The sequence below is a fragment of the Schistocerca serialis genome, chromosome 1 (assembly GCF_023864345.2).
Source record: "Schistocerca serialis cubense isolate TAMUIC-IGC-003099 chromosome 1, iqSchSeri2.2, whole genome shotgun sequence".
Lineage (NCBI taxonomy): Eukaryota > Metazoa > Arthropoda > Insecta > Orthoptera > Acrididae > Schistocerca > Schistocerca serialis.
In genome coordinates, this window is record NC_064638.1 from 396,775,744 (window position 1) to 396,919,922 (window position 144,179).

At 41.0% G+C, this 144,179-nt stretch overlaps 2 protein-coding genes across 4 annotated transcripts in view; both read right to left on the minus strand.

Annotated features, from left to right (window-relative positions):
• Positions 1-7,855: 7,855 nt before the first annotated feature.
• LOC126471571 (ribosomal RNA processing protein 36 homolog) lies at positions 7,856-81,930 on the minus strand. 3 transcript variants are annotated; one of them, XM_050099806.1, is made up of 8 exons: positions 81,758-81,930; positions 57,918-57,996; positions 47,855-48,000; positions 47,459-47,567; positions 43,942-44,070; positions 29,359-29,476; positions 28,867-29,038; positions 7,856-9,874 (listed from the first exon to the last, which is right to left on the minus strand). In XM_050099806.1, the coding sequence occupies exons 1-7, from the start codon at positions 81,853-81,855 to the stop codon at positions 28,893-28,895; spliced, it is 825 nt and encodes a 274-aa protein (XP_049955763.1). In that variant the 5' UTR covers positions 81,856-81,930; the 3' UTR covers positions 7,856-9,874; positions 28,867-28,892. The 3 variants fall into 3 exon arrangements, with proteins under 3 accessions (XP_049955763.1, XP_049955756.1, XP_049955771.1); XM_050099799.1 differs by having other exon boundaries at positions 7,856-10,031; positions 81,758-81,929; XM_050099814.1 differs by lacking the exon at positions 57,918-57,996 and having other exon boundaries at positions 7,856-10,031; positions 81,758-81,915.
• Positions 81,931-130,734: 48,804 nt separating this feature from the next.
• The window catches only part of LOC126471595 (splicing factor 3B subunit 2), a 98,256-nt gene continuing 84,811 nt past the window's right edge, over positions 130,735-144,179 (minus strand). Inside the window, exons 10-12 of the mRNA XM_050099834.1 lie at positions 136,976-137,223; positions 131,590-131,899; positions 130,735-131,387 (exon numbers count right to left, since the gene is read on the minus strand). Coding sequence (XP_049955791.1) covers positions 131,316-131,387; positions 131,590-131,899; positions 136,976-137,223 — 630 coding nt within the window. The 3' untranslated portion in view covers positions 130,735-131,315. The remainder of the gene's footprint in view (positions 131,388-131,589; positions 131,900-136,975; positions 137,224-144,179) is intronic.

Consider the following 144,179-nt stretch of genomic DNA (forward strand, 5'->3'; position numbering starts at 1 on the left):
TATTGTGTATGGTGTGACAAAATTCCATTACTATCTGTTTGGTCATAAGTTTATTTAGTGACAGATCACAAGCCTTTGCAGTCCTAGTTTCATCCATCAAAGCCGGTTCTTACAAGCACTGCCCAAAAATTGTAACATTTGGCTTTGTTGCTTTAGCAGAATGAGTATAAAATAGTGTACAGATCTATGACAAAACATGGCACTGCAGATACACTATCTCGCCTTCCAATTCGCCCAGACTCTGATTTTGATGCATCTGCTGCATTTTGTTGCCAAATCGATGCACATGTCTCTGAATTGCTGGAATATTTTCTCTTGCACTACAGAAAAATTGCACAGCCTACGGTATCAGATCTAGATCTCAAGATTTTGTTGCATTACTTTCACACATCTTGGTCTTGTTCATTGAACAGTATCCAGAACTCAGTTGTGCGCCAATATTTTGCACGTCGGCATAACATTTCAGATCAGGAGGATGGCATTCTAGTCCAAAATGACAGTGGACAATCATGTGCTTATTCCCAAAGGGTTGCAAAAGGATGTGTTCTGACTGCTCCATCAAGGATATTGGGGGATTGTTTGCACTAAACAGTTAGTGCGATGGCACTGTACTTGGCAGGGTACGGACATCCATATTGAACAGATGATGTCACAGTGTCACGCATGCGCGGAAAACCAGTCTGCTCCACCATATTCTCAGCCTGGCCTAAGACTCATTCCCCATGGCAACAATTGCACACAGACAGGACCATTTTGGAACACTCGTTGGCCGATAGTGGTAGAATCTTCTAGCAAGTTCTCATTTGTGGTACCTATGGCTTCTACATTATGTAGCACCATTCAAGCATTGTCCTCCACATTTTGCATAGAAGGTTTGCCAGAAGTACTTGTGTCAGACAACAAACCACAGTTCACTTTACATGACTTTCAACAGTTTTGTGCATGAAAAGGCACCATCTAGCAAGTGCTCCGTTTCACCCCCAGTCCAACAGAGAAGCAGAATGATTTGGATATGCACTTGTAAACAACAGATGGCCAGTCTTTGCACCATCCACACACAGGAACAGGTGCTGCAACTCTTTCTCACATACTATTGCTCCCATCCATGAGATGGACTATCACCAGCGGAACTTCTGCATGGCTGCTGCCATCGGACGCTGCTAAACTTGCTACATCCACCACAGCATCCAGTGCCAGTTATGGTCTGCAAGTATCGCTTTGTTCCATGCGATCTTGTTCTTTTCAGGGTTTACGGCAACTGTGGGTGCTGGGAAAGAGGCGTGATCCAGGAACGCATTGGCTCTTTTATGTACTTGATTGCATGCCCCAATGATTTGCAGTTCCACCACCAGAACCAAACTTACATGTCATTTGCCCCATGATTCTGCTGCTTTTCTTTCCCCAGATTCACAGCCTTACGAGAGCGTGCACCCTTTTTTTGCAACAACCTGCTGGTGCTACCAGGGCAGCCCAGGAGAAGCGAATCAACAATGTGCCCTCACCCCTGCCGTCCCCAATCGCTGTCCTGGTGGACCCGTCATTGACCAAGGACACGCCCTCAGGTTTGGAAGTATGCCCAGGCAGCAGTTTTCCAGAGGATGTTCATGTTGCCTCGCGTGCTACATGGTGGGGTTCGATCAGTAGTATTTCATCCTCCAGTCACGGTTCCCGGCTCATCTCTACATCCAGCATCCTGCCCCAGCCCCCCTCCTTTGTCTTTCTCATCCTCCCAGACGACAATGGTGCAGCACATTGAGGGGGAGAAATGTACTGGCATAACTGTCACCAGCACACCAGTCAGCAAAGATGAAGCGCGAAGAGTTTCTTTGTCTTTAAATATGTCTGCTTGTGTTTGCATATGTGTGGATGGATATGTGTGTGTGTGTGTGTGTGTGTGGGCGCGCGCGCGCGCGCGAGTGTATACCCGTCCTTTTTCCCCCTAAGGTAAGTCTTTCCGCTCCCGGGATTGGAGTGACTCCTTACCCTCTCCCATAAAACCCACTTCCTTTCGTCTTTCCCTCTCCTTCCCTCTTTCCTGATGAGGCAACAGTTTGTTGCGAAAGCTTGAATTTTGTGTGTATGTATGTGTCTGTTTGTGTTTCTATCAACCTGCCAGCGCTTTCGTATGGTAAGTCACATCATATATAGTCCTGGTGATTTGTGGGTCTGACACAGACACAATGGGTTGTTGACGCAACTATATAGATCTGATTATGATCCAGAGAGATTGAAATATGCAAATATTCAACTGGGACTGAAAAATAAATGGTATAATAGAACTGTTTTAGAAAACATAGTGTCTATTATAAGCATTGTGATATCCCTCTTAGCTCTGAGGCTAATAATCAAGCCAAAACAAGTGACAAACCTCCTTTCTTTCTTTCTTCTTTTGCGAGTATGTCACGAAGTATCAAATTTCGACAAAGCAGAATACACATTTTATTTGAACTCAAAAATGTTCATCTAATTTTTGGTGTTGTCTTCCACATATATATGGGGTGATTATATGCTGATTGCTGGCCTAAATAATCAATGGTGTGGACAGGTTCTCTATATAACAATGTTGTGAAAAGGAAAGTTGCCACTCACCATATGGAGGAGATGCTGAGTCGCAGATAGGTACAACAAGAAGACTGTCACAAATACAGCTTTCAGCCCGAAATGCCTTCGTCAAAATTAGACGACGAACAAACACATACACACTCACACAAACACATGACTTCAGTCTCACACACACACACACACACACACACATACACACACACACACACACACACACACACTGCAGTCTCAGGCAATTGTGGCCTCAGTTGCCCAAGACTGCAATCACGTGTGTGAGAGCTGCGTTTGTGTGAGTGTGTATATGTGTGTGTGTTGTCTAATTTTGACAAAGGTCTTGATGGCTGTAAGCTGTATTTGTGACAGTCTTCTTGTTGCGCCTATCTGTGACTCAGCATCTCCTCTCTATGGTGAGTGGCAACTTTCCTTTTCACAACATTGTTACAATCCATCCTAGATTTGCCATTGTTTGGTACTCTAAATGATGTAGACAACATCAGGCTTGCAATTAACTTCTTCTGCCATTTAATACAGTTATTTCTTTGCACAAAGTGAAATATAAGTTCACATAACATTGAAAATACATGGTACAAATATGGAACAACGGAAACTACAAGAAGGAATATCAACAATGTAGGAAAAGGCAGATTACTACTTCCTGTAAGGACAACACACTAAGTTGCAGACAGGCACAAGCTATTAACATAAGCTATTGACCTCAGTCTTCATCAGAAAAAGATAAATACACACCATTCATTCACACAAGAAAGCACAACCTCAAACAAACATGACCCACCACTCTGGCAGCTTGGGCCAGGAATGCAAAGTGAAAATAGGTTTTTGTTTATATGATAACTTCAAATTTGACAGTGCTAGCTAAGTATAAAACTGACTTACAACTATTCATGGTTTTATACTGCGTGGCCTGGTTAGAAAATGAAATCATGTTATCTATGTTGCAAAAGTCTGCAAAACCTGGTACCGATCTAATTAGCGGAATGTTGTATCGCATGATTCCTTTTATGCAACTTGGTCTGCCAAATTACATCATCTTTGAAAACAGAAGTGAAATGTGGAGTTAATAATTGCTTGAATGTTATGTGTAACTAAGATTGAAATCATACTATTTATTGACATGTAAAAGGCACTAAACACAATGTTCTCTGCTATAGAACCAATGCACACACTGCTAAACACTGTGCTTTCCAAAACACCAAAACCATCTTTATCCTGAGACAAAAATGAAATACAAGGGACTAAATGATTTTCGTATGAGTTGTTGCAAATTGTTTTTAGTGAAACATATACAGTAAAATATATAGCAGCCCTATACAAGGCACAACCACTTTCCCTGATTTAAGTGAGTTTAGGAATCTCCCCCCCCAGCCCCCACCAAAAAACACAGAAAATATGCAATTTGGAAAACCTGAACACTAGCTAGAATAAAATACCTGTATGAAGGTTTAGCTGACTTCAAATTTCAATTAGGCCCCTCCTCTCCATCATTGCATCTCATCGCATTATAAACAACTTGTGACGAAGCAAGCTGGGATATTTTTACTTCCCCTCTTGTTTTGCCATCTGCCTCCTTAAAATTCATTTTTTTTTCAATTTTTAACTAACTACCATTAACATACATGAGTATAATCTGCAATTTCATAAAAGAGAGAGGTTGGCCCTCAGTTTTAAAGAATACAACCCCAGGTCTAATTTTGTGCCTAGTTTTATGTATGTAATTGATTTTTTAAATTTATTTTGAGTATTACTAATTAGTATCTTTTGTTATAGGGTGAAATCAATAATTGTTTGGTAACTTAAATACTATTGCTGACTTATAAATAAATATAAATTCTAAAAACAAAGATGATGTGACTTACCAAATGAAAGTGCTGGCAGGTCGACAGACACACAAACAAACACAAACATACACACAAAATTCAAGCATCACAACAAACTGTTGCCTCATCAGGAAAGAGGGAAAGACGAAAGGATGTGGGTTTTAAGGGAGAGGGTAAGGAGTCATTCCAATCCCGGGAGCGGAAAAACTTACCTTAGGGGGGAAAAAAGGACGGGTATACACTCGCACACACACATATCCATCCACACATATACAGACTTTGTGGATGGATATGTGTGTGTGCGCGAATGTATACCCGTCCTTTTTTCCTTTTTTCCCCCCTAAGGTAAGTCTTTCCGCTCCCGGGATTGGAATGACTCCTTACCCTCTCCCTTAAAACCCACATCCTTTCATCTTTCCCTCTCTTTCCCTCTTTCCTGATGAGGCAACAGTTTGTTGCGAAGCTTGAATTTTGTGTGTATGTTTGTGTTTGTTTGTGTGTCTGTCGACCTGCCAGCACTTTCATTTGGTAAGTCACATCATCTTTGTTTTTAGATATATTTTTCCTACGTGGAATGTTTCCCTTTATTATAAATATAAATTCTGTAATAATTGTGAACATTTGGGAGATGAAATGCTAGTATTTTTAACGTATCTATCTGGTTCTAGTCAGAAACATGTTAGCAAAACCAACCCTTAATTAATTCCATAGTAATTAACAGTTTTGCCAATAGTATTGTTTGCATAAATATACATGTTAATTTTATGATTTAAACAAATAATTCAGCGTAAGCTTTGTAGTAGAAGAAACTGTTAAAAGGAACAAATTTTTTAACATATTCAGTTAATTTAATGAGTTAAGTCTTAATTGTAATTTCTGTAAATCAAACTTCGAACAATGTGCAGTTTCAGCACCTATTATTATGATGATATATAAGGGCCCCATTTTTGGTCACAGGACAGGACAGAGTTTCAGACGAGGAACCTGTGTTGGTTAGAACGACAACAATGCATTAACTTAACAGTGTAATAAGTGTTACACAATTAGGCTGCGTGTTAAAACAGTGACAGTGTCTGCTCCATACGTACCTTTCTATTCTTCGAGATCTGTGAACTTTGTGGTTAGGTTTTTACAGCTCGTAGATGTTCAACAGTAAACTATTGTAGCAGCATGTGGAAGTTCGCCTGCAAACTAGTAATGAGGCTTATCGAAAGTTGAACGATAGTGCACTGGTCATATATTAAATGTGTATATGGGGGTTGTAAAAAGGGAAAGTAAGAGACTGTGAAACATAACTGTGCATCTGTCGGCTACCTCATTTAAAGTAGTCTGTGTTTGACTTCCACAGCCCATTTTTCAGGCAGTATGTTGACACCGAGGGCAATTAACAAACGATGAAACAAAGTAGGCGAACCGCTACAACTGACTTCAATTGTAAAGTTGCTTACAGATGGTTCAATTACAGTTAATGTAAAATTGAATTTCCTGTTTTATCTGTGTTTACTTGTAGTGATCTTATTATACCTATCACAGTGCAATTAAATTATGAAAAGGATAGTTGCTAATCACCACATAGCGGAGATACTGAGTCACAGATAGACACAACAAGAAAACTAAGACAATCAGAATTTTGGCCAAAAAGGCCTTAGTCGGGCTTGGAACACACACACACACACACACACACACACACACACACACACACACGACTGCAGTCTCTGGCTGGATTTTCCATTGTTGAGCAATGCACTTAAATATTTTTACAAATTGTATTCAATATTTTAATCCGAACTTTTTCAAACAATGTCATACTCTTAAGTTTACCATAAGTATTTTTCAAAAACTAATGGTTCAATTCATAGTGAAATTCTACAGACCTGTGATCATACAAATATAAAGTATGCATGATCTGCTAATTGTATTTTAACCCTTCTTATAAGAAAGCTCAGTAAATGAGGGTTTTCTTTCCTTTCTTTATGCATCTTTCACTGCAAAAATTAAGTTTGCGTAAGCCAATGCTTGAAGTCCAACAATAAGATGTAGCAGGAGCCAAACGAAACATAAATTTTAGAACAGCGAGCTCTTTATAAGCGCACCTGCCAACTCTTCTGGTCTTGAGTATTGACAATGCCAGGTGCTCTGTAATGGAATTTTAAGAAGTGTTCTTCTTGGATGTGGTATACTCAATGTCTGTTCTTGAGAAAAACAAAAAATATTGGTCCTCACATTGTCCATCACTAACTTTGTCTTTATCTGCAAATAAATGCCTTAAGTTGCCATAATCCCATTGCTGTATTCAAACATGTTTCAGGTAAGGGTACTTGTGAAAGTCAGAGGGTGCCATGTCGGATGAATAGGGCAGATGTTCCCACAATTTGTACTTGATGTCACACATCCACTGTCAAAGTATATCATCCCAGAAAACACAGTGCACAACCTTTTGGTACATTAAAATACCTCCATCTCTTTGAATGGAGACATTTTCCTGCACATGGTAGTCCTTTTTTAAAATTTTAAATGAAGACTTTATTTCATTATTAATGAGTAGCTAATCTCACCCCCTCGGCCATTATCAAGCTATGTCACACCAAAGATTACATTATGCTTGCAGCATATCATCATCCACAAAGAAATGTTGAAAGAACAACATGTATTGGTTTGCTGATACGAATTCAGCAACACATACAAATTCAAATCAGCGTAAATAGCTACCATGGTTGTGCAGAATCAAAAGAACAGTTGTCAGTACCATTTCATCTTTGTGTCAGACCAAGCAAGAACTTTTCACCTTGCTCTCTTACACGCAGAACATAAAACAAGCACTAGAACATAAAAAAAAACCACTGACACTAAATCCTAAAGTGTGCAGAGCTGAACATGCAAACAGATATAATTGCTGGAGAGTACATGTGAATCGACTTGTTGAACATATAAAATGAAATAAATGTTATGAACATAATTAATAAATTAATGCACTCCAAATTTTCCAAAGAAAATAATGTGAAGGATACTTATTTGTCCTTATAAATAGAGGTGGTGTGTCTGCCAAGAACGTTATGTCTAAACTGGAGGCAACAGGGGGCAATGACATCAATACATGCCTTCTATTATCCCTATACAAAGTACCTGTCTGGACACCATAAGAATCTGTAGCCACATCTAATCGTGATTTCATACTGTGCCAGCTATTGTTTCTAACATCCATGCTTTATTTTCCCAATCTCCTACCCAGTATCATCATCATCTTCTTCTTTACGACAACAAGAATATTTTTTTTGTGTGTGTGTGTGTGTGTGTGTGTGTGTGTGTGTGTGTGTGTGTGTGTGTGTGTGTGTGTGCGCGCGCACGCGCACCCATGAGCGCAGCATACAAGTATATCTACAAGCATTAGATAATGGAATCATAACTTAGCAGATTTCACTGGTAGAGCCATGGTGGGACGTTAAACATAATCACATCACTTTCTTAATAACTTAATCCTGTATTTTTAGGTATATAATGCATAACAATTGCATACAATATAACAACTCAAATAAAATTTGCGAAGCACTCTACTGATAGTAAGGATACATGACTGTTTCAGGTATCACGCTTTATAATCATTTGTCAACATCCATAACAAGTATCTGTGAGGAACATTATTAATAAACCTTTTTACACATACTTAAAAATGGATTTATCAATACAAATTATGAATAGGCAAGTACATATGTTACATAACATGTCGGTACACATCTTTTATGTTATATTTGTGCATTATACATGTGATTAATACTATTTTTCAAGCATACATTGCATTTATGCACTCCTGGAAAATGAAAAAGCAACACATTAACGCAAGTGAATAAGACCTGTTATACTTGCACGAAACACTATGAGAGGGCAGTGCACGTGATGACCAAATGCGCCACATTGCAGACACACCAGGAACTGCATTACCAGCCGTGGAATATTGTAAGCTTCTCAGCGGTTGTTCACCCACAGAGCCAATGGCAGCCAGTTTGCCACGGTATATGGGCCTCCTTGTGTGTCTTCAACATTGTCAGCATGCCGTGACAGCATGTATATGAACTGTTTATGCAACTGATCGAGTTTGAGTGAGGGAATATAGTGGGCCTGCGGGAGGGCGGATGGACATAGCGCAAAATTGGGCAGCATGTGGGGTGAGAGATCTCCACAGTGCATTGATGTTGTAACCAGTGGTCAGCAGAAGGAGCATATACCCGTCGACCTTGGTCCGGACAGCGGCGACACACAGATGCATACCACGACCGTCGCATCTTAAGAAGTGCCGTACAGGACAGCACCATCACTTCACAACAAATTAGGGACACTGTTGCTCCGGGGGTATCATCGAGAACCATTCGCAACTGGCTCCGTGAAGCAGGGCTATGATCCCACGTGCCGTTAGGGCACCTTCCACTCATGCCCCAACATCGCTCAGCCTACCTCCAGTGGTATCACGATAGGCATTAAGGGAATGACAAATGGAGACAGGTCATCTTCAGTGATGAGAGTCGCTTCTGCCTTGGTGCCAATGAAAGTCTAACGTGTGTGGTGTCATGCAGGGGAGCGCCAAAATCTGGAGTGTGTACAACAGAGGCACACAGGACCAACTCCTGGAATCATGGTGTGGGGAGCCATAGCCTACACTGGCCGTTCTCCACTGGTGATAGTAGAAGGGATATTGAACAGTGAACGGTACATTGAAACCATCATTCAACCGGTCTTGCTACAGTTCGTGCACCAACAAGGTGACATGCTTTTCCCACAAGACAATACACGTCCATGTCTCCCGTGCAACCCAACGTGCTCTTCAAGGTATACCCCAACTGCCCTGGCCAACATGATCCCCAGATCTGTCCCCAATTGAGCATGTTTGGGACTGGATGAAACGTCATCTTGCGCGGTCTGCACGACCGGCACAGAATCTGGCCCAGCTGAGGCACCATGTGGACACTGCATGGCAGGCCATTGCTCAAGACTACATTCATCACCTCTATGATCACCTTCATGGGAGAATTGTGGCCCGCATTAGTGCAAAAGGATGGTATACACAGTATTAGCACCGACATTGCGTGCACTCTGTTGACTTTTCTTATGTGAGTATGGCTCTGTCTTTGTGATTGTGTGTTGTATATGTTCCCAAGTGTGTGTCAATAAAATTTCCATTTGCTGGCTCAACGGATTCATGGGTGTTCTTTTTTCATTTTCCAGGAGTGTATTTACAGAATTCCTCCCTTGTGTTTACTACCCACTAAATTTGCCTCGTTAAAATCATGCAAATATTCACACGATTATGATTTTATATGTATCAACCTTTATTAGCATGACTTCATAGACTACTTTGAAAATTCATGTAGTGAATTCTTTTCAATTAATTAATAATATTTAGTTATACAAACTGTACCAATCAGGACACGAGTACGGCAGTTTTGATGTATTATGTCCCTTACATATTTCTGCTGATGACCCAATCTCTGAAATTACAAAAATATGATACTACTTTGATTCACATATGTTGACTCAGCTGCTACAATATTTCTTAAACAACAGAGTGCTTCATAAAAATTTCCAAACTTATACTTAAAATGGAGGACAATGCCGCACTTTGTTTGCAATACAAATATCCAGGATCTGAAACAAAGAACAGTATAATCTGAATAAAGTGGAGAAAAAAGGCTTTTTAATAATGATGTGTGATACTTTTTCCTATATAAAATAATTATATAGCACTAAGGAGAGCAAAATTTTTTTAAGTAATAAGGCAGTACATAATTACAACCACAAAACTACTACTTATTTTCACACTATTTGTATTACAGACTCCCCAGCTTCAAACAATGGAATACCCAGGTAGGAATATCAACACAGGGCACGATAGATGAGGCCTGGCAAGAAGTCGGCATTCCAAAACATCCCAAAGGTGTTCTACAGGATTCCAGTCAGGACTCTGTGCAGGACAGTCCATTACAGGGATGTTATTGTCGTGTAACCATTCCGCCACAGGCTGTGGATTATAAACAGATGCTCAATCATGTTGAAAGATGTAATTGTCATCCCAAAATTGCTCTTCAACAGTGAGAAGCAAAATGGTGCTTAAAACAACAAGGGGCGCAAGCCCCTTCCATGAAAAACAGGACCACACCATAATATTACGACCTCCGAATTTTATTGTTGGAACTACACACGCTTTCTGATGACATTCACCAGGCATTCGCCATACCCACACCCTGCCATCAGATTGCCACATTGTGCACCGTAATTCGTCACTCCACACAACATTTTTCCACTGTTCAATTGTCCAATGTTTACATTCCTTACACTAAGAGAGGTGTCGTTTGGCATTTACCGGTGTGATGTCTGGCTTATAAGCAGCCGCTCAACCATGAAATCCAAATTTTCTCACCTCCTGCCCAACTGTCATAGTACTTGCAGTGGATCCTGATGCAGTTTGAAATTCCTGTGTGATGGTCTGGATAGATGTCTGTCTATTACACATTAAGACCCTCTTCAAATGTCGGTGGTCTCTGTCAATCAACAGACAAGGTCGGCCTGTACACTTTGGTGCTGTATGTGTTGCTCCACATTTCCACTTCACTATCACATCAGAAACAATGGACCTTAGGATGTTTAGGAGTGTGGAAATCTCGCATACAGATGTATGACACAAGTGACACCCAATCACTTGACCACGTTTGAAGTCCCGAGTTCCATGGAGTGCCCATTCTGCTCTCTCACAATGTCTAATGACTACTGAGGTCACTGAAATGGAGTACCTGGCAGTAGGTGACACCACAATGCACCTAATATGGAAAACGTATGTTTTTCGGGGTGTCTGGATACTTTTGATCACATAGTGTATTGAGTGGGATGCGAGCAGCGACCAGGAGGGGTCTGGGGGAGAGGAATGGGAACAGGAAGGGCAAGGGATAGTAGTGTGTGTGGGAGGGGGGGGAGGGGGGGGGGGAGTGGAGGAGACAAACATTGTCTGGCAGAGTGTGCAGTGACTAGAATGCCAGCAGGCACAGCATCAGGAGGCAGGAGGTTGTGGGTCAGGGAGGTGGGGAGAAAAGGAGTGAAAAGGGAGAGGAGCAGGGCAAAGATTGGGTGTTGCATTGACAGAGGGTCACAAACAAAGAGCATGGGAGACGAGAAGGGGGAGGAAATGATAGGACAGAGTGGATGTAAACCATTGACTGGAGGGTGTGGGGGCAGTATATTACTCTAGGTTGAGACTGGGATGATTGCAGGTGTGGAGAATGCATTGTAAGTATAACTCCTGTCTGTGCAGTTCAGAAATGCTGGTGATAGAGGATAGAATCCAGGTGGCTTGGGTAGTGAAGCAGCCACTGAAATCAATCACATTATGTTCAGCTGCATGTCGTACCACAGGGTGGTCTGCTTTGCTCTTGGCCATAGTTTGGCAGAGGCCGTACATCCTGGACAGCTGGTTGGTAGTCATGCCAACATAAAAAGCTGTGCAATGATTGCAGCAAAGCTGGTAAAGGACATGGCTGCTTTCACAGGTGGCCTGGCCACTGATGGGGTGGGATCAACCTGTGACAAGATTGGAATAGGAAGTGCTGGGTGGATGGATTGGGCACGTCTTGCATCTGGGTCTTCCCAAAGAATATGGTCCTTGTGGCAGAGGGTGGTCTATTTTATTTGTTTTAGAGGGCAAAAACAACCACGGTCATATGCTTCCATGTCGTAACTATAGAACATGAAGACAAAGAGAGGAGTTAAAAATGACTATACGTTAGTCCCAATCGATGGAAGAGAAGACAGCTAAAAACAGGAACATGGAGAAAGGTCTATAAAATATGCCATAGGAACACGGATGTCCTGACCTAAAAATTAAATGGCCTTCGCCACATTGCTATGATGGATAAAAAGTAAAACGCAGTTGACAACCCAGGGTCGTCTGCTGAAACAGTCAATAACTCAGACAGTGAACACAAAACAAGAACGTAAGATGTTTAAAAAAGGGCACTGTGCCAGGAAATGGTGAACCATCAAAGGCTGAGTGCAATAAGCACAAAGTGGTGGGGGACCACCACTTAACAAATGGCAACGTTTGAAAAGACAGTGTCCAATACGCATCCTAGCTAAAATGATCTCCTCATTGTCTGACGACCGAGAGAAGGTCGTCCAAGCTGCTGGGAGAGGCTTAATAACCTGGAGCTTCTCCCCATGAAGGGAGGACCAATCGTGATACCAAAGTGACACCACCTGCTGCCAAACAGCAATAAATAAATCATCTGAGGGATTGTAAGAACTAGCGGGCTGAGGTACGAGGAATGCAGCCTTGGCAGCAGTGTCAGCAATCACGTTTCCTGTCAGACAGATGTTACCAGGAACCCACATAAACATCACAGTGGCTACGTCAAGAGTGAGCAAGTGACAGCTTACCTGGACCTGTTGCACTAAGGGACGGATGGTGTACAGCGTACAGATGACGCAATTTAAAAGCCTGTGTCAATGGATATACTGTGTGCCCTGATAGAGGGCGAAGAGCTCTGCTGTAATTACTGAGCAGTGTTCCAGAAGCCAATACAGAGACACGTCGGCACCCGTGACGAAGGCATACCAAACACCACGGTCAGTCTGAGAGCCATCAATGTACAAAAAGCTAGTACCGCGAAGTTCCGTGCGAAGGTCGTGAAACTGAAGGTGATAGACCAAGGCTGCAGTAGTGTCCTTAGGAAATGAATGAAGGCCAAGGTGAAAACGGGCCGCCACACGAAGCCAAGGTGGTGAAGGGTTTACACCCACCGGGAAAGTGGCAGGTAGCGTGAAGTTAAGCTGCCAGAGCAAGAGCCGAAAGCAAACTCCGGGAGGTAACAGAGGGACATGCCTCATACTGGCGACCAAAGGAGTCTTCGAAGGAGGCGGCACAGGACAGGTGGCCATGCATGGCAGACTAATAGCATGCATTTCTGCTGATGAGAAAGTCACAGCAGTAGGACAGCAGTAGTTTGGCAGCTTCTGCATACAAATTCTCAACTGGGCTAGTATAAAAGGTGTCAGTGGCAAATGGATGCGCCACGATGGTGGATAGTACTGAGACAGCGCAAGAGGGACAGATGTGCAGATGTATGAACAAAACACACACAGTCTACTTTCAGACGGACTACGGACTGGTACAAACAGTGGTTCGACCTGTTCCCCAGGAAGTACTACTGAGGACATGTAGGACATTGAGGGACCACATATAGTGGGCTGCCGAGTAAGACATGTGGCAGAACCAAGAAAGTTTCCTAGCGAGCATGAGCCCCAGGAATTTCATAGTCACAATGAACGAAAAAGCAACAGGTCTAACGTATAAAGATGGAGGAAAATGTCAATTGTGTCACCAGAAATTCATACAAACAGTTTTGTCAGTGGAAAAACGAAAGCCATTGTCGATCGAGACACTGCTGAAGACGCCACTCAGTGAGACAAGTCTGTGGAGAACTGCAGTAGATAGCAAAATCACCAACAAAAAGGGAGCCGGAGATGCCTGTCAGCAGACAGGCCATTACAGGGTCAATGGCGATGGCAAAGAGGACAACGCTCACAATGAAACAGAGGCACACAGTTTTCCTGGATAACGGTGTCCAACAAGGCTGAACCTACAGATACCTTGAAAACTTGCCTTTTTATAAATTCTTGAAGGAAATGGGGAAGGAGGTCACAGAAGCCCCACGTGTAGAGAGTATGGAGGATACCAGTCCTCCAGGAGGTGTCGTAGGCTCTCTCTAAATAGAAAAAAAAAAAAACACAGCCACAGTCTGGGATTTCTGCAGAAAACCAATCATGACATGGGTGGACAAAGTGAAGAGATGGTCTACTGCAGAACAGCGTGCTCGAAATCCACACGATGAAGCAGTTAGTAAATTGCGAGACTCGAGCCACCGTACCAGTCGGGCACGAATTATATTTTCAATCACCTCGCAAACACAGCTGGTGAGAGATATGGGGCAGTAGATAGAAGGAAGATGTTTGTCCTCACTGGGCTACATTATGAGTGTGACAGTGGGTTCATGCCAGCCTCTAGCAAAACATGCTCTCTGCCCAGATGCAGTTGTAAGTATGAAGCAGAAAGTGTTTGCCCACAAGAGGAAGGTGCTGCAAAATCTGAATGTGAACATTGTCTGGCCCTGGAATGGAGGATCAGGATGAAGTGAGAGCATGATCTAGCTCCCCCATAGTAAAGGGGCACTGCAGCACTCACGATTCTGAGAAGAGAAGAATATCGCCCGAGCCTCCTGCGCTCCTTTCCAATGGAGGAAGGCAGGGGGATAGTGAGAGGAGCTCGAAATCTCCGCAAAATGATGGCCCAAGATGTTTGAGATAATACCTATGATATCGTCTGCTACTATCAGGCTGGATACTGGGGAATACATCTTGGTCCCAGAGAGCCATCGGAGGTTGGCTTACTCTACAGAAGAGGGAGTGGAACTGTTAAAATAACTATTGCATGAAATCCAGCTAGCTTTTTTACTATCCTGAAGAATTCAATGACACTGTGCACACAACTGTTTATAATGAATGAAGTTTGTCATCATAGGGTAGCAGTTAAAAGTGCAGAGAGCACGTCTCCGTGTGCGAATTGCATCGGGACATGCCTCAGTACGCCAAGGGTCCAGGGCATGGTGTGGTAAAGAGGAAGTGCAAGGAATGGAACGTTCTGCAGCAGTAAGGATAACGTTTATAAGATATTCTACCTGGTCATCATAAGAGAGGAAATGATGTTCGTTGAAGGTTGCCTCCTATCGGCCTTAGTAAGCTGCCATTTGAGTGAGCATATAGGTGGGGTTTAAGTCAGTAAACAGATAGCACACGGGAAATGGTTGCTTGAGTATGTGTCTGAGAGAATGGACCAATTAAGACGATGGGCATGTTGGGCAGTGCAGAAGGATAGGAATGAACAGTTGGACTGTGATAACTTCACAGTCTGCTTTGATCTTGGACAGAAACACCATTCTATAAAAGGTGAGAAAAAGAGTGTGTGTGGGCACTAAGGATCACCCAACAGGTGGCCATGACACCCTGATCAAAGATGTACATATGGTTTTCTGCCTCGGTCAGATCATCGAGCAGCCTAGTGTAAATAACACCACAGCAAGACTCCAGAGTTAAAAGGGTCTCGACATGAACAGGAGAAGTGGCAAACAGTTGTTGTGCTTGAGAATCAGAAGTAGTCTCCAAAAGCAAAGTGACATTGAGTAAATAACACCTTTCTAAATAAGAAATGGATATACTGTAGAAAAGGACTGTCCATCTTCAGTATGTGAAACCACGAGGAACCACAGTGCAAGTGGGAGGATCTTTGAATCGGAAGCTTCATTCCATTTACGTTTGGTAGACGTGGACTGTGAAGATGATGACTGGCTCAGTATGATAAAATCCCCCATGACTGTCAACGTCTCCCAACTGGCACCCCCCCACCCGCCATGTGGAACTTACCCGCCTCTCGAACACCTGACAGAGGAACCAATTGGCAATTTGAGAAGGTAGCAGCTCAGGCAATCACCCCTCTCTGGGCCTGGCCTGTAATAGGGGCTATGTACGAACCCTACCTGTTGACCCAGGGCTTGGAATTACGCGTTACCCAGTCACCTGTTATGCATCAGATGCTTGGGGTGGTCTTCAGGAGCACACGGGGAGGAAGAAGAAAAAGAGGAGCCTCAAACACCAAAACAGAGGAATGATAGGAGACAGCAAATGAAGAAAGGAAAAAAGGAACAAAAAACAGTGGAGAGAGTGTTCTGCTTCCAGCTACTGGAAATGCCAAACACTTTCCAAAATACATCCCAGACATGTTCCCCATGGGAGAGGAAAAACAATAGCAATAGGATAGACATACAGCATGGAAGGGAAATGATGCTGCAAAGGCTGGGGCCCTGTGGTAGCTAAGCATGAACCTGGCAAAGAACAGTGAGCCCCCTGGGGGAGGGGGCAAGGGGTTGGGATTGGGAGTGGCATAGGGATGGACTAGGATGTTATGGAAGTTGGGTGGGTGATAGAACACCAGTTTAGAAAGGGTGGGAAATATCTTGGGTAGGATGTTCCTCATTTCAGGGCACAATGATAGGTAATTAAAGCCCTGGTGAAGGATGTGGTTCAGTTGTTCCAGTCTGGGGTGGTACTGTGCCGTGGATTTGTTTGTGTTCATTCCTTTGAAAGGAGAAATAGTTGTGGGATAGAGTCCGAAGGACACTGGGAAAGGTAGTGTTCAACAGCAGTAAGACCATGGGAATGAAGGATGTTGGTGTATGGGAAGGTAGCACTTCTTTGTCGCCAATCCCTCAAACCAAAACCACCCTAATTCCAACATTTAACCATGTCTCTTCCAGTCCAAACCACCATCTAAACATGATCCCCCTCCCACCTAAGCACCTGCTGGTCATTTTCCCGGAATTTCTTACATTCAACTTAGCCTCCTCATCCTTCACCAGGTACCTTCCTCACAACACCAACCTTTCAGTAAAAGAAATAACAGCCCTACACAACCTCAAAACAAACCATGACCTAATCATCTTACTTGCAGTTAAAAGTTCCATCACGGTTATTATGAATCGCAATAACTACCTGGGAGAAGGCCTCCGTCAATTATCTGACTTCTCCACCTACAAATTATGTCAGAGTGATCCCATCCCAAAAGTCGAACACAATCTCCAATCCCTGCTTAAAGCCTTAGGCCCTTCCCATAACCTCCCCCCCCCCCCCCCCTTTCCCCACTCCATTTCCTTGTTCATTCACTCCTATGACACCCTGCACTCTCTCTTTTTACATGCTCCCCCAAATCCACAAACTCAAGAATCCTGGACCACCCCCTCCCATTGTGGCTGGTTATTGTAGCCCCACTGAAAGAATTTTGGCCCTCATTGACCAACACCTCCAACCTCATAAAATTCCAAACCCCTAGTCAGGTTCAGGTTCACTGATGATATCTTCATGATCTGGACTCAAAGCCAAGACACTATCTTCATTCTTTCACAACTCCAACACCTTCTCACCTGGTCCATCTCAACCCAGTGTGCCACCTTCCTAGACATTGACCTCCTCCACTCTGATGGCTCTAACCACCAACAGTACCTGCATTTTGACAGATGCCATCCCTTTCACACCAAAAAACCCCTCCCCAACAGCCTGCTCACCAGAAAGTGGGGTATCTGCGGTGACAAGAACTCCCTTGCTCAATATGGTGATGATCTCAACAAGGTCTCCACAGACAGGCACCATCCCCCAGACCTAGTCCACAAACAAATCTCTCGTACCATTTCCCCTCACACCTTCAACCCTCCCACCACCCCCAAGAACTGACAACAAAGGAGTGCCCCTTTAGCACCTAGTACTACCCCAGACTGGAACAACTGAACGATATTCTTCACCAGGGCTTTAATTACCTATAATAATGCCCTAAAATGAGGGGCATCCTACCTGAGATCCTTCTCACTCCTTCTAAAGTGGTGTTCCATCACCCATCCGACTTCCACAACATCGTGGTCCATCCCTAAGCTATGCCCAATCTCAACCCTTTGCCACAAGGATCATACCTCTGTGGAATGCCCAGGGACAAGGCATACCCAATCCACCCACCCAGCACTTCCTATTCCCGTCCTGTCACAGGTTTATCCTACCCCATCATGGGTTGGGCCACCTGTGTTATTTACCAGCTCTGCTGCAATCACTGCACAGCTTTTTATATTCATATGACTACCAATCAGCTGTCCACTAGGATGAACGGCCACTGCCAAACTGTGGCCAAGAGCCACGTAGACTACCCTATGGCACAACATGCAGCTGAACATAATATGCTTGATTTCAATGGCTGCTTCACTACCTGAGCCATCTGGATCCTTCCCTCCACCACCAGCTTTTCTGAGTTGCGCAGATAGGAGTTATCTTTACAACACCGTATCTGCTCCCATAATTAACCCAGCCTCAATCTACGGTAACGTGTCATCCCCACACCCTTCACCCAACAGTTTCTACCCCCTGTTCTATTATCACCTCCTCATTCTTGTCTACCACACTCTTTGTTTGCCACCATCTGTCAAAGCACCTGCCCATCTTTCCTTGCTCCTCTTCTTTTTCACTCCTTTTTTTCCCCCACCTCTCTACCCCACAAACTCCTAACTCTGTTCCCGCTGTCATTCTAGTCCCTGCACACACTGCCAGACAGTGTTCATCTCTCCCTGCACTTTGGCTCTTCCCCTTCCCTGCTCCCTCTAGGTTGCTGCTTGTGTCCCACATGATATTTGCATTCCAGCATGAGCTCCCAGAGCTGGCTGTCATGTGTGCATGAGTGTGCTTGCTTGAGTGTATGAAGGGTGTGTGTTTCTCTTTTGGTGAGGAAGGCTGTGGCTGAAAGCTTTATGTAAATGTCTTAATTGTGTTTGTCTACAACTTAATGTGTCTTCTTTACGGCAAGTAGCAACCTATCTTTTCCTACATTGTTGTGATTCCCTATATCTGTATCCATCCTCTGAACTTCCTAAATATATCAGGCTCTTATTCCTGCTTGTAAATATATGCCAACACATTATAACCACTGCCCACTGTAATGTTGGATGCCACCTGGTTGTATTGTGAGTACGTGACAGGGTAACAGAAATATTTAAGCAGTGCAGACTTGGACGGGGGATCAACCTAGCAAAGACAGGTTGCAAATGGGGAAGTCCATTGAGATAAGCAAGTTTGACAAAGGGCAGATTATTATTACACAGAGCCTGTGAACGAATATATAAAAAATGACAAAGCTGGTCAAATGTTCACCTGTTCTGCCACGAGCATCTACGGAAAGAGGTAGAAGGACAGTGAAACTACCATTAGGTGCTAAATGATCGGACATACACGGCTCTTAATAGAATGTGAGGTTCAGAGGCTTGTCTGCTCTGTAAAGTACGATAGATGATGATCTGTGGCATCTCTGTCAAAAGAGCAAAAGCTAGTGCATATGCAAGTGTTTTGGAGCACATCATTTACCGTACGCTATTGAATATGGAGCTCCTCAGCAGAGCACCCCTACATGTTCACATGTTGGCCCAACAGCACAGACAATTATGACTGCACTGCGCATGGGACCATTGGAATTCGACTGTCGATCAATGGAAACATGACAGCTCTTTTGGTGAATCACATTTTTGCTACATTTGGTCGCCGGTCATCTCCACAAACACTGTCATCCAAGTGTACGATGGTTCGAAACGTGTAGAGCATCATGGATGCAGGCAATGGCAGACATTCTCCTGCACTTGCATGGAACCTGTGGTAGTAATCAAAGACATGCAGACAGCTGCGAACCACCTGCATCCCTTCATGTTTGATGTCTTCCCTAACGGCAATGTCATCTTTCAGTAGTATAACTGTCTGTATGTCTGAGCCAGAACCATGCTACAGTGGTTTGAGGAGCATTATAGTGAACTTGTTTTGATGTCTCGGTGACTAAATTCACCTGATGTAAATCCTATGAAACCAAGCTGGGTCACTATAGGGCGCCATCACCACATACGCAAATCAGAGGCCTGTTATTTGCACAAATTACATGACTTGTACATAAATGTCTAATGCCACATACCTCTGGAAACCTACGAGCAAACTGTTGGATCCCTCATATGCAGAGTCAGTGATTTATTTTGTTCCATAGACAGACAAACAAGCTATTAAGCAGGTGGTCATAATGTTTTGGTTCAGCAGTGTATAATGATGAGAGAACAGGACACACTTCTTTTTATGCAGAGATACTGTGTTTGAAATTAAATGACAAGCAATTGTCATTGTCCCAGTACTTCTGAAATTGCCTAAGTCGAGCTTGTGCCTACACTCACGACAGTGAGAATCTTGATGGTAGTATTGTTACAAGCTATCAAGTGCAAACTGTAGTAGGCTACCATTGGCACTTGCTGAAAATGATACTTCTCTAGAACTGCGGCAACAATGAAGCGTTGCCCTAAAACACAAACAAAACTGCATTATGTGATTTGTTACAGTATAAATGCAAAGCAGGCTTGCAGAACCCAATTTCCCAATTTAACAGCCACAGATCTTCCCTGTATGGATACTTGTGGAATATGTAAATAAAATTCCAATTGATACATAAATGGTCAGTTGACAAATTAGTGTGTGCGATGGAAGTATGACAAAAAAATGACATTTTATTTGGGGAGACAGAGAGAGAGAGAGAGAGAGAGAGAGAGAGAGAGAGAGAGAATCATCGGAATTCATGGATTTTTGTGGTTTTCTCAATGCGATTGTTGTAAGACAAACTTTTGGTTGTCCAGCCAGGCTGACGATTCCATTCTTCTACATGATATTTTAATGTCTTATCAGGTAATTTCCGTTTTGTGTGCTGCAAGCAGACATGTTTGCTACTGAGAGTTGATCTACACTGATATCTTCTTGGCAAGATCCATGGGATTGGCTATGTACTGCAGCAGATGCTCATTTTCTGATACCCTCCTGGCATTCTCTGGAACATTTATCGCTTCAGCATTTTCAACTCCAATGGGCTGTGTAGTTGGAAAGACAATAATAATAATAATTTTAATGCCCGATGCCAAGCCTTCGGCCCAGATGGACATTTGAAAACAGACCTACTAGCATGCAGTATCAGAGATTCCTTACAAACAAGATAAAAATGAATTATAGAAAACAGACCTCCAGTGGTGAGGCTGAGAACTAATTCATTGTCCAGCATAATTAAGGGAAACTGTAATCTACACGGAAATGATAGAAATAGATGAAAGCTGAAAACCTGACAAATTAGAAGTGACAAACAAGACAACAGATATGCCACAGCACAGAAAACGGTCCTAATATCAGATAAAAAAAAGGAAATAAATGGGGTTACAAGCACAGATAACACGAAGGGCCCAATTGTGAAAAAGAAACCAAATCAAAGAAAATAAGATAGCAAAGATGCCTTACTGACACATAGATCATTAGAAATGACAATATTGGATGGATAAGATTACAGTTTGTGGTTGCTGCCTGTATAAGGAAAACCTAGGCAATTGTATGGTTATAAAACACTTAAGTGAGGATGGATGGTGTGAGATTTAAATTAAGAACTGCCTCAAATAGAAATAAGATTACTTTTTCTCTGCTTATGTACAATAAGTTCACTTTTGATGTCCCAGCACAGGAAGGAATCATCAAAATAACCAGAATGGTGAGCCAAACACTAGAAACCCTGCTATGAGTCAGCTGGAATATCACTAATCTCACGGATGGCTCTCTCTTCAATGAAAGTGGTTGTTAATTGATGGAACCTAGAAGGTAGTTAAAGAATAGTGTTGCAGAGGATGTTACATTACAGACTCTGTAAGTACTAGGGTTGACCGAAAAATAATGCCTCCATCTTCGTAACTCTTCAACACTTGGCAGCATAGGTATGCGGCAGGTACTGTCTTGTTCCGTAGCCTCTTCTCTACAGCTCCAGTTGGCGGGAGGCCCTAGCATCGAACGGTTGTGTTGTTACAGTGTAAAGTATGGAACCCTGTGCAGACAGTCGGTCAATGTGATTTAAGCAACGTGCAGTTATTGAATTCTTGACAGCAGAAGGTGTCACCCCAAATGAGATTCATCAGAGAATGAAAGCAGTTTATGGTAGGTGTGTTGGTGTGAGTACTGTGTGTCGTTGGGTGAGTTAGTTTAAAGATGTTGAGGCAGGAACATCTGCCCTGCGTGACAAATAGAGTTGGACATCCTGGGACAGCAACCATCGAGTTTCATGAGCAAAATGTGTATAGACTGATTCAGGATGTTCGTCGTATCACTCAGAGAGAAATTGCAAGCCCAATCAGCATTTCACTGGAACGTGTGGGTCACATTATTGCTTTGCTTGGCTGTTGGAAGATCTGTGCACGATGGGTATCCCGGATGCTGACTCCTGAAATGAAAGCGCACGGACTTGAAATTTGCCAGGAACTCCTCTTGCGTTACAAGAATGAAGGTGACTCCTTTCTCCACTCAACTGTGACAGGAGACGAAACGTGGGTAACACCATTACGACCCACAGACGAAATGTCAGTCTATGGAATATCAACACAAAGACTCACTCCACAAAAGGAAATTCAAGATGCAGCCTTCAGCTGGAAAAATCATGGCCACAGTGTTCTGGGACGCAGATGGTGTTATCCATGTCGATTTCCTTGATCGTGGAACTACAATAAATTCAGAGCATTAAATCACAACACTGTAAATTCTGAAATGACGGCTAATAGGGTCCGAAAGGAAAAGGGAAATGTTTTCCTGCAGCATGACAATGCCAAACCACACAATTCATGTACCACCACAGCAGAATTTCAGAGACTGAATCTCACCACCGTATGGCATCCTCCATACAGTCCAGATTTAGCACCGTCTGACTTCCGTCTGTTCCCGATAATGAAAGACGATCTGTGGGGACATCATTATGCTTCTGATGAAGATGCTGAAAGAACTGAGAGATCATGGTTGCGGAAACAGTGTGTCTACTTCATCCGTGACGACTTCAGAAAACTTGTTCATCTTTGGCAGAAATGTATCCAATTGGCTGGTGGTTAAGTGGAAAAGCGAATATTGGTAATTAAAGATCACATTCTAAGGACTATTTGTGCCTTTGATTTATTAAAATATTTCCATCCAAACCCAATTAACGAAGGTGGAAACATTACTTTTCATTCAACCCTCATAATAAACAGCAGTTCACAAGGAGTTGCTTCTGAGCTTTACCATTTGGAAAATGTTCATGAATTCCTTGCCAAATATCTTCATTTGTTTCCAGTAATTATTCTTGTTGATAAGTTGCATACTTTCCAACTTGGGCCTAGTTACGCCCCTTCTAGAGTTTCATATCAGCGCACACTCCGCTGCAGAGTGAAAATCTCATTCTGGAAACATCCCCCAGGCTGTGGCTAAGCCATGTCTCTGCTATATACTTTCTTTCAGGAGTGCTAGTTCTGCAAGGTTTGCAGGAGAGCTTCTGTAAAGTTTGGAAGGTAGGAGACGAGGTACTGGCAGAAGTAAAGCTGTGAGTACCGGGCGCGAGTCGTGCTTCGGTAGCTCAGATGGTAGAGCACTTGCCCGCCAAAGGCAAAGGTCCCGAGTTCGAGTCTCGGACGGGCACACAGTTTTAATCTGCCAGGAAGTTTCATATCAGCGCACACTCCGCTGCAGAGTGAAAATCTCATTCTGGAAGAAATTTCATGTTTGTTTTGGTAGCAGGAAACTCTGTTTCGAAAGCTGTCGACAACTCTTAAATAATTGCAGTCACTGGTGTGAAAAAATACAGAGGGAAGTATAAGTACTGATATATCAACATAGATAAGAAAGTTCCGTGTGTTTACGAATTGGCAAAATACTGTCCTCTTTGTGTGCTATCATCTGCCAAACTTTGGTTTTGATGTCTCGAGCGGTTTAGGAGATATGAGAGATGTTGTGAGTATTTCATTCTCGCGGACGTGAGATCGGAAGTGAGCACGCTACAAAGGATCCATTTTCTCAAAATCGGAGGCAGACAGAGACCACCTCCCAAGTCTAAACAAAAATTCAACATGTTAGTTAAATTTCATATGCAGCAACATATGATGTAATATGCACCAAATGCAAAATCATAGCAACCCCTATTTTCCATTGCAAACTTTTTGAATTTTGCATAGCGTCTTACTAAAATGTGTACACCACAATAAGTATGACCATTAGTGAGATGATGGGCATTTCCCCACGAAGCTGACATTTAACGTTACAAGCAAGATAAAAATGAAATATTTTTACTGGGTCGTTTCTGTAAAATCATTTGAGGAAGATTACTGTGTCCACGTGCTTCATTTCCGTCAGCAGCACAGAGCGTGGTCAACCGGGGTGTGCAAATATGTGCGACCCGCGCGACATGTGCGGAATGTGCGTGTCGTGCTGATGTTTCATGTCACGTCTCACGTGCTATATGCGTCTCAATTTGCGCTTAGCCTTAGAAGTGTTTATTTTGTAGCAAAATTGAAGTAGATACTTCCTGTGAATTAGTATGGGTAGAGGTCATTCTTGGCAACCAGAATAAAATAATTGGATCCTTTTACCAACCTCCCAACTCAGATGATACAACTGCCTAAAGGTTCATACAAAACTTGACTCTAATTTCAAACATGTACCAAACTCGTACGATTATAGTTGATGGCGACTTCAAATTACCATCAATCTGTTGGCTAAAATACATGCTTAAATCCAGAGGTATGCATAAAACATCATCCAAAATTGTGCTAAATGGATTCTCTGAAAATGATTTCAGGCAGTTAGTTCACAAGATGACTCAAATAGTAAACAGTAGTGAAAACAAACGTGCTGCAATACATCCATAGACACCACAGTCTATACACAGTAGGTTAAAGTCACCTTTAACTATATCGCATGATCTGGGTATGTGTGTGTTACAGATTGTAGACTTTCTTTAGAACTGTCACAAAGGAATTGTGTGGCCCATAAAACACCCAACAATTACCTTGGTTCCACCTAGACTGTTATACGTGACCAAACAACTTCACTCTCACACTCAATTTGAGCCTCAATAGAGACAATATTTGTGTCAACTGCAATGGACACTCCCTCAGTGGCACGCAAGACCATCGAGTTGCTCGATAACTCAGAACTAGAAAAGAACACTATCAGAAGACTGTACCCGAGGGCACCAGCACCACTACGGCCTACCAAAAATTCACAAGGAGGAGGTTCCATTACGGCCGCTTTTAAATAAGATAAACACGTCGACATACAGCATTGCCAAACATCTGGCACAGCTGTTGAAACCACTTGTAGGGAACTGTCTCCACTATGTGAAAAACTCGGCTGAATTCGTCAAGGTACTGCAAGAGATGCGCTTGACTGAAGAAGATCTGTTAGTCAGCTTCGATGTGACGTCATTATTCACACGGGTATCACTGGAAGATTCTCTAGCACTGCTCGAGGGACACTTGGATGAGGACACAGTCAAACTCTTTCGACATGTACTAACCATCACCTACTTCAAATGTGGTGGGAAATTCTACGAGCAAATAGATGGAGTTGCTATGGGTTCCCCCTTAGCACCAAGCGTGCCTAACTTATACATGGAATACTTCGAGAAGGTAGCATTGGACACGGCTCCACTGAAATCGAAAGCATTTTACAGATATCTGGACGACACCTTTGTGGTATGGCCACATGGTAAAGATAAACTACTCGAGTTCCTGCAGCACCTCAACATTATACATGAAAACATCAAGTTTACCATGGAGATAGAGAAAAATGGAAGCCTACCATTCCTGGACATCACTGTTACTAGAAATGCAGGAGGCATGCTGGGACATTCAGTACATAGGAGGGAAACACATACGGACCTATATCTCAACGCTAGGAGCTGTCACCATCCAGCGCAACGCAGCTCTGTACTTACCACCTTAGCACACAGGGCGAGGTCCATTTGCTACAAGAAGAGCTTACTGCGCAAATTACAGGATCTAAAGGAAACCTTCAGAAGAAACGGCTATATCGAGAAACTAATAGGAAGAGCTTTGAGGGACAGTAAGAAGAGAGGAGGAGAGAGACCAGAAGAGGACGACACAACAGGTTGTGCGTTCCTGCCATATGGAGGACCACCAACAGCGAAGATCGCAAGAATCCTTAAGAAGCACCAAGTTAAGGCGGTCTTTCAGGCAACAAAGAAAATCAAGGATATTCTTGGATCGACCAAAGACCCACTACGACTAATGTCACCGGGTATTTATAGAATTGGATGTGAATGTGGAATGCATAGGGCAGATGCAACACTGCATTACACAGCACCGTACAGAACATATTAAAAAACGTGCATCTTGGGCATGTTGACAAGTCCGCGGTGATGGAACACAGCATCAACGAAAAGCATACCTTCAAATTAGAAGAAACAAAGAAGTTACGCGATGCCATCAGATTTTGGGATTTGGTGATAAAAGAAGCAGTAGAGATTCGTCTGCACGTAAATTTAGTTAATCGAGACAGTGGTTACCATCTCAGTGTACAGCTTGGGATTCTGCAATTAGGAAAATTCGGCAAGAACCATCCGGTCCTAAGGGGACCACAGCCAGCACTGATATGAACAGACAGTGGGAATCGATGCCTGCACGCACGTCCCCCCCACCACCAGTGGCGCCAAGCACCCGGTGTGATTCTGCTGGCATGTGATTGGTCGGTGGCTGGAATCTGATAGCGGTCCAGTGGCTACAAAGGTGCGCGACAAACAGCATCCAGACATTTTGCCTTAAGATGATGGACACACAATCCATTGAAACGTTGCAACTAGAAGACAACGCCACTCGACTGATAACCCGTGAAGATTTCATAGCAGAACTAAGCTGGTCCCATGCAAATATAGTGAGATGGGCAGAGAGTAGAGGAGCTCGAGAGAGCCACTTGCTAACCGGTCTATGGCTAACACCATGTTAGATAGCTCCACAAAAATAGTCTAAGATGATGAACTAGTGAGTTCATTTCAGTTAGAACATGTTGTGACTGAAGCGACTGGAGTTACAAACATTTTAATGAAAGTTTGGTGTTTCTACATTACGTAGTTGGAGATTTATGAGAGAGTGAACTTTCTGGTCCTAATAACAATTCTATGTGGCATATTTCGCGCTCTGTACGGAATACTTTGTTGAGCACTTCTTACTAAGAAGACCACTGAAATGACCAAATGTTTAACTCGCGAAGAGTGGAGGATCTGTGACTGTTAGATTATGAAAATTTGTCAGGTCAGACTTGCAAAAATTCTGGCTGCTTGCGAGTGAAAATGTGTTGTACTGACAGTGAATTTTGAAGGATAAAGTTTACCACATTAAATACGGACTTGATAGCCATTTCATGTGTTTCCGTATGAATAAAAAGCAGATTCAATCTAAATTTTAAATGCTTTCTGCAAGTAGAATGCATCCTCCGAATGCCTGATTTTTTAAATATGAACTTTCAGGAACTGACTTTCGAGTTACATGGCCTCTTTGTGACAGGTATTAGGTAGTGGATTCATCAGCACTGCTTTACACTGCCTAGCACGTATCTGCTACTACAGAGTGAAGGGACGTTGGAAGGAAGGAATATCAAGGTAGGTGGATGTTCGATAATTCAGGGAGAGAGAATGCAGACGACCGCACCGCCCCGCCGCATTGTCAACCCATAAAAAGTGTTCAACAATATACAAGCAGTGAATGCTATAGGGAAATATTGGTACTACACAATATGTACAAGAATCAAGAGGCAAGAAACAAGAATGTAAAACCAAGAACAAAATGTTGTTAAGATGGGTATGTAATCTTTAAACCCTACTGTTCATCTCTACACAGAAGAAGCAATTACAGAAATAATAATATAATAGTAATAATGTCATATGGTTCAGTGGCTTGGTTCAAGCCTTTCAATTGGACACCACTTTGGGGATTTGCGTGTCCCTAAGAAAATAAAAAAGTTTAAGAACACCAAGAAAGAAGAGACCTGAAGTGCGTAATGAGGTAATCGATACATAATGTGGTGGTTTTCCACTGAACTGGTGAGGAGAGAAGCAACTGGAAGACATTGGCCAGAAATAGGAACAGGATGACAGGACATGTATTAAGACATCAAAGAATAATTTCCATGGTGCTTGAGGGAGCTATTGAGGGAGAAAACTGTACAGGCCGATGGAGATTAGATTATATTCAACAAATAATAAGGCAAGTGCTAATCTGAGATGAAGAGGTTGGCACAGGAGAGGAATTCATGGAGGGCTGCATCAAACCATTTAGAAGACTGGTGATCCCCCCCCCCCCCCCCCTCCCACACACACATACATACACTTCTCTGCCCACCCCAAAAAAGAAGGATAAGCAGAAATTTGTAATGGATTTTAACAGACACATTTTGATAAACTGAACTGTTTAAAGAGATCTAGATCACAAATGAACTAAAATATCTACATTAAAAATGTATTTCATTAGCTTACTTAGGACTACAGAAAGAGTATCCAACACAGTCAACAGAGGTAAAAAATATCAACTCAACCAAGTAACAAGTGGAGTAAAACTGAACATGTGGCAAAAAACTATGAATAAGTTGAACTACAGGAAATAGGGAAAAAAATAGAATTACATCATGTGAACAGCCATAATCAATGATGCTCAAGAAATAAATAAGATGCACCAATCAGAATCAGTGACATTCTCCAAAAGTATGTTCCGAAAAACTCAAAACGTTCACCATATTGCAGAAAAATGTAAAACAAAAACAAAACAACCATATCTGATAGAAGAAAAATTTGCTATTACACTACAATAAAAAGAAAAGTAATAATGCCCAGTTTTACAAACATGAGAAAGCAGTAATCATATTCCAAAAGAATGTAAAGTTAACTTATTTATTTATTTAATAGCTTTAATTATGATTTTTAATTGTGTTTCACAGTGAGCTCACTTAGAAATAGTGAATAAATGAAAGGAACCAAAAATTAGTGTGGGAAAATCCTTACCTGCTGCCAGGTAATGCTTAAGAATTTCAATGTGAAGCATTACTGAGGTCTGGAAGTTTCTTTCGTGCAACATGAGCCGACTTCTTTCTCTGTTTCTCAATATGTTTCTGCAACTTGCCTTTTTTCTTCAGTTCTTCATACTGGTCCACTAACTGGAGTACTCTTCTTTCAGCTGCCAGAAAAAATGCAGTCCAGATTTGAAAAACAAACAAATACTTAATTTTCAACATATTACTGGCAAGAGGCTGGAGATAGAAGGATGGTAAGGACAATATGGATATTAAATCTTAGTACAGGGAAACCAATAGATGAACTTTTATTATGCTATTTGTTTGTGTTACAATAATTAAAAACTTACAGCTTTGTCAGCAAATGTACTTGATTTGGAAAAATATACCTAACAAGTAATTCAGAGTGAAAATGAAGTAGCTCTTCTTTTGAGCACAAGCTACCACAGAATAATTTTTAGGTTAAAAAATAAAATAAACTCACATTTCTTTTTAAACCATGGCTTTTTACCCTGCTTCAGCATTTCAATCTGTTCTTGTCGTTCCAATTTAAGTTTTTCCAACTTCTCTTTGTGTCGTCGCTCTTCTCTATCTTGATTTTCCTGAAAAATTTGATTGCCAGAGATGTAAAGGCATACTCTTGAGAAGGAAATCTCTATCTCTGAGCAGTGTGTTACAATGTGCTGCAATGAGCACTGTAAAATAAGCACATCAAGTCACAGTTACAGAGGACCTACAATATCACCACGACATATCATATCACATTACATATAGGCTTATTTTAAATTAATGACTATAGTATTTGAAGAAATATATCATAATTTACATTTTCAACCATTAAGCAATGGAAAATCTAGGATAGAATAATAACAAAATTATGGAAAGGATAGACTGCTACTCACCATAAAGAGGAGATGTTAAGTTGAAGGCAAGCACAAGAAAAAGACTGCTATACATTTGAGTTTCGGCCTCAGCAGTCAGAGACAATGGTCAAGTATGTGCGAGTTGTGCTTCTGTGAATGTGTGTGTGTGTTTTCTGCTTTGGAAGAAAGCCTTGTGGTCGAAAGCTCAAGTGTGTAGCAGTCTTTTTGTTGTGTCTGTCTGCAGCTCAACATCTCCTCTAGATGCCCCCATCATATTAACTAGAAATTATAGAATGAATAAACATAACCATTAAGTAACACGTACAAGTGCTGAGCAGTAGATAGGCATATAAAAATTAACTGTAAGATAGTAAACCGGCTTACGAACTTGAGTTGTTCTTCAGAGCACACTGATACCCACATATACACAGAATTAGTTTGTACATGACAGGTGTATAGCACCTAAGAGGAAGAGGGGTGGAGGAAAAAAGCTACAAGTGGGAGGTGTGCGGTTGAATAGGTAAATCACACTGCAACTTTCACTGGATTCTGTGTCTACGATAAGAAAGTGTGTACCTGTGGCAGGACTGCAAGAGCATCTGCTGGGTGGATCCACGAGACATGGACTATACCTGGGTCTCCATCACAGATATGATCCATGTGGCAAGGAGTTGGAAATGTGAGTGCCACAAGTAAGTCGGGTAGCTACAGACTAGCATTTTGTGACAAGGGAAAGAAGTTTGCATGGATATTTCCTAATTTCAGATTCCTGATGGAGCACTAGTGGAGGTCATGGTCAAATTTTTCTAGTACCGATATATGTTGGATAATGAGGAGATTGGCGTATACAAAGGGTTTATAGCTGTGTGTGATTCTATAATCTGATTGACAGAGATAGTGATCAATGGCAGCAAGGCCATGGGCTTGGGCAAAAATCATCACTTTTGCCTCATTGTTGCCCTTTCTTCCTTGTTTACTTCCAACACTGTTTTCCAGAGGTACCATTTCTTTCCCCATAACTACACCCAATTCATAATACATCCCTGCTGCAACCATCTCAACTAAAGGAAGTGTTCATTTCATTTCTTTGGCCAAAATCTCATCCCACAGACTGTTTTTGAAATATAGCTTATCCCATGAACTCCACTCAAATGGCTGGACCATAAAAATTCCTGCCCGTCCAGAAAGACCACACGACTCTCAGATTTCATCATTCCCTATCACTCACAAAAATCTAGTTCAACAGAAACAAACATCCATAACAAAAGCAACCCTCAGCAACCTCTTCTCCTGTCATAACAAATGACTGTTATGCAATCCAAGTTTCCTACACTCCACAGGCCAGTTGAACGCTTTCACTCTTCTACTAGTCAAACACCACATCAAAAAGCTATCTGATCTACTGTCTTCTTAACTTCTTTGGAATACAAGCACACACTAACAAGAGGAAGCCACGACGTTGGGCTCACAGATTTACTTCACACTTTTTGCACCTTTAGTAGGTCATTAAGACAACATAACCCGCAAGTAGTAAGGTGCTCTACTCTGGCAATTCTGAGAAACCTGCAACAGAACTTTTGTGTGTTTGTTATGTAACTGATGTACCTATTTGTGGGTGCCAGACGTTAGAGTTCATGGTGGTCAAATGGTTAACATTCGAGCTTCGCTAGACGAACGTGCATGAGGCGATGGTCTGAATTCCATTCAGACCTTCCTTTTAGAAGTACAAGTGTAAATTGTTTAATATTCAAAAAATTTTCACCTACACTATCCATTCTTGCTACATCAGCAAGTACGAGTAGTTCCATGTAACTTACCAGACAGCCTGTATAAGAGATTTTGTAAATCATGACAGGCATACATTTTTAAGAGAACTCTATGTGTTTCTTCATTTACTCTTTGATAGTTAGAAATATGTTTGCTTTAATAATTAAATTTAATTTTAAAAAGTTAAGTAGTCAAATAACATGAAATCCACAAACAACATGAAATTCACAAATACACATGGTTTTTTTTAAATTTTATTACCTCTCAAATGTCATATAAATTAAATAATATGACCAGTGATAAAAAAACACAGTTTAAAAATTAAGTTTTAGTGAGAGTCTAAGTGTTGCTTCATACACATTCGTGTTACTACCTCTAACACTAACCACTTAATCACTATGAACTCTAGCATCTGGCGCCTACGCATAGATACATCAGTCACACAACAGATTCATACAACTTCTCTTGTGATTTTTCTAGAATAGTCCGAGTGTGCACCTTACTTCCAGCACATTATGTTTTAATGGCCTACTAAAGATGTACGAAGTTTGAAGTAAATCTGTGATCCCATTGTAAGATATGTGCACCATGAGACACCCTCTTGCCTTTCCCCATTAGCCTTTCGCAACACCCCTTTCTCATTAATTTTAAATAGATAACACAGTGAAATGTTGAACTGGAATCTCTCAGATGCCAACTGATTCTATATGCACAGTAGTGCCATTTAGAACTTTTTTAGTCCTTGCTTCGTGTACTTCATTCTGATAGTTTTACAAAACAATTTACTTCTTTGCATACATTAACCTGGAATCACCTGTTCATCTACATTCTTGAATGTGTGTCTGTACTTCGCCTGTACCTATACTCCAATGAAATAAAAATCTGACAAATGCAGACACAAAACCAATGTTTCCTTTCCTACTGATACAATCCTTTTGTTGGAGAACACAGCAGCCAACCACAGTCTTAAAACAGATCCTAATCTGGTCATACTCTTTGCAGGTAAACACTGCAGCACTGTTGTGATGTAATGCAACCTTCCTCTTTCATTTGCAGGTGGTTCTATTGTTCTGCGGTAGTTGGTGCCAGCAGAGGAGTGTTCCAAAACAGAGTCTACTATGGATGCATGTATAAAACAGTGATGTGTGATTGAATTCCTCACTGCTGAAGAAATTGTGTCGATTGAAATCCACTGATGCTTGATTAAGGTGCATGGAGGTGATACAACAGACCTGAGCAATGTTAGGTGATGGGTATGGTACTTTCAAGGTGGTGAAAAGGATGTGTACAACAAGCCATGACACGGTCGACTCAGCACAGCTGTCATCCCTCGCTATGAAGAGCGTCTTGATCAACTAATCCATGCTGATTGGTAGATAACTACCACAGAAAGCTGAATGTCAACCTTGGAAACAAAGTTGGAACATTTTGGTTATCACAAAGTCTGTGTGGGATGGGTCCTGTGGTTGCTTGCAATAGGATAAAAAACTCACTGAATGGAAATTTGTCATGATGTGCTGGACCACTACAAAGCTAGAGGTGACAATTTTCGGAATAGCCAAAATCCAAAAGACAGTTCAGGGAATAGCGACATGCGAATTCTCTGTCAAAAGAGGAAACTCAAAACACAGCTGTCTGCAGGCAAAGTGATGTGCACAGTCTTCTGGGATAGACAGGGTGTGGTTCTTTTGGATGTCCAGCAGCCTGGAGAAACTGTCAATTCAGCATGCAACAAGGAGACACTGAATAAGCTGAAAGCTGGAATTTCCATGGTAAGGCCAGAGAAGAAGATCAACTTTCACCTGTAACACGACAATGCCAGGCCCCATACCAATTTTGTGACCATGCAACTCACTGCAAAATTCAGCTAGAATGTTTTACCACATCCAACGTACAGTCCTGATTCAGCACCTTCAGACTTCCATCTCTTTGGGCCTCTGAAAGATGGACTATGCAGTGAACATTTTCAAGACTCAAATGCTGCTGTCAAAGCTGTAAGGGAATGGTTAGCCTCAGCTAGTTCCGATTTTTACAAGCGCAGCATGCAGGCTCTGGTTCATTGTTGGCAAAAGGCATATTGAATTGTGGTGACTGTGTGGAAATATGACAGTTGTAGCTATAATATTGCTCTATTTAGCTGTGCTGTTGTGATTTACGTATCTCCTGTAGTTTCCATGAATAAAAATAGGAGGATTTACTTTTGGAACGATCCTCATACTTGGCAGAAGATCTCAGCCAACCATCTCTGAAACATCGCTCTACAACCTACAAGCCTAACTTTAAGGAGCCTATTCAGAAATTCTAGATTGACTTCCAATTCGTGCTCTCATTCCTTGGCTCATACCATAAACACTATCAAATCAATATTCTTTTTCTCTATAACAACTCATTTTCCATATGCTTTCAAAAATTCTCAACCCTAACCATCTGGATGCCCCATTGTAATTGGTTGTAGTGATCCGATAGACAGGATTTCCATCCTAGTTAACCAATACAACCAACACATTGCTCCCTACTTAACTTTCTATGTAAAGGTCATCAACCATCTCCTCCACTAACCCACAATAGTTCCTAAACCATCACCTACAGATTCTTCCTTGTCACAGTTTATGTCACACTGTCACATCATCCATGTCTACCATCTTGTTGCCACCACTGGACACTAGTTCTACTGATGATTATATAAACAAAGATGATGTGACTTACCAAATGAAAGTGCTGGCAGGTCGACAGACACACAAACGAACACAAACATACACACAAAATTCAAGCTTTCGCAACAAACTGTTGCCTCATCAGGAAAGAGGGAAGGAGAGGGAAAGACGAAATCTTTCCCTCTCCTTCCCTCTTTCCTGATGAGGCAACAGTTTGTTGCGAAAGCTTGAATTTTGTGTGTATGTTTGTGTTCGTTTGTGTGTCTGTCGACCTGCCAGCACTTTCATTTGGTAAGTCACATCATCTTTGTTTTTAGATATATTTTTCCTACGTGGAATGTTTCCCTCTATTATAAATAAATAGTGTGTGTGTGTGTGTGTGTGTGTGTGTGTGTGTGAGAGAGAGAGAGAGAGAGAGAGAGAGAGAGAGAGAGAATCAATTACATTCCCTTTGGGATTTTTGTGTGTTGCATTATTATTTGATCACATTTGAAATAAGTTACTAATGATAAAATATAGATTTGATATGTTCCATTAAGTTTCGGGTGTGCAGCCGCAAGAATTCTCCTTCAAATATTAGAAGAAGATCTAATATTTCGGCCTATAATGTTCAGCCATCTTCAGTGAGCTGCAAAACCGCCGCTCCAGTGCACTGCAGTCTTGCGGCTCACTCTGAAGGTGGCTGAACATTATACAGCCAAAATATTAGAAGAAAAAGAAGGAGAATTCTTGCGGCTGCACACCTGAAACTTAATGGAACAGTCTTTGTGCCGCCAAAACCTGAAGATTCACATAGATTTGATATGTCTCCATTGTGCTAATGCTTGATAAGTAGACTTTTTTTTTCATTTTTACTTCTTACATTTTACTAACAGTGATTTTAACACAAAAATTTAATTTACCTGCACATAAAGCAATTGTATGAGGAAGGAAAGTATTTCAATTTGCTCCCCAGAAACAGAAATAAATTAATGTGTTGTAGCTGAAGGGGAACAGGAGGAAGCAAAGAGGGTTGTTGCAGCAAGATAAAAATTTAGGTAACATAATAGATAATGAAAAACCTTGAGTATAATGTACATGACTGTGTGAGAAAAGATCTTTACATGACCCCCTTTTTTTATGGAAAAAAGGGGAGGAGGGGAGAGAACAGTCTGTGGCCTACCTTGACTTCCCCTCCTACAATCACCTCTTTCTCTCACCGCAACATCCTTAGTTATTTGTTGGCTACGTTCAAAGCTCTGTTTGCCCCTACATTTTGGCCTAGTGAGGCTCCTTCTAGTGCCATGAAAGTTAATGCCTGATAAATTGTTGCCACTTTCTTGGTCACTTGCTGACGTAATGCCTGTTGGTTTTTTTCCCAGGATCTTAGGTTTACTTTTTTTTCAAATTTTTTCTGACACTATGCCAACAAAAGAGACTGGCATTGTTGAAGATTCACCCTCCACTGCTGGTGGCCACTGGAAGACTAGGTCTTGGAAGTATGGGATACAGGCAAACTGAAGTCACTTTACAGATGGCTCTGAGCACTATTGGACTTAACATCTGAGGTCATCAGTCCCCTAGAACTTAGAACTACTTAAACCTAACTAACCTAAGGACATCACACACATCCATGCCCGAGGCAGGATTTGAACCTGCGACTGTAACGGTTGCGTAGTTCCAGTCTGTAGCGCCTAGAACCACTCGGCCACCCTGGCCGGCGAAGTCACTTTACAGAGATGAGATGTCTTCAGAATGGGCAAGGGGAATTTCACATCACATCTGACACCTCAAGGAGGTACTAAATGACCCCACATGAGAAACAACATTGCATGTTCCTGATGTTTTATTGCAAAGAGGATTGAGGCACTGCATAAGAAATAGTTATAAGAAAAAGAAAACATACACGAGAAATGAGAAGGGGAAAACCCAGGCCATTGATCAGGCAGGCAGAAGGGTTGTGAAGATAATGAAAAAGAAAAGACAGAAGTAAGGTGGTGTGCTAACTAGAGAGAACTATTGTAAGATCACAGTGCCCTGAAAAAATTAAAGAAAAGGCATCTTTATGAGGAAAGTCAAAAAGTAATTATACTTCACATGTTCATTCCCATCAATAGAACGGCTTTTTAAAGTATTACAGAAGGAAATTATAAAGCAGGACAGGCAAATGAGAGACATGCAGTATTCCCAATAAAGATGATAGTAATAATCATATTATAAGAAATAAATAATGAAATATAGACAGGTAAACAGGGTGTCCCAGGCGAAATGGACAATATTCAAGGATACAACAGGAATGCTCATTTGAAGCAAAAAAATTCATATGTATATATTCCCTATTCAGAATAGTTCCCAGAACACATTTAATTTTTTCTTTTTTTTTTTATCTTTCTCTAGTGGCGTGCATTTGTATGTCTTACACGTACAACCTCTGACATTTTATTCACGCTCAACCTACCTCACTGCTTTCAACTTCTTTTCTCAGGATCTTTCTGCTATTAAACTAGCCCACTGAATGTGCAGTAGTCCATGGCGTGTTGAGAGTGACGTAGTGAGAGGGAATGAGAGTGTATCAGAGAGAAGCATAGGTTAACTGTGTTAGTACATGCACTGGTTGAAATGCCACACATCTTCACTAATGAAGAACACACAGTGTATATGGTTTCTGAGATTGTGGCACTTCTGCTGCTGTCAAAGAATACCACTGGCACTTTCCGATACATCAAATTCATGATTATACAATGATGTTCCCTAATTTATAGCACATTGCATGAAATAGGTATTTTTACACGTTACCATTTCCCCCTGAACACATAGTTCAACAAACTGTACAGGAACAGCAACACATTGTTGAAATAGCACAGTGTAGTCCAACTACCAGCACAAGGCAACTTTCTGCGTGTATCGATGTCCCATGACACGTGCAGAAAACTTCCGGGCATTTCACATACAGTGTATGTACAATCTTCACATTGGTGACAATGCCACATGACTAACTTTGTCACTGGTTAAATGACAATCATCATTTGCTTAATTACTACCATTCACCGATGAAGCTAAGTTTACAGGGAAGTGAGTTAACAACACATGCAATAATCCTCAACGGTCGGAGGAAAATCCACATGCCCCAGTGGAAACCAATTTCCCCTCCACACTTTCCCAGACATGTGAGGGACATCTCAACCATACAACCCTAATAGGTGGATTGGTGATGGCAGCACAATTAACTACAATGGTGTAAGGTCACTAGACTATTAGATTTTTGTTTATGGTGTTGGATGAAATCTGAGGTGTAAAAATGAAAAGTGAATATGTTAGATGAACTGCTTGGTTGCATCATGGTTGCTGTTGACCTCATTAGGGAACGTGCAGAGGCACTGAGACACACAACACAAAACATTCTCCCACGAGTGCAGAAATGCACTAAAGTTGATAGTGGGCTACTTGAACACTTACTGTGAACTGTACAACAACTGTAACGTAATGTGTAGGAGATGCTTAGAGATGAATGTGTTAAATATACAGATTTTTTAATTGATACTTTGTAAAATGCATGTTGTAATGTTCATTAATTGTTTTACAAGTGTACATCTATAAACCTGACACGGTATTGAATAATATAGAAAATAAATAGCATTGTGCATTAAATGGATTCTACCTCTGAAACCATTCAGTATAGGGCATATACCCACATGAAGCTTCTCATTTCAAATGATTGTTTCAATCATATCCCTGGATATTCCATTCCTCCCGGGACACCCTATAGAATAAACATGGAAAGACTAGCATCAATACCAGTAAGTAAAATATAAAATATATAACAACAATGTCATCTTTATCTTCATCTGTACTCCACAGAGCCACTTGAAGGTACATATTACAATGGATTCATTTTCTTTACAATTCCATTCTTCACTGGTATGTACGAGGAAACACTGTTAGTACAGATGTGTGACAGCATGAATCTCTCCTTTAAGTTTACCACTGCAATTGTTAGAAAGATGTCTGTTGGTGATATTAATTATTTATTCACTTGTTTTGGAATGTGGGCTCTCAGAATTTTCTAGGTACATGTCTCTGATATCCACATGCCTGGCTTATAGTCTTTTTGAATGAAATCTGTAGAGAATTTCTGTGATACCTTAACACTGACTAAACAAACCCCCGGTGAAGCACATAGCTCTTCTTTAAATCTTCTCAATCTTCTCTGTTTATCCTACGTGATAAGAGTCATGTCCACGGAATACACAAAACATTGTTGAAAGGGGGTTTTCAAAATGACCTCTATGGTGTGCAAATTACACCACCTTACGATTTTTCCAATAAGTCACCTGGCTCCCCCACATCTAGACTTGTGTGGTCATCCTATCTCCAATTACTCCACAGAGATTTTCTTGGATATCTAATTTTTGCAAGCGATCACCGTCACATAGTCAAACAATATTGGGTCTTTTTGTCAATTTACGAGCAATCATTCAGGAATAAATGTAACAATGCAGCAAATCAAATAATGGACATGTTGAGTCATCAAAAGGCACATAAACAAGACTGAAAACCTGTTTGCTTCCAGAAAAATCTTTAAACAAGCTACAGTGCTAGACTATACACACACACACACACACACACACACACACACACACACACACACACACAAAACTTGTAAAATTACATTGTGCCAGCTGAATACACAATGCTAGGACTGCAGTTCTATGGGTTGCCTGGGATGAGAGGTTGTATTGGGAACAAAGGAGGCAGGGAGTGGGAGGTAGGTTTGGGGAAGGGTGGCTTGACACCTCAGTGGGAGGCAGCAGCTATACAGGATAATAATGCAAGAGGACAGATGCAGCAGGTGTACAGGATAGCAATATGACACAAGGGCAATGGTGAGTTCTTGCAGTGCACAATGACAAAGACTTTGGGGAGTGGATTGAGACACATGACAGAACAGAGGAAGAGGAGATTGTAGGAAAGAGGGTGTGGGTGCAGGCAGAGATTTAGGGCAGGAGGGTTATGAGAACAAAGAATGTGTTACAAGGAAAACTGCCATTCTATGTAGTTCAGACAAGCTGGTGTTGGGGGAAGGGGGTGAGGATCCACTGGTTGTGAAGCAGCCATTGACTCCAGCATGTCGTGCTCAGCCACTGAGTGCTCAGCTCATTCAAGTGGACAATTGGTCAGTGGTCACACTTGCATAGAAATTGCAACAGAGATTGTATATGACATGACTACTTTTTGATCATTTCCAACTCTCACTGCATTTCATAATAGTTTCCTAGGAATTTCACCTCCACATACACAAGTTTGTCATGTGCAACCAACCCCAGATAGCTACGGAGATTACCTGAAAGGTCATTTATATACGTTAAGAACAGTAATAATCCTATCAACATACACTGAAATACCCAAATGCCACTTTTGCTTTTTATGATGCTTTCCTATTATGAAGTACAGAGTTCTGTTTGAGAGGAAGTCTTCAATCGAACTGCATATCTGTCTGAATATTCTGTACATACATATTTTGTTTATAAGGTAACAAAGAACAATTACATCGCAACATTTCTGAAAGTCAAGAAACAAGGCATGAATCTGTATTCTGTTATCGATGACTGTCCCTAATGCAAGAACGAACAGAAAAAGTTGGATTGTACATGATTTGTGCTTGTAGAAACCATGATAATTCCCACAGAATAATTATTCTATCATCAGAAACTTTACCACACGGAAGTGTAAAATATGCTCCATAATTTTACAACATGTGACATCAGCTAGGTAGGTCTATAGTTCTGCAATCATTCTTATATCGGAATGACCTGTGCCTTTTTAGTCACAAATCATGCTTTCTTTTTTTCAGACAACTACCGTAAACTGTTGTTAACACTTGCTAGATGTGGGGCTGTTTCTTCTGCTTATCCAATACGGAAACTGACAGACATACCATCAAGCATTTCCTCTATCAAACAATCTGAGTTGATTTCAGTTTCATGTTAATTTATTTCTATAGTTGTCATACTATCTTCCATTGTGCTGCCATCATGATCGACAAGAATGTGGACCAATGTTTTGTTCCATTTACTTATTTTATATTACTAGGATCAAAACTTGGTTAAGTATTTTACATGAATCTGCAGGTACAACTTGGTTCCATTTACTTATTTCATGTAGGAGCAAAACGTGGTTGGGTATTTTAAATGACTCTGAAGGTAAAACCTCGATTTTGATTTCATTCAACATTTCTGACTTACGTTTCCTTATTCTTCTTTTAACTTTGTTCAGCTTCTGCAAGATAGCAAAGATTTCATTTTATTTGTCTCTGCTGTACAACTGTCTAATTTTGTAGTAACTTTCTGATACTCTTCTTGAACTACAATGTGATATTTCCATCACTTACTCTCTTCAAAGGCACAAGCTCCTCTGAGATATGACCTACGATATGCACCAGAGAATGTCCAGGTTCTCCTCTCCAGAGTTGAATGTTTGCTGCTTACTGCTTGGGTAGTTTCTAATCAATAGCTTATTGAACTTATTAATCATTGCTCATCAATGATTGAAGATTCCTTTCTCCAGTCATGATTGAGAACAATAGATCCAATATGGTTCCTTCACAGGTCGGTTGTCTCATCAACTGCTCAAGATAATTTTCAGAAAATACATTTAGCATGGTGATGTAGGAGTCTTTGTCCCTACATTTTACTAAGCATGTGTGTCTCTCGATAGGCATCTCCTCAATAGACATCTCCTGTAACTACAGTACAATCGGAGAATTTATGTGAAATGTTTTCCATGCTTTCTCTAAAGCATTCCACCACTTTGATATTTGCATGTAATGTATCATTTCTTCCCTGGCTTCACCATAAATATTTTTGTTTATCTTTGTGCGTTTCGATGCGGTTTTCATTGTATTTTTTCAACTAAGTAATCGTTATCGAATTAAGTACACTACTGTCCTCACTGTGTAAAATTCAGATGGATACTAAAGCTCCTGAAGTTTCTGTTTGTCAAGAGAAAGTATGCAGTCTCTATTCTGTATTGAATGGTTGGTGAAGCAATTGATACTTTGTCACAGTATACCGGGTGATTATAATTAAACTTTAAATCCGCTGTGCAAATAAAACCACTGGTTAGAATGACGTCAAACTGCAACGGAATATTATTGGAGGAGGAGGAAAATGTATGGCAACAGAAAAAGAAATAGTTACAAAATGTAACAATAGATGGCACTGTAAGCAGGATAATTTAATTGTAGCCGACTACAAATGACAAATGAATTACACACAACAATGCCAAATATGTATGTTAGATGTTAAACAAACTGTACTACTCAGTGTTTCAGTGTACAGGTGTGATACTGTCCGATACATAAGCCCATCCACCATGGCAATATCATGGATGGGAGAAATCGGTTTTTAATTGTCCTGAGGCCAAAAACTGCATAAAAAGCATCACTCACATTGGTTTTTAATTGTCCTGAGGCCAAAACATGCATAAAAATCATCAATCGGATTATTAATTTCTGTGACTGGCACAAAACATGTTCAATATGCTGTCCACCGTTTTCTGCAACAAGTTGAAACCTGGAAACAGCATGTTCCACAACTGATTGGCGTGTTTCTGAGGTCACGTTCAGAATGTGTTGCACAATGTGTGCCTTGAACGCAGCTAAGTTTGCAATCTGAACACTGAACACAACATCTTTCAGATAGCCCCACAATTAGAAGTCACACAGATTAAGATCAGGTGATCGAGAAGGCCAGGCTGTAGGGAAATGGCGGCTGATAATTCTAGCATTTCCAAATGGGACTTCAGCAGCTGCTTAACTGGATTTATATTGTGCAGAGGTGCGCCATCTTGCATAAAAATGATCCCATCCACACATCCACACTGTTGGAGAGCTGGAATGACGCGGTTGTGCAAAAGACACTAATAGCACTTACCAGTGACGGTACAGGTAACAGAACCGGAAGCACCTGCCTCTTAAAAAAAAAAATGTAGCCCCATGATAAATGATGCCGTAAACCTGCACCACACAGTAACCTTCTCGGGAAAAAGAGGTACTGGTTGATTTGCGTTTGGTTTTTAAATTGCCCATATTCGACAATTCTGTGTATTGACATATCCTGTCAGATGGAAGTGGGCTTCGTCTGTCCACAAAATCTTCCACAGCCAATCATTGTGCATTTCCATGCAAACAAGAAATTCTAAAGGACAGATCTCTCTTGCTGGCAGGTCAACAGGAAGCAACTTGCGCACATGGGTAATTTTGAATGGATAGCAAAGAAGGATGTTTCGTAGGATTTTACACACCCTGGTCATGGGTATGTCCAATGTTCGGGCAATTCTCCTTGCACTACACGTTTGCACACCACCACCTGTCTCCTCCTGCATTGCTGTGGCCACTGCTTCCACTGATGTTGAATCAATTCGTTTCCTACCTCTACCATGTTGCACACCAAAAGAACCCATCTTTTCAAATTTCCAAATCATTTATTCCAGACCCACAGCAGTAATCGGACCAACACCTTTCTTAAACCCTTCAGTGTCCGGAATTTCTGTAGAGTGACATGTGCGCAGTCATCAGTCTTGTAATACAGCTTTACAAGCAGAGCATGATCCTGCATTGAGACAGTCATGGCGAACGTTGTGGATGCTAAAGGAGGAAAAGCCATGTACCTGGCATGTTTGTACCAACTTCAATGGGTCAAGTGCATGAAAGGCATTTTCATTTACGTATTCTGACACATACAGGGTCATCTATTGATCAATTTTCACACCATTTCTTTTCTTCTGCCATACATTCCCCCCCCCCCCCTCCCCCCCCCCCACCATCCCCCATCTCTCCGATAATATTCCATTGCAATTTGACGTCATTCTGGCCAGTGGTGTTATTTCTATAGTGTTTTTAGTTTAACTATAATTATAATCACCCTACATATTTATTAGTTTCATGTGCAATCAAATTGTATTTTCCACAATGTCTTAACAGTCTGACTGTGTTGTAGCATTTGTAGCAATTTATAGGTTTCGGAAAACAAGAATTTATATTTAGGTAGGTAAGCCTAGCTTAGGATGGAGTATCATTTGTTAAATGTTTCCTCTGACTCACTATTTATTTCCTTTACAATATTTCTTTAGCTTCCAAAATTGTAGCCATCTATTATTGCTTTAAAAATTCTAATTTTTTGTATCACGCTCTCCACAATACAGCATCGTTGCTGATATTCACTGTGTCTATGCATTTCAACCATACTGAGATATTCTACATGTTTCTTGCATTTTATTAGTTTTGTGAAATTTTGTGAAGGTTTTGGTGCTATTTGGAAAGTTCCCGTGCAGGAATTCCGTTTTTACTTTGTACTTGATGAATGAAGATAGGCTATCTTCAGAGTTAGCACTGTAAGAATATCCAAATAGATTTCAAATTTTGGGAGTGGTTCAGTTGAGGGATATAAAACAAGAGCGTGGTTGTAAAGTAAGAAAGAAAAATCATGTAACACTTACACCAAAAAATTGTAAGATATCCTAAAAAGCAAGTCACTAGCTGCAACAATCCAAAATTAAGAATGTTGAGAGTTGGTACTGCAAATTGTAACAGCTGCCTACAATATGCAAGCATTTCACATTGAGCCCCACTCAGGAACACTTATACTGGTTACACATAATCAACACAATATAGGTCCATACTGAGCAGAAGAGTTACTTTTTTCACACTGTGCAGTTGAGAAAGATATATTGTATGAGACCAGGCAAGTCAGTAATTCTAAACCTATTTAACTGTTAAAATTAAGAAGTAGTTTTATAAGCACAAACCATTCTTTGTAAAATGTACTTGATCTTCTCCTTCTTGGCAGTATTTGTCTCCTTTTCTAGCTCATTTTTAAGTTGTTCTTTCTCTTTGTCACGAATTTCATTAACAAATGAATACGCATTTTTGAAAGTCTGTAACATTAAAACATAAATGCTGTTTTGATGACAAATCCATAGAATGTAAATTTATATGTAATTTACCAATTGTATCAGGAAACTAATGCTTATAACAAATGCAATTCAATTCATTTGATGACAACTAACATCAAAATATAGTTGCTAAAAAGGAGAATAATTAAGAAATAGAAAATGACAACTGAAAATGACAAATAATAAAAACAGTGTTATGAGGGGCATTGAATAAGCACTGCAACACATTTTTTTCTCAGTCAATTTTAGTTGAAAAAAAAATGCGGAATTTGTTACAGATGTTCATCAGATATTTCCGCTTCACCCCACACAGTTTCATGATGTTCCGACAGGTGGCGGTACTATACACAGTCTTCAAGACAGTATTCGTATTTGAGGTGCATTCCACAATTGGACATCTCTGTTGATACTGCTGCCAAGTCTGCATACCCAAGGGGAGCTCACAGAACTTTATTGGACTCCTCTTCCTCCTCCACCCTACAGCCCCGATCTCCTACCTTCCATCAATTTGGCCCAATGGAAGATGCACTCCATGGGAAGCAGTATATAGATGATGGTAAGGTTATTGATGCAGGATGATGATGGTTCCCACATCAACCAGTGGAGTGGTACAATGCAGGCATACAGTCCTTCCAAGTGTAGTGGTGTAAGGCCACAACGCTGAATGAAGATTACGATGAAAATAGTGTGTTGTAGCCTACACTGGGGAATGATATGGTGTACTGGAATCCCGAATAAAAGCAATCTGCCTTAAGAAAAAAATGTGTTGCATTACTTATTGAATGCCCATCATAAAAGAAAACTACATCAATGTATGAGCACAGTTTTTCTGCAAATGAGTTGCTTCTGGTGAACAGTGGCATCCCGACTGCATGCTATTTTCATCTTGTATTTTCTTGTTGTAGCTTACAGGCTAAACTGTGGTGGAACAACATAGAAACAAGTGACATATATGCATCCAAGGAGGAGACAGTTTATGCACCTTCAAACAGTCAGTGTTTGCAGTGGTTTTGGGTGTAGTGGTTCTGACTGAGTGTTGTGTGCATTTGGCATATAGTATTTGAGTTGCAGAGAAACAGGATGACACAGAGAATACATTTCAAAGACATTAAATATGGGTAGATCACTGCCCGGCCACAAGTGTGAGTTTTGCTGGGAGCTGAATGTTGCCCATAGTATAATTTCATGGCTATGGAGGAGTTTCCAGGAAGAGAGAACATTCAACAGTGGCATTAGAAAATTTGAGCACGGACTACACCCATGTTGATCATTATCCAAAAACACAATACTAACACAGCATCTTCTCTGGATAGATACTCTATACACCTCCTGTAAGGCCATATTGATGGATTTGAGAGGTTGATCTGTATTCTTGGCAACATGCTCAGTTGCAATCTTCTCAGAAAGTGATAACACATATCACAGTTGATGTGTTGTCTTGTCAAACATGAATGGGCTCTAAGAGCATCGGGATAATATGCTTTCTTCGTAGTGGATATGGACTCAGGTTTCATCTGACAGACAATACTTAACACGCATAGCATGCTCCCGGACAAATGATTGTAGTCATAACACGATCCCTAAGGATCACTGCTCACCTCCAGAGAGCACTTGTCCGGTGATGGAAGGCATTGTCACGAGCCATTCAGGAAATACTAATCTACAGAATAAGAAGGCATCTAGTAAACTTACTGAATTGGGAGGGCATTCATATTGATTTTCTGTATGGCATCAGCACACAAACATCACTCAGGATAAGTGGTATAAATGACTAGCTCATACTTGACTGTGGCTGGCCAATGATCTAATCATATTTAATATCCCTATGTTGCCAGAGCATACTTGACTGTGGCTGGCCAATGATCTAGTCATATTTAATATCCCTACGTTGCCAGAGCACTTTTTGTCCACTCGTTATCACAATGCCATTTGTTGTTCACAGAAACGTGAGATCCGTTAACTTACAAACATGAGTATGTAAATAGAAAAGTTTACATCTGGAATTCAGAGACTCTACAGCCATCTGATTCTTGAAACAAGACATTATGTGGAGGACTAAATAAAAATAAAATTCCAACCCAGTTAACTAGAACACCATATTGTCCATGAGGAAAAGCTAAAAATATAGCCCTTAAGAGTAGCTCTGGAGTACAGAAGAAAAGTGTTTCATTTTCTCGCTTACTCATGTTAGTTAAAGGATACATCAGAAGCTGTGGGACTAAGCATCAACATCAATTAAACTAAGGAGATGAGAGTTAACATCAGCTTAAAACATAACCTCTGTGTTACTAGAAATGTAGTTAAAAATACATTTCTAGTTCAAGAGTTCAGTTACAAAAACAAATGGGGAGGCAGGTTTTAAAATTTGAGTACTGAATATGGCTAGAGAATTTTTTAAATGGTAATATTTTCACAAAAGCTATGATCAAAATATTCAATAGCAATGTTAAATCTCTTTACTAAGAAAGTGAAACATTAATGATAACAAATATAGATATCCTTCATGTCCAGGTCTGATTTCAAATGTACAGCTATTGAAGATTTAGTAATAAAAATAAAGTAAGAAAAATTGTTTGGCGGTAAAAATAACAAAGTGGTAAAAATAACAAAGTGGTAAAAATAACAAAGTGGTAAAAATAACAAAGTGGTAAAAATAACAAAGTGGTAAAAATAACAAAGTGGTAAAAATAACAAAGTGGTAAAAATAACAAAGTGGTAAAAATAACAAAGTGGTAAAAATAACAAAGTGGTAAAAATAACAAAGTGGTAAAAATAACAAAGTGGTAAAAATAACCAAGTACTAAAAATAACAAAGTACTAAAAATAACAAAGTACTAAAAATAAAAAAGGACTAAAAATAAAAAAGGACTAAAAATAAAAAAGGACTAAAAATAAAAAAGTTGGTGTAGTTGGGACTTTCAGTAAAAATAATGTTGTTGAGGTCATGCTGGGGTGGATTGTAGTTTGAAGGAGAAAGTGTGAAGGACCAAGAAATACGTCACTGTAGAAGAAAAATAAAGGAGGGTAAGAAAACTTAGAAAGATGACTTCACAAAAAACAGGACAACTAGAAATTTTTCATAAATTTTTTATGTTCAAGCAGAACTGACACGAAACATTGTTCTATCATTGCCAGTGCACGAGCCCTGATAGCTCTTCCAATGAAACGTGTGTACCACACATGAGGGGAAAAAATTTTATCATTCTTTACTGGCATGCACTCAAATTTTCTCAGTCTAATTTTGTAGATTAAATTCAGTGATTAGTGGTTTCTTACTCTTGTTCTACAGGACTTTCAGTAAAACTATTGCCAGATTTGCATTTTAGATATAAATATACTAATTTCATTGCATAAGGCAGCATATTCTAACCTCATCATTAAAAGTACCACAAAGTGGATCAAACCTGGGATCCCTTCCCACATTATTTCTCAACTTTTTTGTATTGTGAACTGGTATCTTGGATGACATTTCACGTGGCCTGCAGACAGAAAAAATGTAATTATCTTGTTCGCATCAGAGTAAATAATAAGTGTATTATTTGATTTGTTCTGAACATCAAACGAAATAAAAAAATAAAAATGTGACATTACATAACATCACTTTCAGGAATTGCAGTGAGAGACAAAGTAAAATAAAGAAAATAAAAAATATACTAATCACTACAAAAATACCGACAACTGTATAGTCACATACAAATATAAATGACTATCATACATTCATATCGTAAATCTCATCTTTCATCTTACAACTAACCTTTTAACCCACCTGTTTTTATTAGCTCTTTTGAAGTCAGTTTTAGGGACACGTTTGGCACCAAACACAGCTTCACTGTACACTTTAGCTCCTAGCTCTTCCTTCAGTTTTAGGATTTCTTCAAAACTCATAGATGCAAGTTCCTCTCTGATGGCCAGCTATACAAGTAGTATCTCTGTTACATATTAACAGTCAACATAGTGACATATAACAGAGTAAAAAACTGACATACAGAAATCAATATCATTCTACATTCAAACTTAAAAAACCTAAAAGAAGTTAATTTGAAGACATTGTGGTGGTGGTGGTGGTGGTGGTGGTGGTGATTTATGCTTTGATGGCGATGTTGCTCTGATTGGTTGTTTAGTTGGTTTGGGGTATAAAGGCAGTCCCTTTTTGCTGATGCAAGCAAGGCTCAAGGTACAACAATACCCAAAGTATGTTTGAGAAAGTTAAAGGGGAAAAAGGAATGGGGAACCACATCTAAAAAGAAAATGAATAGAACAAACAAAAATACGGGGAAAACATACACCACAAAGAAAAATAGAAGAAAGTATTAAAACAATATACCAGATGGTCTGGGGTGGCTGATCACAATAATAAAAGAGGATGAGCCAGCCACTGTGCAACACATTGATTGTCCACCCCAAAAAGACAAGACGGGATGAAAACATGTCAGGAAAAGACAACCACCATGACAAACAAATGCAAAGGAAGTGTGACAGAGTTAAAATGGAGGGAGGGTGGCGACCTCGGAGAGAAGATTAAAAGCCCACCCTTAGATGGTACGATAAAACCCCCCTCATGAATGAAGAGTAAAACTAAATCTGCTGTTGACACAATGTCGCCCAACACCGCAGGTAGGGTGCTAGGAAGGTTAAAAGTCTGCCGCACAGGAGCTAAAAGTGAGCATTCCATGTAGGCTTTCACGGCCGGCGTCTTTATCAGTAAACTCTTCCGGGCTAAGTTGCCGTGGTCGATCTGTAGAACTTTTTCTCCCTGACGTTTCGTTCTCAACTACGGAGAACATCTTCCGAGGTGAGTCGACGACTGGCTGCTAGGAGCTGGGGCCGCCGCTTATATAGAGATCATAGGGGGCGCCACCACACGTCACGTGGCGTCGATGTGCAGCTATCTCTGGCTATCATCTGTTCTCTCGATTGCAGGCAATCGATTGCCACAATACAATTTTAATCGTAAAGAAGAAGGATTAAAATTGGATAAGATATGGCGGTCGGCGTTGCTTCAATCACGTGACAATCGATTGCCTGCAATCGAGAGAACAGACGATAGCCAGAGATAGCTGCACATCGACGCCAAGTGACGTGTGGTGGCGCCCCCCATGATCTCTATATAAGCGGCAGCCCCAGCTCCTAGCAGCCAGTAGTCGACTCACCTCCGAAGATGTTCTCCGTAGTTGAGAACGAAACGTCAGGGAGAAGAAGTTCTACAGATCGACCACGGCAACTTAGCCCAGAAGAGTTTACTGATAAAAGTGAGCAGTTCAGCAAGATGTGGATGACAGTCATGTGTGAGCCACAGTGACACAAAGGTGGGTCCTTGCTACGGAGGAGGTAGCCATGTGTTAGCCATGTATGGCCAATGCAGAGCTGGCAGAGAACCACAGAGTCCCTTCAAGAGGCCCACATGGAGGGCTTATACATGTTCGTAGTCTCCTTAATGGCATGCAGTTAGTTGTGCATACTGAGATTATGCCATTCTGTCGCCAAAAGCTGAAAAACCTTGCGGCATAATAATGAACGAGGTCAGTTACGGGGATGCTGATTACCAGAAGCAGTTTCCATGTAGCCTGTTTGGGCAGCCTGTCAGCAAGTTCATTTCCTGGGATTCCGACATGGCCTAGGGTCCACACAAACATTATGGAACAACTGGACCATTCCAGGGCATAGATGGACTCTTGGATGGTCGGTACCAAAGGATGGCGGGGATAGCACTGGTCAATAACTTGTAGGCTGCTCAAGGAGTCAGTACAGAGAAGAAATGACACGCCAGGGCATGAACGGATGTGCTCAACAGCACAAGAAATGGCTGCTAGCTCTGCAGTGCAAACACTGCAGCCATCTGGCAAGGAGTGCTATTCAATATGTCCTCCATGGACATATGCAAAGACAACGTGACCATCAGCCATCAAGCAATTGGTGTAAACCACTTCATGGTCCCGGTACATGTCAAGAAGAGAGAGAAAGTGACAGCAGAGTGCTGCGAGGTTAACTGAGTCCTTAGGACCATATGAAAGGTCCAGGCGAAGCTTCGGCCTAGGTGTACACCATGGAGGTGTACATGAATGGTCCACAAGTATAGGTGGTAAGGACTCCACTTCAGACAAAAGAGATCAGACGCGAACCGCAATCTTAAGCCCTGACCTGGGCCTCCGATGCGTGAGATGAACCACCGTGGGTGGGAAAAGGATACAGTAATTCAGATGCTCAGGAGAACTACGAATTGGTGCAACGTAACTGGTGAGCAGTTTTGCACGCCTAACCTTCAATGGACGGACTCGGCCTCCACGAGGGTGCTGGTCACCGAACTCATCCTAAAAGCTCCCGTTCCCAATCTAACATCACAGTGGTGCACTGCGTCGAGTAAATGCAACACTGAGGGTGCTACCGAACCATAAACCAAACTCCCATAGTAAAGTTGGGATTGAACAGCAGTGTAGAGCGATCTGCACTCCAGTTGGTGTTGCTCAGGCAGCGGAGGCCATTGAAGTGCTGCCAGCACATCCGCTTAAGCTGACGAAGATGAGGAAGCCAAGTCAATCAGGCATCGAAAACCAGTCCCAAGAATCAATATGTCTCTACTACAGTAAATGGATCGTCATGAAGGTAATGTTCTGGTTCCGGATGAACAGTACGATGCTGACAGAACTGCATGACACATGACTTTGCAGCAGATAACTGGAAGCTGTGGGCTACAGCCCATGACTGTGTCTTGTGGATGGCTCCCTGTGGGCACCGCTTACCAACACCAGTACTGGAGGAGCAATACGAAATGCAGAAGTTGTCTGCATACAGGCAGACAGACCGACAGCTGCTGCTATACTGTTAATGGCCATTAAAAATAGAGATACACTCGATACAGAGCCCTGCAGGACCCCATTCTCCTGGATATGGGGGGGAACTATGGGAGGCAACTAACTTGGACATCGAAAGTACGAACCGACAGGAAATTTTTGATAAAAATTGGGAGGGGGCCCCGGAGACCCCACTCATATAATGTGGCAAAGATATGATGTTACCAGTTCATGTTCCTAAGCTTTTCGTGAATCAAGAAAGACGGCAACCATGTGTTGGCGTCTGGTAAAAGCTGTTTGGATGGCAGACTTGAGGGAAACTAGATTGTCAGTGGTAGAGCAACCCTGGCAGAAACTGCCCTGGCATGGAGCCAGTAGGCCACGTAACTCCAGGACCCAACACAACCGCCGACTTACCATATGTTCTAACAGCTTACAAAGAATGTTGGTGAGGCTGATGGACCAATAGCTATCCACATCAAGCGGGTATTTGCCAGGTTTGAGCATTGGAGTGATGGTGCTCTCCGCCATTGCAATGCAAAGACCCCATCGCACCAGATCCAAGTGAAGATGACAAGGAGATATCGCTAGTAATCAGACGAGAGATGTTTGATCATCTGACTGTGGATCCGATCTGGCCCAGGAGCTGTATCGGGGCAATGTGCAAGGATGCTGAGGAACTCCCACTCTGTAAATGAAGCATTATAGGGTTCACTGTGATGTTCAGTGAATGAGAGTGGTTTCCTTTCCATCTGCTGTTTGAGGTTGCAAAATGCTGGGGGCTAATTATCCAATGTGGAGGCTCAAGCATAGTGCTCAGCAAAGTGCTTGGCAATTGCGTTTGCATCGGTAGATAACACGCCATTGATGTTAATGCCAGTGACACCTGCCGGGGTCTGGTACCCACAAACACATATGATGTTCGTCCACACTTGGGAAGGTGATGTTTGGCACCCCACGGTCGAGACGTACCTTTCCCAACGTTCCTGTTTCCGTCTTTTTATAAGATGGTGAACGCGGACATGGACCCATTTAAAAGCTATTAGGTGCTCTAGGGAAGGGTGCCACTTATGTCACTGTAGGATTCGCCGAGACTCTTAATGGCCTCTTCCGGCAACCATCAAGGTACTGACTTCCGCTGGGGGCACCCTAAAGAACAAGGGATCGTGTTTTCCGCTGCAGAAACGATCGTTCTAGTGACCCGCTCAACTACCAGATCTAAGGCACCATGTGGGGGAGATTCAACGGTGACAGCAGAGGTGAAAGCTTCCCATTCTGCCTTGTTTAAAACCCATCTTGGTAGATGTCCGGGGGAATGGCACTGCGGGAGTGAAAGGATAATGGGAAAGTGGTCACTACCACACAAGTCATTGTGGGCTCTCCAGTGGATAGTTGGAAGAAGTCCTGGTCTGTAGAGGGATAAATCAATGGCCGAGTAAGTGCCATGAGGCACACTGAAATGTGTGGGAGCCCCAGTATTTGAGACGCAGAGGTCGAACTGAGACAGGAAAGTTTCAACATCTCTACCTTGGCCAGTAATCATGGTGTCACCCCACAAGGGGTTATGGGTGTTGAAATTTCCCAAAAATAGGAAAGGTTTAGGGAGTTGATGAATCAGTGCAGCCAATGCGTTCAGGGGTACTGCACAATCTGGAGGAAGATATACGTTGCAGACAGTTATTTCCTGTGTCGACCTTATCCTGACAGCCGCGGCTTCTAGAGGGGTTTGAAGTGGCATAGGTTCACTGCCTACTGAGTTCAGGACATAGACACAAACTCCACCTGATATGCTATTATAGTCGCTACAGTTCTTGTAGTATCCCCTATAGCCACAGAGGGCAGGGGTCCACATTATCAGGAACCAAGTTTCCTGGAGCGCAATGCAGAAAGCAGGTGTAAAGAGCTTAACAGTTCCCATAGCTCAGCCAGGTGGTGGAAAAAACCACAGCAATTCCATTGGAGGATGATGATATTGTGAGATTGGGAAGGCATGAAGCACACAAGGAGGCAGGCTACACCTCAGGGTCACCTGCTGCCACCGACTGAGTATTTGTATCCATTCCTATTGTGGATGAGGCACCAGTGAGATCCCGGTCCTCAGGGGACACTAAGATCTCTACCTCATCTTCAGGTGCAGAACTGGTAGGGAGTGGTGGTGTTGAGGCCACCGGAGGGCCCTTTTTCTTAGCAGTCTTCTTTGTTTGCTTGCCCTCTCGCTTCTCTTTAGGGGCTCGATGCACAGAGGCACAGGCACAGAGGAAGACCGTGAAGCTCTTCATCCAGCAGCTTTTGGCTCCATTAGCCACTGGTGAGTGTCCTCTGTGGCATTAGTGGAGAACTTGGGATAGAGGATCCTGAGGGACCCCTTCGGCACGAGAGGAGCCGGAGGAGGCTGTTGCTTCTCCGGCTTGGGGGAAGAGGACCAATGTCTCCTGCATTTGGAGGGGCCTTGCTCCTGAAGTAGGTACTTTGGGAGCAACACAAGGAGATTTTCCTCCCACCACTAAGGGAGCAGATGTATTCTGGAGGCCCGGAGGGCCCACTGTTCGTGGCACAGAATGTGGTACGACAGGTACTTGTGACAGTGACGGTAATGTAGCTGCAGCATATGTGGACGTCAACCGAATGGAGTGTAATCGTTCAAATTTACATTTAGTCTCTTGGTACATTAACCAGTCCAGAGTCTTGTACTCCACGATTTTCTGCTCCTTTTGGAGTGCTGTGCAGTCTGGCGAACAGGGGGAATGCTGCTCTCCACAGATGATACAAGTGGGAGGAGGTGCACACGGAATATCTGGATGCAGTGGACGCCCACAGTCACGACGTGGCACTGGAAATGCAGCGGCGAGACATGTGCCTGAATTTCCGGCACCACATAGGGGAGGGACGTACGGTTTAACGTCACAGCGGTAAACCATCACCTTGACCTTTTCAGGCAATGAATCATCCTCAAAGGCCACGATGAAGGCACTGGTAGCAACCCATTGTAAAGATGCCAGATAAAATGAACACCCAGCCATCCTAGGTTGGTACGGAGATCGTCATCCGATTGCAAGAGGAGGTCGTGATGGAAAATAATCCCCTGGACCATATTGAGGCTTTTATGGGGAGTGACGGAAACAGAAATATCACCCAGCCGGCCACAAGCGAGTAATGCCCAGGATTGGGCTGGGGATGCTGTCTGAATCAAGACTGCACCGCTTCTCATCTTGGACAGTGCTGTCACTTCCCCAAACTTGTCTTCAAAATGTTCAACAAAAAATTGAGGCTTCATAGGTATAAAGGAGTCCCCACCCATTCTGCTACAGACTAAATATCGAGGCGAATATGGCTCTCTTCTTTCTGTAGCCCTACATTCCTCCCATGGTGTAGCGAGGGAGGGAAACAATTCAGGGTCATATCTGTCAGCATTCTATTCAATCTTGCCCTTCTTAGAGATTCACAGTGCCTTACGGTCACCAGCAAGAGAGGATTTAGTCCGCTTCATTGTGGGTCATCCGGCCTGATGCCACCCACTCCGATCAGGGGCTCTCCCCATGGGTGCCACCCAGCCGCAGCAAAGGCAACCTGGCATAATGGCCGTTGCTGGGAGTCCTGATGCCCCAGGAAGACAGGCATCTACTCCTTGGCATACATGGGGAGTTTACAGCTCAGGCATCAGCAGTGCAATCCCTGTGTTGTCAGGGGGCTATTACCAAATTGGTACATGATGGCCCCACCACAACGGACTGGCTACCATGCTGGATATTGGGTGCAGAGAAATCCAATATTGTCATGGGGGCGAAAGAGGACAGGAGAGAACAAAAGAAGATGACATACCCTGGAAAGTGTCCTCGCCCAAATAGTTGAATTGCAAGTGGAGTTGCGAAACCGTGACAAGAGGTTCAGGAGATTGAATCTAAGGACACTATGGATAACTCCTGCACCACATAAGACGTCCTTCCCCATATGGCCCGCACTACTGTACAATTTGGAAAGTGACATGTCAAACCATAAATTGGGACCTGAACTTATAGGGCCGAAAAGTATGAGACTCCTTTTAGTCACCTCTTACAATAGGCAGGGGGGATGTTGCTTTGACAAAATGCTGTCAAAGGAGATTTAACTGTTAAGTGCATTACTGTTACCTTCAGAAGAGGTAAGCACTCTGCATCAAACAGTAAAGCATCTAATCTTCATTGCTTTGTAACCTGCATAATACTGGCCTCTGAAACCAGCTGATGAGCCAGAACTTTGATGCTGTCTCACTGTAACTCAATACGTAGGGCAGTAAGAAGAAAAATGTTTAAACGTGATCAGTAGAAGATTCAGAACACTTGTTTATTGTAAGGAAACCTGCATAAAATTTAAAATGGCAATACTGTTCAAGCACTATATTTAAGTGTAGCTCACAATATACACAATTAAACTTTATTTAACACATTCATCAGAGGTAATTTTGAAATCTGAAGTTCTAGCCCAAAATATTAGCCTTCTTAATGTTGGTTGCAGTTACCGAGCAGCTACCTCAAGACTAGAAGACAAATGAAAGATCGAAAAATCATCCACAAAAAGAGACCATTGGCTGGAGTCCTGACATTACACACTATACCATTAATGGTTACTGCAAAAAGGGCAACGCTTAAGATTCTCCCTGCGTATACCAGTCTGAGAGTGTGTTGCAATTCTACACTTATAATACCCTCTGATGGTTTGCATTATACTGGGGAGAATATCCTGGAAGCCCCATCCATGTAGCTGTTTGATGATATTGTATAGAGGCCTATATCATGTCGTATCATAAGATTTATTATAATCGAAAAACATTCCTGTCAAGTGCTGCCTATGCAAAGGTTTTTTTGTATTGCTGCCACCAGTAGTATTAGATTATCAAGCGTGGAGCATTATCTATGGAAACCACAAAGTAGGAAGCCAAGAAGTTTCTGAATCAAAGTGTCTGTCCTAAGTGGCTGTTAATTATTTGTCCCAATGTCTTTCCTATGTAACTGACATCTTTTACACTCTAATAACTACTTGAGTTGACATGGTCCTTTCCAATCTTTTGGGGAGGAATTAGGAATGCACTCCGCCTGGAAATAGGGTGTTAGTAGATTCTATTAAAAGGAATAAGGAGGTAGGTTTTGGATTCCACATTTAAATGCTGAAACATGTAGTGCACATTCTCTGACCTGTCACTGTATTACAAGCCGAAGATAGTGGATGCTGCCCAGGAGCGGAAAGAAAAGAGAGGGGCTGTGGCACTCCGATGTTATTAAACCCAAAGTTCAACCACACACTCACTGGTAATTCCCATCTGCATTGGAATGCGACATCCTGACTGGCATTGTTTGTTATTTGTTGGAAGTATGAGGCATGTTCAGAAAGTAAGTGTATTAGATTTTTATGTATATTTTTAGGAAAAGTATACTTGGGAAAAGAGGAGGAGGAGGAAGAAGAAGATTGACATTTTGTCATCCAGTCTGCTGGTAATACGCAATGTGCACACAGATTTGGTAGTACTAAAGCTTCCACTGTACACATTTCACCCTTTATTATGGTTACAGGAGAAAAAGGAGGTGGCATTAATGGAAAACAACACACTGCTAGAAAAAAGTGGACGTGCAACACAAAGAGGGGGGGAGGAACAGAAGGATAACTCAAGCCACTAATTACATTTAGTCCTTTTGTTGCCCTTCTCATGGCCCTTAACAAGATGTCCACTGAATTTAACATTATCTCCAGTTTCAGCTGTGATGAATAATTTTTTAATAAAGCAAGTTTAACAATTTGGCCAAACACGTAAAGTACAGTTCTACATAGTTAACTTTGAATAATCTGTTTACTGCAAACTTACTGTTGATCATCTTGTGCTGCTACTGTCATATAGTGTGGTGTGCTCTGTGACTTAGAAGGCTGATCCCTTATGTTTAGTTTCTTCCACTGTTTCGCATTTGCGAATGTACTGTATTTGTTCGATTTGCAGTTTGAAAATTCAATTCCATTCTGGCTGCCTGGTCCACTGCACTGCCCCTCCCCTTGGCAATGGGTATTGTCCCACCTATTGTCGGTATGTACCTCTAGTTCTCTCAAAATCAGTTTTTAATTTTAACAGTTCACCCAGTTTATCCTTCTCTGCACAATTCTTCACTGGAGATTGTCTGAACATAGCAGCCGCCTGAAAGTCTTCATTGGTAAAGGACAGTAGCAAATACCAAACACTCATCTATAATGTCATACAATATGCCTATTGTCAGTAAGAAATAAACATTTCTTCACTCAAAGCAATTGTATTGAAACACTACTTATTAAACTGAAACTTGCCCTTATTCACATTATAAATACACATGTATACACACTTTCCAATACATGCATCGCTGTTAGCCGTCAGGCAGTAACAATAAATTATATTATATGACCATTATTCTGACGACCATGCACCAACAAACTCTGAACCCAATATCACCAACAGACACAAGTGGTTTTCATTATTCTGCTTAATATCTCATAAACATACCACATCAGTAGACACATAGCCTCAACAACAGCTTGGCACTCTGGCCCAGGGGGGAAACTTATATAGGGACTTCCCGTAACACTACTATAGTTTGCTGCCAGGTCACTTTGAGCACTGCAAGTTTATCAATCCTTTCATTTTGTACTAAACAGAAGCTGGTCACATTGTTTTCTTTACCAAGACTTCTTGTGTGTATTGCACTCTTTGAATTGTATTGTAAATATATATTCTGCAATAGGTAATACTGGGTAAATGATTCCATATTTGTTTTGTTTCAAATCAAACAGAATCATATTTGTTTTTGTTTCATATCAAACAGAATTTACCTTTGATGCATGGTGTTCTGTGGACTCTTGTATACTAATTCCTGCTGACAAGTCTGCGTGTGAATCATTCAATTTAAATGCATTGCAGTTTTATTGCTTGTATTGTACTTTATCTTCATTTGCGTATGTTTTCCATTACTTTCATTTAATGAGAACTCCATGTTAGTAGCTTTTGACAGAATTGATATTCATATTACATCTTGACACGGAATGAGTATGTACCTCTGTTTTGAAAAATGTTGTTTCTTGCCACTGAGTACGCTTTGTAGCCTTAGCGACTTGAGCATTCTTCTTGCAAATCCTAAAAAAAGGTAACAGTAGCTGTAAACAACATTTTCGCAGAAACGAAGGTACTGTATAAATTTAGTAGTTCTCCGTTAAATGCAAGAAAGTACAACAAAGGGATGAAAACAAAAATAAAATTTAAAATGGTCAATAAACCTGCAACACATTTAAATAAAATAGTTCACACAAGGATTCATAAGCAGGATCCAGTACCAGACTTTTCTACCTCAGAAAAAAAATCTGAGAAGGTACTGGGATTCTTTTTGCAATGAATACACTAACAGTCCGAAATGAAAAGAAGATACTGTGTGCAAGTAAAATAAGTGTGCTGATGTACTAGACAATTTTAAGGCTTACGGGCTTCGTATTAAAGTTAGACTTTCCTTTGGTAAAAACTCTTTGCAAGTAGTCTAAAATATTAGGTATCGTCTGACATTAGTTCATTTTATGAAAGACTACAGCTGTAGCACAGTGGCTGATGGGACTAGCTCTTTCAATTGAAGGTGTATGACTTCTGACCAATATTCACTTGTTCCCGGTCACTACCAACCTTAGCTTCCAATAATGTGTGGGAAGAGTATCTTTATTGGGCAACTGCAAATTTAAAATATTTCAAATTCGATTACATAAAATGTTTCTGTGATCTCTAACTCTGTGTTACGTCAGCTTTTGTTTACGAGCTTGTAGATGCACTGAACACTTCGCCATTTGCTAACTATGACTGACCAGGTTAGGTGTGCTGAGAAAGCTGTTAGCACTGACTGAGTGACCTGTAACAGCTACTCCCATCAATCACTGTGCCATAACTCTGCATAAAGTGAACATGTAGGCCTAGTACTATAAGTAGTCCATTTGTTTCATTTAGTTCTGACAAATAAATGAATAAAGTTTAAAGAAGCAAAGAATAGAAAAAGAGAAGTATGTCTGAGGTTATAATTGTTTGCATGAAGTCAAGTCATGAAGTGTGTCTTTTACTTTTTTTTACACTACATTGCATGTATCAATGGATTTACCAAGGCACATTTAAACCTTTAACTGGAGAAGCTGACTGGGCTATAAGTGAAGAAGAAAAGTTCGCAGCTTGTTAGGTCTATGATGAAAGTGCATTAAATGTTACAAACAAAAGGTTAATAAAACCACAACCATTAGTAGAAAAGGCTTTGAAAGCAATATTTCTTCGTTTAATATAAAAGTTCACAGATGTTTAATTGAGAACAACACTTAAAAGCATATCAATGATATAGTACATGGAAAATGATATAGCCGTAGAGCTGAAAATATCAACGCACGCAGGTTTCAATAACGAACAAACAAGAGAACATATTGTCATATTTTTTGATGAAACAAGGCCAGACGTAGTACTTCCTGTGACGTTTTAGGTACGCTGACAGACAGCAAGTTACAATGGATCATTCCCATGACTGGCAGAGAGGCTGAAAGACTCCCTTGCTCATGGAATTTCAATAAAGGCCATAATCTGCAACATTGTCCCTAGAGGTCATTATAGACCTCTAGTTCTGAATCAAGTGGAAGATTTGAATGAAGGCTTTGAAGGTTCTTTTACTGTGACTTCTCAGGCTTATTCCATAGTGTTGAGAAGTGTGGGTTCCCCCAAAATGGGGCAGTGGTTAACTACATAACAGGTGCTACTCCCCAGGTAGCTAAGGGTTTATGGGGTGAACAAGTAGTGTATTTAGATTAGGGGACTCTCCATCCTGTCTAGATAATTATACCTCAAGGATACCAAGAGTATTAGTGTAGGACCTAAAAGAAGCCCCCCAACCCAGATGAGACTATCAAAATCCTTGTCATCAAATGTTGAAACATTCATAATGAAGTATGAAATTGACTACAGTGACAATATTATGTGAATGAAAGTTGTTACTCACCATATAGTGGAAACACTGAGTCACAGAGAGGCACAACAAAAAGACTTTCACTCTTAAAGCTTTCGGCCAATGGCCTTCATCAACAATAGATAGATACACACACACACACACACACACACACACACGCGCACACACACACACACACACACACACACACAAATGACTGCAGTCTCAGGCAACTGAAACCACACTGCGAGCAGCAGCACCAGTGCCTGATGGTAAGGAGGAGGCTGGTGTGGGGAGCGAGAGGGACAGTATGGCGGGTATGGTGGACAATGAAGTGCTGCAGGCTAGGCGTAGGGCAGGGGAGAGGTGGGGAGGGGGGGAGTTGGTTGGTTGGTTGGTTTAAAAGGGGGGGTGGGGGGAGAGAGGAGAGACTAAACTGTGAGGTCATCGATCCCTTGTTCCCAGGAGAACAATTACCCAAGGGAAAGAAGAAAACAAAGAAGACGTACAGCACAATAACAGGAGAAAGAAAGAACCAGAAGAACGACAGAAGGACGACAAACACTACAATGGACAAAACAGGACAAGAAAACCAGAGAGACACACAAGAAACAGAGAGAGGAGATTAAAAACAAGAAATCGGATTAACATGGCTGGCGGATGACAAGAATAAAAAAGAAGCCAGCCACTATGCAACACATTAAAACCTCCATCCTAAAAGCCCTAGGGTAGAAGAGACAGAGGGACAAAGGACATGCGCTAAAACTCATATCAAATAATAAAACCCACCCTCACAAATAAAATATAAAACTAAAGCTGCTGTTGAGGCACTGTTGCCAACACTGAAGATAGGGTGCTGGGAAAGTTAAAAGTCTGCCACAGAGCAGCTAAAAGTGGTCAGTGCAGCAAGAGGTGGACAACTGTCATTTGGGAGCCACAGCGACACAAAGGTGGGTTCTTGTGACGGAGGAGGTAACCATGTGTGAGCCACGTATGGCCAATGCGGAGTCGACAAAGGACAACTGATTAACTGATTCCGTGTGAGAAGGACGCAGAGAAGACTTCCACATATTCACAGTCTCCTTAATGACATGCAATTAGTTGCACATACTGTCATGCCACTCCATCTCCCAAAGCCGAAAAACCTTGTGGTGTAAGACGGAATGCATGTCAGTTTCAGAGATGCCCATCTCCAGGAGCAGTTTCTGCCTAGCCTGTTGAGCCAGCCTGTCAGCAAGTTCGTTGCCTGGGATCCCAACATATCCTGGTGTCCACACAAACACCACTGAATGATTGGACCGTTCCAGGGCAGAGACGGACTCCTGGATGTTCGCTACCAAGAATGGCGAGGGTACCACTGGCCGATAGCTTGTAAGCTGCTCAGGGAGTCAGAACAGAGAATAAACGACTCACCAGAACAGGAACGGATGTACTGAATTGAACGAGATATGGCCACAAGCTCTGCAGTGAATACACTGTAGCCATCGGGCAAGGAATGCTGTTCAATATGGCCTCAGTGGACACAAGCGAAGCCAACATTACTATCAGCCATCAAACCATCGGTGTAAACAACTTCAGAGGCCCGGAACACGTCAAGAAACGAGAGGAAGTGACAGCGGAGAGCAGCGGGGTCAATGGAGTCCTTAGAGCCATGCAAAAGATCCTGCCAAAGTTTTGGTCGAGGTGTACACCATGGAGGTTGTCGTGAATGGACCTCAAGTAGAGGTGGTAACGGGAAGGACTCCAGTTTGGAGAGAATGCATCGCACGCGATGCATTCTCGGGTAATGTGTCACCCTCGAAGGCCAAAATGAAGGCACCGATGGCAACCTCATTATCCTTTGGACCCCCATGGATGCACCAGGCAAAATGAACTCCTAGTCACTAAGTTGGTGCACAGCTTGTCGTCAGATTGCAAAATAAGGTCCCTGTGGAATATAATACCCTGGATCATATTTAAGCTCTTACGAGGCTTGATGGTAACGGAAACATCCCCCAGCTTGTTACAAGTGAGTAATGCCTGTGACTGGGCAGAGGACGCCATTTTTAACAAGACTGACCCTGACCGCATTTTGAACAAGCCCTCCAACTCCCCAAACTTGTCCTCTAAATGCTCTACAAAAAATGAGGCTTCATCGAGACAAAGTAGTCCCCATCAGCTCTCGTACATATGAGGTACCAGTGCGAATAAGGTTCGTTGTCATCCTTAGCCTGGCATTCCTCCCATGTTGTGGCCAGGGAGGGGTACGATTTAGAATCATACTTCCTTGTATTTAAATGAGACTTGAAACACTTGAGAGACTGCTGGAATTTGATCACCAGCAAGTGATGACGTGATACGCTTCATCTAGCGCCATCTGCCCTGATGCCACCCACTCCGACCACGGGCTCTCCCCATGGGCACCACCCAGCCGCAACAAAGACCACCTGGCAGGATGGCCACTGCCAGCAGTCCTAATGCCCCAGGGTGACGGGCATCTACTTCTTGGCATACCTGGGGAGTTAACAGCACAGGCATCAGCAAAGCGATCCCTGGGTGTTACAGGGGGCTACAACCAACAGGGTACATGGCGGCCCCACCACACCAGACTGGCTACCGTGCTGGATATGAGGCACAAAGAATTCCACGGTCTTCGTAGGCGCAGAAAACGACACTGCATATTGAGTGGAGGAAAATGCACCCTGGAAGGCTTCCTCGCTCAAGAGATGGAGGATGAGTGGGACTGCAATACCGCGACGAGAAAGTGGGCTTAACATCTCAATACACGACGGACATGATGCACCATCTAAGACGCCTTTCCTCAACTGGCTCGCTCTTCGAGAAAATTTTGAAAAATGGAGGTCTACAGGGGACCATCACATAAAGGCCGAAAGGTGTGAGGCTCCTTTTAGTCACCTCTTACAACAGGCAGGAATACCTCAGGCCTGTCCTACCCGCGGGCCTGCAGAAGTGATGTTGAGGGGGGGGGGGGGGGGTGAGTAGTGGAAAAGGAAAGGGTATAATTAGAGAAAATTTAAAAACTGGGTGTGGCGGTGGAATAATGGCTGTGTAGGGCTGGAATGGGAGCAGGGAAGTGGCTGTATGGCTGAGGACAGTGACTAACGAAGGTTGAGGCTGACATGGTTACTGGAAAGTAGGACATAAGATGAATTGCAGGGAAAGTTCCCACCGGCACAATTCAGAAAAGCTAGTGTTGGTGGAAAGGATCCATATGGCACTCACTGTGAAGCAATCATTGAAATGAAGGATATCCCATTTAGCGGCATGTTCAGCAACAGGGTGGTCCACTTGTTTCTTGGCCACAGTTTGTCGGTGGCCATTCCTGTGTACAGACATCTTGTTGGTTGTCATGCCTACATAGAATGCAGCACAGTAGTTGGAGCTTAGCTTGTAGACCACATGACTGGTTTCACAGGTAGCCCTGCCGTTGATGGGATAGGTGATGTTAGTGACCAGAATGGAGTAGGTGGTGGTGGGAGGATGTATGGGACAGGTCTTGCATCTAGGTCTATTACAATTTTCCTTTGTTTGATTTTTGTCTGACAGCTTTTCTTCAGTCCTAACCCAGTGCTGTACTCTTTTGTTACTATTTTCTTTTGCATCACTATACTCAAGTCCATAAATCTAGCCACCCAAGGTTGGACAGAGACACAAAAGAGACATTAGAAACAGAAGAGAGTAATACAAGAAAGCAGATTACAGTAGCTGGCCGACCACAAGAATAAAAAGGAGAAGTCAGCCACTCTGCAACACATTAAAACTTCCACCCTAAAAGCATTAGGGTGGAGGACACAAAGGGACAAAGGACATGTGCTAAAACCTACATAGAAGTATAAAACCCACTCTCACGGATAAAACTTAAAATTAAAGCTGCTGCTGAGGCATCGTCGCCCAACATCGAAGGTAGGGAGCTGGGAAAGTTAAAAGTCCACCAAAGAGTGGCTATAATTGGGCAGTCCAGCAAGAGGTGGACGACTGTCGTTTGGGAGTCACAGCGACACAGAGGTGGGTCCTCGCGACAGAGTAGGTGACCATGCGTTAGCCATGTATCGCCAATGCGGAGCCGGCAGAGGACAACTGGTTCCCTGCGAGAAGACCGCATGGAAGACTTCCACACATTCGTTGTCTCCTTAATGATACATAGGTTGTGCATAATGTTATGCCATTCTGTCTCCCAAAGCCTGAAACACGCGTGGTGTAAGACAGAACACAGATCAGCTTCGAAGATGCCCAACTCCAGAAGCGGTTCCCCGTCGCCTGTTTGACCAGCCTTTCGGCAAGTTCATTGCCTGGTATTCCGACATGTTCAGGGATCCAGACAAACACCACTGTACCACGGGAACATTCCAGGACATAGATGGACTCCTGGATGGACGCTAGCAGAGGATGGTGAGGGTAGCACTGGTCGATAGCTTGTAGGCTGCTCAATGAGTCAGTACACAGCAGAAATGACGCGCCAGGGCATGAGCGAATGTGCTCAAGAGCACGAGATATGGCCACCAGCTCTGCAGTGAAAACGCTGCAGCCTGCTGGCAAGGAGTGCTGTTCAATACATCCTCCATGACCATATGCAAAGCCTACATGACCACCAGTTATTGAGGCTTTGGTGTAAACCACTTCAGAGCCGTGGAACATGTGTAGAATCGAGAGGAAGTGACAGTGGAGAGCTGCAGGGTTAATGAAGTCCTTAGGGCCACGTGAAATGTCCAGACGAAGCTGCAGCCGAGGCGTATACCATGAAGGCGTACGTGATCGGACCACAAGTAGAGGTGGTAAAAGGAAGGACTTACTTTCGGAGAGAAGGGACCACACGCGAACCGCAATCTTTAGCCCTGACCTGGGTCGCCGATACGGGAGACGAACTGCAGTGGGTGGGAAAAGGAGACAGTGATTCAGATGCTCAGGAGAAATACGAATGTGTGCAACGTAACTGACAAGCAGTTGTGCACATCTGACCTGCAATGGAGGGACCCAAGCCTCCACCAGTACGCTAGTCACTGGATTCGTCCTAATAGCTCCTGTCACTAGTCGAACCCCGCAGTGATGCACAGGGCCAAGTAAATGCAATGCTGGGGCACTGCCAAACCAGAAACCACACTCCCATAGCCAATTCTGGATTGGACAAGGGCTCTGTAGAGGCACAGCAGCACAGAGCAATCTGCACCTTAATTGGTGTCGCTCAGGCAATGGAGGGCACAGAGGTGCTGCCAGCACTTCTGCTTAAGCTGACGAAGATGAGGGAGCCAAGTCAATCGAGAGTCAAAACCAGTCCTAAGAATTGATATGTCTCCACTACATTGAGTGGATCATTATGAAGGTAATGTTCTGGGTCTGGATGAATGGCACGATGTTGACATAAGTGCAAGACACAAGACTTCGCAGCTGAAAACTGGAAGCCGTGGGCTAGAGACCATGACTGCGCCTTGAGGATGGCTCCCTGTAGGCAATGCTCAGCAACACCAGTACTGGAGGAGCAATATGAAACACAGAAGTCGTCTCCATATAGACAGACAGCCCGACAGCTGCTGCTAGACTGTTAAGGGCCACTAAAAATAGAGAGACACTCAATACAGAGCCCTGCGGGACTCCACTCTCCTGGATATGGATGGAACTATGGGAGGCACCAACTTGGACATGGAAAGTAAGAAACGACAGGAAGTTTTGGATAAAAATTGGGGGCGGGCCCCTGAGACGCCACTCATACAATGTAGCAAGCATATTATGTCACCAGGTCGTGTCGTATGCTTTACGTACATCAAAAAAGATGGCAAACAGGTGTTGCCCACTGGAAAAGGCTGTTCGGATGGCAGACTCGACGGACACAAGATTATCAGTGGTAGAGCGACCCTGGCGGAAGCCACCCAGACATGAAGCCAGTAGGCCACATGACTCCACGACCCAACCCAACTGCCGACATACCATGAGTTCCAGCAGCTTACAAAGAATGTTAGTGAGGCTGATGGGACGTTAGCTATCCACATCAAGAAGGGTTTTACCAGGTTTGAGCACCGCAATGATGGTGCTCTCCCGCCATTGCGATGGAGAGATGCCATCACACCAGATCCAGTTGAAGACAACGAGTAGATGTTGCTTGTAGTCAGATGAGAGATGTGACTGTGGATCTGATCTGGTCCAGGAACTGTGTCGGGGTAATGTTCAAGGGCACTGACGAGCTCCCACTCTGTAAATGGGGAATTATAGGATTCACTGTGGCATGTAGTGAAAGAGAGGACGTTCCCTTCCAGCTTCCTTTTTTAGAGTACGAAAGGCTGGGGGTAATTCTCCGACACAGAGGCCGAACGAAATGTTCAGCAATGTGCTCGGCAATCGCGTTTGCATCGGCAGATAAAACGCCATCTATGGTAACACCAGGAACACCTGTTGCAGTCTGGTACCTGAAAAGACGTTTGATCTTTGCCCAGACTTGGGAAGCTGACGTACGGCACCCAATGGTCAAGACGTATCTCTACAACACTCCCGCATCCATCGTTTGATAAGCTGGCTAATGCGGACACGGAGCCGTTTCAAGTCTATGAGGTGCTCCAGGGAAGGGTGCTGCTGTAGAGCTTGCCCATGTTCCTTAATTGCTTCAGTGACTTCCGGCGACCAACAAGGGACTGCCTTAAGCCTCTGGCGCACTAAAGAGCGAGGGATAACGTTTTCTGGCACACAAACAATTTTTGTAGTCACCTGCTCAACCATCACATCAATGTTATCATATGGGGGAGATTCAATGGTGACAGCAGAGGTGATAGTTTCCCAGTCCATCTTGTTCAAAGCCCATCTGGGCAGGCATCCATGGGCCCGACGCTGGGACAGTGATAGGAAGATGGGGAAGTGGTCACTACCACACACGTCATCATGGGCTCTCCAGTGGATAGATGGGAGAAGTCCTGGGCTGCAAATTGATAAATGAATGGCCGAGTAACTACCATGAGCCACACCGAAATGTGTGGTGGCCCCAGCATTTAAGAGGCAGAGGTCAAACTGAGACAGTAAAAGTTTTGACATCTCAGCCAGTAAGCACAGTGCCACCCCACAAGAGGTTATGGCCGTTAAAATCTCCAAAAATTAGAAAAGGTTTAGGGAGTTGATCAATCAGTGCAGCTAATACCTTCAGGGGTACTGCACCATCTGGAAGAAGATATACATTGCAGACAGTTATTTCCTGCGTTGTCCTCATTCTGACAGCCACAGCTTCAAGAGGGGTTTGAAGGGGCACAGTGTCACTACAGGCTGAGTTTAGGACATAAAGGCAAACTCCGCCCGACACTCTATTATAGTCGCTACGGTTCCTGTAATATCCCTTATAGCCGCAGAGGGCAGAGGTCCGCATTGCCAGGAACCACATTTCCTGGAGGGCAAAGCAGATAACAGGTCTAAAGCTTAAAAGTTGCCATAGCTCAGCCAGGTGGTGGAAAAAACCGCCACAATTCCACTGGAGGACGATGTCATTATGACACTAGGAAGGCATGGAACATTCAATGAAGTAGTTTACGCCTCAGGGTCACCTGCTACATCCGACTTATTGCCTGAGCAGTCTATATCCATTGTGTCTGAGGGTCTAGCGAGATCTAGGCCCTCAGCGGATGCCAAAATCTCCATCCCTTCCTCAGACGCAGAGCTTGTAGGTAGCAGTGGTGTGGGTGTCACCGCAGTTTCCTTGGTAGTTGAGGCTTTCTTTTTGGTTGTCTCTTACTGCTGCTTGGGTTTCCCTGGCCCAGTCTCCGGAACTGAGGATGAGTGCTAAGCCCTATGACCAGCTGCTTTTGGGCTCCTCAGCCACTGGCGGGTGTTATTTTTCCAACTACCAGAAACCTGGGAAGGGAGTGACCCAAGAGACCCCTTCCTAGCGAGAGAAGCCGAATAAGACTTACGCTTCTCTGGCTTATAAGTGGAGACAGATGTCCCTGATGGTTTGGGGTGGGGGGGTGGGGGGGGGGGGGGGGGGTGCCCCCAAAGAAGTTGGTGTAGGAGCAACAGGAAGGGAAATGCCCCCCAGCATCAAGGGAGCAAGTGTAGTCTTCCAGCTCTGAGAGGTGACTGGGGTTGGTGGAGCTGATGGTGCCAGAACTGCTGTAGCAGTGGCATAAGATGATGTTATCATCGGTCCAGGGTCTTGTACTCCATGATTTTCCTTTCTTTCTGGAGAATCCCGTAGTCTGGCGAGCGAGGCGAATGGTGCTCTCCGCACCTGACACAGATCGGAGGTGGGGCACATAGAGTATTGGGATGTGATGGGCATCCACAACTAGACCTGCGATGCCGGAAGTACAGCGGGAAGACATATGGCCGAACTTCCAGCACTTAAAGCACTGCATCGGGGGAGGGATATAGGGCTTTACATCACAGCGGTAGACCATCACCTTGACCTTGTCAGGCAATGTATCACCCTCAAAGGCCAAGATGAAGGCACTGGTGGCAACCTGATTATCCCTCGGACCCCGGTGGCCACGTCGGATGAATTGTACACCTCGTCACTCTAAATTGGCGCACAGCTCATTGTCAGACTGTAAAAGAAGGTCCTGGACCATATTTAAGCTCTTATGGGGCACGATGGTTACAGAAACACCCCCAGCTTGTCACAAGTGAGTAACGCCCGTGACTGGTCAGAGGATGCTGTTTTGATCAAGACTCATCCAGATCCCATTTTGGACAAGTCCTCCAACTTCCCAAACTTGTCCTCTAAATGCCCAACAAAAAACTGAGGCTTTGTTGTCATGAAAGATTCCCCATCAGCTCTTGAACATACAAGGTACCGGGGCGAATAAGATCTGCCGCCATCCTTAGCCTGAGTCTGGTGTGGCCAGGGAGGGGAACGATTTGGGGTTGTACTTCTGTGCATTGAACTGAATTCATGAATGCTTAGAGACTGCTGGTTTTTCACCACCAGCAAGTAATTATGGACTACACTTCATTGCGTGTCATCCGCCCTTATGCCACACCCACTCCTATCAGGGAACCCCCCCCCCCCCACGGGTGCCACCCAGCCACAGCAAAGGCCACTTGGCAGGGTGGCCATTGCTGGGAGTTCCGATGTCCCAGAGTGACGGGCATCTACTCCTCAGCATATGTGGGGAGTTAACAGCGCAGGCATCAGCAGAGCGATCCCTGTGTGGTCAGGGGGCTAAAACAGGGTGTATACATGGACAAGGAAAAAAAATTCCCTGATTTTTCCCCGTTGAAAATACATTTTCTCCCGGGTGAAAACACATTTTCCCCTGTTAAGTGACAGTATACTTTTCCTCGGCACTGTAAAACTTATCAATCCTTAGAATGTTTATGGTTTTCTACATAGACATTGAATTTGCCGGCACTTTTCAAAACCAAACCCTGGGGGGGGGGGGGGGGCGACACATTTTGGAAAGATCTTTGATGTGCAGCAACATGTACTCTCCATTTTTTCGTGTTACTGAGGTACAAATTCTAAGTCCACCAAACACAGTATGTTACTTTCCGAAGCAATGAAATCGAGATTACGACGCGCTTTTGTAAGCCAGTCACAGCTCATGTCACGTGATCTCGCCAGCTGATGACACCCATAGGACACGTGACGTAGTCAACCAATAGCAAAGATCAATCTTCAGTAGCGCGAATACACAAAAAATAAAACTTAATGGTTTAAATCAATATACATAGTGTTGCTACAAGAAAAACAAAGCTTTCAAGAATAATATTGGTTTCGAAGATTAATAAGCTGCAAGAGAAGCTAAACTCCCACATATAATGCTGAACTTTTTGCGCGTGTTACACTTTAAGATACATCACACAAATGCGCCAGTAATATTTTTAATAACGACGTAAATGTCTGATCTTCTGGGCTCGAAATTCTTCTAGATGGCCGTCCTCAAAGAGTTGATTTTTAAATTAGAGTCAAACGCTCTGTGATTTAAGAAATTCATGGTACATTCTCGCACATAATTCATCTTGCATTAAAGAAAATTTACTTTGAAAGTAACACTTTTCAAACTACCATGCGCATAATTTTCCCGTGACCCGTTAGAAATAGGTTCGTTTCAGCAGTTGCCAGAGAGCGCCAGATAACAGGCGTCACTGCGCCTGCGCAGCTACGATGACGCAGGAAGCTCCCATGTTCGTACGTATATAACAATAAAAGATCTTGCATGATGTCATAAAAGAAACAAGACATCAAAGGATACGTCAAGAGCATCGGAATTTCGTGAACCATACTAAAATGCATAATTCGGCTTAAAGTGCACAATCGTATGTCCAGATTCGGATGTAAATTTTCTGGAGTACGAATACTCTTATCATCTCCTGTTTGGTTATTTATATGGTATAATGCCATACGAGCTAGAAGATGGAAAACGTGCACTTGAAATGCAGCGAACAGTTGAAACCAGCCAACAGTGTGAAATTAAACACTTCGTTTCAAATAAACTGACTGCCTCAGCGCAAAAGATTAATAAAAGCCAAATCTCTTTAGAAAACCGACAAAAATAATTTCATTGTTCTGCAAGGCGATTGATGCTTGACTGTCAGAAAGGAGAAAATAAAACCTGAAACTTCTGCAATCATGCGAACGTATTTTAATTCATTTGGTAGCTCTCAGCCACAGAAATTCGTTTTGTTTTCATTTAATGTGAGAGCAATAAACGAAGAGGAAATAGCAAAATCACTAAACGTAAACACAGGTCACGTGGAGACTACCCACCTCCCCACTACAACTCAGACTGCTCTGTGCATCAGCCCTGGATCTACGATGTTTCCGAACCGGAGCAATTTAGATCTGTAGCCAGAAGCGGGAGAAGGTACTACTCATACGCGACTCAACTGCGCATGTACAAGAGCCGGCCCGCAACTGCTCAAATGAATCTAATGTAAACAGCTGTCACGTCCCGCTCATCGGAGGCAATTTGCTGTTAGGAAGCACTGCATATTCTTCCTAAAGCCTCTGACACACTTTGGTTCGCAGACGCTTGTATGTGAACTGTGTTTTGTTGTTGTATATGGCGCATTTCCTTCGCGGCTTAAGTTTTATTTTTGTTCTTTTTTTCTCTCGTTCATGTTTTGTTGCTGCAGTATTATTCTGCATAAGCGGGATACAGTAATATCCTTCGTTAGAATACTGGTTCTTAACAGTCAAAATCACAAAAATTTAACTGGTAACTAAAACAATGAAAAATTCCCGGGTTTTTCCCGGTTTTCTCCCGGACGAAAAAATTCCCGGGTTTTTCCCGGATGTCCCGGGTCGTATACACCCTGTACGACCAACAGGGTACATGGTGGCCACACCACAACGGACTGGCTGCCATGCTGGATATCAGGTGCAACGAAGCCCATGATCATCGTCGACGCAGAAAGCAACACTGCACAGTGCTTGGTGGAAAACGCTCCCAGGACAGCAATGCGACAACGAGAAAGTGTTCTAAAGATGTCAATGCAGGCTGGACACAATGCACCATGTAAGGCGCCCTTCCCCAATTGGCTCGCTCTTCTGGTAAAATTTTGAAGAATGGAGGTCAAACCCTACAGGGGAACATCACATAAGGCCAAAATGTGTGAGACTTCTTCTAATCCCCGGACCCGTAGGGGAATAACTACCCAAGATGCTCCATTGTGGCCAGTTACTGTGCTCCCACTGAGAGACACTCTGCTCTTGTAGACAAGCACCTTAAACCTATTACCCAAAACCTACCCACCTATACAAAAGATAACAATTTCCTCCACCAACTCTCCACAGTTCCTGTCCCTTTACCACACAGTGCCCTGCTCGTCACTCTTGATGCCACCTGCCTGTACACTAACATTCCTAATGTCCATGGCCTTACCACTATTGAACACTACCTTTTCCAACACCCGATAGATTCCAAGTCAACAACCTCCTTCCTACTCGCCATGACCATCTATACCCTCACCCACAATACCTTCTCCTTTGAAGGCTTACCTACAAACAAATCCAGGGTACGGCTATGGGCACGCACATGGCACCATTCTTGCCACACTATTGATGGGCCATCTAGAGGAATCCTTCCTAAAAACCCAGAATCCTGCTCCCAATCCCTTACCTCGTGGCTCATACCCCTGTACCCCTGCAATAGACCTAGATGCAAGACCTGTCCCATACATCCTCCCACCACCACCTACTCCATTCCGGTCACTAACATCACCTATCCCATCAAAGTCAGGGCTACCTGTGAAACCAGTCATGTGGTCTACAAGCTAAGCTGCAACCACTGTGCTGCATTCTATGTATGCATGACAACCAAAAAGCTGTCTGTCCACATGAATGGCTACCAACAAACTATGGCCAAGAAACAAGTGGACCACCTTGTTGCTGGACACGCTGCCAAACATGATATCCTTTATTTCAATGACTGCTTCACAGCCTGTGCCATATGGATCCTTCCCACCAACACCAGCTTTTCTGAACTGGCACAGGTGGGATCTTTCCCTGCAATACATCCTATATTCTCATAACCCTCCCAACCTCAACCTTCGTTAGTCGCTGTTTTCACGCATCCAGCCCCTGTTCCCATTCCAGCACTACACAGCTGTCATTCCACCACCACATCCAATCTTTTTATTTCTCTCTATTTCAACCCTTTTCCACTACCCCCCCCCCCCCCCCGGTCCCATCCACACATCTCCCCTGCCCATTGCTTAACCTGCAGCACCTCCACCATCCCCACCATACTGTGGCTCCCCCTCTCCACCCCAGCCTACTTACCACCACCGAGTCGCCACTCCCATCATGCTCTGGTTCTGCTGGTCGCAGAGTGGTTTCAGTTGCCTGAGACTGCAGTCATGTGAGTTGTGTTTGCATAAGTGTGTGTGTGTGTGTGTGTGTGTGTGTGTGTGTGTGTGTGTGTGTGTGTGTTTGGTTTTGTTTTGTTTTGCTTTATGGGTGCAAAAAACAACCAGAGTCATGCATGTCCAAGTCAAAGCTACAGAACACAAAAACAGAGAGGAGTCAAAAAATGACTATATGTCAGCCCCAACTGACATAATAGCAGACAGCTAAAAACAGGCACATGGAAAAAGGGCTCAAAAGGCACCATACAGAAACGGAGTTCCAAAACTAAACATTAAATGGCCTTTGCCATACTGCTTTGGTGGAGAAAAAGTAAAACGCAGTCCACAGCCCGCATGTCATTTGTTAAAACGGCCAATAAATCAAACGGCAAGCCCAAGTGGGAACGTAAACGGTTAAAAAATGCGCATTCCATCAGGAAGTTGGGGACAGTTAAAACTTGGGCACAATTTGTACAAATTGGTGGGATAGCGCCACTTAACAAATGACGATGGTTAAAAAGGCAGTGCCCAATATGCAGCCTAGTTAAAATGACCTCCTCCTGGCAGGAGGGCCAAGAGGTGGTTGTCGAAGCTGCTGGGAGAGGCTTAATAAGCCGGAGCTTATTCCTATGAAGGAAGGACCATTGGCCATGCCAAAGGGACACCACCTTTTGACAGACGGCAACACAGAGATTATCAGAGGGAATATAGGTACTCACAGGCTGAGGTATGAGGACTGCAGCCTTGGCAACAGTACAGCAGCCTCGTTTCCTGGCAGACCGACATGACCAGGAACCCACAGAAACACCACACTGGCTCCAGCAAGAGTGAGCAAGTGACAGTTTTCCTGGACCCGCTGCACTAAGGGATGGGCAGTGTACAGCATACATAGACTTTGAAGGTCTGAGCAGAGGACACAATTGAAAAGGCTGTGTCACCGGATGTATTCCATGACCTGATACAAGACGAAGAGCTCGGCTGTAAATACTGAGCAGTGTGCCAGAAGCCGATATTGAAAGACATGGGTTCCAATGATGAAGGCACACCCATCCCCATGGTCAGTCCAAGAGCCATCAGTGTGCACAAAGATACTATCGTGAAGTTCCATGCGAAGGTCGTAAAACTGAAGGCGATAGAGCAAGGAGAGCAAGGCTGGAGAAGTGTCCTTAGGAAGCAAATGAAGGCCAAGATTAACATGGGCCGCACCACGAAGCCAAGGTGGTGAAGGGTTCACATCCACTGGGAAAGTTTCAGGTAGTGTGAAGTTAAGCCACCGTAGCAAGTGCTGAAAGCAGACTCCAGGAGGTAACAGAGAAGAGGGACGCACCCCGTACTGACAGTCAAAGGCATCATCATCAGAGAAGGAGGCATAGGATGTGTGGCCACACATGGCAGACAAATGGCATGCATACCTGCTGAGGAGAAAGTCACAGTAGTAGGACAGTGGTAGTTCATCAGCTTCAGTATACAGACACTCAAAGAGGCTATTGTAAAAGGCACCCATACAAAAATGGACGCAATGATGGTGGATAGCGTTGAAATGGCGTAAGAGGGATGGCGTGCAGACGCATAAACAAAGCACCCATGGTCGAGTTTTGAGTGGACATGGGACTGGTACAAACGGAGGAGGGTGGTTCGATCAGCACCCCAGGCCCCAGGAAGTACCGCCAAGGACACGTAGGACATTGAGGAACCGCACACAGCAGGCTGCTAGGCAAGACACATGGGAGGACCAAGAGTGTTTCCTATTGAGCATGAGCCCCAGGAATTTTGTATTTTCAACAAACGGAAGGGCAACAGGCCCAAGATGTAAAGATGGTCGGAGAAACCACTTGCGTCACCAGAAATTCATAAAAACAGTTTTGTCAGTGGCAAAGTGAAAGCTACTGTTGAAGCTCCAGGAGTAAAGACAATCAACACATTGCTGAAGACGCCGCTCAGTGAGACAGGTCCGTGGAGAACTGCAGTAGATGGCAAAATGATCAACAAAAAGGGAGCCGGAGATGCCCGGCAGGGAGACAGGCCATTATAGGGTTAATGGCGACAGCAAAGAGGACGACATTCAGGACACAACCCTGAAGCACACCGTTTTCCTGAATAAAGGTGTCCAACAAGGAAGAATCCACATGCACCTTGAAAACTTGATCTTTTAAAAATGCCTGAAGGAAACAGGGCAGGCGGCCACGGAAGCCCCATGAGTAAAGGGTACGGAGGATACCAGTTCTCCAGCAGGTGTCGTAGGCCTTCTCCAAATTGAAAAACATGGCCACAGTCTAGGATATCCACAGAAAACCAGTCAGGATATGGGTGAACAAAGTAACAAGATGCTCAATTGCAGAACGCTGAGCTGTGTCAGTAAAGTGCGAGACTCAGGCCATCATACCAGCAGGACATGAATCATACATCCTGTCACCTTTCAAACGCAGCTGGTAAGAGAGATGGGGCAGTAGCTAGAAGGAAGGTTTCTGTCCTTACCAGGCTTAGGTGTGGGTATGGCGGTGGCTTCATGCCAGCATCTGGGAAATGTGCCCTCTGGCCATACGCAGTTATATGTGGTAATAAGAAAGCGCCTGCCCACAAGAGGAAGGTGGTGCAACATCTGAATGCGGATTGCATCTGGCCCTGGGGAGGAGGATCGGAATGAACTCAGAGCATGATCTAGCTTCCTCATAGTAAAGGCGGCATTGAAGCACTCACGATTTGGAGAAGAGAAAGGTATCGCCCTTGCCTTCTCCACTCGTTTCCAATGGAGGAAGGCAGGGTGATAGTGAGATGAGCTCAAAATTTCCGCAAAATGGTGGCCCAAGGTGTTGGAGATACCAATATGGTCCACAATAACATCGTCAGGCCAGAAATTCGGAATGGATCTTGGTCCCAGAGAGTCATAGGAGGTTGGCCCATATGGCAGGGAAGGGGTGGAACTGTTAAATGAACTAGTGAATGAAATCCAGCTAGCTCTTTGGTATGCCGAAGAGCACGATGGCGCTTTGCATGCATCTGTTTATAATGAATGCAGTTTGCTATCGCAGGATAGCCATTAAAAATGCAGAGAGCACATCTCCGTGTGTGAATTGCATCACGGCATGCCTTAGTGCACCACAGGAATGGGACACTTCATGGTAAAGAGGAAGTGTGAGGAATGGGAGAACATTCTGCAGCAGTAAGGATAATGTTTGTGAGATATTCCACCTGGTCATCACAAATGGAGAAATCTTGTTCTTTGAAGGTCCCCAGGGAGGAGTAAAGCTGCCATTGGGCATGCACACAGATGTGGTAGGAGTCAACAAACGGATAGCACACAGGAAATGGTCACCTGAGTAGGTGTCAGAAAGAACGGACCACACAATACGATAGGCAAGTTGGCCAGTGCACAAGGATAGGTCCAAATGGGAATAGGTGTGCGAGGAGTCGGAAAGGAAAGTGGGTGCTTCAGAATTAAGGCAGAAGAGGTTAAGTTGGTTAAGAAAGTCAGCCAAGAGGGCAACTCTCTGAAAGGTCCTGGGAGAATCCCAAAGGGGATGATGCGCATTAAAGACACCGAGTAGCAAAAATGGGGGAGGTCGCTGCCCAATAAGCTGAATGAAGTTTACCCTTGTGATGTCGAATGACAGAGGGGTGTAAATGGTACAAAGGGAAAACATTAAGTGAGGAAGGAAAAGGCAAACTGCAACAGCTTGAGGATGGGTAGTCAGGGAGATGGGTTGACTGTGAACGTCATCCTGTATGAGCAACATGACTCCCCCATGAGATGGGTGGGGGAGGGGGGAGGGGGTGGCGACAGTGAAAGGTCAAAACAGACCGGGAAGAAATGCAAGAGCACAAGGCAGTCATGAGGACACAATTTTGTTTCCTGAAGGCAGAGTAAAAGTGGACCCTGTGATTGTAAAACCAGCCGTAAATACTCCTTGTTGGATAGAAGGCTGCAAACATTCCACAGAACGAGAGTCACGATGGGGAAAAAATGAAGAGATGTCATCTCTGTGGCTGCCAAGCGCCAGCTTGCAAAGACTTGCTGCTGCAGGGCACAAAGGCAGGAGGATCCTGCTCCATGGAATCCACAGAAGTATCAGCTTTCTTCTGCTGTTCGTGCGCAGAGTCCAATGCAAAAAAATGGTTGGTTGCATGCACCGGTGACATGGAGGCCAGCTGGGCAAAGATATGACGTGGCGACACCGTCAAAGAGGATCTTCTAGTTGGCGAAGGAGAAGACCGTTTGACTTTGGTGGACTTCTACGAGGCTATCAGATTAGAGGAAGACTCGGGTGTTGTTAGGCTGGAGAGACGGAGAAAGTCTACGCAGGAGTACTCCGTCTGTCCTTTCCGGCCTACCAGTTGTGTAGCTGGTGGCTTCACACCTTGAGGCGAGAATTTGATGGTTTGTTGCACAGCTGGACAGAGGACGGCGATGCTACCTTGACACTGGGTGATTTCACAACCTTAGAGCTGAATTTGAGGTCGCATATCTGTGTGACCAGGTCCTTCCGGAAGCAAGATGTAACACGAACAGAACTATAGGTGCATATGGAAGAACACAGGGTTTGCAACTAGTCAGTAACTTGCGAGCAACTGGGTAAAGCACACTTTCCTTTATCCAGGTCTCGGACAGTCCACTCATCAAGATACACGGGACAATCCCGAAAGGAGGCGGCATGGCCACCATTGCAGTTGATACAGAGGGGAGAAGGAGGTGGACAATAGCCCTCATGTACATCCCTACAACAAGTTACAAATTTGGCTGGGTGTTGACATGACGTTCTAGTGTGGTTGAAACAATGACACTGGTAGCAGCGCATCAGGTTCGGAATGTACAGCTGGACTGTGATAATTTCATAGCCAGCTTTGATCATGGACGGCAGCACCACTCCATCAAAAGTGAGCAAAAGAGTGCGGGTGGGCACTAAGGAGGAATATACCTTTTTCATTACACAATGGATGGCAACGACACCCCGATCAGAGAGGTAAGACTGGATTTCGGCCTCGGTTAGAGCACCGAGCAGCCTCGTGTAGATTACACTACACGAAGAATTCAAAGGTCTATGGGCCTCGACACAAACAGGGTAGCTGTGGAGAAGTGAGGCAGCAAGCAATTGTTGTGCTTGAGAATCAGGAGTAGTCTCCAAAAGCAAAGTGCCATTCCGTAAATGAGAGCAGGATTTCACAGGGCCCGGAATTGCATTAACAGCTTTCTGAATATAATAAACAGCTTTACCGTGGCGAAGGACTGTCCGTCTTCAGTATGTGTGACCACAAGGAACTGTGGTGCAGCGGGAAGGCTCTTTGAATCATTAGCCTCATTACATTTACGTTTTGTAGACGTTGATTGACTCTTTATGAGGAAATCCCCCACGATTACCAGCATCTCTGATGGCTCGCCCCTTCCAGCTGCGGCGGCCCTCTTCGCAATGGGGCGCACCTGCCTTAGGTGATAGTTAACACCTCAGGTCACACCTCCTGAACACCTAACAGAGGGGCCAATTGGCAATTTGGGAAGGTTGCAGCTCAGGCCATCACCCCTCCCTGGGCCTGGCCTGTACCAGGGGGTATGTGTCAACCCTACCTGTTGACCCGGGGTCGGGAATTACATGTTACCCAGTCACCTGTTATGCGACAGATGCGTGAGCCGGCCTTCAGGAGAGCACAGGGAGGATGGAGAAAAAGAGAAACCTCAAACACCAAAGCGGAGGAATGAGATGAGAAGGGAAACAAAGAAAGGAAAAGGGAGCAAATAACAAAGGTGATATTGGTCTTATGTCAGCGACAGACTGCAGAACATTCCCAATAACACCCCAGACATGTTCCCCACGGGAGGGGAGAAAGAATAGCAAGAGGATAGACATCCAGTACGGAACGGAAAAAATGTTGCAAAGCCTGGGGCCCCATGGTAGCCAAGCATGAACCCACCAAAGAGTGGCGAGCCCCACCAGGGAGGGGGGGGGGGGGGGGGCACTGTTTGTTTTGGACTGACCTTTGGTGTTTCATACGAGCCTCACAACAAATTTTTGATACCACACCATTCTCATACATTTATCCCATGTAATCCGTTGTCAGACCGAATGATGGACCACATCGCACAATTGGTGGGAGATGCACTAACTCTGCCCATTTCAATCGCCTGCTAGTTACATGCAGACAAATGCAACAGAAAAATTAGTGATGCAGTATGACCTTCACAGTCCCATTTTTCAACAACACAAGCACCGTGAAGTTACATGCATTTGTTATTTTTAGCCAATCAAGAGCAATAAAAACAAAAATAAAAATTTCAGTTACAGTGAACTGGTAGAGATGTACATGTAAAGGAGGAACTTCAAACAGCTGTTCATGTAGTCCACATCTCTCATGGTGCCTTCAGTCACTACCACAGGTCCTATGGAAGCCCAGGCAAATGTCCCCCATAACATAATACTTCCCCCACTGACGTGCAACTCTGACACGGCACACATTTCATGCAGCCATTTGCTTGGATGTTCACCAACCTGGTGTAGCAAAAAAGATGATTCACACGACCTGGTGAAATGTTTCCATTGACCCAGAGTCTAATCTCGATGATCCTGAGCTAACTGTAATTATAAATAATGATGTCATTAGCATATGAGCAAACAGCAGTCATCTTCTGCAGAGACCATGTTCAATAATCTCCACTGAACGGTGTACTCTAAAATACCTGCCCATGCATCAGAACTGTACGTTTTCGTCACATCTGGCACACGGAGTTTTTAAGCCTCCACGTTATGAGGCAGGAACCTCCAACATCTTGCTTCCTACTTGCGGTTTCACCATCCTTTAACCACTTTCCACAAACGTTCACAATAGTAGCATGCAAACAACCATGTAGCCTTACAGTTTTCAAGATAGTTGGTCGAGGTGCTGGGCCATACAAATCTGCCATATGTCAAAGTCATTTAGATCAATGGATTTTCCTTCCTTGCAGCTCACATCATCACTAAAATGTTTCTCCATTAATCTCTGTTCCAGCTGCGGACTTTTCTTAGCATGTTATAAGCATGCAGTGCCACAAGGCTGAATTCAATCTCATCGTGTGCAGTCAACACAATACTGCACAATAGGTGTAAAACAAAGCAAGAGGCTGTAAACGGAGAGATGCAAAATAAAACAAATTTAACTGTCAAAACAGCAATACGTGAAACATTCAATGGGCACTGTAGCTGCATCTTATCGGAACGATCTCTCACAGAAGACAAAGAAATTCTGCTCATATACAAAAGCTGTCAGTGGGATCAAATGTTGTGTCAAGTAAATGAAATTGAGAGTTGAAAAGCAAAAGTAGAAATGCCTATCTTCACTTTAAAATGTTCCTTTACAATGCAAAATTCGAGAATACTGCCCCTCTTTATTCTTCATACAATTGAAAAGATAAATGACATAGACACTCGGGGATATAGTGAAACAGCTAAATTTGGGCAAAGCTCCAGATCTTGAAGGAATTCCAATCAAACTGTATAAAAAACTTGTATCTGTGTTAGCACTTTTCGATCCATCAAACAATAAACTGTGCCCATGGGTTAGAAGGACCCACGTGTAACATCGTCTACAAGAAGAGTAGTAGAAGTGATCCACAAAACCACCATCCAATATAGCTGCTACCCACCTGTTGTAAGATTCTGGGATACAACATAAAGAGAGATATACAGGCATCAGGTAGTGATCCAAGGCACATTTCCATGCTTAATTTCCATGTCCTAATATTTTACAAACAGCTTAGCTTGCTGAGTTATTTTTTAAGATTTTAAAATCAAGTAATGATTGCATCTGAAGACATGTCTAACATTATGAGGTGAAATGTTTTTGGAGGATGTAATATGGACCAAAATAAGAAGAAATTTTCTAGTAAACATAGGCTGCAAAATGCCTACCTAAGAAGTATGAGCAGTTGTTCAGTGAAGAAACGGTTCACAGTAGCAAAGATAGACAAGTGCTCACAGCCCTTGAGCTATGCACTTTAGAGTGCATAAATACTAGACACATTTTTTTCCTCGTTTTGTTCATACTACCACCTCTCAAAATATGTAAAGCAAATATCTTGCAGCAGAAGGGATGTGTTTCACAGTATCAAAGATGAAGACATCTTCATAGCTCTTTAGGTATCCATTTTTGACCCCATGTTTACTAGAATGTTTTGGATCAAATGAGCGTTCCTATTATCCTCCTGAATAGTGACCATCCTCCTAGAACACCCTGTATACAAGCAACATAGAGTCACAGTGTGGAGGAAATTCCACCACCAAAGGACAAAAAGAGTTTTCTAATTTCTATTTAAAAATTCACTTCGATTTTTATGGTAACAGGGACAAAAATAATACTGTACAAAGTCCTAATTGTTACACAGTCCAATTTTTTCACAGCCACTCTAGCAACTGCCACAAAGAATTTCCCATGACTATAATTTTAAATCTTTGTGACTGCCTTCAAAGACCCCACAAAACTAAAACCAATGCGACCATTTCACACAGACAACTCAAGAAACAGTAAATAATCGTGGCGTCTTTCATATATATTGCACATTTATGAAAATAAAAATCAGTACTTAGGAATCAATACAACAACTGTCAAGAAATCTATAACGAATCAACAGTGGGAAGGATTTGCCCTGCAAAATTGAACAAATTTAGGATGTAAAACGAATATACTGAAGCTCCAACTAAGAGTATATGTGCAATCAACGCGGTGATGTTAGATGTCTGGCATGCGAATCATGAATATATAATTTTGCTACAACTGCGAAAAATATCATCATGCGTTGGCAATATCATCAGAGCCTACAAAACCTTCATATGTACAGTAAATCATCAAAAGTGTTGACGGACATTCGATGTCATATACGTGCATACTATTATATGTCTGAATCCTATAATGTATAAGCATAATGACTGGTCGTATGTTACCAATACACAACTGCACAAAGTGTAATTTATAGAGCAAATAAAATCAAACCCACGATTACTTTACAATTCTGTATCTTAACATGAGACACTAAAATGACCGTTTCGTTACATTTATACAACTGCTGTTATTTGGGTTCTTGGGCGTAAATAAAAACTTTATTCAGCTAACATATCACCTGTTTGTGAACTACATTCTGCCTTTTTTTTCTTAAGATTGTGAGCGATCGGATTTTTATATATATATATATATATATATGTAGGATATACGAATAAAGCAAATCACCCTTGTATTTTCCTCCTCTGCTTCCTCCATCTCGCCCCAACAGAACTGCAATCAGAACACACTTTACGACAAGTCAACAACAGTCTCACGTTAAACATGCTCTTTTGAGAGTGTATTGTATACAAAACACAGCAGAGCAGAGATATTTTTGCTACACTTCCAAGGAGGTTCGAATACTTGTCTCATAGATAGTGTTCTCTATATTATGGAGATCCCTGCCCATAGACCATCGTTATATAAGGTCTATTAGCTTCGACCATAGATTAATATCTATGGTCGAAGTCTGTGAGTTGACCCATTCCTTCCACCGATGTTGCCACTTTACCCACGAAGCCGACAGGTTTCGATGAAATTTATGTCTTTTCACTTACTCCAGTGAGTGGAATTGTACATTCTTCTTGTGTGAAAGTCTTCTGAGAAACATTCCTTTCTTCCCCGACCTCTTGGATCCAGACAGCCGTTAATTTCTTTCCGTACGATACCTGACGATCTGTTTGGGATAAGTGTTCTCATAAGAACTGAAAATATGTCCAAAAATAATAATCTCCTCTTACTATACCGATTAACAAGACACTTTACCCGGAATCACCTTTTACGACACTAGCCGTCAACGAGCCGTCAAGTAACGTCAACGTCGTACTGGACGTTACATCACGTCATGTAGTCTACACCCAGGTACTGAACGGTGTAAGCGAGATTATGAGATAACACCCATGACACAAAAAATCTCAGTGTACTATCGGAACTGAGGAACTAACACAGATAAAGTGTATTAGTGGCTAAATTAGACTTCATAATGTTTATTGTTGATCAATATTGTGTGGTAAAGTGCTATGAATTGAAGCATCATTTAAAAATCATCAACTTAGTTTTCATGGATGATTTCGCTTGTCTTTCTCCTTAATTCTGCCTTTTTATGACACGTTTCAAAACTAACTTGTATTCTTCTAAATAACTAAGAAATTCTGGATTGCTGTCAGTTTTTCAGAGTAGAAAAAGTTCCCACTTCCTATTGCAAGACACTCTAATGCCTGATGTAATCCACATTTTAAATCTGTCTGTCCCTCTAGGAACCACTTTCCTTTTTGGACCAGCTATACCAAAATTATCCTTGAAAATGTTCAAAAATGTTTCCATCTTCTCATTGGCAATACGTCTGCAGCTCATGGTCTAGCAGCTAGTGTTGCTACCTCAGGATCATGGGGCACCATGTTCGATTCCCAGCTAGGTTGGGGATTTTCTCTGCCCCAGGATTGGCTGTATGTGTTGCCCTCACCATTGCATCACCATTTACTAAAAGTGGCCAGATTGAGCTGTGTACAGATTGGAAATATGTACAGGAGCTGATGCGCGCAGTTGAGCCCCCACAAACCAAACATCATCGCCATCATCCTCATCATTGGTAATAAAGGTGTCATATACTTCTCTGCAAGATTGTTCAGTTTTTAGATACTTGAAGAGTTCAATATTTCTCTAACTATAACCCCTTTTATGGATAATATTTTGCATACTGTTTGAAATGTGATTTACAGGTATTGTTAGTAATTACGAAAGGTGGTCACTGCAACTGTTTGCATGTCCATGTTTACACATACTTGATCCAGGAGAGTGCCACTAGTTTTTGTTACATGTGTTGGAGAGATAACAGTTAGACAGTTATTATTAGGCTGCAATATTTAAGAACTTTTCTCTGTGAGGGCTATGGCTCAGAAAATCAACATTAAAATCTCCACACAGAACCAGGACTTAGCAGCCGAATAATAAAAGACTATGATTTGATTGACTATTCCTGTAGATCAAAACATAAAGGAGGAGGTGTTGCTATATACAAGAAGAAAATTGGAAGTCTGCAAGATACTGAATACTGTAAATATGTAAACCTTCCAACTTGCTCTGAAAAATATTTTGAAATTACTGGCGTAATGAGTGAAGAGCTCAGAATTATCTGTGAATACTGGTCCCCAAGTGGTAATATTGCAACATTTCTGAAAAAACTAGAAAATTTATTACTGGAGATTAAAATGAAAGATGTAATGTGTGAAGACTATAACATAGGTATGGGTACAGAATCAAAACCAAACCAAAAACTGATAGAGACATTATTACAGTGTAAGACAGGCAGTAGCAGCCAACCTAGACAGACGCAGCAACAGGAAAGTAACCGTTTTTGTGACATTTACGAGGACCGGCCAGAGTGGTCGTGCGGTTCTAGGCGCTACAGTCTGGAGCCGAGCGACTGCTACAGTCGCAGGTTCGAATACTGCATCAGGCATGGATGTGTGTGATGTCCTTAGGTTAGTTAGGTTTAATTAGTTCTAAGTTCTAGGCGATTGATGACCTCAGAAGTTAAGTCGCATAGTGCTCAGAGCCATTTGAACATTTACGAGGTCCTATCCAGGAGCGAATTTCATTATATCATCTGTATGCCTTAATAGTTTAGTTTCTTGAGTTTCTGCGTGTAAATTCAATATCTAATAGCCACTGGCGTTTTCATTGGCGTCGGAAAGTAAACCGATTTTGTGACATATTACAAGTTCATAATCAGGGACGAATTATTTAGTGTGCTTCAGTAGTTAGGTTTTTGAATATCAGCATACTATTAAACGTCAGGTCTACAGTAGAGTTGCTCAGCACATGCCGATAGTCCGTTTATCTGCATAGTTTAGTTTTCCACTGTATTCAGTATGGACAGGGACTACGATTGCTGTGTGCGGATGCGAGCCGAGTTGGTGAAACTTTGCTCTCAGCTTCAGGCTGTGATGGTTTCGGTTACACAGCTTGAGGTTGCAGCAGATCGGAACCACTGTTGTGGACCAGCTGTGGGGATCCAACGGACATCCAGCATGTCCGAGTCCTCCAGTCGGTCCTCACCGGTGGCCAACTCAGTTGCTGCTCGCACTGAGGCTGATCCCTCACCTGTGGTCGAGTGGGAAGTCGCCTCAGGGCGAAGCAGGCGGCGAAAGACTTCCCAGGCGGTTTGTCTGACAAACAGGTTCCAGGTGCTGTCTGTGGCTAAGACTGTCACTGAATCTGGCCCCGGTAGCTGAGTGGTCAGCGCGACAGACTGTCAATCCTAAGGGACCGGGTTCGATTCCCAGCTGGGTCAGAGATTTTCTCCGCTCAGAGACTGGGTGTTTTGTTGTCCTAATCATCATCATTTCATCCCCATCGACACGCAAGTCGCCGAAGTGGCGTCAAATCGAAGGACTTGCACCAGGCGAGCAGTCTACCTGATGGGAGACCCTCATACACGACATTCTTATTATTATACTGTCACTGAGCCAGATGTTGTCGCCTGTCCTGTTTCAGAGGAAACCTCTCTGCCTACAAGATCTTGACAATTGCAGGGGGTGGGATTATTGGTAGTTGGGAGCTCCACATTATGCGCATTATGGGGCCCCTTATGGACTTGGCTGACAAGAAGGGTAAGAAAATCAATGTGCACTCCATGCGCATATTGGGTGGAGTCATTTCAGATGTGGAAAGGATCTTCCCGGATGCCATGAAGAGCAGAGAGTGCAGCCAACTGCAGGTGGTTGCTCACGTCAGTCCCAATGATTCGTGTCACTTTGGATCAGAAGAGATTCTCTCTGGTTTTGAGCGGCTAACAGAAATGGTAAAGGCTGCCAGTCTTGCTTGCAAGATGAAAGCAGAGCTAACCATTTGCAGCGTAGTCGACAGGACCGACTGCGGACCTCTGGTACAGAGGTTCAGACGGTTCTGCAACCGTGTGGGCTGCACATTCCTCGACTTGTGTCAAAGGGTGGTTGGGTTTCAGGTTCCACTGAATAGGTCAGGTGTCCACTATACGCAGCAGGCGGGTACACGGGTAGCAGGGGCTGTGTGGCATGGAATGGGCGGTTTTGTAGGTTAGAGGGTCTTGGGAAAACACAAGAAGGGCTTCAGTCAGAAAGGGTGCAGGCTGAACATAGGAAGAAAGTAGATACAGGACCCATTGGTATAACACTTGTAAATTGTCGTAGCTGTGTTGAGAAGGTACCAGAGCTCCAAGCACTAATAGAAAACACTGATGCTTAAATCGTTATAGGTACTGAATCCTGGCTAAAGCCGGATATAAGCTCAGCCGAAATTTTTGCGAATAACCTAATGGTGTTCCGAAAGGATAGGCGAAACATGGTTGACGCTGGCGTGTTTGTTGCTGTCAGAAGTAGTTTAACTTGTCGTGAAATTGAAGTAGATATTTCCTGCGAGTTAGTATGGGCAGAGGACGTGGTTGGCAACTGGAATAAAATAATAATTGGACCCTTTCACCAACCTTCCAATTCAGATGGAACAGTTGCTGAAAGGTTCAAAGGAAAATTGAGTTTGATTTTCAAACACGTATCTGACCCATTCGATAATAGTTGGTGGTGACTTTAATTTACCCTCGGTATGTTGGCGAAAATACATGTTCAATTCCGGGGGTATGCATAAAATATCATCTGAAATTGTGCTAAATGCATTCTCTGAAAATTATTTCGAGCAGTTAGTTCATGAGCCCATGCGAATACTAAACGGTTGTGAAAACACACTTGACCTGTTAGCAACAAATAATCTTAAGTTAATAACAAGCATCAAAACCGATTCAGGGATTAGTGAACACAGGGTTGTCGTAGCGAGATTGAATATTGTAATCCCCAAATACTCGAAAAATATACCTATTCAAAAAAGCAGATAAAAATTCATTTGATGCCTTCCTGAGAGACAATCTCCACTCATTCCAAAGTGTAGACCAGATGTGGCTTAAATTCAAAGAAATAGTATCGGCAGCAATTGAGAGATTCATACCGAATAAATTAACAAACGACGGAGTTGTTCCTCCTTGGTACGCAAAATGGTTAGAACACTGTTGCAGAAACAACGAAACAAACATGCCAAATTTAAACAGACGCAAAATCCCCGAGATTGGCGATCTTTTACAGAAGCTCGAAATTTATCGTGGACTTCAATGCGAGATGCTCATAATAGTTTCCATAACTAAACTTTGTCTGGAAACCTGGCAGAAAATCCAAAGAGATTCTGGTCGTATGTGAAGTTGTATGTTAGTGGCAAGAAACAATCAATGCCTTCTCTGCGCGATAGAAATGGAGATACTGTCGAAGACAGTGCTGCCAAAGCAGAGTTACTAATCACAGCCTTCCAAAATGCCATCACAAAAAAAGACGAAGTAAATATTCCAGAACTCGAATCGAGAACAGCTGTCAACTTGAGTAACGTAGAAGTAAATGTCCTCGGAGTAGTGAAGCAACTTAAATCACTTAATAAAACCAAGTCTTTCTGTCCAGACTGTAAACCAATTAGTATGCTGATGCATTAGCTCCATACTTAACAATCACATATAACCGTTTGCTCGGCGAAAGATCCGTGCTCAAAGACTGGAAAGTTGCACAGGTCACACCAATATTCAAGAAAGGTAGTAGGAGTAATCCGCTAAATTACAGGCCCAGATCGCTAACGTCGATATGCAGCAGGATTCTGCAACATATATTGCGTTAGAGCATTATGAATTACCTCGAAGAAAACTGTCTACTGACACGCAGTCAACATGGGTTTAGAAAATATCGTTCCTGTGAAACACAACTAGCTCTTTATTCATATGAAGTGTTGAGTGCTATTGAGAAGTGATGTCAGATTGATTCCGTACTTCTGAATTTCCAGAAGGATTTTGAAACGGTACCACACTAGCAGCTTGTAGTGAAATTACGTGCTTATGGAATATCGTATCAATTATGTGACTGGATTTGTGATTTCCTGTCAGAGAGGTCACAGTTGTAGTAATTGACAGAAAGTCATCGAGTAAAACAGAAGTGATTTCCGGCGTTTCCCAAGGTAGTGTTATAGGCCCTTTGCTGTTCCTTATCTATAAAACTATTTGGGAGACAATCTAGCAGCCCTCTTCGGTTGTTTGCAGATGACGCTGTCGTTTATCGACTCATAAAGTCATCCATCAGAAGATCAAAACAAACTGCAAAACGATTTAGAAAAGATATATGAATGGTGCAAAAAGCGGCAGCTAACCCTAAATAACGAACAGTGTGAGGTCATCCACGTGAGTCCTAAAAGGAACTCGTTAAACTTCGGTTACACGATAAATCAGTCTAATCTAAAAGCCGTAAATTCATCTAAATAACTGGGTATTACAATTACGAACAACTTAAATTGGAAGGAACACACAGAAAATGTTGTGGGGAAGGCTAACCAAAGACAGCGTTTTATTGATAGGACACTGAGAAAATGTAACAGACTTACTAAGGAGACTGCCTACACTACGCTTGTCCGTCGTCTTTTAGAATATCGCTACGCGGTGTGGGATACTTACCAGATAGGACTGACGGAGTACATCGAAAAAGTTCAAAGATAGGCAGCACGTTTTGTATTATCGCGAAATATGGGAGAGAGTGTCACCACAGTCGTGTCACAGAAAAGGTACAGGGTTTGGGCTGGACACCATTAAGAGAAAGGCATTTTTCGTTGCAACGGAATCTTCTCACGAAATTCCAATCACCAACTTCCTCCTCCGAATGCGAAAATATTTTGTTGACATCGACCTACATAGGGAGGAATGATCACCACGATAAAATAAGGGAAATCAGAGCTCATACGGAAAGATATAGGTGTTCATTCTTTCTGTGCGCTATACGAGATTGGAATAATAGAGGATTATGAAGGTGGTTCGATGAACCCTCTGCCAGGCACTTAAATGTGATTTGAGGAGTATCGATGTAGATGTAGATGAAAACAATAATCGATGAACGTACAGGAATGATTGACCAATCAGACCATCATTGACAACATAATCACAAATACTGAAAACAGTAAATGCGAAGCAAAAGTTCTACAGACAGCAATCTTTGACCATCATGGGTTAATAATTCACATCCACATAAATAGGAGCTCGAAAACCGAAGAAATGCAAGATAAGAAAGATGTCAGGTTTATCAATGCACAAAACATGAACATTTTCAAAACAATACTGGGGAAAGAAGAATGGAAACAATACAAGTACAAGGTACAAATGAGAAGTACGATACATTTCTTACCACACTAATGCATCACTTTCATGTAATCTTCCCCAAAGTAGCCTATTAAAAAAAGCAGGGTTACAGTAAGAAATGGATTACAAAAGAAATAATTGAACTCAGGACTAGAGTGAAGGAACTCAGACAAGCACAGAGTATGGAGACATATAAACAGTATCTGAAGAAGTACAGGCAATTAATAAGAGAAGCAAAAAAGTAAAACAACACGGGATATAATCAACAGTGAAAGATATAGCCAAAAAAGTGTAAAAAAACGATTTTATTAAATCAATGAGAATTGATGACAACATAGTTGCAGATGAGACAAAAACTCCTAATATGCAATCAGCAACTTTATAGATGTTGTACAATATTAAAAAGGGAAAACAAATCATCAGTGATCGAAGCATGCTAAAACACTTGCCAATCATCCCTCTCAATTTTCCAGGAACCAGTGACAAAAACAGAACTCATAAAAATAATCCAGAAATTAAATCCGAGATGATAAACTATCAAATTACTTAATAAAACATGTCAATGAAGGAATAATCAAACCTCTTCTGGACATTGCAAACTGGACATTTGGAGAAGGAGTATTTCCAGAAAAATTAATAGTAAGCAAAGTAGTACCAATATTTAAGAAAGGAGACAAAAAGGATCAAAATAACTACAGACCAGTGTCTGGTTTCTCAAAAATACTAGAGATACTCAGGCATAGTAGGTTGACCACATTCCTGGAGAAACACAGTATTGTGATTCCAGCACAACATGGTTTCCAAAAAGGGAAATATGCAGAAAGCACCATCTCAGTCCTCACAGAATATGTTACAGATGCTGTGGACAAAAGAAACTGTGTGTTTGTTATCTTTCTGGATTTGTCTAAAGCGTGTGATGCAATTACCCATACTACACTTATTGAAAAACTTGAAAGCTATGGTAATACTACTACTACTACTACTAATAATAATAATAGTAATAACAATAATAATAATAATTATTATTATTATTTGTCTTTAAGCCAATTCAGCAATAGACCAAGTCATACACATAATACAATACAGAACAGAATTGTTATTAACGTTACAGTTTAATATCACAGGTCATGAAATCCTTTATATTGTAGAATGGGTTTACAACTAACCAGTCATAAAGTGTTTGTTTGTATTGTTGCTCTGGTAAATTTTGTATAACTTGTGGAAGTTTGTTAAATAATTTGTGGCCCATAAGTTCATAACTGTTAACTGCGGATTACAGTTGACAATAAGCTCCAGTGGAGTCAACATATAGACGACATGTAGATGAAGTTTGCTGTAAATTAAGCACTGGAATATTTGTTATGAAACAACTTGCACATTATGTCAACAAGGAGCTCCTATGTACAGTGTACCATGCTCTATTTGAGCCATTCCTATGATGTGGAATTACTATTTGGGGAAATTCCAGCAACAAAAATACAAAAAGAATATTTACATTGCAAAAAAAAAGCTGTTTCGGCCATCTTGAACAAGAAACAAAAACAATCATTCAGAACTGTTTTCCACAGTCTAAAAATACTGACATTTCCATCTCTATACAATTACAAAGCAATAATATCATTAATAAAAGGAAATGCAGTACTAGAAAGAAATGCAGACGTTCATACATATGAAACAAGAAATAAAGGCCAGCTGAGAAGTTTACGACACTGACACAGAGTTACTGAAAAAGAACCTCGATACTCGGGTGTCAAACTCATAAAGTGCCTTCCAAAGAACTCACATGACAATGTGAGCAAAACGGCATTCCAAAAAACTTTTAAAGGATTATTTAATGGAAAAAGAATTTTGTAGTGCAGAAGAGTATATGTATCAATGAATGAAAAATGCTGCTATTCCTGTTATAGAGGTACTGTAACTAATTGAACCTATTGTATGTAAATAACTTGAAAACATGAATACTGAGAGAAAAATGTAAATATGAGTATAATGTAGTATGTAAATAATTTCAGAACCTAAAATATGAGTGAAAAGTGTATGCAACATTATTGTAAGGTTTGCCACTTTAATGTATTAAATTGTAATAAAAAGTTAAATATTGCAAGAAAATAGGTTTGTTTTCCCAGTATTGTCTGCCTCTGGTAGCTCAGTGGTAAGCATGACAGATTATCGTGCCTAATGGCCCAGGTTCGATTGCCGGCTGGGTCGGAGATTTCCTCTGCTCACGGACAGGGTGTTTTGTTGTCCATACCATCGTAATTTCATCCCCATCGACACGCAAGTTGTTGAGGTGGCGTCAAGTCGAAAGATTTGCATCAGGCGAACAGTCTACCCACCAGGAGGCCCTAGCCACATGGCATTTCCATTTTCCAGTAATCTTAAGCAAGGTCCAGTTGTTTGGAAAAAAACACACTTATATTGTTAACAGGAGATCTATATGCACATAAATAATAGTTTTCCGAACACTAATTCAACAGTAGAAATTTCAAAGTCCCTTTCACAATCTAGTTTGCATACAGAGGCTATAGACTTATGATCTACATTTTCTTTTGCATATATACAAGTTCCTCCCCGTTTGACCCCATTCTACAAAAGCAGTTTGCAAACTTAAAATCTATTATTTTTAAGTGATAAAAATACTCGTCTTGTTGCCAATCTTCTTTTTTTTAATCAATGACTACACATTTTGTTGTACAATCTTTAGTGTGTATTTACAGTTTAGTTCTGCATCACATTTTTTTTGTTACACAGTCTACTTCCTGAAAAATGTCAATCACTCTTTTTATCTGACATCACATCTTTCTTTATTTGTCCAAAGTACTTGAACTGCTTCTATATTATGCCTCTTATTGTGACTCAAGTGTACTAAATGACAGATTTCGTAAGCAAAAAACCTGTTTTCGTACTGCAATTTCAATGAAGACTATGGCTAGTATGTATGGATCTATCTAATTTGTTTAGATTTATTAAGTTCGCATACGGAAATTCCTTGAATACTTCCTCTGTCTGTTTGCTTACTCTTCCCATTAATTTATTTACAAATGCACGAGGAGTATCCTACAAAAGTGTAGCCACCGCCCAAAAAATATCATCTAAAATGAAGAAATGTGTTGAAGCATGTGTTGCAGCACATTGTGGTCATTTACAACACCTATTTTGAGAAAATATATATTGTCAGTGCATACTTATGAGTATCAGTATGTTAATAAAGATGTGAATTTTTTTACTTTGAATTTGCATAACTTCTGGCTTACCCGGATTATCACACTATGTTATGCCTATAACATGTAGATTATTTGTGAGAGTGTAGTTGTTGTTGTATTATGCCCTGTGGTAATTTGTTTATATGTTCCTCTTCCTTCTCTCTCGCCAAATAGGCTTCAGAAGGCCCAAAGGTACCAACTGACCACCATATCATCCTCAATTGAAAGGCATCGCTCGATGCAGATATGGAGGGGTGTGTGCTGAGCACACCGCTTTTGCGGCAGTTGTCAGTTTTCGTGATTCAAGTGCTAGCCAAGACCTCCAGTGCTTAACTTAAGTGATCTATGGGAACTAGTGTTACCACTGCAGCAATGTCATTGGCAATTTGCTTATATATTGCGCTGTAATATTTGTTTAACATTTAAAGCCTCTAGAAGAGTGTGTTTGTTGTTAAATGAAGCACTTCATCATTGGTTAACATTGTACTTCGAACAGAGATGTCATTACCTCGAAAAAAAAATGTGCAAAAAGTGCAACAATTTAACTGAAAATATCAATTAAGGATGAGATTATTTACTTCTTAATCTGCCTGGGGAGGGTGGGTGGGTGGATGGCAGTTGTGGATGATCTCTGTAGGTGCCTCAAATGACGAAATTCGCATGACATGAATAATAATACAATTAATTTGTAAGCCAACCAGAGATTTAGTGACGTATTTATATTGTTATACCAATATGAACATAGAACTAAGAGATCTATGAGCCCAATTGTGAAATGATGTGAATTTGGATATGTGTCTGACCATGCTGTTGACGGGAAGAGTACCTGCATGGTAGAGGAACCCCATTCAGCAATGAAATAAAGGAGGATGATATGTGAAATTCAAAGCTTTAAGCTACAACAAGCGAGCATCTTGTTTATAATGTATGCCAACCTGAAAAGCACGTTGACCAACAAAGAAACAAAATGGTTCAAATGGCTCTGAGCACTATGGGACTTAACATCTGTGGTCATCAGTCCCCTAGAACTTAGAACTACTTAAACCTAACTAACCTAAGGACATCACACACATCCATGCCCGAGGCAGGATTCGAACCTGCGACCGTAGCAGTCGCGCGGTTCCGGACTGCGCGCCTAGAACCGCTAGACCACCGCGGCCAGCAACAAAGAAACACTCCAAGACGTGACAGAAGGTTAAAAGTTCAACCTAAGGTAAGAAGGTGGTAATGCTGAAATGTTCAAGAACTAATGTAATTTATGAAAAAGTTTCTTCTTGGTAATGCAGTGTTGAGTGCTGTTGATATTGGTTATGTGTTTTCTGGTATGTTGCAGAGTAATCAGTGTGCCATAACCGATGAGTAATTTACCAAAATAATAATAGGAGATGGACATTGATAGAAGAAATAAGGATTTGAAGCAACATTCAAGATCTTGATGATAAGTTGAATCAGGTGTAGCATGTGAGACAGGAAGGTTGTAGGGTAGTATTGTGGGGTGCACATTATTTTATGAAGGTGCAGTATTTAGAGATGAGATGGATGGAGGGGATTATGTGAATTATATTCACATTGCCTGTATCACTTTCTATGGATACCTCAGGGCAACAATATTATTGCATGTCATAACCAATAACTTGCTCAGAGAAACTGACAGCAGAAGTTGCAAACTTCAGATTCCGATTCTTTATTCACCATTGACCACCTGAGGTGGAATAGGCAATTTACATGGATATCATATAGCATTTTCCTTGAATAGTACCTTAAAGCTAAATGAGCATTGCAAATGGTGCCCATAGATGATAACATACACCATAATATAAGATAAATACATTCAGCAACATCACATAATGAAATCCTTAAAATTAATGTCAGTTGATTTTATATTCATAAATTCTGTTATATTGCAAAAAGGATTGATTAGTAACCAGTTTAGTAGCTTGCTCCTGAAGGTGCTTATTAAATATTTTTAGACTATTGATTAGATGGGAATTCCCTGTTCTTGTCAGCTTGTGCCTAGGTATGTCTAATTTTGTTTTACCTTTGGTATTATGGTGGTGTATGTTTTCCTTCATTTCAAAATCTGCTGTATTGGTCTTTTGCATACAATGCTGAGGCGTATACATAAAGATTAATAACTGTTTCTGTATCACTTTCTTCTGAATTATTAGAACTCCAGTGACGTGAAGAGAGTGTCCCCATATCAGCAGTCCATAATCTATATGTGACTGAAAGAGTCCAAAATAAATAATTCTTAAATATTCTTTTGTCACCAGGTTTCTCAGTTTCCACGTTAACTACGTAACTCGAGACAATTTTGTGCAGGTATGGTTGATGTGTGTTTCCCACGTTAACTTAGAGTCTACATGAATTCCTAGAATTTTAACTGCTTTCGCCTCTACCTCTTTTGACAATTTTAGTATAATCTGTTGGTTTTTCTCAGGATTGCAAAGCAGTGTATTTTATGAGAACCAATTTAGTGCTGCTCCAGGCCATCTTGCAGAACTGATATGTTTTCATGCTGAGCAAGCAAAGTTGTGTCATCAGCACAACAAATAACAGTATTGGGGATACAATGGGGTAAATCATTGACTGCAATTATAAAAAAGATGGGCCCAAGGACAGAATCTTGTGGGACTCCTGTCTTAACTTCTAGCAATTGTGAGTCTTTGTCTCTGACAGATGCAAACTGCTTCCTGTTGTTTATGTGTGATTCAATTGCTGCCATTGCAGAGCCTTATACACCATAGAATTTGAGTTTAGCAAGTAAAATATCATGAGAAATGCAGTCAAATGCCTTACTTAAATCACATAAAATAAGTGAGGCTTTATTTTTATCCTTGAAGGTTGTTATTACTTGATTCACAATTGAAAGAACAGCAGTGGTGGTATTCCTTCCCTTGCAGAAGCCAAATTGACTATTAGAGAGTAAGTTATATGACTCAAAGTAGTAGTCTAGTTGGTTATAAATAAGGGAGTCAAATATTTTCGAGAAAATGGGAACTATTGAAAGTGGTTGGTAATTTTTGAGATCATGTTTGTCCACTTTTTTATACGCTGGGATAACTTTCGATATTTTTAGAGTTGTAGGATAGACTCCAAACTCTAGACAGCCATTACACAGAAAGGCCAATGGTTCACTAATTATATGCATTATTTTTTTAATTATGTAATTGGACAACCAAGAGTAGTCCATGCTCTTGGAGTTTGAGAACTTTGCCACTATCTTTGTAATCTCAGTGGGTGTGATTGTCCTCCATTTAAAGGTATTGTTTGCAGGTTTTTGTTGCTTAAGTATATCACTTGTATTAGTGTTTGTTGCTTCAATTTTGTTCCTAATATCACTTACAGAGTCCATGAAAAAACGATTAACTTTATTGGGGTCAAGAGATATGCTATGTTCATCATTCCTGCAATGCTCTTGTGCAACAACATTCCATGCAGCTTTTCACTTATTAGGAGCCCCTTCAATGTATCTTTCGTATGCTGTTCTTTTTGCCATTCTAAGTTTAGTTCTGTAGATTCTCTTACATTCAAGATACGCTTTGTACAATTCATCTTTCTGCTCCGTTCCATATTTAAGAGAATTTTTATAGAAGTGGTACAACACACAACAAACCTACCTCATCTGTCAGAGACTAAAAGTGACATTCGCCTAGTCTACAGTGAACCCTGACCATGAATAAGTGTAACTCCATCTTGGGGCAAGAGTGCAGGACTGCCACTGGTCAATGAAATGTAATAATACTGTACCAATTTTGATATTCCAATCATGGCATCTTCAGGCCTGTATTGCAAAGTTACAAGACAACAGATAAACACATTATAGGAAATCACTCATAATATTACATAAATGAAACAAATGATAGATATCAATGTACGTAAGTAAAAGAAACCAGTAATGAAATAAAATATTCAGTTTATGATGAAAGATTACTACAAACATACAACATGATATGCATACACAAAGGAAAAATATCAGTCACCTAACAGAAATAAGTATAAAACAGTAGTGTCAATGTAATGTAACCAGTAGTCCTACATAGTCATTATCTGCAACTATTTGTGAGTACAAGTGACAAGGATCTTTTTTATGATATTCAATTGTATAGCAAAGCTGTCAGTACTACATAATATGAATAATTCAATCAAATACACATAGTGCTACAAGCCATCAGAATACAATTAGAGCAAGGGAGTGTAAAACTGTGAACCAGCTTTAAGTAAAGGGAAGCACATTAGGTATTATGTATGCAGATACCTTGTAACCTGTAGGTGAATCCACCGATAAGAAGTAACTCATAAATTCAATGCGACACACTAGCCTAAAGGTAACAGGGGTAACCTGAAACTACATCAGCATGATACCCATATCTGCTCGTTAACAAGCAAATGTCAGTAAAAATGTCAATCAACAGATCTATCTATCTATATCCGAATCCCGCTCCAGCTACTGCCAGGTCTGGGTGCTGATGAGTCCTCTCCATTTGGCTTGGCCCTCCCACCACTTTTCTTCCTCCACTTGCTGCCAGGTCACACCTCTCCTTTCTACAGATATTCTCACTCCCATTTTCTACCGTGTTCTTTGGCGCCCTCTAGGTCTTTTCCCATCCATCTTTAGTTCTTCCATAATTTTGGGGAGTCTCTGCCCATGCATCCTCTTAATATGCCCATACCATCTTAATCTCTTTCCTTCAATTTCCTCTCTCATACTTTCTTGTTTGAGGTCCTTTCTAATATCTACATTCCTTACACTGTCCATTCTTGTTTTTCCCTTAAATGCTCTGAGAAATTTCATTACCCCTGCTTGCAGTCTGCTCCAGTCCCTTTCTGTCATTGTCCATGTTTCTCCACCATAGGTGACAATAGGGATGTAATAATTCTTATACATAAGGAGTTTTGCTCTTTCTGAAACTTCATTATTCCAAATCAGGTGTTTTATTGTTTGGTAGAAATTGCCTCCCTTCTGTAACCTCCTATTAATTTCGTTAGTTATTCTTCCATCCCTAGATATTTCACTCCCTAAATAAGTAAAACTTTCTACCACTTTGAGGGATTCTCCATTCAAGGTTGATTCCTTTCTCTCTTCTTCCAAATACCATTACTTCACTCTTATCTTTATTTATTTTTAATCCATACCTTTTCATTATTTCCTTCCACGCATCAAGCTGTAACTGTACATCTACCTCTTTATCACCCCATATTACCATATCATCTGCAAAAATCATCTTTTTGTCTTTTTCTTTTACTATATCTTTAACTACCCTATTCATTCCCTCCATCACAACATTAAAAAGTGCAGGAGATAGAATAATTCCTTGCTTAAGTCCTTGTCTTATTTCAAAGTATTCAGAGTTCCCCAATGGTGTTCTAATTCTACAATTGTGTCCTCTGTACATTGTCTTTATAACATTAATGTATCCATCTTCTATATCTATCTTCTTCATTTCTTCCCAGAGTCTTTCCCTGTCAACTGAGTCATATGCCTTTTCTATGTCCATAAAAACCATTATTACCCTTTTGTTATACTCCCAACTTTTTTCCATCAGTTGACGGATAGAAAATATCAGGTCGACCATGCTTCTTTCTTTCCTAAACCCATGCTGTTCTTCACTCAGCTCCTTTTCTATCTTTTCACTTATTCAATTTAGTAAAATTCTTTCAAAAATCTTCGCTGTATGATTCATAAGGGTTATTCCTCTGTAGTTTTTACAAAGTCTTTTATTGCCTTTCTTGAAGATGGGAACGAGGTCTGCTGTTCTTCAGTCGTCAGGTATTTCTCCACATGCTTGATAGTACTCTGTACAGCCACTGCATTCCCACTGGACCTGCTGCTCTTATCATGTCCACTGATACTTCATCAGGTCCTGGGGCTTTCCCCCATTCATCTTCTTCACAGCTTTTTCCATTTCTTCTCGTGTAATTTGTCCTAATTCTGGTTCCCAACTTCTCTCAATTTCTCCATTATTTGTTGTTTCCTCGTGTACCTGCTCCTCAGCATTTAACAGCTTCTTAAAATGTTTTTTCCAGAGATCTTTTATATTCCCTGGATCTTCAATAATGGTACTGTCCTCTGTTTCCATCTTTACTGGTACTTCAGAAGCCTTCCTTTTATTTTTCATCATTTTATAGAACATTTTCTTATTGCTCTTCACATCTTCTTCAAGTTTTTTTGTGAACTCTTCCCATGCCTTTTTCTTTGCTGTTTCAACTATTTCTTTGCAGTTCTTCTTTTCCTCTATATATCTTTCATGGTCTTCGTCATTTTTAGTTTTCCACCACTTTCTCTATGCTCCATTTTTTCTTCTAACTGCTTGGATTGTGGTATCATCCCACTTGTCTGTCTTATTTTTTCCTTTCCAGATGTTCTGCCACATACTTTTTGTGCTGCTTCGACTAAAGTGTCTTTGAATAAACTCCATTCTCTTTCCTACACTGCAGAAAACTTTTTTTGGAAATTTTTGTGTGATTAATTCTCTGTACTTCTCAGCACACACACTCTCCTTCAGTTTCCAATCCCGTATCCTCATCACTTTCTTCTGTTTTCTATTTTTCACACACTGATTCATTTTCCATTGTCCCACCAGATGAAAATATGAAATACATGAACCATGGACCTTGCACTTGGTGGGGAGGCTTGTGTGCCTCAGGGATACAGGTGGCTGTACCGTAGGTGCAGCCACAACGGAGGGGTATCTGTTGAGAGGCCAGACAAACGTGTGGTTCCTGAAGAGGGGCAGCAGCCTTTTCAGTAGTTGCAGTGGCAACAGGCTTGATGATTGACTGATCTGGCCTTGTAACACTAACCAAAACGGCCTTGCCATGCTGGTACTGCAAATGGCTGAAAGCATGGGGAAACTACAGCCGTAATTTTTCCCGAGGGCATGCAGCTTGACTGTTAGATTAGATGATGATGGCGTCCTCTTGGGTAAAATATTCCAGAGGTAAAATAGTCCCCCATTTGGATCTCCGGGTGGGGACTACTCAAGAGGACGTCTTATCAGGAGAAAGAAAACTCGCGTTCCACAGATCGGAGCGTGGAATGTCAGATCACTTAATCGGGCAAGTAGGTTAGCAAATTTAAAAAGGGAAATGGATAGGTTAAAGTTAGATATAGTGGGAATTAGTGAAGTTCGGTGGCAGGAGGAACAAGATTTTTGGTCAGGCAAATACAGGATTATAAATACAAAATCAAATAGGGGTAATGCAGGAGTATGATTAATAATGATTAAAAAAATAGGAGTGCGGGTAAGCTACTACAAACAGCATAGTGAATGCATTATTGTGGCCAAGATAGACACGAAGCCCACGCCTAATACAGTACTACAAGTTTATATGCCAACTAGCTCTGCAGATGACGAAAAAATTGAAGAAATGTATGATGAAATCAAAGAAATTATTCAGATAGTGAAGGGAGATGAAAATTTAATAGTCATGGGTGACTGGAATTCGAGTATAGGAAAAGGGAGAGAAGGAAACGTAGAAGGTGAATATGGATTGGGGCTAAGAAATGAAAGAGGAAGCCGCCTGGTAGAATTTTGCACAGAGCACAACTTAATCATAGCTAACACTTGGTTCAAGAATCATAAAAGAAGGCTGTATACATGGAAGAAGCCTGGAGATACTGACAGGTTTCAGGTAGATTATATAACGGTAAGACAGACATTAAGGAACCAGGTTTTAAATTGTAAGACATTTCCAGCGGCAGATGTGGACTCTGACCACAACCTATTGGTTATGAACGGTAGATTAAAACTGAAGAAACTGCAAAAAAGTGGGAATTTAAGGAGATGGGACCTGGATAAACTGACTAAACCAGAGGTTGTACAGAGTTTCAGGGAGAGCATAAGGGAACAATTGACAGGAATGGGGGAAAGAAATACAGTAGAAGAAGAATGGGTAGCTTTGAGGGATGAAGTAGTGAAGACAGCAGAGGATCAAGTAGGTAAAATGATGAGGGCTAGTAGGAATCCTTGGGTAACAGAAGAAATATTGAATTTAATTGATGAAAGGAGAAAATATAAAAATGCAGTAAATGAAGCAGGCAAAAAGGAATACAAATGTCTCAAAAATGAGATCGACAGGAAGTGCAAAATGGCTAAGCAGGGATGGCTAGAGGACAAATGTAAGGATGTAGAGGCTTATCTCACTAGGGGTAAGATAGATACTGCCTACAGGAAAATTAAAGAGACCTTTAGAGAAAAGAGAACCACTTGTAGGAATATCAAGAGCTCAGATGGAAACCCAGTTCTAAGCAAAGAAGGGAAAGCAGAAAGGTGGAAGGAGTATATAGAGGGTCTATACAAGGGCGATGTACTTGAGGATAATATTATGGAAATAGAAGAGGATGTAGATGAAGATGAAATGGAAGATACGATACTGTGTGAAGAGTTTGACAGAGCACTGAAAGACCTGCGTCGAAACAAGGGCCCTGGAGTAGACAACATTCCATTAGAACTATTGATAGCCTTGGGAGAGCCAGCCCTGACAAAACTCTACCATCTGGTGAGCAAGATGTATGAGACAGGCGAAATACCATCAGACTTCAAGAAGAATATAATAATTCCGATCCCAAAGAAAGCAGGTGTTGAAAGATGTGAAAATTACCAAACTATCAGTTTAATAAGTCACAGCTGCAAAATACTAACGCGAATTCTTTACAGACAAATAGAAAAGCTGGTAGAAGCGGACCTTGGGGAAGATCAGTTTGGATTCCGTATAAATATTGGAACAGTGAGGCAATACTGACCTTATGACTCACCTTAGAAGAAAGATTAAGGAAAGGCAAACCTATGTTCCTGGCATTTGTAGAAAGCTTTTGACAATGATGACTGGAATGCTCTCTTTCAAATTCTAAAGGTGGCAGGGGTAAAATACAGGGAGCGAAAGGCTATTTACAATTTGTACAGAAACCAGATGGCAGTTATAAGAGTCGAGGGGCATGAAAGGGAAGCAGTGGTTGGGAAGGGAGTGAGACAGGGTTGTAGTCTATCCCCGATGTTATTCAATCTGTATATTGAGCAAGCAATAAAGGAAACAAAAGAAAAATTTGGAGTAGGAATTAAAATCCATGGAGAAGAAATAAAAACTTTGAGGTTTGCCGATGACATTGTAATTCTTTCAGAGCATACACTGTACTGCAGCCAACCTTTGGGCAGCAAAATAATGGCACAGCAGTTAACGACACAAATTGGTGAAGTACCCACACAGTGCAACAAACAAAAATTTCTCCAGGTATTGAATTAAGTCACACCAAGCTACCGGAAAACACCAACCAGTCGTAGTTAAGCCCCAGGCTATTGATCTCTCAGGGAGTGGGAGCAAAGCAAAACTACAAACATGTTTCATAAGGTTTGACAAACAAGGTAACATCATGGATGAATTGTATCAGCATGAGTTAGATACAGTGGATAAAGTCAAGGAAGAACAAGTACAAGCAATCATTAAGGTGAAAATATTTAATATAGACACACAGTTAATCTTAGATACAGTTTCATTTTTTTTTTTTTTTTTTTTTTTTGTGTGTGTGTGTGTGAATTGAAGAAGAGAAGCAAATTCCCAACATTTCCTGTCCGAAATTGCGAGGTGCAAACTGCTACAGGCAGTAAGATTAAATTGGTTAAACATCAGGCACTTATTCTATTACAAATTGAACATTTTACAGTGAAGTGCAACTTTCTTGTAATTGACAAACTTATAGTTAATTGCCTTATTGGCATGGACACGTTTAGAACATACAAAACACAGATTGGCATAGGTTATGGTAAATGACAATTTTTTTTCTAAAGGATCAGATTTTTTCTATATTTAGTCAAAACACCTAACAAAAGTAACAAAAACAAACCAGAGTCAAATGTAGTAGTACAATATTGCTTTCCAGCAGTACATTTCACAAATAAATTTGATTCTGAACAAGAAGCAAACACTGTGGTTAGTTACGAAATGGTAGAGTAGAAACTAAGTGAATCACAGGTACTAAATGGGATGCAACAACACAAACTTTCTAACTTGTTATTTAAGTATGCAAATGTTTTCAGTAAGGAGCCAGGAGTAATCAAAGACCATGAGTATACATTTGAAGTTTATCCTCATGAGACATTGTGTGTAATGTCCCATGGGCAAAACGAGAGGCAGCAAGGGAAGAGATCAATCGTGTGATTAAATGGGGAATTATACAAGTTTCATTTTCACCCTATTGTAGTCCAATATTACCAGTAAGTAAACTAGACAGTTCTGTAAGAAAATTTCTCGATGCTAGAGGTACCAATAAGATTATACACTCCTGGAAATGGAAAAAAGAACACATTGACACCGGTGTGTCAGACCCACCATACTTGCTCCGGACACTGCGAGAGGGCTGTACAAGCAATGATCACACGCACGGCACAGCGGACACACCAGGAACCGCGGTGTTGGCCGTCGAATGGCACTAGCTGCGCAGCATTTGTGCACCGCCGCCGTCAGTGTCAGCCAGCTTGTCGTGGCATACGGAGCTCCATCGCAGTCTTTAACACTGGTAGCATGCCGCGACAGCGTGGACGTGAACCGCATGTGCAGTTGACGGACTTTGAGCGAGGGCGTATAGTGGGCATGCGGGAGGCCGGGTGGACATACCGCCGAATTGCTCAACACGTGGGGCGTGAGGTCTCCACAGTACATCGATGTTGTCGCCAGTGGTCGGCGGAAGGTGCACGTGCCCGTCGACCTGGGACCGGACCACAGCGACGCACGGATGCACGCCAAGACCGTACGATCCTATGCAATGCCGTAGGGGACCGCACCGCCACTTCCCAGCAAATTAGGGACACTGTTGCTCCTGGGGTATCGGCGAGGACCATTCGCAACCGTCTCCATGAAGCTGGGCTACGGTCCCGCACACCGTTAGGCCGTCTTCCGCTCACGCCCCAACATCGTGCAGCCCGCCTCCAGTGGTGTCGCGACAGGCGTGAATGGAGGGACGAATGGAGACGTGTCGTCTTCAGCGATGAGAGTCGCTTCTGCCTTGGTGCCAATGATGGTCGTATGCGTGTTTGGCGCCGTGCAGCTGAGCGCCACAATCAGGACTGCATACTTCCGAGGCACACAGGGCCAACACCCGGCATCATGGTGTGGGGAGCGATCTCCTACACTGGCCGTACACCACTGGTGATCGTCGAGGGGACACTGAATAGTGCACGGTACATCCAAACCGTCATCGAACCCATCGTTCTACCATTCCTAGACCGGCAAGGGAACTTGCTGTTCCAACAGGACAATGCACGTCCGCATGTATCCCGTGCCACCCAACGTGCTCTAGAAGGTGTAAGTCAACTACCCTGGCCAGCAAGATCTCCGGATCTGTCCCCCATTGAGCATGTTTGAGACTGGATGAAGCGTCGTCTCACGCGGTCTGCACGTCCAGCACGAACGCTGGTCCAACTGAGGCGCCAGGTGGAAATGGCATGGCAAGCCGTTCCACAGGACTACATCCAGCATCTCTACGATCGTCTCCATGGGAGAATAGCAGCCTGCATTGCTGCGAAAGGTGGATATACACTGTACTAGTGCCGACATTGTGCATGCTCTGTTGCCTGTGTCTATGTGCCTGTGGTTCTGTCAGTGTGATCATGTGATGTATCTGACCCCAGGAATGTGTCAATAAAGTTTCCCCTTCCTGGGACAATGAATTCACGGTGTTCTTATTTCAATTTCCAGGAGTGTAGTACCAGTACACATAAGACCAGACAACTTGGACGAACAGCTAAAAGTTTTACAATACAAAATATTTCAGTATACTCAATTTCAAGAAGCCCTACTGGCAAATAAAGCTCCACAAAGAAAGTCGAAAAGACACAGCATTTGTTTGTGGGGGCAGAAGTTATGAATTCCGTGTTCTATCTTTTGCACTGAACATTAGTGCAGTAGTGTTTATATCTGCATTGGACAAGGTTTTGGGACATGAATTGCTTAGCAAATCACTGTTTATGTAGACGACATGCTAATAGCCACACCCACTTAGTTAGAACATATCAGGCTCATTGAACAGGTGTTTCAACGATTTGCAGATTATGGAGTAACAGCCAATTTAAAAAAGTCTAGTTCTGGAAAGAAGTGAGTCAAATTTTTAGGACATGTTGTATCAGAACAAAGTATATTACATGATCTGAAAAAACTTGATGCCATACGCAATTGTCCAGTTCCAACAAATAAAGAACAACTAAAAGTCTTTCTTAGCTTCATTTTTTCGTAAGTTTGTACCACAACAACTGATGAACAGTGATGGATTGCTCAACTTGTTATGAAAAAATAGGCTTTAGTTATGGGATGATAAGTGTCAAGAGGTCTGTAATAACACTAAGCAGGTATTAGTCAATGCAAACATCCTTAGCCACCCTGATATGTCCGAGGATTTTCGTCTGTGCACAGATGCACAGGGCTGGGGGCAAGCTTGTTCCAGATGCAAGAGGAAGAAGATAAGGAAGTACCCAGTTTTGCTAGTTGCACATTATCAGAAGCAGAAAGTTTATGGGCATTTAAAAAGTTTGAAAATTTTTGTGGGGCAAGAATACCAAAGTTTACTGTGACCATCAGTCTTGGTTGTTTCTTTTACGTGTAAACTATTGCACCGTAGATTAGCTAGATGATGTCTATATTTATAAGAATTTGATTTCGAAGTAAGTTACATTAAAGGATGTCAAAATGTTATTGCAGATGCCTTGTCCAGGTTACCACAAGGTTTAGAGGAATTTGGTGAATTAACAGAGCAGGATGCAGAACTCAGAACATTATTAAGGCAACAGTCTGATTACCATAAGTTTTGCAAGCAAATGAAAATTATACAACAGCTAGATTGCAGATGGAGTTAAGTCATGCACAACCTTAAGCGAGATGAATGTGGAAAGGTAAGTAAATTGTGTCAGGAGTACAAGGGCGTTTTGTTTCATAGGAAACATGAAAAATCTGATCAACGGGGTTTGTGTATTCCTGAAGATCATACCAACATATTTCTAAGACACACACACATGAAGTACGGGGAAATTATGGAGTCGGTAAATGAACTGAAAAAATTGCAACACTTTGTTATTTCCAAATTTGAGAAGGCGGGTCCTACAGGTATTCAGAAAATGTGCAGCATCTCAACAGTCAAAACAGTCCAAAGTGTCAAAATATACTGAGCTGCACCCAATACTCACAAAAAATCCTCTAGATTTAGTATCCCTGTGCATAGCTGGTCCATATCTAAGAAGTAAAGGAGGAATTAGATATGCAGTAGCACTATACAATATTTTCTCGAAACATATCAAAATGTATGCCATCAAAAATGCAACAGCCACAAATATAAGAAAAAGAACCGAGGGAGACTATTTGAGAAGATTAGGTAAACCAAAGGTACTACTAACTGATAATGCTTCATATTTCGTTGGGCAAAAGTGTAAACAATCTATGACCTCACAGGGCATAAAGCACATATTTGTAAGCCTTTTTCACCCAGAAGCAAGCACAGTAGTCTGAGTCTTTAAAGAATTTAACTGGTTTATTAGTACATACACCCCTCACAAACCAGCCTGATGCAAGTTGTCAACAACCTTCCACATTCTTCAACAGATTTCACACCTAATGAATTGGTGTTCCAGGCAAAACAAATGAATGAATGAGTGGGAGTCGCCGATACCAAAGGAACCAACTTCAGAAATGACACTACAAGACAAAATCAAACAAGCCATGGTTACACTAGAAAACAGGCACGAGTATAGAAGAAAAATTTATAACAAGAAACCGAAACGGGGTAACACAATTTCTTGAAGGGCAGCAAGTCCTCTTAAGGACACACCCTAAATCGACAAAATTTCGCAAACTCATTAAGGAGTGGCAATTACTCTACTCAGGACCATATGTAATTTCCAAAATGCCATACCCTGGGATGTACATATTAGCCTATGAGAAAACAGGGAGAGACAAGGGTCTCCACCCTCACAAAGATATAAAAGCCTTTATAGAATGATGAAGAGTGGTAACATTTCTTTTTATCACAAGATAATTGGACATAGTGAACATAATTCTAAGTGTAATTTTTCTTCTGGAGTGTATTTTAAGATAAATTAATGTGTATTGGCATATGTAAGTTCAAATGGCTCTGAGCACTATGGGCCTTAACTTCTGAGGTCATCAGTCCCCTAGAACTTAGAACTACTTAAACCTAACTAACCTAAGGACATCACACACATCCATGCCCGAGGTAGGATTCGAACCTGCGACCATAGCGGTTGCGCGGTTCCAGACTGTAGCACCTAGAACTGCTCGGCCACCCCGGCCATATGTAAGTCTTTTGATTTGCACACATAGGCATAAAAATTAACAGTAATGAGAAGTAATACACAGCTTCATGTGAAGCGAAAGTATAAACAAAATTAGCGTATGGCTCAGTTGTAGCACACTCAACAATAAGCGCACAACCAAAATAGGAATGCAATATGTACCTAACCTAACTACAAAGTAAATGGAAATACTACACAAATACATCTGCTGTCTAAGAATTAAGGAACCTGCTGATATATGTATACAGAAATTTAATTAAATACGAAGCTAAATATAAGAGACGTGTAAGCTAAGGATTTATGACTAAATACCATGAGAAATGTCAAATAATTTTCTTTGCAGGGTATATGATCATTTATTTATTTTACCTGGCAAGATTAGGGCCTTCAGGCCCTCTCTTACACCTAAGCAGGCATACTCAGATTCAACAAATTTCAGTTTCTACAGAACATTAAGGACATATAACATGTTATACAGTATTAATGTTAAAGAAAAAAATAGAGATTATAAAAGTAGTACAATGATAATTATAACAATCAAAAAATAATTATAACAATCAAGAATAATAATAATAATAATAATAACAATAGTAATGACTATGTATATGAAAGTAAACATATTTTTCTTTTATGAATGTCAGTCCTATTGCTAGTTGGGAATTTTCTCATTATATTCTTGCAGCTTGTGAGTTATTCTCATCAGACAGAGACATAAGACCGTAGAATGGGGTGAAAGAGATATAGAAGAGGTAGATAGGTTAGAGGAAGAGAAATAGAATGGTAAAATTCAAAGCTATGATGGAGAGGAGAAAGAAAGAGATGAGAGGGGCACAACAATGGTGGCTATACCGTCCCTAATATGTAAGTCTTGAGTTCCCTCTTGAATGTTGAGTGGTTCTGGATAAGACGCAGATCACAGGGGAGTGCGTTCCATAGTCGTATGGCTGAGATGGAGAATGACACAGAGAAAGATTTTTTGTTATGTAAAGGTACAGCCAAGATGCTAGATGTATCCGATCTGGTATTGTGGTTGTGGAATGATGATAGGTGTTTAATGTGAGAAGATAAGTATTGGGGACACCAGTGGCTAAGAAATCGATGAAGTAAGCACATCGTGTGGAGATCGCGTGCCTTATGTGGGTGTATCCAACCTAGCTGGGAGTATGAAGGACTGATATGATCATACAACCGTATATTGCATATGTATCTAATGCAAGCATTCATCACTAGCTCGAGGCATCTCGAATTTTCACTATTTGTGCCGTGTTGAACTACATCACAGTAGTAATCTATGAATTTCAATTGAGTATGGAAATATCTGCCGACAGATGCAATGGCCAATGGCCACTGAGCTACATCATGCAGTTAGTTTTAAGTACTTTTCTTTCAATGAACAGTGCAACGTCACGGCGCAGAAAAAGAGAATTACGACGAGAGTAGCAGGTATTAGTCGTACAAACAATGTTGAGCCATGGTGCTGTAGTTGGGCGGGGGGAGGGGGGGGGGGGGGGAGAGCAGAATCAACCAAAGTCGAAAGACAGTGTATGACTCTGATCCGATATTCACTTGTTTTGGATGCCTGCCAACCTTTGTTCTAATATAGGTGCTGTGCAATACTGCCTACTGGTATTGTTGTTGTGAATCTGTGTTGCCTTCAGTGTGTTGAGTTTTATGTTGTGGGTAAATACTGTTTATAAAATTGATTCCTAATGCGTGATGCTGGTCCTTCTGAGGAGTTATTAACTCCTTCCACTCCTAAATTGGAATGGGAGTAAAATGTTGCGTAGCCAAGCATGTAAAATTGTGCTTAATGCCATAAAGTGCTGAAAAGAAGGAAAAAAGCAGAAGAAATTGTTCTACCCCCTTTCACAGGCAGGGAAGAGAGCTGTAAGTACACAGGATGAAGTGTGTCTAGTATGAAGAGAATGGTAAAATTTACGAAAACTATTCCTGGCGAGTCTCCAGAAACGCCAAAAAAGAAAAGGTTAGTTTAATTTGGTAGTCTGCTGTTCCACTGTCCTCTATTGGATACTAATTTTTCTTTTCGTGTGTCGTTGATTACACTTCAATGACTTTGTGTATAAGTACTGTATTGTATTTTGATATAATAACTGTACAATGTGATCAAAGTTTTGAAGAGGTGTTCCTTTCTTTCCTTAATAGGAGACATAGTAACATTCAAGAGGAACTGGATTAATTTGACAAGCGTGTCATTCGTGACATGATAAGAGACTTTTATACAATGCAGAAAGTTGTTCCCAGCATAACGAAACTGTTGCCAGTTCTGAGATCCAAGACAGGATGGAACTGGTGTGGTAATTTACTTAGAACAATTTTGAATTCAATGGTTCTCACGTGGAAAACGTCTCAAAACAAGAGGACATTGTTACTCAAACATGAGGACATTGTGGACTGGAGATCTCGTTTTCTTGTAGAGATGAAAGCCGTTAGGGAGGCAGGAAGCAAAATTTTCTACCTAGGCAAATTTGGCTTGATAACAATCTTACTTGCAGCAAATGGTGACAAAGCAAAGATGTGGTTGGTGTGACAGCTTGGGGAAGAGCTTCTAACAGATTAATAGTAGCAACTGTTGGTTCTAAGAATGGTTTTGTGAGGGCAGCTGAGCTCAAGTTCTTTTCCAGAAACAGCCAAGAAGATTACCATGGGCAGATCAACTCTAATAACTTCAAAAAGTGTTTGAAGAAATAATTTTACCCAATCTTCCCCCTAACTCAGTTATTGTGTTAGACAGTGTGCCCTATCACAGTAGGCAGCTGGAAAAACCTCCCACATACTACGATTCCAAGGTGGAAATGCTTGGATGGCTGAGGAAAAAAACATGGAGTCCATCACAAGCATGAGAAAGGAGGCTCTCTGCTTGTTAATTCAGCTACATAAGCCTGTGGATAAATGCTGTGCTGTCGACATGTTGGCCACAAGCAAAAGTCACAGAGTGATACACTTGCCATCCTATAACTGTGATCTAAGTGCATTCGAACTTGTGTGGGCAAAAGTAAAGAGAGTGTTTAAGGAACAAAATGTCACTGGAGACATGTCTGCAGAAAATCTCCTTAAACTTGCAGATGATTCCCTTATGTCAGTCACTGAAGATGACTGAACACGCTACTGTCAACTGATAAAAGCCTATCTATAAAATGAAACATAAATGTATCATATGATTGTAACGTATTATGATAATGTATACGTAATTAATTTGTATATGTAATGTGAATGAAGATAAGTTGAAGCTAACAAACAAACTGTTGTAACAGAAACCAGTTAATGAGAATTTTATGATGTTTTAAAACTTAAGAAATTTATGTTCATAGTATAAGCAATAGATGGAATGTCAGCCATAGGTATAAGCTATCATGTTATGTATAGTGTTGTAACTCAATACTTGTATGAATTTTCATTGGAAACAAACCTCTATATGAAGAAATGAATTTTAAAGACAAGCAATTTATACAATGTTTTGGACGACTATATGAGTCCTTTAACAAGTGGATGGTCAAGTGTGGTGACATGAACATGGATGTGCAATGAAGTAACTTCTGAATATTGTGGCTCATGATGCTTGGCACATCGACAAGTGAACTATAGTTGTTCAAGCCGGTACTTAACTCATCGATGGATGTTGTTGGACGGGGTTTTCTCCACTGAAAATGCAAGGATGATGGGTATAATGACACCTGGGAAATAAAAATGGAGATCTTCTACCACAGCATTGGATTTTGAACAATAACCGCACTCCCACTGCACCCAGAATGAAGACAAATGACACGGCAATTGTGACACTCAGGTGAAAGTGTGACACTCAGTGTGAAACCAACACTAAGAAAGCAAGTGCATGCATGTGTGACGGTAGCATCTAGCACATTGACTGTTAGCATCTAGCTCTTAGTCGCCAAAATCGGCCAGTGCACCAGTGCAAAATCTGGCAATGAGAATGAAGCAAACTGAACATTATTGTTAGTGCACTAAATTCAAATATGTAATAGACTATTATATTATGTATATAATCTTTTAATTTCTTGTAGAATTCTAACATACACGAGATAATCCATTCCATTAAATAAAAAAGAAGCCGACAATAAAGGGCATCAACCCCTATATATGAGTCATACAATGTTATATATATATATATATAAAAACAAAGATGAGGTGACTTACCGAACAAAAGCGCTGGCAGGTCGATAGACACAAACATACACACAAAATTCAAGCTTTCGCAACAAACTGTTGCCTCATCAGGAAAGAGGGACGGAGAGGGGAAGACGAAAGGAAGTGGGTTTTAAAGGAGAGGGTAAGGAGTCTTTCCAATCCCGGGAGCGGAAAGACTTACCTTAGGGGGAAAAAAGGACAGGTATACACTCGCACACACGCACATATCCATCCACACATACAGACACAAGCAGACATATTTCAATTTTTCCCACGTGGAATGTTTCCTTCCATTATATATATATATATATATATATATATATATATATATATATATAAAATACATTGTATGACTCCATACTGTGTCAATGTACAGTGTGGGGGCAATTGTGTAGGTATATGATGAAAGACCCCAGGATATCATAAAATTAATATTTAATTAAAAACAAAAAAATGAAACACCGATCGACCAGAAGAGGTGGCAAAGATGTTAATTATGAATGCGCACTAAGGTGCTGGACAAATAAAGTGACGAACCAACTCACTGGAAATAAATTACAAGGGACATCATCGTGAAAGATGTGAAAAGGAAGTTGAGTATTTTTTGTGCAGTAGTGAAAGACAGTATTTTTAGTCATGTGAATTGTGCATCATAATAATAATGATGATAATAATAATATTAATTGTTATATTGTTACTATTATCATTATTTTTATTATTATTATTTTGACAGTGTTATGCAAAATCGTTCCATGGAAAGGCAGAGAAAAGCGGCTACCACATTTTTATGTAATTATTACAACAATATTTTTGAGTAGATAAAAAGTTTTGTTCTGGACTACTTAATAAACAAACAAAAGAATTATCCAGAAAAAAGGGGGCGATTAAAATCAATGGACTGACAAGTGATCTAAGTAACAGTTTAGGTTGTAAAATCAAATCATCAAGAAACAGTTTCACTGGTAAGCAATGAAATAAAAAAGTGAGAATCAAGATTTTATCATCGGACTAAGAAGGGGGTGTCCAGTTTATGTTAGAGGTAGAAATGGAAGGTTTTTTTAAATAATGATGATTTGTGTACATCATACCTTTACTTGCTAGCAACAAAAATTTACATGCACAGCCATCACATCTCCAGTAGTAACGACCCATATGTACAACAGGGTCTGAGCATGCCAGCAGTGCTACAGTCGGATATATATGTTTTGAGGTTTTCTTAGTAAATAAAACACCACTATATGTGGGCACTTGGTTCACGAGCCCATCTCTCTTCCACTAGCAGCATGAAAGAAATGTTGATACCAAAAAGAATAATTCAATCACTGAATTTCATCACAGCATTGTTCGTGAGATTTCAGAGATATACCACCAAGAAAAGAAAGAACCAGTATGTCATCAAACAGAAGGGCAAACTCTGTTGCTGCAGTTTCTAAGTAAAGTGGAATCGTCAGTAAAGCAACATGGGACATGTTAAGGAGATGCATCATATGGAGCAAGAATAATAAACAAAAGTAATTGTGTTACTATTGTAAACAATACGATATGAGACTGTACATTGTGTCTTGTTTTGAAATATATTGCACAAAAATACTTATTGAAATGTGCTTCTTTGTAATGTTGTCTAATTTTAGCAACTTCACCAATAAATAACATTCAAAGTACATTGCATTTTAAGAACTTATTTGCGAGAATAAACCAGCACTGATATCGACTCAGAGAAGCAGGCACTGCAGTCCTCAGCACCACATTGTGCCCAGCCTCGCAATCACTGATGGATGGCTCAGCCAGACCAAACATGCATTTGCACACTGTTATGGCACACTCAGCAGTGAAAGGGTTAAAGACTCCAGGGTGTATACATTCAATTGTGTACGATACGTCTGGAGAGCACAGAGTCCCAAGTTGATGTGGATCTTACAACCAAAATTTCTATTTTCAGAGCCACATCCATCCTCTAACTATCCTGTGAATCTTTCAAGTTATCATCTACTGTCATGCACTCCTTCTTCAATAGGTATTAGGGTTACATGTAGTATGATATTTCAAGTTTAGTTACATAGCAGTTACACTGTGAAGTGCCCAAAAGTCATGCACATGGTGTCCATAATCAAAGTTCCACTTTCAAAAGACTGTAGATAGAGAATCAATGCTTGGGACAATGATTGAACAGCATATTATTGATGCAGGTGGAAACATCACAGAATAAAAACAATTAATGAAAATTTAACCAATAGATGGCACTGTAAGCACCTTACCTTAAAGGGGGTCAGCTACAAATGACAGATGAATCGCAATACGCCACCTGTGGTTTGAGTTGTACATCACACCACATGTACTGTTCAGTGTGCATGACTGCACACATTTGACAGTCAACAGTTATGGCACGGTTAGTTGGGTATGCCCATCCACTACGGTAATGTTGTACAACACCAGTTGGAAAAAATTGATTTTGTAACTATCCAGAGACCAAAAACCACAGAAAAAACAAATGACACTGATTTCTAATTGTCATGAGATTGGCATACGACATGTTCAATATGCTGGCCAATGTTTTCTACCACAAGCTGAAATCGAGAGAATGTCTTGTGGGTCATGTTCAGATTGCATTGCGCAAGACATGCCTCCAATTCAATTTTGTCTATAAGTCTGTAATTGGAGCACTGAAGAAATCTTTCACATAACGCCACAGCCAGAACACACACAAATTAAGATCACGCGATTTGGATGGCTAGGCTGAAGTGAAATGATGACCGATACTTCTAGGATTTCCAAAATGCCTCTGCAGCAGCCGCTTCACTGATTGTGCAATGTGCACAATGTATAATTTTGCAAAAAATTATCTTGCCCACACATTCACACTGTTGAACAGCTGGAATGGCATTCATCCACAAATGACTCTCATAGCATCTACCAGTTATACTACAGGTAACAGGATCCGCAGCACTGATCACCTCGAAAAAATACAGCCCTATGACAAACACTGTTGTCAATCCATACCACACAGTCACCTCTGGAGAATGGATTTTCTGTTGCCAATATCCTGCAATTCTGTTTATTGATAAATTCTTGGAAATGGGCTACTTCTGTCCACAGACTGTTCCAGGGCCATTCATTGTCCACTTCCACATGAGCAAGAAATTCCAAACTGCAAATCTGTCTGCCTGGCAGGTCAGCAGGAAGCAACACCTGAACATAGATGATTTTGCTTAGACAGCAATGCAGGATGTTTTGCAGGATTTTATGCACCATGCTTGCAAGCATGTCCAATGTGTGGGCAATTCCCTGTTGTAATGGGACACCCTTTTCTAACATAACCTATTTCTTTTTTATAGAAGTAGCTGATACCAGGATTAATCCCGAATCCGGTATAGGTAAACATTCACGGCTGTTTCACTGAAAGCATTTCATTTGATTTTGTGTATGATGTATTAAATTTCAGACTAAAATGTATAAAAAGAAATTAATTTGTTACACTCTGTATGGATGGTTAAAATTATTCTTCTTTTAAAAATATTTCAAATTAGAAATTCTGGCATACTTAAAATTCATATTATTAATTGCACAATCAGGCATTAATTATTAAATGTATTTATGGATTCATTTATAAAATAATAATGTGGCTTAGTAAATATTCTTCTTTTGTCAAGGAAGTATGTAAACTCTGTTGCTTTGTAAACTCTTTGGAATATTGTGAGTACTACAGAATGTTAGTAGTAGTGGGTATGCCTATGATGGAGACAGATGTATTTACAAATATGAGGCGTGTTTTTAAGTAAGTACCGTTTTGAAATTAAAAAGAAAAGATGTGCTAAGATATCTCAATAATTTTATTTTTACATGAAAGCCGGTACCTTACTCTACTTTTCTACATAATTTCTGTCAATATTGAGGCACTTGTCATAACATTGTACCAGTTTTTGAGGTCTGCCGCCTGACTTGGTAACCACTGCATCACCACTGTTTTGGCTTCGTTCATTGTCTTGAAGACGCTGACCACCCAGGTGTTTCTTCAAGTGCAGGAACAGAAGGTTGTTACTGGGTGCAAGATTGTGGCTGTATGGAGGATGATCCAGAGTGTCACATCAAAAAGATGTGATGAGATCTTTGGTCTGATTCGCCACATGTGGACGGGCATTCTCTTGCAGCAAAATGATGCCCTTTTCAGCTTGCCATGTCTTTTGTTCTTAATTGAATGGTGCAGATTGTGCAGTGTCTTACAGTAAGCTGCTGGATTGATTGTCTCATTACGAAGCAGAATTTCCACAAGCAATACTCCTTTTCTATGCCATAAAGCTGTGCACATGATTTTCTGGGCAGAAATTGTTTGCTTAAACTTCACTTCTCTGGGTGAATCTGAATGCCGCCATTCCATGGACTGTTGCTTTGATTCTGGTGTGACATAGGCCACCCACGTTTTATCGCCCGTAACAAGTTGGCTTAAGAAATCATCACCGTCATCGTGGGACCGCTCAAGGAAAGTCGATGCACTGTCTAAATGTTTGGTTTTGTGCACATCCGTCAACATTTTCGGTACCCAACGTGCACACAATTTTCGGTAATTCAAGTGCTTGATCACAATACCATACAAAATACTATGAGGAACATTAGGAAGGTCATCCTGCAAGGAGGAAATCATAAAGTGTCTGTTTTCTCTCACTTTATTGTCCACTTCCTGCACCAAACTTTCATTAGCGACCAAAGGACGCCCACTCCATTGTTCATCATGGACATTTGTGCGGCTATCTTTAAATGCTCTCACCCACTTTCTTACCATTCCATCACTCATAATGTTGTCTCCGTAAACTGCACAGATTTCACGATAAATATCGATCGCTTTTAGGCCTTTAGCACTAGGAAATCTTATAACAGCTCGTACTTCACAGTCGGCGGGGCTCACAATCATCGGAAGCATCTTAAACACTCAGTACACAATGTAAACAAATAATCAGACTGTAATGGTGTCAGTGTGTAGACAACAGATGTAGGTACCCAGTGCACATGTGCAGAACGCCGACTGCAGTGCTGTGCCAAAACAATACTTTACTTAAAAAGCACGCCTCGCATATGATCGACAGTAACTGTCATTTGGAATACTAAGTGGAAATTGCAAAAACGGTGTGATATTGAAAAATGTGACAAAGAATAAAATTCAAGAGTAGTACAAGCAAATCTTCATCAGTTATTTAGTCATCAGGAACCAACAACGTTAAATCGCAAGAATGTACCCCTAGACACAAGAACTGGAGCCAACAACAAGAGAAAATGAAGACAAGTAAAAAATTTTTTCTTTGGAATGTCTTAAGCCTCAAGAAGCTTTCATAATTTGTACAGAGACAGAAAATTTTAAAAGTGATGTGTGGGAGGGTAAGATTACAAGTGTGGGTATACACCAGGATCTGTTGACTGATAGTGAAGTTTTGTCTGTTGCAGAAGAAGGAAAAACACATTCGTATCATTTGCAGTTCATACGTAATTCCAATCACTCGATGAAAGAAGACCCTAAGAGCTGCACAACAAAGCCAGATCAACAGTGATGAGATAATATCAACAATGATGGACCGGATGAATTGAAAGAGAACTTTAGAACTACGATGAGGGACATCAGTAAGAGAAAAGACAAGTACAAACTATTTGTGAAATTAATTTTTTTTTTCATTGACTCATGTGATTGCTAAGAAAATGAATAGAGGGTGGTGATGTAGATATGAAAGCCGTAGGATCCAGCCAGAACATGTTTGAACCACGTGAAAGTGTACTTAGCAAAGAAACAGTGAAAACTGATATTTTGCAGTTGATATTAGCAAAATTACAGGAAATGAAGATGGATAACATTACCAAATTTAGTGCAGTTAATGATCAGCTAACCAAAATAAAAACGGATACCAGTAGCAAATTTAGTGCAGTTAACTGAAATAAGGACGGATAATGATAAAAAATTTACTTCACAACAAGGACAATTAAAACGACCTAAAAACTGAAAACAATTGTAAAATGGACAGGGTAAAATACCAAATGCACCAGGTTTCCGAGCTAATACATGGGTTGTCAGATGGATTAAGAAGTGTGAATGAAAAAGTCAGTGTATTAGAAAACAAATTTATTGTTTTGGAAAATGAGTGAGTTACACAATCTGCAAATCAGGAGAAGAATGTTAATGATGTCAGAGTTCAACAGAAGGTCGTAGAGGAAAAAATGGAACAGAACTGTAGCAGGTTAGATCAAAAGATTTTAAATGTTGAATACCGTATGCTAACTAATGTAAATGTTTTAGATCAAACAATTTCAGTAGTTCAGGAAAATTGCATTCACAACAATCTGTATTCAAATAATGCTATTGCGTGGTCTTAACATTCCGATCAAAAGTTTTCCATCAGACAATTTACATCCAGTGGATTTTCTATACCACCGTAGAGATAGTTTTGTGTCAGACACGAGTGACAATCAAAAAATTAAATTTGTTAAAAGATGTCTTGAAGTCTAAGCTCTGTCATGGGTAAATTTAAATTTAAGTCAGTGGGAAAGATACCAAAGTTTAAAAAAATGTTTTTTTAAATAAATGTTAGTCAGGAGCTGAACGAGGGAGAATTAAAAGTGAGTTTCTGAGCCGGCCGCTGTGGATGAGTGGTTTTAGGTGCTTCAGTCCGGAACAGTGCTGCTGCTACAGTTGCAGGTTCGAATCCTGCCTCGGGCATGGATGTGTGTGATGTCCTTAGGTTAGTTAGGTTTACGTAGTTCAGTGTCTAGGGGACTGATGACCTCAGACGTTAAGTCACATAGTGCTCAGAGCCATTTGAACAATTTTTTGAATTTCTGAATGTTCCAAATTATAGGAATAGGGACAGTACCCTGAAAGAGTTCTGTAAGAATCAACTTAAGAAATTAACACGCCTTTACAAACCATTCGATGTAATGACATTGACTGATGTACTATAAAGGAGATTATCAGGAAGGTTGCAGTGAGATTTATTACATGGACCTGGCGATTGCCTTGAACAATTTTTATGGTATGTTGACAGGGTAGGTAGGGCAGTTGAGAGAAGCATGTACCATAATAATTGAAATGATAGAGATCACAATGGTAATAATTACAGAAACAGAGATAATGGTAATTTCTACCAGGGTCAAAATGGTAACACAGACAGAAATTTTGAACCTCAGCAGAATAGGAATAGTGGGGATAACCATTGTCAATTTAATAGAAGAAATAATCATAGAGGTGGCCACTCAGGAAACGGCAGTCCATCTCAATGAAGGTCCACAGTTTTTGGGTGAGGAAACACCAAGTACAGGACCCCCAATTTACACTTGCAATTAGAAAATAATAACAGTATTAATAATGTGGTACAGGCATCTTAAGTTGAGCAGAAGGAACATCAGATTTCTCATTTATGTCTTGATCAAAAGTTTTGGGATACTTTGTTTAATTATGGTGATGCAGGTGCTAATCACAAACCAGAACGTGAGAGTAATGAGAATTTTGATGTAGTGTGTACAATGATTTCTTCTCTTGGTCAGAAAACAGTGTTATTGACGTGTGTAAAACAGGCGATGGCTGTTCTGGATCTGAATTAGGTGATATTTTTATGTAGACGTGAATGAGAGCTGTGAAATAAATGAGATTGGCAAGTCTGAGACTGGTAGCATATTGCAAATGAATGTAGGTGGGGTGTGTGACTTTGATGGTGATGAGACTTGTGTTGTTACTGATGTTGATGAAGTAATTTTAGAAGAATATGATGATGATGATTATCAGGTGTTTGTGGAGTTTAAGAATAATTAAGTTTCAGAGTTATTTGTAAATACAGCTAAGGTAAGTGATGTATGTGACGATGTAAGTGAGAGTCAAGGAATACCAGTCCAGTCGATGCAGTTTTTCATTAATGTCATGCTGTGAAATGATCCAGACAGTAAAGGTGAGTTATCTGTAAACCTACAGAACAAAGTTGAAAACTTTTTGAAATTTGTTTGGGACCAAATAGACAATAATGTACATAAATTTGCATTCTGGAGTAAGTTAGCTGTGGTTAGTCAAAATTTGTATCCAGATTGGTGGAATGAAGTGAAACAAGATCTAAGTAGGAAGTGTGATTTTGACAGTAATATATTTTGCGTTTCTTCTGTAATAAGTAATGTTGGTTGTGCTATGTAACCATTTCGCTGTGTGCAATCTTTACCTGACAACATGAGTAACCAAGGTAATGCTGTGATACCAGTTAAGTTGATAAAACCCTGCAAAAACAGTGTGGATGTAGCATTTGATGAAATTGAAAGTTATATTTTACATAAAGTGTCTAATAGCAGAGACGATAATTCAGGTTTTGGGTGTTCTTACATTAAGATTGATCAGTGGAAAGGGAACTGTTTGTTTGATACAGGTAACCTGGTTTGTGGTATATCTGTACAATTTACAGACAAGATTAAATATAGTAAAAATTTCGTGGAAATGCCCATTGTAGGTGTAAAGATAAGAGGAGCTACAGGTAAGCAAAGCAAACAGTTAAAATCTCAGGTACTTTTAACGTTTAGTATAGAGGACAAGACCTATGGACATGGATGCATAATGATCTTTAGTCTAGAAGAAAATATTTGCTATGCCTGTAGATTTGTAAAACTATATAACTGTGTTTTGTTTGTCTTTAATTTAGTTAGTAAGATAATGTGATTCCTAAAGTTCTGTCTTACCTGTTGACTGGATTGAATGTATGATACATTATATAGTCGTGTTCTGTAATACATATGTGCTTTAGAATATGATACATATATGTCATGAGACTAAATGAGTAGATCCTTTTGCAATTTTGAAATGGGACAATCACAATTTGTACTTCAAAAATTAGTAATAGCATCTGGGCATATCTGTGTGTACCTTATCAGTCCATTCTTTTATTGCATTTAACTCTGCTTATTAATGTTTAATATGTGAACACTTTTTAATTTCACCTGACATAAATCCCATATAATCGACTTTGAGAAGTTACTAAGAAGAACATATGTCGTGTGATGTGAAGGAGGTATTGAACAGCAAATTTAGTACACAAACCAATGTTTAAGAATTTGATGTGAATGCTAGACAGGAAGTTACCTATCTGTTGGAGTGTGGGCAGATCCACTCCCCACTCTGCTGTATGGCTATACTCTGCTGGACCCAGTCAACTTGCAAGAGATTGTGGATGCTGGGTAACATACTCAAGCATCTGTCGACTGGATCTGTGTTGTGACTGATATTTGTGAAACGTTAGCCAAAACTGCTAAAGACAGTGTTATTCAGCATAAATGTATGTTTTTTCAAGTAAGGTGATAGACTTTCCAATGCATTATGTAACTTTAAATCACTATATATTTTTTTATCAATTGTAAACTAATGTTCTAGGTGTTTGGTGCACCTAGGTTAGTTTGCATGGACGATTGGCAAATAGTGTGGAAGACATTTACTAGTATGGACAATATAACAAGATGTATACATATCTGCTTTCATAGATTGATTTTGGTTTTCAAGTTACTGGATTGTGTCTTCATTCACAGCTAACTAGGACTCTTTACATGTACTCGTATTTATCCTGAATATTACAATATTGTATCTGATTGGAACTTAAGTTGTGGACACACTCATAGTTACTCTCAGCATATGATTAAACTTATTGATATGATTGTGAACTTTATTCATTTTGTTGTGTGGAAACATTTTTTGCTGGTTTGTACCTGGTGTGGTTTGGATTCTTGGGACGATCCCCACAACGCAAACTTAGGCCCTAATATTTTTCCATTATTTTGTTCTTTCATGAGTCAACATATCCTTGAGTACTCTGGTTTATGAGGCTGATTGATTCCTACTGATGATGGAGTACATTCTTCTTGTCTGTACCCGTTGTGATGAGTTTTTCGACTCCGCCCGCTTGTCATTCACTTCGGCTCTGAAATTTTCTCTCCTCCCTTTTGAAGATCTTGAAGGTTTAATTGTATGGATGTTAATATACAATTTATAATTCTAGTAATTTGCATTCTCTCTGTATTTATTTCTATAGTTTAATGGTATAATACGGTAGTTTTGACCTTGTATTATTTGTCTTGTGACAGTATGTTCCAGAGATCAGAAAATCTGAATACCATGTCCTGATATATGTATAGATTATGATTTGTACAGTAGATATTTTTCATGTGTTATCTGTAATATGTTATGTATCAGATACTTCTATACATCTATCTGCTATCCTAGTCATCATTATGTACACCATTTGACAAACCTTGTAGTCTATCACAAAATATTGTAAACACCCTGTTCCCAAATTTTGTGAGGGGGATGTTGTAATGAGACATCCATTTCTAATATAACCTATTTTTAATTTATTTGTAGAAGTAGACAATACCAGGATCTTTCCTGAGTCTGGTACAGATGAATATTCTCAGCTGTTTCACTGAAAGAATTTCATTTGGTTTTGTATACAATGATTAAATTTCAGACTAAAATGTATAAAAAGAAATTAGTTTGTTCCACACTGTGCGTACAGTTAACATTATTCTTCTTTTAGAAATACTTGAAATTAGAAATATTGGCATACTTAAAATTCATATTATTAATTGCACAATCTGGAACTAATTATTAAACTTATTTCTGGATTCATTTATAAAATAATGATGTGGCTTGGTAAAGATGTTTCTTTTGTCAAGAAAATAAACTCTGTTGCTTTGTAAACTCTTTAGAATATTGTGAGTACCACAGAATGTAAGTAGTAGTGGGTACGCCTCTGATGGGGACAGATGTATTTATATGATTGACACTAACAATGTCATTTAGAGTATTAAGTGGAAATTGTAAAAACGGTGTGATTATTGAAAACTGTGACAAAGAATAAAATTCAATAGTAGTACACGCAAATCTTCATCAGTTATTTAGTCATCAGGAACCAACAATGTTAAATCAAAATTCCAGCTGAGAGAATGTACCCCTAGACACAAGAACTGGAACCAACAACAAGAGAAAATGAAGATAAGTAAAAAGGTTTTTTTCTTTTGTATATCTTGTGTCTCAAGAAGCTTTCAAATTTGTACACAAACAGAATTTTAATAGTGATGTGTGGGAGGGTAAGATTACACTGTGCTCTGCATGTGTGCACACCACTGCTTGATCCCTCCTGCAGTGCTGTGACCACATCATCAGCAGACGTTGGATCAACTGCTTTCCTCCCTTTGCCTCACTTCAAGAGAACCTGTCTTTTCAAATTTTATAATCATTTTCTCCATTCCTTTCGCAACTATGAGACCAGTGACTTTTCTCACACCGCTACGTGTCCAGAATTACTCCATGGCTACTGGCGCAGTCGAAAAGTGTTTTACCAGCAGAGCACCATCCTTGATGGAGACAGTACTGTTTAATGTTAGATGTCTCAGACACCAACCATAGAACAGTGGTGTGCAGTGCATCTGTTGGTGTGCATATTCTGACACAGTAACATCTACTGGTCAATTTTTATTCCATGACAACCCCCCCCCCCCCCCCCCCACCCCCGCATCAATAACAAACTGTTCAAATTTGACATCATTCTGAGCAGTGGTTCTCTTTCAAAAGCATTTTGAAACTGGATTTTAGTTATGGACATACTATACATATGTAATTCTTGCATTACTTGTGGAATATTTGTACTTTATTAGTAACTGGGAAGGAAGTCAGATAGATCTGTTTGTTTATTATTGTCATTTTAAAGATCACTGGGCAACAACTGAATGTAACTAATATATCATGAGCACTGAAAGATTTGTTTTGAGGAGAGAATTAAGAAAAAACACATTTTTTTAAAAAAAAAGCTATATTTTTTTTTTCAAATTGTTTACAAAACAACCTTGTTCTCTTTAAAATACTCACCATTATAACTAATACATTTGTTCCATCAGTGCTTTCACTGTTCGAAACATTTTTTGTAGTCATCTTTAGAAATGGCTCACAGCTCCTCCCTCCTTTTTTTTCTTGACTTCTTCAATGCTGTCAAATCAGTGTTCTTTCACGTCCCTTTTCATTCATGGAAATAAGGAAAAGCCGCACAGAATCAGGTCAGGTGAGTAAGATATGTGGGGCAGTGGGACCATGCATTTTAGCCAAAAACTGTCTAACAGAGATGGCTCTGTGTGCAGGTGCATTGTCGTGGTGGAAGAAATCTTCCTTTAAAATTTGCTGAAGCGAGCTCCAAGATAACCCACTAATCTCTGACCATTGATCAATTGTCTGTTGACAGTCTGTGAGCGCAAGCTCCCCCTCATCTGAGCAACTTCTGTCTCAACTGGAGTAACATTTGAAATAGTTTCAAACAACGGAAAATCCAGGATGGAATGTAACAACATATGAAAAGAAAAGTTTCTACTCCCCATATGGCAGAGATGCGGAGTCGCTGACAGGCGCAACAAAAAGACTGTCCCAAATAAATAAAGCTTTCGGCCATTAAGGCCTTCATCAAAAACAGATGTAGATGTGCAAATGCAACTCACACACTCCACTGCAGTCTCAGGCAACTGAAACCACACTGTGAGCAGCAGACCAGTGCATGATGGGTGGGGTAAGGAGGAGGCTGGGATGGGGAGTCAGAGGGATAGTATGGTGGCGGTGGCGGAGAGTGAAGTGCTGCAGGTTAGACTGAGGGCAGGTGAGAGGTGGGGAGGGGTTGGAGGGGGTAGGGGGAGGGGAAGAAGAGGAAAAGGAGAGAAGTAAAAAGACTGAATATGGTGGTGGAATGAAGGCTTTATAGTGCTGGAATGGGAACAGGGAAGGGGCTCGATGTGTGAGGACAGTCACTAACAAAGGTTGAGGTCAGGAGGGCAGCGGGCACGTAGGATGTATTACGATTTGTTCAAGATGGTCGCGAGTGTAGAAGTGTGTAACTCTAATAAGAGAAAAAGTTACATTTATGTGCTAAAAAAGGGAGTTTGCGAGAATTGTAACGTCGAAATAACCAATTTAAGAGAACGAGTTTCAGTTCTACAATTCTTAGTCAATACTTTAAGAAGCGAAATCACCACACTCAAGAATGAAAATCGGGAACTACAGTCGAAGAACAAATCAAGTGAAGTGGCACCTGACGAAAGGTACAAATCGTCCGAGTGGAAAGAAGTAAAACACAAAGGTAGGACTTTAGCTGGAAAAATAACAATGAACTTTGCAACAGCAGTTACATTTATGGACAAAAACAAATACAGTGTTCTGCACTCCAGTGACGGTGTTGAAGACAGTGTAAATGATCCAGACCTTGCAAAAGACAATGCACTGAAAACGAATAATCACTTTGAGAAAAATGATGATAAACGGGGAACATCAGGTAAAAAGAACAGTGTGCTTTTTCTAACAGAGAGTCATGACAGGAATATATCTAGTATGTTTCAAGAAATAAATTGAGACATAGCAGTGACCAGTGTTGTCAAACCTGGAGCAGGAACTAAACACGTTTTAGGCACTAGCGTTCAAACAAAATCCACGCAAGAAAATGACTTTGTCGTATGCATAATGAGATCAAATGATGTTGCGAAAAATGAAGCAGATGTTTGTGTAAAAGTGCTTCAGAACTTTCTAGAAAAAAATAAATCAAGGAATACAGTTGTTGCTACAGTGCCTCATAGACACAATTTAATCTATAGTCCATGCATTAATTAAGAAATTCGAAGAACAAATATTAAAATAAAGAAACTGTGCTCTGAATACACAAATTGCGCTGTGGTCGATATAAGTAAATTGCAACGTAACCTTCGCACCAGCAATGAGTACCACCTAAACTATGAAGGGAAAAAGTTTGTGTGGGAATGTGTCGATGAAATAATTAAAGAAAGAATCACACGGAATAAAACAATCTACGAAAGTAGCGGTTTGAGTAATACCTGGAATGTATGTAATTTTTTAGCATTAAAGTCAGTGAATCGGCGTGTAATAAACCTCCTTTACTTGAACTAGGTGCTAAAAGCAACATTCGAATGAGAGTGTGTTCACAGATAATAAACAATAAACATAAATCTGTTACTGTGATGTAAACGAACATTCACTGCATTACGAACAAAGTATTACAATTAGAACATTTTTGCAGTATTGAAAACGTTGATGTTGTTTGTGTCTCAGAACAATGGCTGACAGAAGATCAAGTACAATATTTTGTTACTCAAGGGTATGCTGTTGGAGACATTATGTGTAAAAGTGAAAGAAAGAATGGAGGTGTTTTAATATTTGCTAAAGATACTATGTTTACCAAAATAGATGTTAGCTCTTACTGTGCTGAACTATATGGAGAATTTAGCTGTATAAAACTAAATGCACAGAATACTATAAAAAAACCATGCATGCGAACATTACATTGAAAGTGCTCCCAACAAATGTAAAGCAGCATGGGACATCGTCAACCAATACAATTCACAAACCCACACACAAGGTGAAATGCTGGTCCCAGAAGAAGTAAATAATTACTTCCTCACCTCAGTGAGTGAGCTGAAAAATAAAAACAAGCAAAATGGCACTTGTGCACTAGATCGTCTTGGTGCTGTGCCCCCTAGGTGGTATACTTTACACTGGAATTTTGTCACCCCAGAGGATATTGTAAAAGCTGTGGCAAGGTTCACCAACTCCAAAAGTATGGACTGTTATTGGTCCTCTAATTATGTAACAAAAAAAATAATACACTTTATCTGTCAATCTCTTCCTTTCATTTTTTATATGTATTTAGAATCTGGAGTTTTCCCAGATGCACTCAAAACTGCTAAAGTGATACCAGTCTTTAATAAGAGAGATAAGAATCTGCCCCAAAACTATCGACCAGTTTCTATTGTTCCAATTTTCTCTAAAGTTTCTGAATATCTAATGTACAGCCAACTAAATAACTATTTTGAAAAGCATGATCTCCTCAAAAGCATGATCTCCTCTCCAACAGACAGTTTGCATATCAAGATGGTAAAAATACCAATACTGCTGTCACTGAAGTTGTTAACCAGGTGTTAACTGCATTCGAAAATAAGGATCTATTTTAGGTTGTACTTTGTGATCTTAGCAAAGCCTATGACTGCATACCATTTAACACCCTACTTGCAAAACTGGAATTTTATGGCATACACAAACCATCTTTAGATGTAATTGAATCATACTTAAGTAACATGAGACAGTTTGTATCAATTAAAAATAGATGCTCCTCGCTGAAGTAAGTTCGGACTGGAGTGCCTCAGGGCTTGGTCTTAGGTCCTTTTCTGTTCATCATTGCAGTTAATGACTTAACTTACAATGTAGGAGCAAATTCAATTGTGTGTTATGCAGATGACACAAGACTGCTCAGCACACACCATGACACAAAAAAACTGCATCAGGCAACACAGGAAAAACTAGAACTTGTAATGAATTTGTTTTCTTCTAATGAACTCCTATGTAATCCTGATAAAATACAAGAGCTAATTCTGTGTTTAACTACAGCTGTTGAAAGCAAATCAGTATAATTGTTAGGATTCCACATTGATTCAAAATTAGACTGGGAGGATCATATTAGCCATATCTGCAAGAGAACAGTAAGAGTGTGTAATCTCATCTGGAGACTGACAGATGTAGTCACTGATGAGTATCTAAAGGTGGCATATTTTGGCCTGTTTCATCACACATTTCCTATGGCATATTGTTATGGGGACATTCTTGCTTTGTCAGTGAAATTCTGAAAATTCAAAAAAAGTAGTCAGAATAATGAGCAAAGTTAAGCTCGAGGAACACTGCCGCCCCCTCTTTATCAAGCAATAAGCTTGAGGAACACTGCTGCCCCCTCTTTATCAAGCACATGATATTAACTGTTGTGAATCTATACATCTACACAGCACTGCTTTATGTCAAGAGCAACTTAAATGAGTTTGAAACCAGAGAGAACATACATCCCCACAACATCAGAGGCAAACAACATACCAAGACACAGACTCTCCAAGACTGCAAACTCACACAAAATAATGAGTTGAAAACTGTGGTGTCACCGCCAGACACCACACTTGCTAGGTGGTAGCTTAAATCGGCCGCGGTCCATTTAGTACATGTCGGACCCGCGTGTCGCCACTGTGTGATCGCAGACCGAGCGCCACCACAAGGCAGGTCTCGATATACGATAGAGCACTCGCCCCAGTTGTACGGACGACATTGCTAGCGACAATACGGACGAAGCCTTCCTCTCATTTGCCGAGAGACAGTTAGAATAGCCTTCTGCTAAGTCCATGGCTACGACCTAGCAAGGTGCCATTAGCCTTACCTAGTTTGAGAGTTATCGTATAAATGTCTCAAGAAGAACGCTGTATTCATCAAAGAATAAAAGTTAAGTATAAAGCAGCTACGTACTTTTCTTGCTACCATTCAATAGTTATCCTGTTCCAGACTTGACGCCAGTCGGCGTGTGTGTACGCGTGCTTTTCTTTCGGCTCCCTTCCCAGTGTGGCGTAGCAAGCTTGTTACGCCACAACAAAAACTCTTCAATAAACTTCCAGCATCTGCTCGGTCACTGACCAGTAATATTTTCAAATGTAAGATTTATGACTGGTAACTCAAACACCCATTTTATAAGTTAACAGAATATTTTGAAATAATCATTGACATTAGTATAAAAGAATATTCCTAAAAGAAATGGAATTAAATTGTAAAAACTTTACTGTAAAGTTATTGTTAATTGTATATTTAATGTTCAGACCTATTCCAGTGACTACTGAATTGCAGGGAGAGTTCCCACCTGTGCAATTCAGAAAAGCTGGTGTTGGTGGGAAGGACCCATATGGCACAGGCTGTGAAGCAGTCATTGAAATGATGGATGTTATGTTTGGCAGTGTGTTCAGCAACAGGGTGGTCCACTTGTTTCTTGGCCACAGTCTGTCGGTGGCCATTTATGCAGACAGACAGCTTGTTGGTTGTCATGCCCACACAGAATGCAGCACAGTGGTTGCAGCTTAGCTTGTAGATCACAACTTGTTTCACAGGTAGCCCTGCCTTTGATGGGATAGGTGACGTTTGTGATCAAAATGGAGTGAAAACACACACACACACACACACACACACACACACACACACACACACACACACACACTGCAGCACTTCACTGACCAACATCCCCACCATACTATCCCTTCTTCTCCTCCTCCTCCTCCTCCCTGTCCCAGCCTCCTCCTTACCCCCAACCAGTTGCCACTCCCATTATGCACTGGTGCTGCTGCTCACAGTGTGGTTTCAGTTGCCTGAGACAGTGGTTGTGTGTGTGTGTGTGTGTGTGTGTGTGTGTGTGTGTGTGTGTGTCTACATCTATTGCTGATGAAGGCCTTAATGGCCAAAAGCTTTATTGATTTGTGACAGTCTTTTTGTTGTGCCCATTTGCAACTCAGCGTCTCCACTATATGACGAGTAGCTTTTCATAAGTATGTAAGTTTTGTCATTTTAGCAGGTATTGAACATGTGCTGGATGATAATGATCTGAGAATTGATCCACTATGCTTAGAGTATTTTATAATAAGGAGACAATAAGTTGCACATTTTTGATGAAATAATGAAAAATATTTACGAGTATTATGATGATATGATGAGGTAGGATTATGTATATCCTGTGATGATGATACACAGGGATTTTCTTTGTGCTCTAAGGAGGTATTGGATATGTATATTATTTTGAAGATAATGATTATAATTACATTGCCATGTGTTAGGGAACTTTTTCTGTACTATTGTGTATGATGATCAGTTATGTCACATAGTAAATGTTTATACCTAGCAATAAAATGGAGGTTTGTGCTGTATTTACTGTGAGTCTGATAGGAATATGAATATGAAAGAGGATACTAACATTTCACGAGCTTATAATAGAACATGTCTTCAGAGAGAGAGAGAGAGAGAGAGAGAGAGTAGCAGAACTGTAAGTTTTGGAAACTGTCTGAGATACAGTAATGTTTAAACTGAATAATTTTTGTAGCAAGTCTGAACATTTAGAGAGAGTAATGCTTAAGGAGGAATTGGATTGGTATTCAATCTGTTATGAAACTAAAAAACTATTTTTGATGTAGAAAAGGTGAGGGGAGTTGTAATGTCTACAGTATACCAAACAATTTTCTTATCATATAGCAATTTACTGAAGAAGTAATAATAAATACAATGTAACATTACTGTCTAGAAATATGTTTTGTGACGAGAATTTGGAACTGCTGTGAGGTTATATTTAAAGTCCTTGTAGGTAATGTAAATATGTTATGAGAGCTTCTTTTTGTAACTTCTTTGAGAAAATAATTCAGTCAAGAATAGGTTTTGGCACTTTATCACATTACCATAGTTACACTTTACCACACGAGATATATGCATTCCAGTCTGAGGTGCCAGAGACGGCAATCATGTGTGCTACATTGTACGTACGTATGTTTTCTTTTCTGAAGATGGTGTTGGCTAAAAGCTAAATGTGCAATCATCTATTTGTGTGCCTGTCTGTAAATCAACATGTCATCTTTAAGGTGAGTAGCAATCAATCCTTTTTGTAATACTGCCATTGTTAATAAACTCTGTTAGTTTGTCATATTCATAAACAGTTGTACAATATTGCATAAAGAGTCTTGCATGTAGTATTCTGTGATTATTCCTGTATTAACCCATGTGACTGTTAAATAATTTAACTATGTATGTTATTTATTATATTTTTATTACTGAAATAGCTGTGCGATTTGTGATGTTCTTTGAAACTTGTAATCTTGTTTTTGAAAACTGCTTGCATTCAGGTAATAGTGTGAATAAATTGTGATGTAATAAACAACAGAAATTAGCCCAATTTATAGGTATTCTATAAGTTTTGACAAAATCTACACATACTCTTCTGTAATGCTGTAAAGTTCCACCAAAACTTCGCACATTACTGTGATGGGGGCAGCATACTTCTTGAGAAACTACTCATTACCCACAACTACTAACACTGCCAATGTAAGTCATAAAATTTCTTCCTCTTGGATTTCTTCTCAGTTTCGAGAAAAGGCAACTAATTTGTTTATCAGTATATAACTACAATATCGATGTTTATTTGTTTTCAGCACTGGTATGTAAAGAATACAGTCCTTTTTTCCTAATGTGATTATATTTTTTCGTGAAAGCTACAGACTGTACAATGGAGCTAACTGAACTTTTTCCCATGCCTCCCAAGAGAACCAAGGATAAATTAACAGATCCTTCATATTGACAGGGAAAATATATATTTGATGCATGATGGAATTAGTCATAACCACCTCTTTAGTGTGCTTAAGACGTGCAACTGTGAAAAAAATTCATTTACAATACAATTAAAACCTTAAATTCCAATACATTAGCAGTACACATTACCCATGATTGTGTTTTCTGTAGGAATATGAATGTAAGCATGAACAAAACTTTTGTGGTATTATATTATTAATCTGCTCACGAGATATGATCCGGAGAGCTGGTCTTGTGTAAATGAAGAAATTCAATGTAACAAACAATAACTGAATAATGTGTGCATGAAGTTAAAAAAAATCATAGCAGGACACTAACAACAGCAAGAGAAATTATTTTACTAGACATGGTCAGAATTTAGATTAATGTGTAAACCAAATTTCATAACAAACAAACAACACTTCTCAAGATAAAAGTCACCACTCCCCAAAAATTAAATGAAGGACGGTTGTAAAGGGGGGCTAACTCCAGCAGGTTTTGGCTCTATTTTTTAACAATCTCAAGAAATATCTACTAATTATCATTTCTGCCCTTTGCAAGTAGTGCTCTACCAACTGTCAATCCAAGAATGCCTCAACGACTAACTGGAAACAACTTGTCACAAGCTTCTCCTGTTCAGTCACAGGTATCATACTATTCAATTTTTAATAATATTATGAAAAGGAAATTTGCTACTCACCATACAGTGGAGATGCTGAATTGCAGATAGGCACAGCAAAAAGACTGTAACAAATAAAGCTTTCGACCAGTAAGGCACACTCATGCAAATGCAACTCACCCAGATGTGACTGCTGTCATGTGTGGGTGAGCTGTGCTTGCGCACGGGTCTGTGTGTGTGTGTGTGTGTGTGTGTGTGTGTGTGTGTGTGGTCAATTTTTGATGGAGACCTTAGTGGCCGAAAACTTTATTTGTGACAGTATTTTTGTTGTGCCTATCTGCGATTCAGCATCTCCACTACATGGTGAGTAGCAAGTTTCCTTTTAATAATACTGTTCCATTTCATCATGAATTTCCCATTGTTCAATTTTTAAACACAACAAAGTGGCACACGGGGCATATGCAATGACACAATGATCAGAAGACATTAATGGACACAGCACGTTTAAACCAATATTTTACAAGGACTCTACTAATTAGTGTAACAATGCATGTTACTAGTGATGTTTTTTATGTCTAATTTTTTTCCACAAAGACATTTGTTTCTTTTTTTCCAGCTTTATCACAATGTCACATCTCTACATCGACACAATGAAGTTGATTACTCAGCAATACTAACATTTACAACTAACATAAACATTTTTTGTGAAAGAAAAGAGAACGATTATTTTGTGGAAAACACTATTCTCTCCATCAGTGCTGAATTAGCTATAATTAGTTTAACAGTTTACTGTTCCTTTTAAAACAGATAATTTCTCACTAAAGAAATTCCATCAGCAATGACATGTGCATCACATTAGAAACTCAATAAGCCATCTATAGTACGACAGTTAATATGAAGAAGCATCCTCTTATTATTCTTCCACAAAACAATGCCACATAGCATGGTACAACTCACAAGTGAACTTACAAAGAGAAATTTACTCAATCTGCATAATGCTTTCACTGCCACTTACTGTCATATACACAACACTGCATGAAAGTTAATAATGATCACAGTATAGAATCCCAATATCTGCTCGTGTAATGTGAACTAGTCCATAGATTTCTATAACAGCTTTTTACACTCACACTATTAAAACTTGAATTCTTTATATTTCTTGGCTTGTTTATTGTCCTGATGTTGCTGTCTTTGTTTCCGCTTATTCTGAAAATATGAAACATACGAACATTATACATACATATAAAATACAACACTTGTACAAAATGCTTTATTGCCAATGTAATCACCAAGTCAGTACGTGAACAGACGAATCGCAAACAATATGAAAATAAACAGCCTGTTTCGGTTATATAGCGAACCGTGCACATAAAAACAATTCAGCAGAATAAAAGCAAATAAAATATACCTTCTGCCTCGCAACATGGTCGGCAAGCATGTCTGAAAGATCTTCCTTTTGCAGCTGCGACTGCTGCTCTCTGATTTGCTGTTCATACCGCACAGCCATAGCTTCAGTATCCACCAAGTCAAGCTCAGAGGGATCCAAAGCCAATTCCACTGTGCCAGGACCTTCATGGCGTCTTGGTGCTTGTCCTCCAGGAGGTGGTTGAGCACCGGCACCAGTCATGTCATAGATATGTGTTGAGGCCATCATTGCTCCACCTACACGCTCCACACGTTTCTCAGGAAGCACCTGGTATAGCACAGGTGTTTCACCCCTGAATAAGAAACAAACCATAACATTGCTTATCTTTATGAAGTGAAATTCTAAGTACTTGCTGATAGAAAGACGTAAAAGTAGAAAGTCTATTGAGGGGACCCCAACTGCTGCGAGGGCAAAGGGAGGCAAAGATGAAGAGAGAAATTGGACATCAAGTAGAGTACACGGGTACGATATAATAAAGTGTAAGTTAACATTGAAAAATAAAATTAAATAATGGGCACTAAATAATAATTAACACTGAAAAAGGTTTATTAGAAACAGTTCAAATTGTAATTATATGTAATCAAGTTATTTCAGTTAACAGACTGGGTTTAGGTTGTTCAAAAACACCAAAAAGGGGGAAATGCCCAAAACTAAATTTGATTTCCAGACTCAAAACTTCAAGAGCTACAGCGTGGTTATAATAATGCTTTCACTATTTGAAAGGGACCCCATGAAAAATGAGTGATTGTATGACAATGAAATATTATGGAAACATTTGTAAGGACATGTGGAACAGAAATGAAGACTAAACCACTGATACAAGTACATTTTAATTTCCACACAAGAGGGTAACACTTATTAACTGCGTACCATGTTTACATTCCAGGTTACAATAATTTTTGGTGCTACTGGCCATCTGCCTCTCTCAGGAGCAGTTCTCAAACTGCCAATTAATTTTAACCACAGATCATGTCCTTCAATGCCAGGACAGAAAAAGAGAACCTCTCCATATACCTTTAATGTGTTGGTACTTGCAGAGAGCAACAGCACTATTGCTGTTGTACTGATAAAACAACACCTTGTCCAGACTCGTGTTGACTGTCTGAGACTGTTATGCAGAATGATGCACAAGTTTCAACACTATGTTGTCGCACCAGTACTGCAGTGTAATGGTCAAGTCATGACATTAACACTATTAACAACACAAATCTCTCAGCACACAATCTGAACATCATTCCGATTAAGTTGGGTACGCATACGGAAAAGTTTTCCAGCTACACTGACACAAATAATGAGAGTTTAATTATAATCACCTCGAATGTAAAAATGTATAAAACATGAATGAGCATTACATTTTGATCCAGTGAATCTAAAACTGCATGTACAAGTTTTAGCAGAGGTAACTGTCACTGCCTGATGTGGATTGAGGCAACTGTTGATCTGGTAGAAGTCAAGGGTATAAATTGTTGCCAAATGCTTGAAGGCCACATTCACTCTGACTAGCAAAATTGTGAGGGAGCAAGATTCTAGGTTTGCATTATTTTCATTTTTAATAATGCCTCCAATCCGACACTTGAAAGAATATTACAGCCCACTGTATTCCAGTGTAAAGAAGTTTCAATGGAATATCTGAGCACACAAAAACATTAATATTACCTGTAACTGTTACAAAGCAAATGTAACAGTGCTCAGAGTTTGCGTTTCTGGAATTTCTGCAAGTGTGTAAAATCATAGGTTTGCATTGAGTCCATCAGATACACTGCAGGAAAACAATATTAATCTGTACATTTTAAAAAAGTTCTGTCAAAATTGTAGTAGATCACTGAAAATATTTGCATATTTAAGTAAAACTGTAATTATACTATTATACATCAATCACTATGGATGTGAGGCTGTGTGCAAAAGAAGTGAGTAATTCTGAAATTCTAGATGTTGATTTCAAACCAAAAAGTGTGAATTTGTTGTATGTAGTGGGGCTGTCACTATGAATTGATGCAGTATTAGGTGTGAGCCCATGAATTATATATCAGATACTAAACATTATTCATAAACTGAAAGATAATATGGAGTACTTGAGAGACTGTAATTTAATTGTGTACAGTGTTATTCACTGACAACTAATGTAAGAGTTTACACATGATTTTTTTTTTTAAGTCTTCGCATTTTTAAAATATGAGCAAAGACATTAACTGGAGAAACTTGTGGAAATTTAAGTGATATGTGCACCCTCCACATCTGTTTTCAAAGAGAAACAGATGATCTTTGATGCATTATTCCTCATTGCTATTATACATAACAAAAGCAGCTGACTTCTCAGCAACACTAACTGTTCAAGCACAAATGTGTTTTGGTGCTTTATTCCGCAGTAGTGTCATTTACCATGACAACAGCAAGTTCTCTTGCCAATGTAGCTCATTTTCAGCACGGTGAAATTGTTTGTATTGGACGTAATATTTGGAAAACTTTTTTGGAACACCCTTACATATTTTATCAAACTTTTACTCATGTCACAGTAATATAAATGTATTTTTTTATGTCTTTAACTTTGCTCTGTACCCTCATGACAGTTCCCATTTCAATTTATTGTTCATAGTATTGTTTTCTGCTATTTTATACTTATTGGTTACTGCAATCTGCTTCAATTTCATTATTTATTTATCTGTATTCCCCAATAATTGGCAAGTGAGTAGATTTAGCAACTGTGAGAGAGAACAGTTGCTGCCATGGAGAATGGTGACACTGAAGAATAACAAATCAATGAACATCTGTATGTTCTATAGAAACTACAGTTATAAAGGTATCTCAATTATTTTACTTTTCACAGATTTCTATGCTCATATTTAATAAAAATTTTAACAACTTCTTTTTAAAGTTTCGTATGTAATCTGTTATATGGATTGTCAATGATTAAGCCTTTACACTATCACACTGGCCAAAATCAGCAAGGTTTTGCAACCCACAGTGACTATTTTATAACCATAACTATCAAAAAAATCAGCAACTGCCTCAAGTTGCTACAGGCAGTTACAAGTACTTCTGTAAGGTTGGTTTTGTTGGACCATTATCTCAGGCTGCATCTATTAATTTTTTGAAGTTTTGAATCTGTAATTTCAAATATGGATCTACTTATTCTAACAGCCTAAACTGAGTCTTATGATGGTTTTTAGCTAAAGTGATAGCTCACTGCAAATAACTGTTGCCATTCACAATGTCTTAAGACCTGAGATTGTGGTTCCTACAGGTAACTTGACTAATATGATAATAAAGGCACAAATATGAAATACAGAATCTAATGCTGTAAAACTTCATGCAAGACTAAAATTGTGTGTTGGTCTGGAACTTTAGCACACACTCTTGCTTTTTGTAGACAATGCTCTTAATTACTAAGTTATTTACAAATGATTCACAACCAAAGTCAAAGCTTTTAATCTGTTGGTACATATATCCTGGGAAAACCAATGTTGCTGAGATGCACACAAAAAATCTGAGGTCTATTTGATGCCAGTTAACAGTTATAGCAGCTGTGTGAGGAGATGAGGTCATGACACAGGTCTTCGTTCAGGAGGTGTAAGAGTTCAAATCTTACCTGACTGATTAGATTTCCATTTCCCAGTTTTTCCAAAATATTTTAAGCAAGAAGAAGAATGAAGATTGGGTTATGCTCCTTTGATATCGAGGACATGAGAGATTGAGCACAAGCTTGGATTGTGTCAAGGATGGGGAACGAAATTGGCTGACACTCCCGGAATTTGCCTGGAGTGATTTATGGAAATCATGGAAAACCTAAATCGAATGGCCGGACACAAGTTTGAACCACTGTCCTCCCAATGAGAGTGCAGTAGGCTAACCACTGTGCCACCTTGCTTGGTCCCTTCAAGCAAATGAAGATGGTTAATTTGAAAGGGACATAGTCAGTCTTCTCTCTACTGTTGTTCAACATGAGCTAGACTTCACTGTCTAATGGCTTCATTATCAATGGGACAATATATCATAATATGCCTTCCTCCAATTTTTTTTTGTATAAATGATCAATGAACAGAAAATCATGCAATGCTAGGCTCCTGTATGTCTCCACTTTTACAGCAGTTTACTGCTCCAATACATACAAATATTATATCAAACATTTTTAAAGCAAATTGACATTGTTAAATGATAAAAAAAAAGTGTAGTGCCTCAGCATTATATGTATCACTTTCAGAGACAAGGACAGGGAATATATGTCACATAGGTTGCTCTGCGCATTAAAAGAAAATTCATTTGAGGTAACTACAAAATTACGAAACAGAATGGCTTGCTAGTACCTACCTTCAGGCAGTGAAATTTGTAAAACGTGCGACAGACATACAATAATATAAGAAACTATCCTAGCTTTCAGAACAATTATTTACTTTCTCAGGGAGGAAAGAGAGATGTTGAGGAAAATTAAAAAGGAAGTGCAAGTCACTCGAATCCTCACAACGGATGGAAGGCTCTCAGCCCTGACTCCAAGTGATCTAAATTTTGTTTTTAACCTTCCCCAATCTATATCTCATTTACCCCCATGGAAGGGACCAACAGTTGCAAAAGCTAGGACAGTTTCTTGTACTTTTAAGTATGTTATCCATAGTACTAAGAATTTCACCTCCTGAAGAATGTAATGGCCAGTCATTCTGTCTCACAACTGTACATAGTTGGATCTGTAACAAGAAACAGAGTTCAAAAGCTGAGCCACAATCTTCAGCTCTCTGTTTCTGGATTTATTGACTGTTCAATGCTTCTCTTACATAATGACTTAATCTCTTTTTGGCTGATTCTCTTTCCTGAAAACATTACTCCGTATTTCATTATTGAAGGAGCAATCAACATTGGTGAAAAATCCAAAAATGGAATTTACTAAGTATACTGGAATGAACTGTAGCCTGCAGTGTTAATTTGTCTTGTATACATGTTTTATATGGCTACTAAATCTGATTTTGGGACAAAAATTGTATTTTGGAACAAAAATTGTGGTAGCACGCAGTGCACCCAGTGGTGGATGACGATCATCACATCATTTGGTGCACCTTATGTGCACAATGTCCTCTTCATATATGCAACGATACAAACTGTTTTAGAGACAAACTGATGTCAACATAAATGATTCTATGTAGCTTTTTCTCATGTATTTTGATGATGTCACTCATCTTCATTATAACATTTAGGTTGGGACTTTTTAAAATTTCATAATGGCACACTGGGCCTTGAAACAGAGTACATTTCACTGCAAAGTAGCTGATGAAGCATGGTACTCCTCCCAGAAGTTTCAGTACTGTCTATGTCTATTACTTTTACGACAGGAAGCATATGAAAATTTTATGTAGCATGCAGTTTAAAGAATTCTGTATATTACCCTTCCATTTCACTTTCTATTTTTCTTTTCCTGAGTTCAATGATCTCAGGTGTTTCAAGGCCAGCAGGTATTGATGTTATGCCAGAAGGAGTGATAAGACCTTCAGCTGGTGTAACAAGCCCAGTTTCATCTTCTTTCTGCCGTTCTTCCTCGTCTTCATCTTCGTCTTCGTCTTCACTTTCTTCCTCAGATTCAGATTCCAATTCTCCCCATGTTGTTCGATCAATTTCTTCTTCATCATTATTTGCCTGCAAAATGATAGGTATTCTTTATTATTTGCCTGCAATGAGAAATTTATCAACACTCTAGTTGGTGCGCCTATATATAAAGTTCAACAAATCACAAATAACATTGTCTTGTACCGTTCCACTGTTGTTACAAATGTTCAAATGTGTTTGACATCTTATGGGACTTAACTGCTAAGGTCGTCAGTCCCTAAGCTTACACACTACTTAATCTAAATTATCCTAAGGACAAACACACACACCCATGCCTGAGGGAGGACTCGAAGCCCCGGCTGGATCAGCCGCACAGTCCATGACTGCAGCACCTTAGACAGCTCGGCTAATCCTGCGTGGCCCACTGTTGTTACACAATTGCGAGCCTGTACCTATTCCTTCATTATCGCTTCAGCTAACATAGTGATATGTTTTGCTGTCATATATCCGAGTGAGCAGCAGTAACATAAACAGTTAGCTAGGTGAGAAAAAATTTATGATCCGGGCAAGAAAATGACCCAGATTCCAAGCTAGCAGTGCAATCCCACAATGTGGCAGGTGTTGGCAAGATAATCAGCAACTGATTAAGCGGTTGGCTGGGATCTGATGCAACTGCGCAGTATAATGCTTTGAGTGGGTTATTACTGCGGGGTAACACCTGTATATGCAGCAACAGAGTGACAAAATGAATATTTATTTTATTATTATTAGTGCATGGAATAGTGATTTACCTCACATAATGCAAGATTATTTTTTCATTGGTTAATTATACTAATAGTAAACCGTGATTTTGCTCACACACATTTTTGTTGGTAACAGAGAAAGCTATTCTTTTTTTTTTTTTTTTTTTTAAAAAAAAAAAAAAAAAAAAGAGGCATGTCAGCTTGAGATAGTGCAGAAATACTAGCAAATAATATATAGAATGACATCTTGCAATAAATATACTTGATGAATGAATAATGGAACCTCATCTTCTGATTAGAGATTTTTTATGCATTTACAATACTTTTAAGGGCCCAATGGCACATTAAAAGATACTTATATAAAGTTTTAAACTACAGCCTTCGTAAATAAAAACAAAACACACACCATTCATACACACAAGCAAGCACATCTCATGTACACATGACCCCCAACTCCAGTATCTTGGGCTGGAATGCAACTATCATGTGGGATGCAAGCAGCAATATGGAGGGGGCGGGGAAGGGAAAGGAATAGTAGTGTACGACTGGGGGGGGGGGGGGGGGTGAACACTGTCTGGTGGAATGTGCAGGGCCAACAGGTGCAGAGTCAGGAGGTGGTAGGGCAGGGAGATGAGGAAAACAGGAGATGATTGGGGAAAGATGGGGGAGTGAATTGGCAGGAATCGGCCAACAGAGAGTGTGGGAGACAAGAATCAGGAGGAGATGAAGGACAGTGGGGGCAGTATGTTACCGTAGGTTGAGGCCGGGAAAATTACAGGAGTGGAGAATGTGTTGTAAGGATAACTCCCATCTGCACAATTCAGAAAAGCTGGTGGTGGAGGGGAGGATCCAGATGGCTCGGGTAGTGAAGCAGCCATTGAAATGAAGCACATTATGTTCAGCTGCATGTTATGTAACACACTGGTCTACTTTGCTCTTGGCTGCAGTTTGGTGGTGTCTTTTCATCCTGGTAGACAGCTGGCTGGTAATCATACCAATATAAAAAGATGTGCAATAACTGGAGGAGAGCTGGTAAAGGACATGGCTGCTTTCACAGGTGGTCTGGTCCCTGATGGTGTAGGTTACGCTTCCGATAGGACTGGAATAGGAAGTGCTGGCTGGGTGGACTGGACAAGTCATGCACCTGTGTCTTCCACAAGGATATGATACTTGTGGCAAGAAGTTGGGATGAGAGTGGCACATGGACAGACTCTAATGTTGTGGGAGTTGAGTAGGCAACGGAACACCACTGAGGAATGGCAAGTATGTCAGATACGATGTCCCTCACTTCAGGGCATGGTGACAGGTATCAAAGCGCTGGAAAAGGATGTGTTTCAGTTATTTCAGCCCGGGGTGTTACTGGGTGACAAAGAGGGCATTCCTTTGTGGTTGGTTCTTGGGGGATGGTGGGAAGATTGAAGGTCTACGGGTGGGGGATATCTAACAAAGCACAATCTTCTGTGCAGAGAGCAGTTTGGTTTCAGGCCTAACAAAAGTACACAGACAACTATAGCTCAATTTACAAACGTTGTTCTTCAAGAACTAGATAAAGGGAACGAGGTAACAGGCATCTTCCTAGACTTCACCAAAGCTTTTGATACAGTCGACCACACAATCCTGCTAAACAAACTGGATGCACTCGGCATAAGAGGAGTAGCAAACAGATGGTTTCACTCGTACCTGAAAAACAGGGTGCAACAGGTAGAAATCTCTCAAACTAACAACAATCACACTATAAAATACCTCTCCGATCCAGAGTATATTAACATTGGAGTCCCTCAAGGAAGTGTGCTTGGTTCGATACTCTTTCTGAAATACGAACGTCACTCCAAAAGAAATGCACACTATTTTTTTTTAAATCCATCTTTTATTCTACATGTTTGAGAGTTTTACAGTGCATAGATACATCCTTTAGGAACAATATTTTCATTTCTCCACATAATTTTCATCCCTCTCAACTGCCTTACGCCATCTTGGAACCAGAGCCTGTATACCCGCACAGTAAAATTCTGGATCAACCTGTTGGAGCCACTGTTTGGCAGTGTGCACAAGGGAGTCATCATCTTCAAACCTTGTTCCGTGAATAGAGTCTTTCAGTTTCCCTAAGAGATGATAGTCACATGGTGCCAGGTCAGGACTGTAAGGCGGGTGGTTTCACTGTTGTCCATCCGAGTTTTGTGATCGCTTCCATGGTTTTTTGACTGATATGTGGCCGTGCATTGTTGTGCAACTGCAAAACATCCTGCTTTTGCCGATGTGGTCGAACACGACTCAGTCGAGCTTGAACTTTCTTTAGTGTCGTCACATATGCATCAGAATTTATGGTGGTTCCACTTGGCATCATGTCCACAAGCAAGAGTCCTTGAGAATTGAAAAACTTTTCCAGCAGAAGGCGTAGTTTTGAATTTTTTTTTTTTTTTTTTCTTGGGTGAATTTTCATGATGCCACTCCGTTGATTGCCTCTTCGGCTCTGGTGAAAAATGATGGAGTCATGTTTCATCACCTGTCACAATTCTTCCAAGAAATTCATCTCCACCATTCTCGTACTGTTCCAAAAGTTCGCTCCATACTGTTTTTCTTGTTTCTTTGTGAGCCACTGTCAACATCCTGGGAACCCACCTGGCACAAATCTTTTTTAACGCCAACACTTTCAGTATTCTGCAAACACTTCCTTTCCCTATCCCAACGTAGCATGACAATTCGTTCACTGTGATGCATCTGTAAGCAGTCACCAATTCGTTAACTCTCTGCACATTGTCTGGAGTGCGTGCAGTACGAGGCCTGCCGCTGTGAGGACAATCCTCAATGTTGCCCGCTTTCACCACATAACCTGCTTGCCCACCAACTAACTGTACTGCGATTGACAGCAGCATCTCCATACACATTTTTCAACCTCTTGTGCATGTTTCCCACTGTCTCGTTTTCACAGCACATGAATTCTATGACAGCACGTTGCTTCTGACGAATGTCAAGTGTAGCAGCCATCTTGAAGACATGTTGTGACGGTGCCACTCACGGCAACAGGATGAACTAAGTTTGAAAACAAGTGGGAAGGATTTATTTACACACTGTAAAACTTTCACACATGCAGAGTGAAAACTCTATTTTTACAAAAATTGTGTGCATTTCTTTTGGAGTGACCTTCGTGTATCCATGATTTACCGAAGAGTATTAAACTTGGTGAAATGGTGCTGTTTGCTGACGACAGTAACATCCTACTCAATGATTTTGCATCACAAAACATACTAAACAATAAAGCTGAAGAAACACTTGAGCAAGTGTGCAACTGGATAGATAACAACAAACTTACTTTAAATGTAAACAAAACCAAAAGTATCAGCTTCCACACCAATAAAAAATCCAATGGTAACTCTATAAAAGTGAAAGATGAAAACATAGAATGTGTCTTAAAAACAAATTTCTGGGATGTATATTGATGCTCAACTAAAATGGACTGAACATATTAATGCCCTTGGAAAGCCAATAGCATCAGCATGCTATGCCCTTAGAATAATAAAATCGGTGTGTAGTAACTCATCCACCAGAGCAACTTACTTTGCATGTGTGCACTCAATCATTTGTTACGGAGTAATCTTTTGGGAAACAAATACTCAGAATATGCAAACAATCTTCAAACTACAAAAAAGGGCCACCCAAATTATGACAAATAATAACAAGAGAATGCACTGCACCGAGTTGTTTAAATCTATGGGAATCCTGACTGTTCCCGATGAATACATTTTTCTAACAGTGATTCACATAAAGAAAAACATCAATCAGTACCCAACAAACAGTTCTCTACACGAACATGAAACCAGATCAAGTCACCGCCTACATCTGAGCAGAAAAAAACAAAACGAAAACACAGAATAGTGTACTATACAATGGACTTAAACTATTCAACAAACTTCCACAGAACATAAAAGACAGAAGCGAAATACATGCCTTCAGACATAGCCTAAAAAGTTATTTGTTAGAAAAGTGTTTTTATTCTGTCAAAGATTACCTGGAAAGTGGGTAAAATTTTGTCAACAATGTGACTGATTAAGTACTGTAGCTAGGGGCTTTCTTTCGTACATTCAATACCAGAGTGGTACATCAGGTATAATCATGAAACACAGTAAGACAAATAATAGAAGTTTATATTTAGGTGATGCAATTGTACTTTTATATACCCTTGTCACTGTATCATATATAAGTATTTATTGACAATGTTGACAATGTATTTGTTGACATGTTAACAATGTGACTGATTAAGTACTGTAACCAGGGGCTTTCTTTGGTATGTTCAATAACAGAGTGGTACATGATGTATAATCATGAAACACAGTAAAACAAATAATTGTAGTTTATATTTAGGAAATGCAACTGTACTTTTATATACCCTTGTGTCTGTATCATTTATACATGGTGTTACAAAAAGGTACGGCCGAACTTTCAGGAAACATTCCTCACACACAAAGAAAGAAAATATGTTATGTGGACATGTGTCAGGAAACACTTACTTTCCATGTTAGAGCTCATTTTATTACTTCTCTCTAAATCACGTTAATCATGGATTGGAAACACACAGCAACAGAACATACCAGCGTGACTTCAAACACTTTGTTACAGGAAATGTTCAAAATGTCCTCCGTTAGCGAGGATACATGCATCCACCCTCCATCGCATGGAATCCCTGAAGCGCTGATGCAGCCCTGGAGAATGGCGTATTGTATCACAGCCGTCCACAATACGAGCACAAAGAATCTCTACATTTGGTACCAGGGTTGCATAGACAAGAGCTTTCAAATGCCCCCATAAATGAAAGTCAAGAGGGTTGAGGTCAGGAGAGCGTGGAGGCCATGGAATTGGTCCGCCTCTACCAATCCATCGGTTACCGAATCTGTTGTTGAGAAGCGTACGAACACTTCAACTGAAATGTGCAGGAGCTCCATTGTGCATGAACCACATGTTGTGTCGTACTTGTAAAGGCACATGTTCTAGCAGCACAGGTAGAGTATCCCGTATGAAATCATGATAACGTGCTCCATTGAGCGTAGGTGGAAGAACATGGGGCCCAATCAAGACATCACCAACAATGCCTGCCCAACGTTCACAGAAAATCTGTGTTGATGACGTGATTGCACAATTGTGTGAGGATTCTCGTCAGCCCACACATGTTGATTGTGAAAATTTACAATTTGATCACGTTGGAATGAAGCCTCATCCGTAAAGAGAACATTTGCACTGAAATGAGGATTGACACATTGTTGGATGAACCATTCACAGAAGTGTACCCATGGAGGCCAATCAGCTGCTGATAGTGCCTACACACGCTGTACATGGTACGGAAACAACTGGTTCTCCCATGGCACTCTCCATACAGTGACATGGTCAACGTTACCTTGTACAGCAGCAACTCCTCTGACGCTGACATTAGGGTTATCGTCAACTGCACGAAGAATTGCCTCGTCCATTGCAGGTGTCCTCGTCGTTCTAGGTCTTCCCCAGTCACGAGTCATAGGCTGGAATGTTCCGTGCTCCCTAAGACGCCGATCAATTGCTTCGAACGTCTTCCTGTTGGGACACCTTCGTTCTGGAAATCTGTCTCGATACAAATGTACCGCACCACGGCTATTGCCCCATGCTAATCCATACATCAAATGGGCATCTACCAACTCCACATTTGTAAACATTGCACTGACTGCAAAACCACATTCGTGATGAACACTAACCTGTTGATGCTAAGTACTGATGTGCTTGATGCTAGTACTGTAGAGCAATGAGTCGCATGTCAACACAAGCACCGAAGTCAACATTACCTTCCTTCAATTGGGCCAACTGGCGGTGAATCGAGGAAGTACAGTACATACTGATGAAACTAAAATGAGCTCTAACATGGAAATTAAGTGTTTCCGGACACATGTCCACATAACATCTTTTCTTTATTTGTGTGTGAGGAATGTTTTCTGGAAGTTTGGCTGTACCTTTTTGTAACACCCTGTATATGTATTTGTTGACAACATCCATACAATCTATATTGTCTACGGATGGATAGAAAAAATAAATAAAATAAATGGCATGGGAGATCTGTTTGCAGACTAGGTCTGGGGGGATAGTGCCTGCCTGTGAAGGTCTTGGAGAGACCCACAGCATACTCAGCGAGGGCATTCTTGTCACTGCATATACACTGTCCCCAGGTGGCCAGGCTGCATGGAAGGGATCTTCTGGTGTGAAAGGGATGACAGTTGTCAACTTGCAGGTACTTCCAGTGGTTGGTGGTTTAATGTGGACAGAGGTGCGGATGGAGCCATCAGAGAG

Coding starts and splice junctions, on each gene's coding strand:
- LOC126471571 (XM_050099806.1), bottom strand. CDS start 81,855: ATGTTTAACGTGAGACTGTTGTTGACTTGTCGTAAAGTGTGTTCTGAT. Junction 57,997..81,757: donor CAGAGGAGGAAAATACAAGG/GTGATTTGCTTT, acceptor ACCTTTTTTTAG/GATTTGCAAGAAGAATGCTC. Junction 29,477..43,941: donor AGTACATTTTACAAAGAATG/GTTTGTGCTTAT, acceptor CAAATTTTTCAG/GAAAATCAAGATAGAGAAGA.